Raw genomic sequence first — 121,896 nt, 5'->3', positions numbered from 1 at the left:
GCATACATAATAATTCTATAAAAAAAAGTTGCAGAAGCAACATAAAAATAAAATAATGGAAAGTAAGATATGATACGATTACACATGATATAACTTTGTATTTTTGCTAGATTTTCTTTTTTTGTAATTTTGTTCCAAAAAAAAAACTTTGGAACCTCAAATAATTTGGCGGTAAAAATGTTTCACGAACACCCACTTTTTTTCACAGCTACGTTGTCTGGTTAATAAAGGATAAAAATATCATCATTAATTAGGCGATTGATTCAAACCACATTGATATTATTAGGTTCTTTTTTTTTTTGGCATTGATAATATTAGTTCATTCAAAATATTGGTTAATTCATATAGGTGAATTAATCGAAATTTTAGCTATAAGAAGGTTGATTGCTTCTAAGATGTGACTTGTGTACTAATCTTGTTAAGACTGATATAACATATATCATCGTTATAGTATTCTCATTTTAACTATAAAGTACTATCTTTTTCTTCCGGATTGAATTGTTGAGTTGACTCATACATTGCGTGAAGGAAAATTTGCAACGTCTCATTTAACTAAATTAGGTGCTTCAGCCTCTTTGATATTTGTTCTTTCGAATGACCTCCCTTTTGATCTATCTCTCATTCTCCTTGTTGATGCTTTAGTGTGACGTTTATTTATCGTTAATTTTTTCCTTTGTAACGAAAAAATCACAATTTAAATTATAAATTGTAGGCTTAAATGCAATTATGGTTCTCTTATCGTAACGTAATCGAAATTTTAGTCCGCCTATTTATAAAACTACTATTTTAGTCCCTCCCTATTGTATATTTCTTCGGGATTTTTTTAGTCCCCATCATTTTTGGTGATTTGCCACCTTCATTAATGATGTGGCATATGTTCATTGACTTATTTATTTTCCATGTCATTAATAGCAATATTTAATTATATACATAACAAAAACTAGTTGATTAATAGTTAAAAAGGAAAGGAATAAGATTTGGCAAACATGTTTGTCTCTTGAGAAGTCACGTGGTTGAGAGAAACTCTTTTCAACCTCGAGGAACTCGGTTTGAGACCCGGTACCGAGAGAAGAGAAGAAGAGGGAAAGAAGATTTGGCAAACATGAACTCTAATTTATAAAACCCCCGTCTTTATTCTCCTTCTTCTATGCAAAGGCAGTTTATTAAGCATGTAGGTTTGTTAAAGTCATTACCTTTTTAGTCAACAAATTTGGTTCGACTATTTTGAAATATTCCAACGAAACACGATATGGTGATGTCCTCACTCATTTTCATTTATTCGTGCTGTGTGAGTGTACTAAAGATTGGACAATGTTACAAAGTATTCATTTTTCTCAAATAGTCTGTTATTAACATTATAATCATCACTTCTTTTTTGGCATGTATTTTTTCTCCCCGCTAAAGCATCACAAAAAATTGGATGAATTTACGTAGGAATTGAGTACAAAAGTTATGTCAAGCATATGAAAAAGTTTGTTATAAGTACTGATCAATTTTACTTTGATTTTATTAGAGAGCAGAGTATTAATGGTAACATGGAGGAAGAGACATGAAAAGATGAAAGAGGATGAAGATGGGGGATTTTAAAATTTATAGCGTTTTTAGAAATTAGGGTTCATCTCCCAAATCTGATTCCTTTCCTTTTTATAATTTAATTCATTTTCTTTTTTTAACTAATAATCAATTAGTTTATTAAAAAAATTAATAATCAATTAGTTTTTATTATGTATACTAGCTATAAGACGGGCATAAACAACTACATTTTAGTTAAATATAAGAGCAATGGTTTAAACATAAACTTTTACCTATAGACAAATAGACATTTACTTATGGACAATGTATAATTGACTGCAAATTGTTGAATTCTAGACTTTTACCTACCAAAAAAATGAAATTTAGTGATGAACTTTATCTGTAGGTACAAGTTTATTTTTATTTTTTTAAAATTTTGAGGCCTCTCTAAATCTGAGGCCCTGCGACAAAAAGTAGACATTTTATATAAAAAACAACTAATTTAACATTTTACATATGCCAACACAAATTTTTTCTATTTATGTTCTTTAAGAATGTTCTAAAAGCACTATTTAACATTTTACTTATAATATTTATCTTTATATACGATTTTTTTTAAATTGTAGCTATAAAAATTGCAGCTTTAGTCAGGGTCCTATATCAGCCACCGGCGAAGTACACAACAAAGAATCAGAATGGCGTTTTGATTGTCTCTAAATATTATAAATATGATTAATTACTTAATAGCGATAATGATTCATCTAGTTTTTGGGAGATAGATACTATAGAATTTACAATTTATCAAAATAGTGTAATTTTTGTAAATATTATTTTCATTATATCTATTATTATATTTATTATCGAAAGTTTGAACCCCTCACCTAGGGTTTTGAGAATACCATTGTCCATAAATCATTGGTCATTAGTGATAAGTCATCATATACTGCTATCAATCTATAGTCTGGTGGGCCAACCACTTTTGATTCGAGATCGGGAGTCAGTTCTTTGTCTCAAGTTGTTTTTGGGCTTTGTGTTGTGCTCTTTTGGTGGTTAAGAGGTCGCAAGGTTTGTGATAGCTGCATGATCCTTCTATAGGTACTCTTCGAAATGTGGCTCAGCTTGGGTGTTGAGGTCTGGGAGTTCTATTTTCAGGGTGTTCTTTGTGGGTGAGTAGTGACGATGGTCGGTGGTGGATACCGTGTTTACAGTTCTTGTTTTTTTTAGTCTGTTTTAGGTAGTGATGTGTTTTGGTGGATTTATCCTCGGGTTTTTTTTAGGTGGTTATGGTGTACCGTCTATATGCGACACCATTTGTATTTTTTTCGTTCATACCTTGTGACATCTTATGGGGACGACGTTTAATAATATTTGTCGATTCAAAAAAAATAAAAAATCAATAGTCATCACTAGGAGATGGGAACATACCAGACCGACCTACAGGGGCCTACCTCCTAGCCTGTTTAGGTCGAACCTTTATTGAAAAGGTTAGGCTTGGTCTTTTGAAAAGAAAAAAAAAACTTATTTAACTAAATAGACCACACTTAAAATATCAAAAAAGACTACAAAACCTCATGGGTCAGTTTGTTTATGCATATTATTAAAACTTATTTTTTATTTATATTAAAATATAATTTATATTTAACATACAAATCAAGAAACAACTCAAATAATGTATTTTTTAAATTGGCTTTAAGGCCTCAGTGAAATAAGTTTTTAAAACCTTACGATGCTAGAGAAACCTTAAAGTGAAATAGATTTTAATGCATATTTAGTTTATCTATAATTAAATAAAATGGATTGTTTAATGACTTTTACATGAAACAAGTTTGAAAATAGACTCAGCCCCTGTTTGGTTTCCCGGTGGACTGTCCAAAACGTGCGTCTCATCACATACGCCGTGTGTTTCACATGTTTGGATCGCATTTAGCCGACTCGCGTTTCTCTTTGAACTCGCGTTTCAGGTGAAGCTGGTATCCTTAGCTTTTCAATTTGGACAAATCGATTCTCTTTTCCATAACATGAGTATTGGCTGTTTTGCCCTTCCAATTGTCATAAAAGATTCCCCTTTCCACAACAACATGCATGTTTCTTGATTGTGTGTTTTTTAGGTGATAAACTTCAATTTCAATTTGATGAGAGAACATTATGGAAAGAGAGATGAAATAATTGAAAATTAGCGCTGTAAAATTGGATAATCTGCCATTAAAATTGGTTGGAATTCAAAATTCAATTGTATTGTGTATAAAGGAAACAGAGTTGTAACTGTATGTGGTGTACACAAAGCAGCAAGAGGGGATGGTGGATTGTATGGTTAATGCTGCGGTGGCTGCATATGAGTAAGGCACAAGTACTCGAGTAGTGACGATGAGGTGATTGTGGGCACTGGAACCATCAAATATGACTCTTCAATGTCAATTTGTAATATGTTAAGAAAATCTACAAATAAATGTTGAGACCCATTTTAGTAATTTACACATCCAAAATCAATTTTGATTCAAACTGTCCAAACAACATATTTTATATAAATCATTTTTGTCAGGGAGTTATCCAAACACAAATCAATTTTTGCTCAACTCACTTCTAACTAAAATCAATTCTACAAAATCAATTCAATCAAAATTAATTTTAGTCACCGCATAACCAAACACACGCTCAAACTCACAATTTTTTTTAAGTTAGACTCCTGTTTATGAACTAACTTATTTATATCCCTAGTCATCACTTATAGCTGAGTCAATATATGAGTAAAGAAAGGACTGTAGTAATCTTTGTTCCTGCATTCAAATTAAAAAAAATAAAAAATTGGCTAAGTAGGAACAGGGGAGTACGTAGTATTTGTTACTACGTGTCAAAACATAGAGCATGAGACGAGGAGCACGTGCATGGTATGAAGTAGGGTCTTAAGTAGTAAAGCATCACGTGGTAGGGTCCACTGGAAATTGGGAAGCCGCACGAGCACTCACATGGCGATGTGCTAAATGGCTGTTTATTTAGGGGCCACGATTATTGTGGGTTGTGTTGTGTTGTGTCCCCTGAAATTTCGGTTATGAAATTACCGTTGATTGCGATAAGACACGCGTCGGTGTCAACTTTGGGGACCCATTGCTCTAACGTTGATTGCGGATAAACAACGGCTAGGATTCTTCCCAAGCATGAAAATTAATAAACTACTAAGTTATGTAGGAGACATTCTTGTCGTACTTTACTACTCCTGTGAGATAAAAATAGCTGTGTTTTATTAGTAAATCATTTTAGGGTACAATAACAATGCAGTGTTAATACTTTATCGTCTTAAATAATAGTCGTTTATAATTTGTGCACGACTTTAAATCATTTTTTTTCTACCATTTCTTATTCTATTTTTTTCAATTCTTTTAATCTCTTTTTCTCGTGTCGTTAATAAAGAATAATTTTGTAAAATCACATATGTTTTTTATTTTCAATACAATTTTTGTAATACTTTTTCTCTCATGTCATTAATAAAGGATAATTTTACAAAATCATGCATAATTTTTATTTTAAACGTCAAATTAACACGGAAATGTAGAGGGGTACTTTCTCCAATACATGAAAATGTCAAAATAACTTGTAATAAAATAAGATACTATCATGGAAATGCACTTTGAACATGGTTTAAACAAGTAAAAGTTGTATACCCTCCGTTCCTTTTTAATTGTCACTTAAGTTTTTTACACAAACCAAATCAGCAAATACTTTTTACTACTTTTGATACAACAATTCATCTTTTTTCTATAATAACCTTCATCATTTAATATCTTATTTCATATACTTATCTCTCTACAAGAAATAATCAAGTGTAATAAAGGTAAAACAACATTTAATGTTGCATTGAACTTTGAAAGTGACAGTTAATTAGAAACAAAAAATTTATGCAAAAGTGACAATTAAAAAGGAACGGGAGTAACTTTTTCGTATAAATTTGTATAATTATTACTTTTAAATGTGTTTGACTTTGATTTATATGTTTAAGACAAAATCTCTTATAATAATTTTCTCAAACAATGCTCCTAAGAAAGTTAGCATGGTACACATTTAATTAGCATTATAAAACGATTTATAGTTAGGAAAATGATGCGTATCGCGAATTATTTATCACGATGATATCACGATACCACAAATGTGTATTGTAGGAAAAACTTTAATTTATATCCAACCCATTGATGTATTTCATGAAATAACATCTGACGGTTGCAATAAATTCGCGAGACATTTGCGGTAAATTCACTCGCTGCAAATAGCAGCGCTCTTATAGTTATGTGACAAAAAAAAATCCGCTACTTAATATCTGAGTCCATCTTCGCTCCATTTAGGAAGATTCCATTTACTCCTTTTCACTGTTTGGATATGTGACATGTTGCAAAAACGAAAATCAAAGGTTTGGATTAAAAGGGTTTGAAAAATCACTTATTGAATCAAAAAAAGGCAACATGCGTTCTTCACTCACGACCTTTCTTCTTCCTCTCACCATCACCATTTCCCTGCTTTCTCCCTCACCCTCTCGCCGGCGCTGCCCCAGCCGCCCTTTTCGTCTATACAGCAGCGACACACTCCCCCTTCTTTTTCACAGGTTTTGGCTCTTTCACTAACTATGAATCATTACAACGGGGACTGGTACAATATAATGTTCTTATAACAACTGGTGATACAACATAGATTTAATAATCAAATAATATATGTATATGTCAGTTCAAATCAATACAAGCAACATGGATTGAAATCAATTAAGATGAGGAATAAACAAGAATTTTGGAGGATTAGAACGGCGACGACGGTGAAAATCGCGACATGTGGGTCTGAGTGTGAGTGGTCGAGTTAACATGGAACATAAGAGGGAAGGAGCCGCTGATTTATGGTCGGAATTCGGAAAGGGTGGCGGTGCCGGCGATTGAGGAAGAAATAGTGAATGAAGAAGAAGGTGCGTGTGTGAGACAGACAAGAAAAGCGTGCTGCCTTTTTTTCATTCAACAAGTGATTTTTCCAACCCTTTTAATCTCAGCCCTTGATTTTCATTTTTGCCACATGTCACACATCCAAACAGTGAAAAGGAGTAAATGGAGCCTTCTTAAATGGAACAAAGATGGACTCTTAATATCTGTGATTAAGAGAGCATAAGATTGTTTGATATTATAAAGCATATTAAAAGAAGATTGGTAATAACTACTTGCAAAAAAAAAAAGGTAGGCAACAACCAACAATAAATTGATTCAAGCGATTTGTATCCAAACAAAAAATTTTGTTCTGGAAGATAGGAGATTTGGGACTTTTTAAACAAATGATCATAGTTTCAATCATTATATCTTGTGTATGAGAAAAATTTGCCTATAACATAAAAACCTACGTTAAATCTCCCACAAACTTGATTATAACTTATTAATATGAGAAAGTTATAATTTCCTTATTAAATTATGGAGAGTTTCTATTTTTGGGTCTAAGTGTAACACCCCGTTTTCCCAACATAAAAATTTCATTTAATAATCAAAGTTATTCACGTAAACGGAATGCTACACTTCTTTTCATAAAATCATAAACTGAATAAATAACTATTTATCCTTTAAAATTCAATAACAAAATCTTTAATACTTCGCAGCGGAATTTATTCAATAACTAAAACCAGTCTTTGGCACTAAGGCCTCTTTACAATTATGTCATAAAAATCCATTCTAAAAAGATAGTCATAATTCTTCAAAAACAATACGTAAGGAATAGAAAGCAATAACAAAGTTCTCATCCCGTTACGTATCAGAGCACCTAGAGACACTTGAGCCACCACTCCTACTAATCATTAATACCTGCAAGTTACTCATACGAAGAGCAACATTTTCAAGCAGAAGGGGTGAGATTTCACAAAACAATAATATCAAGCATATAATTCAATAATTATATTTAACAACATAAATAACTTCATCTATTAGTAATAATAATTCTTCATGTAATAATTCTTAATAGTTCAACCAACTTCTAATTATCATTTAACACATATTATCCAAATCGTAACAAACATAGATCATCACATCATAGTCATAGTTCATATATAGCATGACAACATCTTAATCCTAATTCATATACAACATAACAACATCATTAATTCATAATAATAATTATTCATCAAACATCTCATTATCAATTCATTAATAAAAGACAACTTATCAATTTAACATAAACATCATCAAGTACACTTAACAACTCATAGATATCATCATCACTAATAACTTTAAAACAACAGAATATAATCATCTCTTATTAATAGTAATAATTATCTACATCATAACATAAACATCTTCTTATAATAATATAACCACAACGTAACATGATATTCACTTAATAATTATATATACATCATCTCGTCATAATATAATAATATAACAACAACATAGCATGATATTCATTTAATAATAATAATAATTATATATACATCATCTCGTCATAATATAATAATATAACAACAACATAGCATGATATTCACTTAATAATAATAATTATATATACATCATCTCTTCATAATATAATAATATAACAACAACATATTCATCTTCTTATAATAACAACATATTCATCATCTTATAAAAATATAATCAACACATACTAACACCAAAATCAACATCATAAATCTTCAACATAAACATCTTAAACATAATCATCTTAAACAATATCATCTTAAACACCATAGCATCTTTGATAAACAATTACCAAGTAATCACAACATTCGATCATCATCAATAACATAACATAATATTCACTTAATAATATTAATCATATATAGAACAACATATTCATCACTTAATAATAACACTTATATACATCACAACATATAGCATCATAATAACATCATATAATCAACATCATAAACAATATCATAACATTATAATCAGTATCATATACAACATCATAACAACATAACAATATAACAATATCATAATCAATATCTTAAACAACATAGCAACGTAACAATATCATAATCAATATCTTAAACAACGTAGCAACATAACAGTATCATAATCAACATGTTAAACAACATAGCAATATTTTAGTCAACATCATATAATTCACATCGTATAATCTTCGTAGGTACTTCTTTAACAACACATGGGTAGAAGACAACTCGACAACTCATAGATGATAATTCATCGACAACTTAACAACTCATGGATGATAATTCATCAACAACGACTTTGACTTGACAAATGCGACAATGCAACTTAGACACTTATATGCATGTGGTACCAATCGTCATCATAAGTATTAATATACTTTAATCGTGCGGAGGACAAAGCTCCTAATCGTGCGGAGGACAAAGCTCCTAGTCGTGGTGAGGACAAAGCTCAATGAATGCTAATGCATGGACTCTATCGACAAGACACCTTAATCAACTTATCACTTATACATCCAATAATTTGGAGTTCATCATCAACTTATTCATACTAATAATCGTGCGGAGGACAAAGCTCCTAATATAATTCAATAATATTTCGAGTAATGCATTTAATCATTAAATCACATTATAAACAACTTAGCAGTTCATAACAGCAACAGAAACAGCACAAGCAATTCACAACATAACAATATTAATATAAAGTATCAACAACTTAAACATCATATATCTTCCACATAAGTCATATAAATATTTCACATAACCAACAATAGCAACATAGGCGACACGTAAACATCTCAAGATATAACAATATCAAATGATAATCAACAACAACTCATGCAACTTAGTTTAACAACAATTGCAGCATAATCAATTCATATCAAGCTTAATAACAATTCATTTCAACATCTTGATCATTCAATAATATTTCAAGTAATGCATTTAATCATTAATTCACAGTATATAATATTCTCTCATTAATCATATCATCAAAGTAAATCATATTCATCACAACAACAAAATAGCATCAATCAATAATGATAATCATCATATATAACAATTACAAATGCACGTCATCAACATCTCAATCATTAAACATAATTCATGCAATATATATCTAATTATATAACATTATAAATATCATCAAATCATCTTAATCATTATCTAAGGTCTAAGGACAGTTTCTACATTTTTTTAACAAATTTCCACCGTTTATTCATTAATTCTACAATTTTAACCTACTTTTCAATTCCTCAAAAACTCATCCTACATCATGTTAAACCTAACCATTGATTCACATACTTAATAGAATTGCAAAGTTAGTCTCACCCTTACCTTTGGATTGATTGACGAAGGACTCTACTGCTTTCTCTTATCTAAAAGGATATTAAACCGAAGAGAGATTATAGTCTTAAGAACACTTTTAATTCCGAAGGGACAGAAAGGAGTAGAAAAAGAAGAAAGACTCGTCAACACAAGTCAAAAGAGGGAGAAGAGAAGAAAAGCACAGGAAGTATCAACTGTGAATTTCGGTGTGTAGAATGCACTGTGTGAGTTCTCTATTTATAGGATAATTTACAACTAATAAGTGAGAAACTTTGGAAACAAGTAATGCACCTATTAGATCTAGTAATTAAATATATCAATTGAGTACCAAAATATATCATATTAAGTACAAAAATATATTATTCAGTACAAAAATATATTAGATTGCCTACCAAAATCTCAATATTCTATTCTAATATATATATAAAATATTTATACAACAAATAACAATTATATCTCTATAACAAATATATTTCTATAACATATATATATTTCTACACCAAATAAGAAATATATTTCTACACCAGATAACATATATTTCTACACAAAATAACATATATCTCTACACAAATTAACATATATTTCTACAACAAATCATGTGTATTTCTACACCAAATAACATTTATTTCTATAACAAATCATGTGTATTTCTACAACAAATAACATTTATTTCTATAACAAATCACATTTATTTCTACAACAAATCATATGTATTTTTATAACAAATAACATTTATATTTTTAAATCAAATAACATTTATATTTCTAAACCAAATAACATATATATTTCTAAATCAAATAACATTTATATTTTTAAATCAAATAACATTTATATTTCTAAACCAAATAACATATACGTTATACTAATAAATACCAACATATATCATAACAAAATATCACTCATCAAAATAAATCATATAAATTATACAAATCATATAAGTGTATTCTAAACTCATTAAAAATATTCAAATAATTAGAGAGGGCGTTACAACTCTCCCCCCCTTAAAAGAATTTCGTCCTCGAAATTCAAAGCACAAAAGTAATGAATTCAATTATTGCTTAAATATCTTAAACTATATTTAGCCAAATAGAAACTTCAACAAAATATGTAAACCACATCAAAGTTAGTCAATCAAACATGATCACATAATAAACATAACTATTAATCAGAAACACAACAACAATCAATCAAACAACATAAAGACAGTAATACAACTGTTACTAAACTCGACACGACTCAACTACTTGGACGGACCGACCTGCTCTGATACCAATTGTAACACCCCGTTTTCCCAACATAAAAATTTCATTTAATAATCAAAGTTATTCACGTAAACGGAATGCTACACTTCTTTTCATAAAATCATAAACTGAATAAATAACTATTTATCCTTTAAAATTCAATAACAAAATCTTTAATACTTCGCAGCGGAATTTATTCAATAACTAAAACCAGTCTTTGGCACTAAGGCCTCTTTACAATTATGTCATAAAAATCCATTCTAAAAAGATAGTCATAATTCTTCAAAAACAATACGTAAGGAATAGAAAGCAATAACAAAGTTCTCATCCCGTTACGTATCAGAGCACCTAGAGACACTTGAGCCACCACTCCTACTAATCATTAATACCTGCAAGTTACTCATACGAAGAGCAACATTTTCAAGCAGAAGGGGTGAGATTTCACAAAACAATAATATCAAGCATATAATTCAATAATTATATTTAACAACATAAATAACTTCATCTATTAGTAATAATAATTCTTCATGTAATAATTCTTAATAGTTCAACCAACTTCTAATTATCATTTAACACATATTATCCAAATCGTAACAAACATAGATCATCACATCATAGTCATAGTTCATATATAGCATGACAACATCTTAATCCTAATTCATATACAACATAACAACATCATTAATTCATAATAATAATTATTCATCAAACATCTCATTATCAATTCATTAATAAAAGACAACTTATCAATTTAACATAAACATCATCAAGTACACTTAACAACTCATAGATATCATCATCACTAATAACTTTAAAACAACAGAATATAATCATCTCTTATTAATAGTAATAATTATCTACATCATAACATAAACATCTTCTTATAATAATATAACCACAACGTAACATGATATTCACTTAATAATTATATATACATCATCTCGTCATAATATAATAATATAACAACAACATAGCATGATATTCATTTAATAATAATAATAATTATATATACATCATCTCGTCATAATATAATAATATAACAACAACATAGCATGATATTCACTTAATAATAATAATTATATATACATCATCTCTTCATAATATAATAATATAACAACAACATATTCATCTTCTTATAATAACAACATATTCATCATCTTATAAAAATATAATCAACACATACTAACACCAAAATCAACATCATAAATCTTCAACATAAACATCTTAAACATAATCATCTTAAACAATATCATCTTAAACACCATAGCATCTTTGATAAACAATTACCAAGTAATCACAACATTCGATCATCATCAATAACATAACATAATATTCACTTAATAATATTAATCATATATAGAACAACATATTCATCACTTAATAATAACACTTATATACATCACAACATATAGCATCATAATAACATCATATAATCAACATCATAAACAATATCATAACATTATAATCAGTATCATATACAACATCATAACAACATAACAATATAACAATATCATAATCAATATCTTAAACAACATAGCAACGTAACAATATCATAATCAATATCTTAAACAACGTAGCAACATAACAGTATCATAATCAACATGTTAAACAACATAGCAATATTTTAGTCAACATCATATAATTCACATCGTATAATCTTCGTAGGTACTTCTTTAACAACACATGGGTAGAAGACAACTCGACAACTCATAGATGATAATTCATCGACAACTTAACAACTCATGGATGATAATTCATCAACAACGACTTTGACTTGACAAATGCGACAATGCAACTTAGACACTTATATGCATGTGGTACCAATCGTCATCATAAGTATTAATATACTTTAATCGTGCGGAGGACAAAGCTCCTAATCGTGCGGAGGACAAAGCTCCTAGTCGTGGTGAGGACAAAGCTCAATGAATGCTAATGCATGGACTCTATCGACAAGACACCTTAATCAACTTATCACTTATACATCCAATAATTTGGAGTTCATCATCAACTTATTCATACTAATAATCGTGCGGAGGACAAAGCTCCTAATATAATTCAATAATATTTCGAGTAATGCATTTAATCATTAAATCACATTATAAACAACTTAGCAGTTCATAACAGCAACAGAAACAGCACAAGCAATTCACAACATAACAATATTAATATAAAGTATCAACAACTTAAACATCATATATCTTCCACATAAGTCATATAAATATTTCACATAACCAACAATAGCAACATAGGCGACACGTAAACATCTCAAGATATAACAATATCAAATGATAATCAACAACAACTCATGCAACTTAGTTTAACAACAATTGCAGCATAATCAATTCATATCAAGCTTAATAACAATTCATTTCAACATCTTGATCATTCAATAATATTTCAAGTAATGCATTTAATCATTAATTCACAGTATATAATATTCTCTCATTAATCATATCATCAAAGTAAATCATATTCATCACAACAACAAAATAGCATCAATCAATAATGATAATCATCATATATAACAATTACAAATGCACGTCATCAACATCTCAATCATTAAACATAATTCATGCAATATATATCTAATTATATAACATTATAAATATCATCAAATCATCTTAATCATTATCTAAGGTCTAAGGACAGTTTCTACATTTTTTTAACAAATTTCCACCGTTTATTCATTAATTCTACAATTTTAACCTACTTTTCAATTCCTCAAAAACTCATCCTACATCATGTTAAACCTAACCATTGATTCACATACTTAATAGAATTGCAAAGTTAGTCTCACCCTTACCTTTGGATTGATTGACGAAGGACTCTACTGCTTTCTCTTATCTAAAAGGATATTAAACCGAAGAGAGATTATAGTCTTAAGAACACTTTTAATTCCGAAGGGACAGAAAGGAGTAGAAAAAGAAGAAAGACTCGTCAACACAAGTCAAAAGAGGGAGAAGAGAAGAAAAGCACAGGAAGTATCAACTGTGAATTTCGGTGTGTAGAATGCACTGTGTGAGTTCTCTATTTATAGGATAATTTACAACTAATAAGTGAGAAACTTTGGAAACAAGTAATGCACCTATTAGATCTAGTAATTAAATATATCAATTGAGTACCAAAATATATCATATTAAGTACAAAAATATATTATTCAGTACAAAAATATATTAGATTGCCTACCAAAATCTCAATATTCTATTCTAATATATATATAAAATATTTATACAACAAATAACAATTATATCTCTATAACAAATATATTTCTATAACATATATATATTTCTACACCAAATAAGAAATATATTTCTACACCAGATAACATATATTTCTACACAAAATAACATATATCTCTACACAAATTAACATATATTTCTACAACAAATCATGTGTATTTCTACACCAAATAACATTTATTTCTATAACAAATCATGTGTATTTCTACAACAAATAACATTTATTTCTATAACAAATCACATTTATTTCTACAACAAATCATATGTATTTTTATAACAAATAACATTTATATTTTTAAATCAAATAACATTTATATTTCTAAACCAAATAACATATATATTTCTAAATCAAATAACATTTATATTTTTAAATCAAATAACATTTATATTTCTAAACCAAATAACATATACGTTATACTAATAAATACCAACATATATCATAACAAAATATCACTCATCAAAATAAATCATATAAATTATACAAATCATATAAGTGTATTCTAAACTCATTAAAAATATTCAAATAATTAGAGAGGGCGTTACACTAAGCAAGGACAAAGCCAAAAAAGGCCACCACGCTGCGAAACAAGGCCCATAAGGAAAGTCGGTCAAATAAAAGCTGCTCAGCTCATTTTTATTTTTGCTCTTCACACACCGCAAAAATATCAAAATATCTTCGGCGGTAGTTAACTGCTGCTTGCTATCCAGCATCATTTGTCCACTGATAGTCGACTGCCGTGGGATATTTTGATATTCTCTCGATATATGAGAGCAAACTTGAAAGTGAGATCAGCAAAATTCCAGTCAGATCGTGTATTTGATTGTATGAGAGCTTATAAAACACCAAGGCTTTGTTTAGAAGTTTGGTGGGAGGGCAAGGGAGAGTTTTGGGAAAAAAGAGCTAGCAAGTAGAAGAAATGGAAGACATTGGAAGGAATAATTATTTCCATCTTTGTTGAAACTTTATTCTCATCCTTTTTATAGTAAACTTGTAATAAACATATGATATATATTTCTACCATTTTACTCACAAAAATCTACAAAGATAACTTAAAACAAACTATCTAAAGTGTTTTAAACTATAAATTTGGAAATCTCTTTCTATGTCAAATTAGTTCAACCCTAACTAGTATTTACAAATCATATTGTCTACATTTTTCAAGTATTTGTTAAACATGTTTAGAGACCTCCTTAAAAAAAAAACATGTTTAGAGACCGGATGGCGGTGCAATGGATTTTCCACGTGGTTCAATCCCTAACTTACTTATTATGAGTAGAGTTGTCAAAAATGGGTTGGGTTAATGGGACGGGCCTTAAAAACTAGCCCAAAAGTACACTCTAGCTTTTTTGGCCCATACAAAAATGGGGATGGACCGGGCCGGGCTGGCTCATCGGGCTTTGGGTCGGCCCATTATTACTATTTAATTTGATTTTTGTTGAAAAAATAGTATATTTTTTGAAAAAAGTTATCAACTATTTTAAAATTTATTAATAAAAAAATATTTAAATAAATAAAGTTAATAAAAATGAATGAATTTAGCTTAAAGTTTATAAATTATTAATTTGATTTAATTGAATGAATAATCTAGAGTTTCATTAATATTCAATGTTAATGTCAAAATTATTTGCACTTATGTCCATCCAATCATATTTTAGCAAAAAAATAGTGGTAAGTGGCTAATATACAAAAAATACATAAGAAAGAGTGAATAAATTTTAAAAGGATAAAAAGTAAACGGGCAGGGCCGGGCTGGCCCATGACCCACATAGGTCGGGTCGGACTCTATAATCTACGACCAGGGGTGGACCTGAACAGGTCCTGGTGTGGCAAGTGCCACACCAGCCCAGACTGATTTTTTCTCCATATATGAAGATTTTTTCTAATTTTTTTTACATATATGAAGAAAATGAACTGAAATAATAAACTTAAAGTAAACCCATCAATCACAAGCGGAGTTCAAGTAGAAAGGAAGAAGAAATCATATGTAGAAACCATGGTAAGAAAGGAAAAAGATGAAGAAACCATGGAACCGTAAGAAGAAAGAAGCAAAAAGGAAAGTAGTGCAGCGTCTGTGTTAATGTGACTACGAGTATCAAATATTTAGGGCTATGTGTGTTTGTTGTTATGGGCTTGGCCTTATATCTGCACATGTTATTTAAAATTAATCTTCTCACTTTTAAAATTGCTCATTTACACCCAAAATTTATCCTAATAACCCCAATGCAAGTTAATTATCACTCGCTACAAATGGCAATTAACTCACGCTCGGTACTTATGTGTATATTTTATTTAATTATTTGACCGCGAAAAAATTGTGTCTCCCCAATATTTTGAGTTCAGATCCGCCCCTGTCTACGACCCAACTATAATTGGGTTGGGCCATACTGACCATTTATATAGTCGGACCTCTCGAGTCCAGGCTGGATTGAGCCAACCCATTCGACACCTCTAATTATGAGTAGTCCTTTTTTAAATGTTACACTTCTTGATTTATCTTTTAAGTGAAAATGTTAGAAAGTATCAATATCTATCTTATATATTGATCATAGACAAGTTGCCTTCTTTGCTGGCAGCTAAAGGTTAAAATAAAATAGGTAGAGTCCATCATGACATAAATAAAGAAAGACACATCTTATCAAGTGACTTGCTAAAAGAAAATCATCATAAACACACACAATCTAGATCATAAAATTAATTTTTAAAAACAATTTTCGTTTGACAAATGTCGGAAACAGTTTTTTTATTAATCAAGTTTTAAATTATTTAAATTGGTCGAGAATGAAAATTGAGCCATTCACATTGTCAACGCATTTGTGGTTGTTCGATTGAGATCGAACACTCTAAAATTTAAACTTTTTTAAAAAATAAATTAAAACTTACGATAAAGTCTATGTTGTTTGATCTCGATTCAGCAATTACGGATATATTTACCGCATAAATGGATCAAATTTTTTGAGCAATGATAAATTGACACCCTTAGGTGGCATGTACCATTTGTACATCTATACACAATTGTGACACGTATCTATGTGGTCTCTCGCACACTCATATAAAGGTGGTACACTGTATGTATGGAGAAAAGAATGTCGATGGAACATTACCCAATTTTTTTTACTTAAGACAATCTGCTTTCTTTGAGAATGTAGTAAGTAATACAAGAATTCCATTGCTATATATACATGCACCACTTGGATAGATGCTACATGAACATAATTTTTCCCATTTCTCGTGCTCTTTTAATCTTTCTCAACGTAATACGCATCTTATTTTGTTGATCCTCATCATATATAACCCTATGATCTATTAAGTCACTTGATTCCTAAACCATCCTCTTACATAATCTATACCATTAATTCCTCGTTAATATGCTCTGTCTGGTAGGCTCAGAATAAAGTGAAGCTGAAATGTGTCGCTTATATATATATATAAGCTAAGAATAAAGTCAAGAGATTGCATAGATGGATGTCACTCGAGATTGCATAGATGGTATATATCGTCCTCATTTCTGACTTAAGTCCCTTATTATCAAGAGACTGGAACTCCTTATAGCATACTTCAAAATTTAGGTTGCATAAGTTGCAACAGTGGATTTCAATGTTCTTGTGAGCAGAAACACCATTTAAGTGATGTATTTGCCGTTCTATTGGGTTTTCGGCCATAAGATCATCATCCAACAATGCATATCCAATGTTTGTTTGATATGGATCTGCCAGTATTACCAATCAAAATCGTAGCTATGCATATTTAGTTATAACGTACACCACTGAAGACTGAAGAGAAAAAATTGCATATTTGCAAGTCCACCCCCCACTAAATCCTTCTCACGCGCACCCCTTCTCATTTGTTACCCCTACGTCGAGCGACATGTGTGTTCATATTTGCAGGGCCGTCCCTGAGAATTCGAAGGCTCGGCTCTGGGAATGAAAAGAGGTTAGTGATAAAATTAAAACGTATTTTTTTAAAAGAACAATGTTCTATTTATATTTTTTAAAAGATAAATACAAGGTACCGTATATATGCGGTACATCCAAAGGTGAAAATGACTACCGAATACATGAGAAACCCCCACCTAACACCAAAATCAAGAGGAACTAATTCTAATAATCCTAAAAGGCTAAAACAAGAGGACAGAAAATGAAACATACACAAAACCACCAAAAGCCATGCGCGCACAAAGCTGGCAGCACAACAACAACCAAGCGGTCACAACAACAACAAAAAACCCACAAAGCTGGCAATGCAGAAGCCAAGCAGTCGCAGCAACAGCAAAAAAATCGCAGCCCTGTTTAAATTAAAAATGAAGTCCGTAAACATAAGAAATAAATAATACAATAAATAATATAAAACGAGTTTATGCGAATACCTTCAAAACGAGTCTTCATTCACACCAAAACGAGATTGAACCATAAAATAAAATAAAAACATAATTAGTAATTAGCAACATATATGATATATAAATTCAATTATACACTGAAATTTGAATAATTTTAACAAAAATTCCCAAAACAATAAATATGCAGAAATCAATTATTACTATTTCGGTTAATAATCAACCAAATCTCTATCAATCTTTATCAATCTCTATTTTAGCAATTTCAACATTCAACAAACAGTGTTGTTTTGGAAAGGGGAAAACCGATTGAAAATTGAAACAATGTTGTTTTCAACATTCAACAAATCTCTATCAATCTCTATTTTAACAATTTCAACATTCAAATTAATGAAAGAGAGTTTATTTACTTACCAAACAATGTTGTTTTGGAAAGGGGAAAACTGATTGAAACTTGAGAGTTGAGAATCAGTGATGATTTGGTGAAGAAGAAAGAAGAAGAAGGAAAGCTGATGGTGTGAATCAGTTGATGATTGATCAGTGATGGTGGTTGTGAATCAGTGATGGAAAGGAAGAAAATCGATGATGAGAGGAGGAAATGCGTTTCAACTTTTGTGAGGGAATGAAATAATTTATTTTTTTATTGGAGGATATATATTATACTGGGTATAAAATAAAATAAAATTGAGGCTCATCCTTGAGGGAGGCTCAACTCGTTTGAGCTGTTTGCACCCCCTCAAGGACGCCCCCTGCATATTTGAAACAATGAGAAAACCATAGAGAAATTAGCAATTCGCAATCTCTAAATACATTATGGATTTTAGAAATCAAAATGATGAACAACATATTTCAGTTTCTAGAATCCGAGCCAAACTAAAAATAAAGAAAAGAAAATAAACATAAATCAAATATCAAATATTTGAGAAAATGTGTACGAACATTTCATGTAGCAGCTGTAAACTTATGAATTGTTGTTGGATTTGAGCAACTTAAGTTGAAAAATAATACAACTTAAGTGAGATTCAGTTCTAATGTTTTTTTATTTATTTTATTTTATTTTATTAAGTTTTTAGGTTTGAAAACGAAAATGTAGAAGTGATGGGAAGATACCTAGAACATTTGCTATAGTGGTTTAGTTCAGATTCTAAAATACTAAACCGTATTTTTATCAGTGGCGAAGCTAGCACAATTTTTATGAGGAGGTCAAATTTAAAGAAGAAATAAAATATATTTTAAAAACTAATATATTAAACTTAATCAATGAGTAAAATAAATTTACAATAATTTTTACTTATAATTAATGAAACGACAACGAAGAAACTATAATCTAACAATAATTATTTATAAAAGTTGAGTTTTATCAAGTTTTAAGAAGTCAAATTTATATATATACTTGACATTAAACTAAATAAATTATTAATATTTTATTAAGATCGTCTCTTTTTAACCAACAAAATTGTTTGGAGTAGCCAAGTAATATATTAATGGGGTAGCTACATACAAAACTATATTAATTATTCAAGCTTTTTTTTTTCTTTTGGGGTAGCCAATGCTACCCCATTCACTTGAAGCCATTCGCCCCTGATTTTTATGGTTTACTTTCTCAAATTCGAGGACAAAATTGAAAATTTGAATTGCGTGAGACATGAGGAGGGAAAGAAAATCACGTTGATTGGAGATTTGGGCTTTGGACCCAAGTCACTTATTTCACATTAGAGTATTACTTTTCTCACCTTATTTATATCTTGCGCGCTATAATTTTTTTTAACAAAAAATGTCCATGCAGTTCGGATTATATAATCCCAACACAATTTGGATGTATTCGGATTATATAATTTGAAATATGCTTATATAAGTCGCAATCAGAATCTCTCTCATTTCAGCAGTTGCAAATTTCGCGTTTGAAAAAAAAAGAGTAAAATGATAAAACATGTCAAATAAAAAAAAATACCACAAAAAAAATTCTAAAAAACAAATAAAACTAACGCAAATTTGTTCGGATTTTTTTTGAGAATATGATTTTTTTTTTTTAAATGAGTCTAAATGATGGATTTTTGGATTTTGAGAGGGCGAAGTCTCGTAAGAAGTGACTTCTATGGGAGTTTTCATCCTTGATTTTTTTTTCCTTCTGATTTTTGGAAAAGTTTCGGAGCAATATGATCAAGTAGCCCGAAAACTGAATTTTCGACTAGAAACAACTAACAATGATCTAGAACAGAAGGCTTTGGGTTAAGAAGATTATTATGGTCCTTCAACTGACTATCCACATTACATATATGCTCATAACTTATGTTGATACACTCCAGATTATATAATTCAAGTTTTTTTTTTTTTTTTTCATGAATAAGAGTTTTTAGGAGATGTTAGGATTTTTTAATGTGAAAAAAGCAAGGAACGCATCCAATTTTTTGGGGTGTTTTGATTATAAAATCCGAACTGGTTAAAAACTCATTTTTACACCATAAAACATGGGGAAAACTCGTTTCGGATTATAGAATCCAGAAACCTAATGAGCAATAAAATAAAATAGGGGTGTTGAAATTGGTGGGGTGGAAAAAGTAATAGTATTTATATTATTTGGTGCTCTGGGCTTATTATGGTCTGCATCGTTGACAAGAGAGAGTAGGGTACATATAGAAGGGATTTGATCTATTTAGGCTACTTGTAAGATATGAAGCAATAGTATAACCTTTTAGCACATATTATTTATATAGGGAAAACTTAGACAGGGTGATCCAAATCCTTGTTTTAGGCCTCCATTTTTTTTTTAAACTTCAAAAATATGTTTTTCCTATTTATGAGAATGACAGTCATACACTTGGTAAATAAAGAGTTCAAATATTTTCCCTAAAAATACAAAAGAGTTAAAATGTTTTACTTTATGAATTTATCTGTTTTGTTCAGTCAGTCAATTTTAAGGCTTATAAATTTGGTATCATGACTTGGAACCTAATTTTTTTTTTTTTACTGAACTTGAAACCCAAGCTAAACCACCCAAAGATTTGTTTTAGTTTCAGCTATGTGCAAATTTCCTGTTTTGATGAAGCTGGTATTTGTTGGTTATTAATGTGTACTATACTAAAGTGACAAGTAGAAACAATTGACCAAACAACGAGCTATGTGAAAACTAACCACATGATTGTGTTGTTACCGTATCATGGTAGTGAACTAATGATCCTGGTCCCGTTTCTGTTCAAGTAACTAACTATATTGTCCATTTACACTGCAACAATGTTGAAACGGTCAACAACACTTGCTAGTAAATTTTAAATATACTCTTACTTTTTTACTCTCCAAATCATTTTCATTATAATAAGTGTAAAAGAATTGATAAGTTAAAAATGAGAGATAAATAGAAAAAAATCATAAAAAACTGATAAATTAAATAGAAAAGAGAGAGTATTAGATAAACTGTAATTTCAATTTACATTTAGTTGATCCTAAAAAATATAAATGCCATGATTGGTCATGAGCTAAGAGACCAAATTTCAGGTTATTTTGTATGGGAGAATATATATATATATATATAAGAGACATCAAAACCTCTTAAAAAAATCTCAATATTTCAATAAACTAGTCTATGTGGTTGGTCAGATTGAAAGGTAAAAAAAAAAAAAACCAATGAAACCAATGTGGGCCTACTATTATTCTTCTCTATTATTGTTGCTGTTCGGAAAGTCATTGAACCTTTTGTGTATAAATAGCTAGCTAGTGGATGGAGCACAAGACATCCATTGCAAACATCGTTCTCCAATCAAATTAACAAGAAAAGAAAAAAAAGAAAGATTCATTCTTAATGGGAAGCACCAAAAGTGAATTGTACTTTGTCTTTCTGATCTATGATCAAGAATACGAGCGACTTCGAACTAATCGGTATGTCTTCATCATGTCTTTGTTTTATTATTTGTAACAATATGCGATTAATTAACATTACTTTTAAACATTTATGTTGTGCTAAATTTTTTAATTAGAACCAAGAGTGGGGCAAATAAGCTTGATTTGTACCTTAGTAGAAAGCATGATGAGCTTTTAGCAAGCACTCTAGAGCCAGGAAGCTACAAGAAGATATCTTCTTTTGCTATTGTTGATGGTTTTACAGTGGAAATCACCGAGGATCAAGTAATGTGTAATTTGTCCTCGTATAAAATACAATTTTATCTTTCTTGTTTTGATTTATCATATGATATTTACACATATTATGTGGCCTATGATGTTTTCCTTTTCTTAATTAACATGTTATACCTTCAAACAGGTCAATGTGCTCAGATCTGCAAAAAGAGTGAGAATTGTGGAGAAAGAAGAAAAATTTGTTTTGTAATTCTTAGCATATATATATTAATATTTGAGATCATTGTGTTTTGAGGAGAACAATGAAATGGTTTTGTTTAATTAATTTTTCATATATTAAATTTGTTGTATAGATGGTAATAATGCTCTAGGCCAGAGTAGACGAGGTATGGGAAGCCAAGGTAGATTTGTGTTTGATTATCATTTGTTTTTTGTTTAAATTAAAGGGTCATGGGGATACCAAAATTAGCAATTTTGCATTACAAATAACAGTTGAATTCACTATATTTTATCACCGTCCACAATAGTTCTATTTTTCACTTTAACAGTACCCTTACTCATTACTATTTTTTTAAAATTAAGTTATTGTTTTTGGTAGAATGATGTAGAGGAGTTTGGTGATGATTAAATAATAAAGCATCAAATTAGTTATTTATAGAGAATGTTATATAGGTCATTGAGATTGTGAATTTTTCAAAAATGTATTGACTCAGTTAAATTGTAAGTTGGTTTCTTATATTTAACCACTTATCATCAATTACTTCTCTATTTCTAAACAATTTGGTCTTTATTTAGCCATTAATAAAACAAGAAATACCATCTCATTTTAAGCATGACGTGAGTCAGAGTGAGAGCTCTTCAAGATCATTTTATGCGGCCCCTAATTGTAAATGTGGTATATCCTCAAAATTTAATGTTACAAAGACACACGAGAATCCTAATAGGCATTTCTATGGATATTCGTATTTTAAAGTATTCCATTTTGTTGTTTATGCTATCAAATATACTCATCATCTCATAATAGTGACAATCATCAAGAGCCACCTGCAGTTTTATTGTTGTAATAGATCTGGAGGGGTCAAGTTGAGTTTTATGTTTTCTGCAAGAGACCAGTATGGTTTGCGCAATATTTGTGACCAAGGACTAACCTTTTGTTCATTTTTGTTACAATGTCACTTTGTCTCCTTTTAAATGTCTTTAATGCTATTAATATTCATGTAAGACAAATACTACTCACACTCCAAATAATCCAAGTTACACCCCAAATACCAATATACCCATTAGTTAAAATTTTACAAGTCAAATAAACTAAGTTTACATGTACATGTTCACGTGTCCAAAACACATTAGTTATATATACGTAAATTCAGTTTACATGGTTTATGTAAACTCAATTCACTTAGTTTAGTTTCTGAGTTTACATAAGTTAAGTAAACTAAGTTTACGTGTACATGTTCACGCTCATTTGTTATATATACGTAAATTTACTTTACACAATTTTTGTAAATTGAGTTTACTTAGTTTATGTAAATTTAATTTACAGAAGTTAAGTAAACTAACGTAAATTCATTTTACGCAGTTTATGTAGGTAAACTCAGTTTACATAAGTTAGGTAAACTAATCCCTGTCCACGTAAACTTAAATCACGTTATATCATAAAACAAACAAAACGACATCGACAAACATCCATGGTGAAATTAACAACATCGAATAAATCATGGAACAAACGATAAATAGAAACTCTTTAATGAAAAAATTTATGAAATTCACTTACTTGTATGAATAAAGCACGGATGAGTTGGTAGGTATTGATTGCACATTCAATCTTTAATTTCATGTACAAATTGTTGGAGAGTCCAAGGGACACAGTAGCAACAACATATGTTCAATGACTACACGACGGAAGAGACCACATCTCCATAAAAAATCTTGAAATATTAGATATAAAAACTATTTTTTTTATATATCCAACATCTTATCAATTCATAGAAAATAAATGTAACCAAAAACAATTCATAGAGAATAAATGACTTTAAGAATTCACACATAAAAAGTCTTGGTTGGACACATACGCAACACCTTAATTTTAAGCACATACTTACATAAAACTAACAAAATTAAATGAAAAATATTTAATCACATCAATTGATATATTATAATTTTTTTTTATTTTTTCTTACTTTTGTGCGTGTGTCCAAATATTTTTATTTGTGTATGTGACCAACCGAACCAAATGTGCCTCATCCCACAGATCAACCGGGGAACCTGTGTGAATGCACATATACTTTGTTGGCGCGAAAATCAACATTAGTGACTAGTGAGGGCATGTATTCATTCATCAAATTTATTTTGGTTATTTTTCCAATTCCAAAACGAAAGTTTAGCCATGGATTCATCGCCTGCTGCAAAGCGACGTCGTCAGAGCAAAGACAACGAGATTGAATCATCAACGCCGCTGAAACAACCGTCACCCGTGGTTATCTTCGCTCATGGTGCCGGTGCTCCTTCCTCTTCTGATTGGATGCTAAGGTTCCATTTTCCATTTTTCATTTTCTTTATTTATTTTAAAATTATAAATAAAACGTGTTGAATCTTATTATAGGGTCTTTTCTTTGTGTTTGGTAGATGGAAGAGTATGTTGAAGGAAACCTTACACGCTGCTGATGTTGTCACGTTTGACTACCCTTGTCAGTTTCTTTCCAATTCAATTCATTTCATTTATCATTCAACTACACATAAACTTATCATGTGTCTAGATCGACTTATTTGAATTTATGTACTGACATATTCAGTTTATTTCCATCAGATATCTAGAATAGCGTATGGAAACAAGTTAAACAACTTATAGAGCTTTTATGAAAATCGTTCTGACTTTATTTTATCTTTTGTTATTAAAATAGTTTATACACAAGCCCTTATGTGATAAATTAATGTTTATGCTATAAGCGCTTAATTAATCTGTTTATCCAGACAAATCCTTAGAAGTTCGGTACTTTCTTTATCTAGGTTTTGCATTTATTTTAGTTAAAAAGCATGATTTATATAGTTGAGTGAACCGAGTGTGAACATCGAGATTATTGTATTTGTTTGATGTATGTGTTTTTTAACTCCGAAGCGAATCTAATGGGTTTGTCATTTGCTAGACATGTCTGGTGGGAAGAAGAGGGCTCCTCCTAAGGCAGAAAAATTGGTGGAGTTTCATTCAAATATTGTGAAGGAGACTGCAACCAAGTACCCTGGTCATCCTCTCATACTGGCTGGCAAATCAATGGGTTCAAGGTGCATTGTTATTATTATTTTTTTTTTTTTTAAGTTTTAATTTGGACATATACATTTACATGTGGAAGGCCTAATAAAATTATTGCTAGCAAGATAGTTATGTTTGCATTTATTTTATTGTAGAGTTGGATGTATGGTGGCTAGCATGGAAGACATCAATGTTTCTGCTGTACTATGCCTGGGCTACCCATTAAAGGTTTGATCTTTATAATAATTTCATGCTAATCTATGTGCTACAGAAATGAACCGATTGATTATGTTTTTTTTTCGCTCCTTTTATTTATTTTTATTTATTTTGGGGGGGGGGGGGGGGGATTTTGAAACTATTTGTTTATATTATATTATTTCCCGTACGCCTTACCCCATTCATGATTTTGTTGAAAATTCGACATCCACTTTAGGTTGGGTCTTTGGACCTCAGTGACACCCTCAGTACCTCCATTTCTTCAAACTGTTGGACCGGCTATGAAACTGTCCTTGATTTTGAACTTAGTCGCAGTTCACATTCTGTCTCTCTCCAAGAATGTGATATGTGGAATTGATCCTCTCATGTACAAGCTTAGCATATGTTGCCAACTGAGCCACACTCATTGGATTTCAAAACCGACTTTATCCCTTGGTTTAAAATTAATGTTTTCTATAGCATTTCACTTCATAGGTCAGTTTGGCCTTATGCTAGTCATCTTAGTTTGCCAACTCGAACGATGAAGTTGTCATTCTTGGAGCACGTGTGTAGAGCTCTCAAATATTTACTTGGGTACTTTGAAGATTTTCCTCTTCATTTCTTCATGGTTTGCACTTGATATACTTTCAGTTTTCTGTTCACAAAGTGTTGGCATGCCACACCCAAGCAATTATGGTTGGTGCATTAGTTTTCTTAGGGTGTTTTGGTAAAACAGAAACTGTCATTACTACTTAAAGTCAAATTTAAAATAATATAATTAAGTATTACATCAATTTTGTTGCCATCGTTCCAGGGAATTAATGGTGCAGTTAGAGATGATACACTGTTACAGCTAACAGTTCCTACAATGTTTGTCCAGGTAAAGTTCTCTTTTTCTAATTTGTCATTGCAGTATGTTATAGTTTTGTAGTCATACCTCCTCAGTTTCAAACACTTAGTCTATTGGATGAACCATGCTTTTTTTTTTTTTGATAGTGTTCCATCAGGAGAATATTCTGTAATGCACATAAATTTTTTGGTTTACGCTAACGTCTCTCCTAATGCTAGTCTTGTGTGTGTCTTGAGCAGGGCAGCAAGGATGGTCTATGTCCACTTGAGAAGTTAGAGACCACTCGGAAGAAGATGAAAGCGCTCAATGAGCTGCATGTCATTGATGGTGGTGATCACTCTTTTAAGATTGGTAAAAAGCATCTGCAAGCAAACGGTTCCACTCAGGATGAAGCCGAAGTTGCTGCTGTGAAGGCCATTGCTGCTTTCATTTCCAAATCTCTTGAAGGATGATGATGCCCCCATCTTAAGTCGATTCTAGTGTACGGAGGTTCGTATATACACTTTGTTGTATCTAGCTTAGTAGTAATCTAGGCCCTGTTCTTGCCAGTTGGCTGTAGTTATATTTTTGGTGATTTGGTCATGTTTATGCCCCTGCTAGGAAAGTAGACATACATGACTTTGTTGTTTTCACAGTATTAGAAGCTTACTTGATGACAACAGGGCTGTTTAATTTAATGCAGTTTTACATATCTGTGTTAGACTTGGTAAGTTGGTAAGAAAAACATTTGACATCCTATTATGGAACATATACCAGAGAAAGTAGGTAAAGTTCAATTTTTTTTATTCATCATAAGGTACACGCAGCAGACAAGTGAAATATTGGCATTTATTTGCCCCTATTATTTTGGGTACAACAATGATATCAAATTATAAATATGTTTTCATTTAATTAAATAAACTTTGTTCAGTTGCGTTGCATCCCATTTGCTGCTTCTAGTTCCATGCATTAATTCTGCAGACACAATCAAAAACAGAAAACAATAAACAAATCAATGGAACAAAATAAACTTGGTCTGATTCAACATGCATAAATTTAATGTAAACCATTTCGTTTTCACATTATTTGGATGAGCTTGTGAGTTGAGAACTCGTGTATTTGAGTCACTTACCTTTGGCTTTGTCTTTGGACATTTCTTTTCATTGTCACTTTCGCTGTCGCTGCTGCTGCTGCTGTTTCCTTGACTGTTATTGCGGGACATTCCATTCTTAATCCTCTGGAACAAATTCATATCCTTCTTATTGTTGAGCTCTCTATTTTTCTTAGGAGCCCCAAAGCATGTTGTAGTTGCACCATAAGGATAAGGGCCTTCTTTGGTTTCAGTGATTTCTGCTTGAACTACACAAACTGTAATATGGGTTTTGGTTACACCATGCTTCTTGTCGTGTTGGGTCTGAGTCTGACCATAGTGGTGAGTTTCTGTTTTGGAGCCATTGTGGCCATTTGATTCAACCTGACTTTGGGAGGTGTAGTTTTGGACTTGATTCTGAGTACTGCCATGGCGGGCATGGTGTCCTTTGAAGGCCTTGTTTGTTATCTCAGATATTTTTTGGCTGATCGAGCTGTGCTGGGTTTTCGGTTGGCAGACTTCAGTGGCAGCCGATGGTTTCATAGACTGAGCTGAAGCCATTGCAATAGTTAATGTTGCTTGCTCAGATTGATTTCTGAGGTTGCAGGGTAGCTTCTCATCAAGGGCCTTTTATTGGCATAACAAGAGTGAGTGGGGGCTCATCCTCTCCTCCCATAGTGGAGAAATAAATTAACTATTCAATTATGCTATTCGAAATATGGCCTAAAAAAAAGCAGTCTTGTCATTTTATCAGCAAAGCAGAGAGCAGAACTTATTCTCTGGGTCATTCAGAACGTATCTGCAATTAAATTATGTGAAAGAAGCTAATAATTTCATGGAATTAGCATCAGAGATCATGCAAACATCATGAATAAGTTCCCACACAAATTGTGGACCAAGAATTTTATTTTTAGAAATAAAAGATAATACGCCATTTATGCTTTTAGTAAACAACTCATATTCATGTCAGTTTTGTTATTAAAATGGTTCAATTTTGTCCTTTTCAGTCAATTTAGAATATCTCGAAAATTGTTCCAAAATATTTTTATCTCACGTATAAGAGAATCATAGACTTTGTAATTATGATAGCTAGTTTCATTGTTTTTTTTTTTGTAGGAGCTAGTTTCATTGTTTGAAAATGACTAAATTCTATGATTTATAATTTTATAACAAAATATTAATGAGTAAAATAACTAGAATAATAATGAAGGTTGTATTAATTTAAGGTCATTACTTTTCCTATATTACGAGCTTATTGTGCGCCTTATTCGGATTTTAAAATTCGAAATATTTTAATATGTTTTAAAGGTTTTTATAGGGCATTTATGATGTTTAGATCATATAATCCGAAAAAGAAGAAGTCTAATTTAAAGCATCTAACCAAGTATTTAAGACATCTCAAAACTCTCACTTTAAATTTGTTATTTGATTGTAACTTATAAATAATTGGCTTAATACATCATTTGGTCCCTTAATTTATTTTTAGTTTTCACTTTGGTCCCCTAACTATAAAGTGTCTCAATTTGGTCCCATAAATTTTATGCCGTTTTTTATTTTAGTCCTCTCCGTTAGTATTTTGCAAAATTTGTTAACTCTTTTCCACATGTCAGTTAAGATTAGTGATCAACGGTTGGATTTAAAAAAACACACATTGCATACAGTGGATTCACAACATAGGATAACTTCTATGGTCATCTTCTTCCCTCTTCGTCTTCACCTTCACCAATTCAACTTCCAACTTCACCTTCACCTTCACCTTCTTCTACTTTTCAACCCAAACTCGATCGTTTCTTCCAAACCCCACAACAACCCATTCAAGCATAACAACAAGACCAAACAGAAGAACCAAACAAACGCATTAAGCTATCACCAACACAGCAAAACAAATCCTCTTTCTTCTTCAAAACAAGTTCCAAAAAACAACAACCTCAAACACATGAACCATTGTTCGAACGACTCCGACCCAGAACACTCGACAAGGTTGTCAGACAAGATCTCTTATCATCAAACTCAATTCTTCGTTAATCAATTCAACGCAAACGTCTACCTTCAATCCTTTAGTGGGGTCCACCGGGTACAAGTAAAACCACCATTGCAAAAGCCATTGTTAATTCATCAAGCTAGGAAAGTTAGAGTTAAAACAAATCAAACTACTGTTTTGTTAGTTGATGAAGTTCATAGGTTTACTAAATCTCAATAAGATTCATTTTTACCTGTTATTGAAGATGGTAGTATTGTTTTTTATGGTAATACTGTGTTGTTTGTTGATGAAGTTCATTGGTTTTGGTTCTTGTAATGCGTGTGTTGCTTGGAATGTAATGGAGATTGCTGATGTGAGTTATTATTTTTTGTTTTGGGTATGAAGAGGGAAGAAGATGATTATAGAATTTATCATAAGTTATTAGTCCATGGTATGCCGTGTATGCTTTTTAAATTCAACACGTGGAAAGGAGTTAACAGATTTTGCAAAATACTAACAGAGATGACCAAAATAGTAAATGGCGTAAAATTTATGGGACCAAATTGAAACACTTTATAGTTAAGGGATCAAAGTGAAAATCAAAAATAAGTTAAGGGACCAAATGGTGTATTAAGCCTAAATAATATTAAGGTGAAGTAATCTTGAAGTAAAAATAATCTCTAAAAAAAGTCCATAAATTTTCCCCCCCTCTAAAACTAAAAAATGGAATTGTTGATTGGTCCTGAAGAACAAAATTTTATCTAAAAATCAATCTAATCACACCTCAAGGCTCAAACACACCTGCTATGTTCGTAATAAAATATAAATAAAAATGATAATAAAAAAATTGAATGTATGATGACTCATTTTTAACCACATATATAAATTTTTCAAATACCTTTTTGCTTGTATTTCATTAGGGAAGGAGTCCATAGTTTTACATCACCACTAAAATAGTTTGTACGGTATTAAAAGATCTCATAATAAAAAGCTGCATTTTTGGTGGATTTTGAGAGTTGATCTCACTCAAGGAGAAGATGAAATTTTCTTAACCACTTTTTTCTTCTTCTTTTTTTTTTTTTTTTTTTTTTTTTGAATAAATGAGATTTTTTTAACCACTTATCAACTCGAATTGCAACAAACAATATATACGTTGACTATATGGGAAAGTAATGCATTCTTAGTTAGTGTTCAGCCTTTAGGCTTTGTTTGCGAGTTTGAAGGGGAAGGTAGGAGAAGACTTGAGAAAAAATGAATGAGCAAGTGGAAGAAATAAAGGAAAATGGGAGGGGAGGGTTTCGGGGATTAACTTTTCTTCATAATATTAAACCCTCCTTATTTGGGGAAACTAAAAAATTGTATTGGAGGAGGGTTTTGAAGGGTTTATATAAATTCTTCAAATTTAATCTATGTTGTTATATTATTTTTAAAATTAAAAATATAGCAATCATATGCATTAATTTATTATTCTTTAAAGGATTAAATATGTTTTTGGTCCCTATAAAGTATAAATATATCAAATTTTCGTTTTAGTTCCTCTAAAATTTTCCTTCAACTTTTAGTCCCTATAAAATTTTCAATCACTACTTTTGATCCATATTTTTAAGTTAATTTTTGTATTTTTTAATGAAATTATGCAGAAATGTGTAGAATATTGTAAAAAATATTCCCCCAAAAAATTAGAATTTTTTAACAGAACATAAATTAATTATTAATTTTTAATCGTCAAACATATAAAAATTAATATTAAATTCATGTTTTGTTAAAAAATTCTAATTTTCTTTAGGAGAGTTCCTTATAATATTATGAATTTTTCTACAAAATTTTATTCAAAAATATGTATTCTTTAAAAAAAGTGAAGATGGAAAAATTTTGAGGGACTAAAAGTTGAAGGAAAATTTTAGAGGGACTAAAACGAAAAGTTGGTATATTTATAGGGACCAAAAACATATTTAACCATTCTGTAAAAAACTACTCTTTTAAATTTTTTGAAAGATTTCTTCATTTTCCCTCATATTTTTCACCCTCAAAGCATTCATTTCCCCTCCCATCCAAACTCACAAACAAAACCTTAGCGTGTGGATACTATAAAAACTTTCATGTTTTATTTTATCTAGTTTTACCTTTTTAGTGAAATTAAAAAGTATTATTTTTCCCTTTTATCTCGTGTTATTATAAGAGAAATAATGTTTCAACATAAAAAAAATAGATATGGTGTCATTTGTTGACATTTTTGATAAAATAGATACACTTTTTGCCCCGTGGTAAACAATTAACAACTCTCAAACAACCCACATTTTTTATATTTTTTTATTTTTAATCAATGTTATCTCAAAATCGAATATTAACCGATTAATTTCTGTTATATTTATTCTTGTGAGCTTAGCTCAGTTGGTGGAGATATTACATATTATATGCAGGGGTCAGGGTTCGAACCCCAGACACTCCATTTTTCCACATTTAATTGTGTGAGTTATAGCCACTAGACTACTTGACCAAATCAAATTCCTTTAATGGACCGAAAGATTAAGAACATATCATAAATTGATCAACTCTCAACGACACCTCTATTAAAGATGCTCTAAGTATGCATTGCATAACACAACAATGATTTGTATAAAAAAAAAAGGTATAAATGATCTAATCAGTCATTAAATTTTCAAACGATAATATGCAGACAATCAATCAGTTTTTTTTATCTTACTTTGCTATTGATCAATTATTATTTTTTAAATTTTAATGATAATATGATATGATTAATATATAACAGTGGCATGATAGGCTGATAGCCAGATTGCTGATATTTTGGGCATGATATAAACTACAAAGGAAACGATTAAAATAAAGCAAGATCCGATTTTAATCAACACCAAATAGTTTTATTCACACGATCTTATATCGATCAGAGTACATTACATACATTTATTTTGGTAGGTCTCAAACTCAGACTAGAACCATAACCAAATTAAGTGCATTGGCTTGATGTCATATATATCAAATTACATTCTTTTTTATTTTTAAGATACTTTTAATTACTTTTTTTTTAGCGACAATTTTAAACTTCAATGTAGCTAATAATTTATCCATACAGGCCAATAATCATCACATACATTATATTGGACTTTGAGTTGCAAACTCCGATCTTCAATCTCCAATTTATTTATTATGTAGTACAATGGCTCCTTAATTGCAGTAGTGCTGCATACACACATAAAACAAAGTGTTAGGAATCAAATTGAGCACAATACATGAGAAAATAAACTTGAACTTCAAATTTGTGCATCAATAATAAAACTTAACATAAAAAAAATATTATTTGGCCTATAGTAATTTTTTGTCGCCAACAGTCTATATATATACTTGCCTTCCTGTTGCGACAATTTTCATTGTCGCTGTCACTCTCATCACTGCTACTGCCACTGTCACTGTTGTGACCGGATACGCCATCCTTCATCCTCTGGAACATGTTGTTTCTCTTGTGCTCCCTCCTATTTCTTCCTTGGCATGTCGCCGTGGTGTTGCTAGTAGCAAAGGTGGTGCCAGTAGCAGCGTGATGGTTGCGGTTGCATGTGTTAGTTTGATGTTTGGCAACATGCCCTGGCTGATAAATCACCTCTGTTTGGCTATAGTATTGGGTGTGGTTTTGTGTTCCATCATTGGCGTGGCGATTGTGGTGCCCTCCAAGTCCGAACAAGTCAGTAACCTTGCGTCCAATTGAGCTATGCTGCTGCTGGTGGTGGTGGTTTTTCTGTTGGCAGCTTTGTTCACAGGTTTTGTAGCACTGAGTTGAGGCCATTGCTATAAGGGTGTGTGTGTGTGAATTGCTTGGTTTTGTTGTGATGTTTGTTTGTGGTGATTAGTTTTGAGAATGAGTTCACATATTTATAGGAACTAGTTAGGACATTGATTGATTAACCGTTACATCATCAATCAATTAACAAATTTGGAATCTGCTTCCTTTTTTTGTGGGTTGAAAAATATGGCAATATCTTTGCTATTTTATTCTACAGTGTTATCACCTTTTTATCATTTTTGTCCACTGAATGAATATATACCAAATTAATTTCGTTCAGGAACTTCTAAAAATTTGGCAGAGATGAGAATCATATATATATAGACATCCCTAATAAGAAGTTCCCAGCTGACTCATTTGGGATTGTGCTACTAAGGTTTTGTTTGCTAATTGAGTTTTAGAGGGTTAAGTTTATATATACATCCCTCGAGATCACTTTGAAAGTACGCATCCATAAAAAATTGTGTCGTATTGATGAGTATTTCTAGTCAAAAACACAATATTTTTCATGTTTAAATGTGCACTTTTAAAATTATGAAAGATTTTTAAAAATAGTGAGGTGGATAAGATTGTTTCCGATAATTTACCAATTATTTATGCTTCTTACCATTTCATTTTTTATTTTATTTTTTATTTTGTAATATCTTAGCATGCGACCGTACTTTTTAAAAGTGTCTATTAAAGCACTTTGATAATGCAACTCATCTTGAGTTGTTTAAGACTTTGTTTAGAAAATAAAGAGAAAATAGAAGAGAGAGCTTTGGAAGAAATGAGAGAACCAAAAAAGAAAATGGATCCTCAATAATCATATAGGAGAATTCATCATATTTTTAAGAGTATTTTCTGAAAGACTCATATGAAAAGTATTACAGATATAATTAATTTGAAAATCAATTCAAAATCTTTCAAAGCTTGTCTCTGGTCTATTTATTTATTTTTGACAGAGCCTCTAGTGCATTTTTTAATTGCATTGGATGAGAGTGTTATAGTCGAATGAAAAACAAAAAAAAACTAAAGGTCATGATAACTTGTGCTCCGAGGACACATGTTAAACAACTCAAAAATAAGAATATTTCTTTAATATTTATACATTTAATTAATTAAAATTAAAATATTAAATTCAATATTCGAATTTCAACAAAAAGTTTATTCAATACCCAAACTAATGCAAGGTGAGGGGACCTTCCATCTTTCTTTTTTCCGTACTCATTGATTTATCTTCAAAGACTTTTCTATACTTTCTTTCTAAACTTCTAAACAAAGGCTAGCTAAGAGTCAAATTTTATACACTTTAATGAGTATTTATTATATTTATATACAATAAAAAATGGGTGACAATTAGGATACCCATGGAAGAATGGTGGGTAATTTACTCCAACCAATACACATTAGCCACATAAGCACATTTTTAAGTGATATCCATGAACTATCTTGACCCCACCAACAAATTGCTCATTTTCATTGGTTGGTGGGTAAATTACCCACCATTCTTCAAAGGTAATCTAGAAAAAACCTAAAAAATGATATTGAGAGATAGTGATATTTTATGGACTAAGTTAACAATTTATTAGTTAAAAATATACACAGTTTCTTATCATTTGAATTTTTAATTAACTAAATTCATATTAAAACAAAAATAAAAGGAGCCTAAACATGCTTTAATTTATAAATTATGTTAACAAGATAAAAAACTGAATCATTTTAGGTTAATATGATGATATTGGCTTCAGACCTTGAAATAAACTTGTCGTTAAGGTATCAGATTCGAAATTGTTCATGAATTAACAATAAGCAAATATTTTATAAAACAATTACATTAGTGTTGATATTTTACAATTGTTCATGAGTTTTCAAAATTTTATCATAACTTTGTATATTAATTACAAATCAAAGGAACATAAATATGTTTTCGCAAATATAAACACATAAAATCCACAATCGACATGATGTAAATATTTTAACGATTTTTGGCATATAAAATAAACTAATTTTTTTTATAGAAATAGTATATTAATGTTTTTTTTTTGAAGGAAAAATAGTATATTAATGTTGGTATTTTGAAAATACTAATCAATTTTCTCCATTTTATAATAGCAACTTTATATATCAACTACATACGAATGGGTCTGGATGAATGCGCGAGTATTTTGCTAGTTAAGTTTAGAATTTTGTTCAAATAGTTTGGAATTAATATGTAGAAGTAGAAATAAAAAATAAAGCTAGTTTTTTTTTTGACAAGGAAAAAAAAAATAAAGCTAGTTAAATAATATAAAAAAAAATACTATTCAACTACTAATGAAAAATATTTTGTTTTCTTATGATAAATATTTAATATGTGTACATATATAAAGGTTATATAAAAGAAAAAATCTCAATATGTATTGTAGGTACGTACACTAGGACACACACTTGACTGAGTCTTGTAAGAAAGCCAAGGTGGGAATGCTAAGTTTCGCAGCCGAAAACATTTATTCGGAGACAATACTAAGGAAGCATCCAAATGTTGACTTCAAATAACAAAAAGGGGATAAGTTATTGCTGGAAAAAAACAAGTTTAAGAAAAGGCATAATTTTCCATCTGACCAAACAAACTCTAGAAGTATCTATTAATAACAAAAACTCTAGAAGCGATTTTCACAATAAATAAATTAAACTACAAAAGATTTTTTGAAATAAGGGTAACCAATTGTATATTGTAAGGACTACTTCGTAAATAATTGTTTTAAAGCGAATTTAAAGATAATTTTTTTAAGGTTTTGTTTGAGAGGTTTGAAGGGGAGAGGAAGTGAGGATTTTGATAGGTGGAAAATATATCAAAAAGTTATTAAACTATCAATGTTTTTTTTTTTTGAGAGAAAACTATCAAAGATTGTTAAGTTATTTTATCTTCAAATATCAAATTTCTTAAATATTTTTATTTCTTAACCACTGTTGTAGCATTAAACCTCAACTATCTATATACTTTTTTTTTGAGAGAATCTATATACTTACATATTACTATTACTTTTTAGAAAGAACCAACTAACTGTATTAATTTTTCTTTATTCAAGATTTTTTTTTAAAGAATCATTAAGATATAACGTGTTTTTGATAAAATGTATTTTAGTATTTTTTATTTTCTTTAAATTCAATTAAAATAATAACTAATAAACAAATTAATTTTAAAAAAAATATTCTGACTTTAGTTTTATATTTAAAAGAAACATTCACACGTGTCCTCGTGAGCTTAGCTCAATTGGTAGAAATAATGTATAAAATATGCAAGGTTCGGGGTTCAAACACAAAAAAAAAAAATTACTCAACACATGAAGAATGCAAATTAATAAAGCACAAAGAGTACAATTATTTTTCTGATGGCTTTGCTTTGTATCAGGGTGGTGTTTTCAGTTAGCTATTTTGGTGCTGCTTAAGGTTTTCTAAGGGCGCAGGTTTTTGGAACTCCTTCTGCCAGCTGTTTCTGCAGCTACTGTGTTCCATTTTATTGGTTTTTGGCATCTGTTGGTGTAGGCTTTTTACTGTGTTGGCTGTTGGCAGCTTGTTTTTTGTTGTCTTTCTTGAGAATTGCTGACAAATATGTATTGGTCGAAAGGTGCCATTTAATTTGGGAAAGAAGAGTTATTTTTTACTATGGAAAAGTTGATCATGTCCATTAGATTAAATGAGGAACATATTTCTATCATACTTTCTCAACCACTATATTATTTTTTTATACTATCTTTCACACTCTCTCTTTCATGTCCCCACACACCCATACCACCACCACTAAATCACAAATTCAACAACCACTTTGACCACCACACACCACCATAGTTGCTACCGGAAAGAACTCTCCTTTTCTAAATTAAATGGCACCATCATTTTAATCAAAACTCAAGGGTACCTGCAAATTTTCCTATAAAGAATCTAAATAAACCTAACGATGCAATATTATCCAATTAATCCGTTTCTCTCCAAGTAAAATGATTGTATTATATAATTTTGAATTATATTATTTTTCTTCTTTTTTTTTTTTTTTATAAAAAAACAAATGGGTTCCTGGAAGTATAAAAAAGAAAAGAAAAGAAAAAATGTTAAAAAAATAAGGTTTAAATGCATTTTTGGTCTTTCTATTTAAAATGAAAATGATGTTTTGGTCTTCCTATTTTAAAAATCGTACGCTAACAAGTTTTCCGGCAGCAACCATGGTGGTGTGTGGTGGTGCAGTGGTGGTCTGTGGTGGTCAAAGTGGTTGTTGAATTTGTGATTTAGTGGTGGTGGTATGGGTGTGTGGGGATATGAAAGAGAGAGTGTGAAAGATAGTATAAAAAAATAATCTAGTGGTTGAGAGAGTATGATATGAATATGTTCTTCATTTAATCTAACGGACATGATCAACTTTCCCATGGTGGGAAAGAACTCTCCTTTCCCAAATTAAATGGCACCTGGCCGAAAAACATAAGTAATTTACCTAAATGTCCATCGGTAGTTAACTGCTGAATTATGGAACCGACTGCAGTTAACTACTGAGAAAAACTTCAGAAGTAAACTATCGAGGAAAACAGAAAACTTCGGCAGTTAACTGCCGAGGAAACCTCAAACCTTTTTTTTTTTGACAAAAACCATAAATTGTCATTAATAATATTTATTGATTTTAAATGTTTCAATAATTATTTTGGTACGTTTCAAACAATTGCAGTATTATATTTATCCGTATATATCTTAATAAGAATAACATTTAAATCAGTGTAAAAATTAAGCATTTGAATATTGTTTTGCACATTACATAAAAAAAAATAAAAAAAAATCGTTAAAATAATTGTTCACAACGATTTTTTTAAGGTATAGTATGTTGTTATATTTTCTACATTAAAATAATTGTGCACAAAGATTTTTTTTATTTAAGTAATTTGCAAAACAATATTCAAATACTTAATTTTTACACTTATTGAAATGTTTTTTGAGCACTTAAATGCTCTTTATTTTTTTGGTCAAGATTTAAATGATATTCTTATATATATATATATGCATAAGTAAAATACTGCAATTGTTTGAAACGTACAAAATAATGATTGAAACATTCAAAATCAATAAATATTATTAATGACAATTTATGGTTTTTGTCAAAAAAAAAAAACAGGTTTGAGGTTTCCTCGGCAGTTAACTGCCGAAGTTTTCAGTTTTCCTCGGTTATTAACTGCAGCCGGTTCCATAATTCGGCAGTTAACTGTCGAGGGGCATTTGGATAAATTACTCGTGTTTCTCAGCCAATGTATATGTGTCAACAACAATTCTCATCTTTCTTTGGGTGTAGATTCCTTTTATATATGGGATGGGTAGTGGTTCGGTGTTTCACATATTTTCGGCACCTTGTAATTTTTTCCCTTGTCTTGCTTGGTGTAGCTTACGCCGGCGTGCTTTAATAATATTGGCTGTTTCAAAAAAATAAAATAAAAAATGTACTCCAGTAAATTAATGTACGCCCTTCATATTTTGAGAATTGTTGTTGACACATTTCATATGGCTGAGAAACACGAGTAAAATACGTTTTTGCCCCCTCGGCAGTTAACTGGCGAAGAATTCAAAAACCGGCTGCAGTTAACTGCCGAGGAACCTCGGGAGTTAACTGTCGAGGATCTTCTGCTACAAATCTGGCAGAAGCTCTCTCATCCATTATTCATCTTATCTTCCAAAAAAATTTACCAAATCTCTCTCACAAATCTCTCTAAAAAACCCAACCAAATTTATTCAACAAAATCACAAGTAAGTAATTATAATGCTATTAACTTACATTTTAGTTGTTATAAATGTTTTTATTTGTTAGTTTTTGAGTAGATTTATTATTTTTTTAGTTTTTGAGTAGATTTACATGTTATAATTAATTTTTAGAGTAGATGTTAGTTAATTAATGTTGTTAAAAGATTTGCATGATGTTTATGTTATAACTTAGAATTTTAGGGTTATTTATTATTTTGGTGTTTTATATTTATTTTTTTATTTTAGTTTTTAATTAGATTTACATGTTATAAATCATTTTTAGATTAGATGTTAGTTGATTAATTTAGTTAAAATGTTTGCATGATGATTATGTTATAGTTTAAAAATTTAGAGTTATATTTTAATTTTTGTGTTTTATATTTTTTATTTTATTTTAGTAAGAGTATATGATTTATTTTAAGAGTAAATATAAGTTGAATAATTTTGTTATATTTTACGTTATAACAAAAAAAATTATGTTAAACATAAGTTGAATGATATATGTTATAGTATATGATTAATTTTTTTTATTTTAGTAAGATTATATGATTTATAATTTTAGGGTTATTTTTACGATTTTTAGAGTCTATGTATAATTTGCACATCAAGTGTTTGATGAAATGTTTGAATGAGTTTTTCATTGATTGTTTTTAATTTCTTACTGTGTAGATTTGAAACAATGGTCGGGTGGATCGACGTTCATGCACAATTCAATGACGGAGAACCTCAGAGGTTGAAGGTTCGTTGCCTTGGTGTGACGTTAAGAGGTCTTAAGGATGAACTGACTGAATTCAATCAAGGAGTCAACCCCAGAGACAGAAGGAGGGTGGAACACGTTCGGTATAAACGTCCAACGCTCGACGAGGGGAGAGTATCATTAACTTGGGTGGAATTAACGAACGACGAAAATGTGACGAGCATATTTTGGGAGCACAACATGTTCCAGTGGATCGATATGCGGGTGACGTTGCTGAGATCAACTGAAGATATCATCAAAAGTTTGATTCCGCCAGAAGATCGTCATTAGGTACGAAATGAATGCACCTTTTAGCTACAACAATTGTCTTCCTTTGAATGGGGTAATTCAAACTTGCCAAACGGCAGGTCTCCAATATTCGACCGACATTCCCATTGTTCCTGTCAAAAGATTAAATTATTGTTAGGCTGATTTAAATGAAGGTATTTTGAAGTGTCAACGAATGGACCTCATTCTTTTGACATTTGAATACCGTCATTTAATCCCAACCTAACAAGAATTTAATCTTTTGAATGGAACATTGGGAATGCCGGTTGAATATTAGAGTCCTGCTGCTTGGTAAGTTTGAATTTACCCCATTCAAAGGTAAGACAATTGTTGTAGTTGGGAGGTACAAACGTCCAACTGCAACAATTGTCTTCCTATGAATGGGGTAATTCAAACTTGTTAAACGGCAGGATCCAGCATGCGATGTGCATCTTGAACAATGACATTCAAGTGTCAAGGAATGCACCTCATTCTTTTGACACTTGAATACCATCATTCAATATACTCATCAGATGCTGGAGTCCTGTTGTTTAGCAAGTTTGAATTTTCCCCATTCAGTGGTAAGATAATTGTTGCAGTTGGAAGGTACATTCCGGAATGTAATGTAATGTGATAACATATATTTTGTTTTGAATGAAACAATAATTATCTTATTTATTCACTTTTCGAATTTATTTATTCATTACGCAATTTTAATTAGTTGAATTCACGTTAGATTTAATTAGTTTTTATTCGAATACGCAATTATTCAAAACGCGACTTTAATTGAAATGATTTCAAATGCGATTTTATTCTAAGTACCATAATGTCAAATAAAATGTGCGCGACACAAAAATAAAACATAAAAAAATCCAAAACAATTAGGCATTAAAAACCATTACATTCATTCTTCCTTGTCACACAAATCAATCGGGTTGCCCGCTACAGTCCCTGGGGCACCTTGTTTTGGTTAAGAACCAAAATAGCATGTCCTCCCGCTCCTCCTCAACCTCGAGTGATTGTACACCGGCACCTTCGAACCCTTCTTTTTTTCGGAACCATCACAAACAATTCTGTGCCACGTCATAGGTGATTTTTCTTTGTTCTTCTCATCACCCTGAACGTTACCCTGATTCTGAGACATATCTACATTAAAAAAAAAATGGCGATCAAAACCTAACTAAACAACAATGCCATAAAATCGTAAAATCAAAAACTAAACCTAAACCTAAACTATCATCAAAACCTACACCTAAACCTAAACAATTTTAACAATTCTACAACGATTCATCAAAACCTAAACCTAACAATTCTAACTTAAAATATCCTAACATATCATAAAATCAATAAAACCTATATAATTGAAATTTAACAAAAAAAAAAAAAAATTTGACCACAAAACAACAATGCAATGGGATTCAAAAAACTTACTTGTTTTTGTGATTGAAATTGGTTTGGAATGACTTCAAATTGCTCAAAATCGCACCAAGGAGAATAAAAAACGCAACAATGGAGTTTTGAAAACTCCTATTTATGTTCTTATAACATATTTCTCGGTAGTTAACTACCGAGGTTTTCCTCGGCAGTTAACTGCAGCCGATTTTTGAATTCTTCGACAGTTAACTGCCGAGGAGGCAAAAACGTATTTTACTCATGTTTCTCAGCCATATGAAATGTGTCAACAACAATACTCCCATATTTTTTGTTGTGGCTGGGACAAGTATGCCCTCCATATTTTATTTGAACTTGAGTGATGAATTGAGGCATATGAAGTAAAGTATGAACCAAGAAATTGGGTAGATGGTAACAACCATAACTCACGTAAGCAGTCCTGTATAAGTAATCATAGAGAGGGACCAAAGCGTCCACGCGGAATGAAATTTGAATATTCTCTATATAAGACTATAACCCCTTTTGTCTTGAGTAGAATTCTAGATAGCTTAATAATCTTTTATAAAATCATGACTTGTAAGAACATGGGCCTATCATTAACCAATAATAATAACTTATCACAGTGAAGTGGACTTGGTCAGCATTCTATTGGTCACTGGTCACTGACCACATCTCTAGTCTTTTTAGCTGAAAAACTCGGTTTCTTAGTCAAACTTAGACTTTCAACCCTCCAACACTCATATCTTTGCTCCCTTAGTTGCTCACTTTAAATACAAGGCTTTCATTTCCTTCATTCAGCAGAACAAAATTAGCACTCAATAAGATTTCCTACCCTCACTCCAACAATCCATTCAACAAAGAAAATATTTCATTTGAATTTTCAAATCTATTTCACATTATTATGCTTTACAATTCAAACAATATCCTAAATTTCTTCAGTATCCAACTCTGCCTCTCAGTAAGAAACTATTAGTTCTAGAAAGAAAAGTGCACTTTCAGATATCAAAGTGATATATACAATACAAAATGGAGAATGAATGTAACTGGGAGCATAACACACTCATCAATGAGCTAATTCAAGGGATGGATGTAGCAAAGAGACTGAAAGAAGACTTGAGGACACCATATTCCCTTGGCACAAGAGATTCACAGATGCAGATGATATTATCTTCCTATGAAAAGGCTTTACAAATTTTAAGATGTAATGAATCAACTTCTAAGTCACAGCCAGTGACTCCAGTAATAACTTCGTTACCGGAATCCCCAGTGTCTACCAATGGGAGTCCTCTGAGCGAGGACTTTGATGGGACCTTCCAAGATCACCAAGAAGTTAAAAATAAATCAAAGAAAAGGTAAATTTATTAGACACACTTGGTAACAGTTTTATACCACAGAAATCAGCTAAATTTTGGTTATACTAAAACTCCTTTGTCCTAACAACTTTTTTCTTCCTGAAATTGCTTTCAGAAAGGTTGCGCCCAAATGGATGGATCAGATAAGAGTGAGCTGTGACAGTAGCCTTGAAGGACCAAATGAAGATGGCTACAACTGGAGAAAATATGGTCAGAAAGATATCCTTGGCACCAAACATCCAAGGTGAGAGGAATTCTAATATCATGCTTAAGAAAAAACCATAAGAATTCTTGAATTATGTATAAATTGCATTTACCTGTGATGTCATCTCATTAACAACCCATTATGACATTTGCAGAAGTTACTATCGGTGCACCTTCCGCAACACACAGGACTGCTGGGCGACGAAGCAAGTGCAGAGATCAGATGAAGATCCGACAATATTTGACATAACTTATAGAGGAAAGCATACATGTTCTCAGGGAAACAATGCCATTGAGCCATATAAGTCACAAGAAAAACAAGAGAAACCGCACATCCATAATAATAATATTATTCACCATGCACAACAATCACAAGAAAGCTTTACAAAGTTCAGCAACACCTTGACTGTGAAAACGGATAACCTTGGAAACGAAGAAATGACATGTCCTTTCACCTTCCCTTCCACTTCATATGGATACACAACGCAGGAAAACCACAGCTGGGTTCCGCCAGCCCTAGAAAACGATTCCTTCTTGAGCAGTCTTTTCCAGACACACTTATTATCTCCAGCAACACCAGAATCAAACTATTTCTCATCTCCATCTTTCAACATGAATGACTTTGATGGGTTCTATAACAACCCTCGTTCAGAATCCGGCATTACGGAGATCATTTCCACCAACACATCAGTAACAAATTCACCTATTCCCGATTTCCATTTCCCACTTGATCCCGTGGAAATAGATCCAAATTTCCCTTTCAATACTCCAGGCTTTTTCTCCTAATTGTACTTGAGAATATATGGAATACCACGAGTATAAACAAAATCAACTGAAGTATTTTTATACCAAGGTCACTTATGTTTGGATCGTAAGAGCAACAAATAACATCATGATGTCCTAGTGTAAATTATGTGTGAATAGTATGATATAAAGTCATGCTATAACAGGATACTTCAGAAAGCAACGGAATTTTAGAATAATGAATCAGCAATGGTAGCTAGGAATTTACAAGTGTCCTTGAAGTTAATATTGGAACTACAATTTCAGCACTTTTTAGCAGCATTTATTTTCAAATAAGTAGTTGCTCCAAATTTGCATTGGTACAATTTGTGTCTCACATGTTTAGTACAAGAGCGTCGAAAATTCGCAATGATAATAATGAGAGCTATTAACTAAAGCGAGCTAAGTGACATAACAGCATCATTCATTTCATTCATGTAGCATAAAAGAGAACAGACTGATCATTGCACATCAAATTTTTTTGAATATCTCATTCCAATCAATGATAAATTACACAAAATACAGAATTTTATTTACAAACAAAACAATCGAGAGGATGGCAAAACTGTCGGTGATTTTTAAGACAAATATAGAAAATCACAGCCAAAATTTGGAGGCACATCTGAGTCAATGGAACAAATTACAATAACACTGGCAATAGTAAGAGCAATGAGTCCAAATATCAGACCTTCATCCCAGGTTTCTTCTCTTCCTTCGATTCAGTGTTTTTCTCCGAATTTTCAGCTTTTCTGATTCCCTCTCTCAAACCCAACACAATGAACAAGTTAGTGAGAGTGAGAAGGGACTCAGCCCCACCATGTAACCAATCCACATTGGACAAAGAAGTTCCATAATGCACCTTAGCTGTCAAGCCACACAACTAAACATAAGTAATATAATCACTTCAAATTTGGCCCAGTGTTTTAAAAACCAAACCGAACCAGACAATTCAACCGGTTGAATCATAAATCAACACTATCTAGTGTCTACGATTCAGTAGTTATTTGAACGGTTCAACAGTCATTCTGTATGCCGTAACTGTTCAATTAGTTTCATAGCGACGATGCTGGTTTAATGTCCAGTTCGGTTTTTAAAACATTGTTATGTCTATCAAATTGAACTTTTATATTTTCGGCAAATAAACTTAACTCACCATAAATTCCAGCTGGAACTGTTCAAAATAAAAATAAAATAAAAAAGTTAGTATTTAATTAAATCAATAAAGAAAGAAGCATGTATGTAATAAGAGAATTTAAGAAAGAAAAGAAAACTAACTTGTGGCACCAACAAATGCGAGCAAAAAGTAGAAACCGAAGAGGGTGAGGTTAGGAGAAGTTTTTGATTTGGTAATGAAGTACAAGAAACCAATGTAAGGAAACAAAGAAAAAGCGAAAAGTTGAGAAGCTATGCTCTGTGAATCAATGGAAGGTGCCCATGGATCAACACCCAGTGGCAACCCACACACGATAACTGCTCTCTTTCTAAGGCTGTTTGATTCTCTAATTGTTCTGATGCTGATTAAATGAAAATCACGTTGCAGGAAGGTAGTTGAAGGTTTGATAAATTTAGGGGATTTACAGAGAGATAGAACAGGTAAGTTTAAAGCAGAAGAAGAAGCCATTCTGCAAATTAATTAATTAATTAATTTCTTGCAGTGTTCTTATCTCTTTGTATTGTATTGTATTGTATTGATTGGGAACCGCTCAATCTGATTCTCAAACGGGCTGGCTGGGCCACTATAGCCTAAACCAATAACATCAAGCCTAGTCAAAACTTACTCAGTAAACCCCTTGAAATGCTTACATGCCCCTCAAATTTTCAAAAATGCCTCTCGAGACCTAACTGTCCTGAGCATAGAAGCAAAACACAGGACACCAGCAGAACGGAAGTAACAACATTTGGCATAACATGCTCAAAGCTCAAACACATTGAACACTTAAAATTCATTCAACATTGAAAATGACATAAAACTTGTGCCATTCATCTAAATTCAAAATCATTCAACATTTGTCCAAAATTTTGACATAAAATTCATACATGATTCAACCTCACCAACACAAAATTAACTATTCATTCCAGCATTTCATCACACTCATTGAGTATAAAAATTAACAATCACATTGGTAACTAAAAACTCTACAGAATTGAACAACAACATAACTGATCAATATAGTTAGCCCTCCAACAATCACTCATTGATAAAATTCTCGCAAATGTCCATTTATATTTTTGTTAAACCAGTCTCCTTTGTATAGTTAATATCAATATCTTTTGTATAATTATTTATTTTATTTTACGTTTGGCTATTCTTAGACTCATTGATAAAATTATGACACATATCCTTTTTCTTGGTAAACTTCATCGTATCCCCCAGTCAATATCAATATATCTTCTGTATAATTATTTATTTGTAAAATTGCACAATTTATTTCTTAATTTAATTTCAAATAATACTTTTGGCCTTTTTTATTTTTTGTTTAAATTTAGTGCTTTATCTTATAAAATGACAGTATCTTAACAGAGATTTTTCAATGAAATCTGAGTTTCTTAGTTTGTATGATAAAAATTTGGGTTTGTTTATGATTTGATGAGTTTTTGATGATTTTTATTGAAGTTTTATTTTTTATTTTTTGGGTTTTATAAAAAATGATAACTATATTTAACATTTTATAACATAAAGGACTAAATCAAGAAAAAAAAAATAGCGAAAATGTTACATAAAATTAAATTAAAGGACAAATTGTATAATTTTCCCTTATTTATTTTAGTTTAGTTTTACCCTATTCTTGGACTCTTTGATAAAATTCTGGCACATGTCCAATTTTTTGGGTAAATTTGTCTCCTTCGTATCCACTAGTCAATATCAATATCTTAGGTATAATTATTTATTTTATTTTAGTTTTAGGCAATTCTCAGACACATTGATAAAATTCTGGCGCATGTCCAAATTTCTTTTGGTAAATCAGTCTCCTTCAATCATTGAATTAGTATTATTCTTGAGTAAATTACCTAAATAATCTCTGATCTTGTGTTGTGATACATTTATTCATGATAATATGTATATTTCAAAATAATTCCTAACTATCTAAAATGTTTCTCATGATACAATTTTTTTATTTTACGAATCTCATGTTACAACTTTAATGTGTCAATCTAGCATCCAATTAGACCTCTTAGTTACATAATGAAAAATACAAATCATAAGAGTTATGTTAATAAAAAAAAATTGTTTTGAAAATTGTCTTGATAATTAAATAAACCATTTTTTGACAAGTTAATTTTTTTTTTGCTCAAATAAAAAAAAAGTTTTTTGATTGAATTATTGTAATTTTTTTTTTTTGAAGGATGAATTATTGTTAAACTTAATATTTTGATTGTAAAGTTTAGTGTTGAAAAGTTCATAAAACCTTTCCTTTGCCACGCTGAACCCATCAGTTCAAACCAGGTCCAAGAAATTAACGTGATTAATTGTGCAGTGTGCAAAAGGGAAGCCAATTGAACAACAACTTAAGTGCATCCAAAAGAAATTGGCACAACCATGGAACTGTGCGGCCAAAAAAGAACGCAACCATGGAACAAATTACGTGTGGCAAAAAAATGCAAAGACCAGATATATTTACACAAGGTGAGAACAAATCAGTGCCTGTCCCATATAAAGTTACATTGTTAACAGGGTCGATCTTAAGATTTTTGGTGCATTAGCGAATCAGTAAAGTTGTGTTATTTTAATTATTTGAATGTCTTTCTTTTTGTTTTTTTGTTGAAAAAGATTCATTAATAATCAAGATTCTTTAAAAATATATTTTCAATAGAATTAATCAATGCAAGTTAAAAAAATATCTATATAATAATATTAACCATTAAATAAATAAAAAATTGACACCCTTTAAAAAAATTGTTTTATGTCTGGAAGTCTTAATTCAACTGGCAAATGCCGAAATTGCAAGGTCGGACGTCGTGATCTGGGTTCGAATCCGGAACCTCACTGTTGTGTGTGAGTTTAATTTCAGTGATTACCATTTCATCTAAGATCAAAAAAAAAAAATTGTTTTCTGGACTGCTATCTCTCATGTCCACCCTTACGCCACCCCTGACTGGCATATGCAGGAGGTTGCGAGGATGAGAAGAAGACACACACGAAAGAGAATTTTAAGGAGGGGGTTTCATCTTATTCCTACCAATTGGGAGAACAAAAATTGAAGGACATAATGGAATACATTTTTTTTTTTTGAAAGAGGTAGACATAATGGAATACATGAATAAGACGGAATACGTTTCACTATGTTACATTCTATTTCATCATATCATATTATTTTTTAGATTGATAAATTCAATCAATAGAATAGTATATTATTCTATCTTATTCTATTCCATTTACGGCCAATCCAAACACACAGTGCAAGAGAAAACAATTTATACAACTTACAAGTCATATAATTGTCCAAATCGCAAGATTTACGGATGATCCAAAATTCAACGCTATCTGATCTAAAATAAACATTGAAACATTGCATCGTGAATCATTCATTACAACGTATATATAATAATCCCTTAAAAAAAGTATATATAATAATAAAAAATAAAGATAAAAATACTTGCTATACACATGTTAATAAAAGTAATTTCTACGTTTTTGACTTCATTAAACTAGTCCAGCTTAGCTAGCATTATTGATATTGTTATATGTTAATATTATATCACCATCATGTAATTAAAGACTACCCTCAAGCACACGAAATACCAATATTAGCTGGCGCCGTAAATCTCTCAGAAGATGACTTTCTGACGAAGTTACTGATATCCGGTGAAAGTCCGGCAATCTCAAAATCAGGAAGTTCTGGAATGGTTGATAGAAGAATAGGTTCTGACTCATATTTGTCATAAACCATACATAAACGTTGTTCTTGATCTTTAGGATATGATCGAAAACTATTGCTATACGAGCTGCTAGAATTAACCTTGTTGGATTTATTGGCACTGGACTTGAAAACAAAGCGAACAAGTTTTTGAAAGGTACGAGAGATCTTGAAAGTTGACTTGTTGTTGATGACAAGAGAAGAGGTTGGCTCATGATTTTGAGGTTGAGGTTGAACTTGAAATTGGAGTGTACGTTGTGGTAAATGAGGCATGGAATGTGTTCTTGGTGAGTTAGCTATAGCTGAATCAATTTGGCGTTTGAATGAGTTTAGTTCGTATGAGTCATATAGAGTGCTACCACAATCCCACTTTGTACTCTTTGAATATTTCTCCATGTTTGTTAAATTTTCTTCTAAGATAGGAATTGAGAAGAAGAGAGTTTTAGAGAAGGGATTTGTTTTGAGTTGATGAATGGGTGGTGAAGGGTTTAACGCGTTAATTAGTAATGTGCACTTGTCACTTAGAAAATATAAAAGGTGTTTCTGCTTATAAGAGTTTCACACACGTCCCCAAGGTATTTGACTATTACTACGTTTAAGCATTAAATCCGTGTGGCAACTTTTTCATTTTTAATTGTTGTGCCAGCGTTGCAGTTCTACCACATGCAACCTCCATACTGGTTATAAATAAGGATAATAGTAATAGTATTGATTATTGCTACAGATAAGCTTTTTATTGGTCAAACAGGCTCATTTGATTAGTGATTAAAAAACATAAATAAAATCACGAGTGTGATGAAAAATATTGTAAGGAGGGTAAAACCACATAAGCATTGCTCCGTCCGTTGTACAAATTTAGTAAGGATCTCATCTATATTTACTATTGACAATTAATGTGATCAAGTACTAGCTTGCGATCCACCTCACAGATGACTTGTGAGAAACCAAAAGAAGCTATCCATTACTTGAAGGTTCCACAAGCCTCTCCTTTCACTGGTTTCACGTTTCCAAGCTCTCCAATCTCCGTCGTAGCTACCGTTTGCTTGAATGATTCGTTGTTAAAATATCCCAAATATCTCCATCATTGTCCCCTAAGCATAGTTGATAGAAATAATACAATGTAATATGGGGTTCAATTTTTCGATCACCTATGTATTCATTCATTTTAGGCTAAAATATGCTTTTAGTCTCTGCAAATATAGCGAATTTGAGTTTTGGTCCCTGATAATTTTAATTCTTTTTAAATTCATCCCTGCAAAATTTTTTGTTTTTTTAAAGTAGTCTCTGAGCCCACTTTCTTGCTTATTTGGCAAGTTTTTGCTTAAGTGTCACTTGCTGACTATATCATTTTGTGCACGTGGATTTTAATTAAAATTAAATAAATATAAAATAAATCAATAAATCTATAAATGTTTTTATTTGTTTTTTTTATTAATTTCCTTTTTTTTTAACAGAATATTAATTTCCTCTTCTTGTTCTTCTGCATCTCAGCTTCTTCTTCCTCTTCCATAGATCTGCATCCATAACAATCATATAACAACATGATTTCATTCTCAAATCAACCCATGGAAGCCACGTGGTCAAATTTACACGGTCAGCATCTACCACATAGGCAAAAATGGGACAAATTAGCACAAAAGTGGGTCTAAGGACTATTTTAAAAAAGAAAAATTTTTGCAGGGATGAATTTCAATATTTTTTTTACCAGAGACCAAAATCCAAACTTACTATATTTACAGGGACTAAAAGCATATTTTAACCTTCATTTTAAAGGTAAAATTTTAGCTACTAAACTGTTTGAAAAAAAAAAATATCATTAAAATGTAGTTGTGACATTCATAATAAAAATGGGGGAGTAACATTTATTTGAAGTGGAGAGTAACTAAAAAAATAATATATTTGATATTGTTATATAGTATTTTTTTTTCTTCAAGTAGTTTAGTGACTAAAACTCACACAATTTAATTGTGGAGAAGTGGGGTATCTGGAGTTCGAACCCGACCCCTGTATATAATATGCAATATCTTTATAACTGAGTTAAGTTTACGAGGATTGATGTATAGTATTTATTAAGGGAAATGGGGATGTTGACAACAATTAAAAATATAGGTAAATTATTTGAGCAGTGGGAAAAGGTGTGGGACGTGTAATAGAAGTGGTCCGTTGAATCATGTGTGTAAGTACCTGTCATGGAGTATATGAAAAATAAGGCTTGGTGCATGCGAAGATATACCACCGGAATTCGTGGTTTGAATCATGAGTAATTTATTCCCTTGATTTTCAAATCAATATACGTAAATATGGACCATGTGATGGCTTAATAATAATAATATATGTAACCTTTAATAGATTGAATATTGGTGAACATTTCGGTAGAATTTTGTTTGATACGTATTCATCATTTAATCATTTTTATATTTAATTATTTTAAAATAAATTAATTTTGTCTAAATGATGCAAAACAAAAAACAAGTACCCAACGAATTTCCCATAATTTGCATGTTCATGATGTTGTGTAGGGTGACGGAGTGCTTCTCCACAACGACAATTAGATATATTACTTTGAAGCTAGACCATACAATTCCTCAAAAAAAACAAAAAGTTAGACCATATAAATAATTTGTTGGTCAACCAAGTGATTGAATTCAAGTGCTTATATAATTTTATCAAAGACTTTGTTAAAGAAAAGAAAAGTTTCACCAAATACGATTAGTTGAAGAGAGCCCGAATTTAATTTTTGAATTAAACAATTCTTAAAAAGAGAGTTAACACAGGAAAAAGAATTTCGTTGATGGTTCATCATGTAATAGTATCGTATTAGAACCTGCTTATATAGTTGAACAACTAAACACTCGTTTTTTTTTTTTTTTTTTTTTTGTCTCCATGAGCTTAGCTCATTTGGTAAGGGATAATGCACAATATGTGCAGGGATCGGGGTTCGAACCCCGAACACCCTATTTATTCATCTTTAAGGTGAATTTCTTTAGCCACTACTAGACTACTTGACAAAAAGAAAAAAAAAAACTAGCTTTTTTCTTCCTTAGCTCTTCAAGTATTCAAGCCATGAGCAAGTTCTTTCCGTTTTCATTATTTCTAAACGCAAAGAGTTCTACTTCCATGTGATAATGGAAGTATGATCACCAAACGTAGTTCAAACATTTTGCAAATTAGTCTTTGCCAGGATTAGGATCCGTTTGTTATAGATTCTAAAAAAATAAATTTTTCTTTGTATTTTTTAAAATAGTTTTTTTGGAAATTTATTAAAAAATAGTATAAGTTATTTCAAATTCATTTGTTATAAGTTAAAAAAGATATTTTGACATTCACTAATCTAAATATTCACTGTTCGAGATTTTGTATTGTAAAAATCACATATTTTTTCAAAATGATATATTTCAAAAATATTTTTTATGAAAAGCTATTTGAAATAGCTTTTTTTTTTAGAGATTTTTTCAAAATTTTAGTATCCAAAAAAATTATAACAAAATGATGAAATATCTAGAATCACATTTTAAGATAAGCTATTCGAACCGGTTTTTTATTTGAAGTTTCCCCTAAAAATTTCTTTGTTAAAAAAATTATAACAAAAATATGTTACACTACAAAAATCTATTTTAAAAAAGCTATAACAAACGGGTTTGATTTAATGTCTTTGACAATAAATATAATTTGATTCATATTTTTGTTTCTCTTAAAATTAGTTTTCTCTTTCAAATATCAAGATTCAAGATGATAGTTGATCGAGAGTGATAAAAAACGTTGGCTTGTGTCGAGCAATAACCTCCAAAAGGTGAGTTGGGGGGATACATATAAACACTTTGGCGTCCAAATAAGCAAGAGGGCAAGAGTGAGGGGTATTGAAAGGATAGAAGTTGTGTACCTTTATATAGGCATGGTAATTGAGTTTTTGGAATGTTGTTTCAGGTGGTGTGTCATCAATGTCGAGCTCATGTTTATTACGTGTTGTTGAGGTATTACGACGTTACAGAATGAACGATCGTCAAATAAATATATGAAGCAATGAGGAGGTGAAAAATTCAAGGTCACTAGAACCACGTATTTTTCGAGAAGTTTTTTTTTATTTTTTTATTATTATTATAACCACTTTTGACAATTTTATAAATCTTTTATTTATTAAAGTTAACCCATACACTAACTGTTGCCCTAATTTTAATCTAAATTCTATGCTTACTTTTACTGTATTACCCATGTTTAATTAAACCTATTTAATTTAATTAATTTAATTAAAATCTTATTTTCAAACGGAGATATCTCTTATCTCTTATTTATTAAAGTTAACTCGGATGCTAACTGTTGCCCAAATTATTATTTATTAAAGTTAACCCGAACGGTAACTGTTGCCCTAATTTTAACCTAAATTCTATGTTTACTTTTACTGTATTACCTCTGTTTAATTAAACCTATTTAATTTAATTAATTTAATCAAAATCTTATTTTCAAACAGAAAGATCTCTTATCTCTTATTTATTAAAATTAACCCGGACGCTAACTGTTGCCCTAATTTTAACCTAAATTATATGCTTACTTTTACTGTATTACCCCTATTTAATTAAACCTATTGAATTTAGTTAATTTAATTAATTTTATCAAAATCTTATTTTCAAACAGAAAGATCTCTTATCTCTTATTTATTAAAGTTAACCCCGACGGTAACTGTTTCATCCTATAATCGTTGCTCCTATTTTCAACTCATTGTTGCTACTTTGTTTTTACTAAACGGAGTCCATCCTATAACAGTTTCCTCCTATTTTGTTTCCCTGCTCCTGCTTTGTTTGCATGATAAACAATAACAAATATATACTGAGGTGTGGCGGTACTTGAAATTTTTAGAAATTGGAACTTTAGAATATAATTGTTCTTGAATGTATGATTTAGGGTATCTCTATCACCCCTAATTTCTCAAACGTTGTTGGCTTCTACTTGGAAATAGGAATAAAACTTAATAAACTGATCAATTCAATATGGTGATAACTAAGCTACCCATGAAAGAATGATGGGTAATTTACCCCAACCAATACACATTAGCCACATAAGCACATATTCATGAACTATCTGGACCCCACAAATAAATTGCTCATTTTCATTGGTTGGTGGGTAAATTACCCACCATTTTTCAAAGGTAATTTAGAAAAAACCATTCAATATGCTATATTTATTATTATAAAAAACTTATGAGTGGATGGTAAGAAAAAAGAGAACATGAGTGGACCTTTAATTAAAAAAAATAAAATTTAGTATAAGTGAACCAAGTGGATATGAAAGCAAGGGTGGCGAACGGTTAATATGTACATGAGTCCTATAGGGGTCCTATATATTTCATGGGTGGCGGCTGCCCCTTTTCATTAGTACCTAGCTCTGTCCCTGTACTTAACCTATAATGCTACGTTACGGTATCAAGGACGATGTCATGAAAAATTATGTTATGGTACAATACCAACGTCTATACTTCTTAATATTATGAAATACTATATGACAATCATGACATTCATCTAAACTATTTTGTTACCTATTACCGTCAGATATTACTTTCCATATGACCTGTGCATTAGCACGGGTCGATGGTCTAGTTATTAGTTAAAGGAAATGCTAACTTAAATCATTAGGGCACATGTTAAGAACCTAAATTGGCCTCCTAGATTATAAACATCTATAATTTTTCATCCCTAAATTTTGTCACTCATTTTAATCCCTAAATCAAGTTTTTTCTTTGTTTAGCTAGTTCAATAACTCTTTAGGTAAGTTATAGGCAAAATCGTCTGTGTTCCTTTAACTTAATTTTAAGTAATGATTCATTTTTTATCTTTCTTTTTTCTTGATTTAATCTTTTATTTTTCTAAAATGCTAATTCCACCAATTTTTACATAAAACTCCATTATGTGAAGAAATTGATTCCTTCCATAAAATAATCACACTCTTGATTTGAGCATATTAGACCTTGATGTGATCACGCCAAAGAATGCTAATTTCCTCATAAAGGAAGGTGAGAAAGTAAAGAAACTTGCGGAGATTGATTTCCTTTAACTTTATGTTGAAACAGCCTAACAAAATAGAAAAAAGTTGATTTCAATAGCACCATTTCATCCTCAACAAGATTTCTTGAGTTATTGTTAGTTGTTCACCTTTTTGTTAGGTGTGACATTGTTCACTGTTTTAGAAACTTATTTTGTCTGGTTACTGTGCATATGTCGGATTTTGCACCATGAAAATGGTGCTACATTGCACAGAATGGGGATTGATTCCGAGAAAGACTATTCGGGAAAGTTTGCTATGGGATCGAGTGTGATTCTTTCACATCTTCTTCTTAGAGAAGAGAATTACTATGAAGATTATTTAGCTAAAATGAGAGGAACTCAAAGTGAAAGGATGAAGATCTTATACCATTCCTCATTTCCTCCTTATGGCTCCAGTAGCTTCGTATCGGCAGATTCTATGGGGTGGAATTCCAACGTTTATGTATGTAATGTAATCAAAAACTAAAACAAGCACACGGTCAGAATGAAATGAAGTATTATGCATTGCTGTAACTGTATATGTATCATACATACATATACATAACATTTTGTAGGATTTCAGGGAAAGTTGATTTTAGTTTATGCTAACTGTATATGTATTGCCGTCTACATGCACACTTTTTAGCCTATGTTCTTTGGAGTAATTACATGTTAATTTTACTAGTATATGTGTTTTTGGGTGAAACTGATGTCAAATGATTTTGATATACACATCGTCTCAGAAATAACTTGTGGTTTCATTGTAGGTAATGTTGGTATTTATTCTGACGATTATGATTATGTGTAAATAGATTTGTGGTCTGCATATAAAACGAATCACTGATTCTGGAAAGTTGATTTTAGTTTATGCTAACTGTATATGTATTGCCAGCAATTAAAAATAATCATTGGTGAGCTTCTCAAAATCTGTAAAATATATCGTTGACATGAGATTTGTCCTTGTTGGAAGCTCAAATCACGTATCCTTTGCTTGGAATTTGGTCTCTGTTGGCCATGCCATGCGTACAAGAACCATTGAGTCCCAAGTTGTTGTCTAAGTTTAGTCCCACATCGCTCGTTTAAGAAAGCAAGTGAGTGGATGTGAGATATAAAAGCAGAAGCCAACCCATCTTTCAACTCATACCTTTCTCGGCCTTTTGGCTAAGATCAAGTGTAGTATCTGTTCTTATCAGTTTAATATCTGATATGTGGTCCAATGGGTCACACGATATTAAATTACTTTTTTGATGGGGAGAAGCCACCCCAATAGCTTGCTATTGGGCTTCTCGAGTGTCGCCTATGTGTTGCACTATTGCATGGGCTGGCGCACCCCATCAATTTTAGTTTCAAATATCTTTTTGGCTATCTATTTTAGTGTTTTGATTTTGTTTTTTTGACAAATTGATTTTATTTGATTTATGAGTGTAGTATTTGATCCGAGGTACAATGGGTTGCACGATTTTAAATTACCTTTTTTATTAATTGAAGAGTTAGATAAAATAGCAAGATAAATGTAAAATATCAATGAATTATAATAAAATCTATGAATTTATATATATTTTTTTAAGCTATAACCTCATGAAATAAGCTATACAAGCTCATGGTTTCTATAATATATGCAAGGTCTCGATTCGAACTATGGTCACCACAATAAAAACTATAAGCTCATGATAGTGAAATAAGTTATAAGTTCATGATAAAATAATGTTATCAAACATGACTATTTTGGCCAGACAAACTTATGCTATAAGCTATAAACTCATTTCTTGAACTTACCAAACATATTTAATGTAAAGGTTGATTTCTTAATTTTATTATGTGTTTTCAAAAAATTGGGGTTTAGTTCTCAAACATGTTACTCCCTCATTCCCGAAATATATAACGTATTTTATCATTTCACACAGTTTAAGAAAATTGTAATAATAAGAGAAAGAAAAATGATATTTTGACTAATTTGGCCCAACATTTTTTTTGTAAATTTCACTTATAAATAATGATTGATTTTCTTGTTTCACGGCAAACATCTAAAATTTGGAAAATTGGTGCTACTAGTTGATCGCGTTTTTTATACTCCTTCCGTTCTAAAATATATATTGCAGTCAACCACTGCGCACAACATTTGACTTTTCCCTATCTCCCCATCTTACAAACTGAAATAACCTTGTGTGGTTTTGCATATTAACAATATAGATCTAATTCTTGGTTTCTACATACATTTGCTCAATCCACAACTTCACTATCAAACAGCTTAAATTGGTTGGCATCAAGAACTAATTTCCTTATGGACGAGAATGCACCCATGATTCCTGCACCGGTGAATGCCACCATGATTGAGATGTTGATCCAATAAGTCAATGATGATTTCTTTGGCTTGTGTGTTTTGTTGTATAAAATCATAGGCAGGACAAAATCCAGAGGAATGAAACCAACAGCACCAACCACGCCATTGATGTCTCCAAAAAACGGCAACATGGCTGCCAGAAATCCACAGAAAATCATGTAAGTTGTTCGAAGAATCAGGCGAGGAAGAAGATTTCTTTTGGAAAACATCCCTTGCTTCACATCTGCTGATTTCTTCTCCATTATCTCATAAGCAACTTGAGAATAAACCTATAAATATGATAAGACTAAAATTATTATTGCTTATTTTTTAGTATAGTCCTAAATTGCAACCTGCAAAGACCGTGACATTGTAAAGGCTTTGGAAATTGGAAACCTCTACAACTTATAGCAACCACAACGGTAGTTGCATTTATCTGCAGTTGTCCGCAATATCAAGAATTACAGTATAATTACAAGTCTGTAACCGCGACCATAGTTTAAAGTTTAAACCAATTCAATCCCTTATATTTGTGTTTGTGAGCTTACCAGACCGATTGCGAAGAGTTGAAGAAGAACAAAGACGATAGCGAGTCCAAGGACCCAAGTTGGAGCCAAAGAAGGTCCATCATCTGGCATCAAACTCTTCAAAATGTTGGAGTTGGACTTGTTTCCAAATACCCAATACCCAGAAACTGCAGCAGAGTAGAATGTCACCAAAATTACAGCATAACACATAGTAAGGCCTTTTATCATCTTTCCAGTTGCAGGAGGTGCTAGAGTTGCCTATACAATTAATACATAATGACATGGTTAATCTAATTTTAAGAAGCAACATATTTGTCTAGTAATTATTTCAATTTAGAAAGAGGACAAAATGGTTACTTGTATCTCAGGTAATATGCCATTCCCAAAAATTGCTGCAATTATGGAAATGGCAGTGAAGGCACTGAAGACCCTTGAGGATTCCTTAGGTTCCAAGGAATAGTCCCTTGGTGGGGCATTTTTTGATGTACCTACAAAATCAAGTTTAATCGCATAAATGTAATCAAGGGGGTAATAGTTTTGTAATATAATACTAGTCCATACCTGCATGAATACAAGCACCAACTACAAGGAAGGTGTAGCCCAAGCTGAGAAAAAGGGAACACAAGTTGATGTGTCGTAGGGAATGGAAAGTGGGAAGCTGAGACAAAATTATCATGACTACTGTCACCATTGCTATGAAGTCGTACAGTTTCAGTGCTCCATGAGGTGCAATATTGGAGTACACGATCTAAAAGAAAATACTACCAATTATAACAAATTGAAATATTAAAACAAATACCATTTACTTGGGCCAAGTATTTAACATTCTAAATCATTGTGCATTTTACAAAATGTGGTACATTATACATATCTATAGAACTAATTAAGAACAAGAAAAATTGGGCTACCCTGTTCCATAAAGATCCGCCATCCACTATCGGTAGCAAAATAAAAATGACTACTCCGTTCTCAAATCTAGAACCTAGAGAAAAAAATTCATGCCTCTTTTTATAGAATACATTTTTATACTTTTAATTTCATTAACTATTATTTTTACTAACATACTCCTAATTATTTTACATATTTGTCTATAATCAACAATAAATATTAAATACAAATTGTTATTAAATTTAATAAATAACATTACCGGTTTTCTTAATTATCTTGATCTAGCATGGACAAGCTAACAAGTGGTACATTGAAGCAAAAGCCCAAGACCACAATGGGAGAGGAAAGCGCCCTTCTGGGCACGTGATTATGTGGGAATCACACCAACTTTAGAGTAATGAAATATCTGTTGTAATCCCCTTGGCCTCTAGCCTAAGAAGCACGGATACGGACACAAGATACAACACAGACATGCCGACACAGTTAATAATTTGAAAAAATCACATAATTCAGTGTAACTACAAGTGTCGTGTTGGTGTCGGACACGATACGTATCCGACAACAGGACACGTCTAATTCGAGGAGTGTCCATTCTTCATAGCACTAGTTAGTTTGTTGCCATCTTTTATGGATCTGGGCACATGTGTCATTAGATCCCATAGGCTAGGACAACAGTGGACTCGATATAGTCCCTTGCTTGTAATAACGACAACAGAAGAAAATTAATAAAATCTATCCTTTCTCTCTTATTTTCTGGAGTTGATACTGCTCGAAAGTATCAATTCTCTCTACCCTAACCTATCATACATTGTACAATATTTTAGAACCATTATATTGTGGAGAGAATACACGAACTTAGCTGAACCTAAGAGTTATCATACATGGTCCAAATTAAAGTGGACCAAATGTGAAAAGTTCCATATACACCATAGTGATAGGGGTCAACTATTTCATCCTAGTATTGAATGTGGATGGAATTTAACTTGTCATCTCCGCAACGACAACGCTCACCCGTTTTCAGATCGTCACTCCTACGATATGACTATTTAATAGTGCATAACATTATGTGTCCGTCTATGTTGAATGAATACCATACGTGTCTACAATAACAACTAGTTGCTTTCATTGGTGTCACTATCATGGGAAGTGGGGTATTACATTTTTTGGTAAAAATTCTATTTTTCTAATTTCTTGTATATGGTCTCTTGATTTGAGAATGACGCTATAGAAAAAAAGCATGTCAAATGATAGAAAAAGACAAAGGATTACCACTATTTTAGTAAAGTAAATTTAGTAAAAATAATTGGAAAACTAACCTGGAGGCATTGACCAGCAAGCAGGATTGCCCCTACGCCAACGCCGGTATTGATTGCCGTTTGGATAAAGATTACAAAATAGAACATCCAACCCGACCCTGTCATCAATGAAACCAACAAAATTATGAAAATTCATATCGTACAAATCTAGAAATGCGGTTCTGCACGATTGGTCCTTGTTACTAACTTATTACTCATTAAAAATATCACTTGTGTTATGAAAACAACCCACCACCATATCTTGTAATTTAAGACTTGTATATCATTGAGTCTAGTAGGCATCGGTCCTTACGAGAGAGAGAACATACACTCTCAAAAAATAAATTACAAAATAATTGAAATAATGAATGCTGAAAATAACAAATATTGATTGATAGAAGAACAGTTTGACTTTAATTCAATGTACGGTGTTTCTAAATAGGTAAGTAATTATTAATGTTTAAAAATGACATATCCTGAATATAGAAAATCTTAAATACTAAAAAAAGAGTTAGAAAAGAAAAAGCAAAAAAAAATTTTTTACACAATGCAAACGTACCTTAACCATGGTTGAAATATTGCAAAGTAAAGATCACATCACCTACCTAAGACATCGGCGGCGAGTTCTCGGAAGCGGATATGGCGGCGACCGGCGTTTTCGCAATGATCAAGAACTTTAGACATGAGGCAATATGAGTAGAAGGTTACAACACCCATAACTGTTAGGCATAACATCCCAATCCCCCACCCTAATCCTCTGAATGCGTACGGCAGCGTTAGGATCGTTGGTCCTACAATCGCCGTTGTTAAATGAAACCCCGCGTGCCACCATTCACCTATATCATAAATACATGTAGATAGATAGATTATTTAATGAATTATTAAAGAAGAGAAAAATTAAATGTTGAAGAATATAGAAAAATTGCATGCCTTTGGACTGGAGGACGAAAGCAGCTCCGGCGTCGTCTTCATCTTGAGGGTGGTGGTGATTCTGATTCTCCTTAGGTGGGTCTGCCATGGCGTGAGCTTAGCCACGCACGCCAATAGAGAGAACTTAGGAGAATCAATTTTCCATTATTTGAAAAAGTGTACTATGTGTGCTTAATTAATTATTATTATTATTTGGCCTACAAAATTGCCTAACGCGTGGCTTTGTGCTCAGTTGTCTCTCTGGTTTATATTATTTATATGATTGATTTGAGCCGTATCTTGTTTTTTTTTTTTGTTACAGATTTGAGCCGTATATAAAGCAAAGAAAGGAGCGGGATTTTTTATTTATTTTTATTTTTATTTTTATTGTGCAAGGGTGTTTTTTTTTATAAAATTTTGATTTTAATTACACTTTTTAAAAGACAAAGGAAAATCAAACATATATATTTATATTGTGTTTGTTACATTTTTTTTATATTTAAATTTATTCTTATCTATTTGTTACATAGGTTATCTGTATTTAAAATTGAGAACATTTTTTAAAAAAGAAAAAGTCAACCCAAAAGAGTTGAATTTTTTTTTTTTAATACATCTCTTATGAAGATGTCTTTTAGCAAGTTATTCTATGAACATTTGTTAAAAGACACAAACTAATTTTTATGAAGATGTCTTTTAACAAAGTTAAATCTTTATATATATATATATATATATAGGGAGCTGCTAACTTACTCTCACCCCAAAAACATGAAGGAGTAAGTTAGCAAGTCTACTCCCACTTGTCTTTTACCAAAAACCAACACACTATTATTCAAACCTATTTTAATTTCAAGGGCAATTTCGTAACTTTTCAAAACAGAAAAAAGTGCTTGTCTTGCCCATTGTTTCTCTATTATGATTTTTTTTTTCTTTATGTTTTTTTGGTATGAAAGTTTTTTTTTTCTTCTTATTCTTTAAAAAAAAAAATGTTGTTGAAAGAATTTGGTATAGAAGCTGTGCTACAACTTATACGCAGGTTCATTCTAATACGTTTTTGGCACATGCACATAAATTTTTCCAGAAATTTTTGCACACATTCATTCTATTATGGTTTGATTACTTTTTTTTTTCATTTCCTCGGTAATATATTATTATGGTGATGGTTTCGTTTCAGAAGTTGTGTAAAAAAACATGGAATGCTTTAGTATACACAACAAATACTAAGGAAACATGTTTTTTGTTTAAAAAAATAAAACAAAATGAAGTTTACAAATTTATCCTTAGTATTGGGTTATTACTCAAAGACAAGTGGGAGTAGGCTTGCTAATTTACGGTGGAGTTTCACATGAGAAAGGTTAATCTTTTTCCATCATGAGAAAGTTTTTTGTACCATTAGATTAAAATAGGATCATAGATTTTACGATTGTCTGCCCACACTATATATTTTCCCCTCATCATCTTCAACCTCGTGAGAATGCAAATATGTTGTTACTACTAGCAAGAGACTACAATCCATCTTCATCAAGTTGTTCTTAAAAAAACCCATAAAATTAAAATCAAAGTACAATCCAAAATCAATCTTCATGTAATTAAAAGATCAATCAACAACAATGCTAAACCCTTTCTTATTTACATTTGAATCACACCAACTTTCTCTAATTATCTCAAGTTCCAATTTTTTTAGGACCCTTTGATTTATTTTTAAGCTTTCTGTCTAAAATTTACTGACTTGAGAACTCATGCATGCAACTGATGTCGGGAAGATTGAACTTTGAAAGTTCCATTTTGGAGAAAATTATGATTGAAGTGACTTTGGGGTTACCTTAGTTCTTTGACAAGTTAACATGTATCAATATTTCCGTGAGTTATGTCATATGGGAAACCAAAGATTACTTTTTTTTGTTGGAGCACTTGCTCTTAATTGTTTATTGTTTCAACCAATTTTGGTTCCATACAAAAATGAAAGAGCTCCTTGGTCTTCTTCTGATTTCCATAATGTTGTTATGGTGGATTGAACTTTGATTTTAATTTTGTGTTTTTTAAGAACAACTTGATGAAGATGGATTGTAGTATCTTGGTGGCGGTAAATTGCAGATTTGCATTTTCACGAGGTTGAAGATGTGTTTTTTTTTTATTTTTCAACATTTTACGGCTGTATATGGGCATCAATTATTTTACAACAATAAAAGCTCTAATTTTGTAAAGGATTAAAATTACCATTAAAATTTTATATCGACTAAACTTAAAAACTTATGATTTGTATGATTAAAAACTATTTAATCCATTTTATGGTGTATGATTCGTATTATATTTATTGATATTTTGAATGAACACAAGGCTTTGTTGATGAAAATGTGTTCACGTGAATTTTGTTCATAAAATCCTTTGGAAAAAAATTCATGGATCATTAATATGGTTGATTGTATTGCCACAAAGAAGAAATTGAGTAGGGGTGTTATACTAATTTTTAATGCTGGTTAGTAGCCTTTGAATCTTTACGTCCATATCATTTCTTTGGTGTAATGTAATTTGTAGTCATGAGCTGTTTGTCATTTGTTTAATGTTTATTGTATGTTGTATGTAGAGCTGTCAAAACGGGCCGGCCCGTTTAGCCCGAATAAATATAGGGCTTGGGCCTAAAATATTGAGCCCGAATTTTAATAGGGCTTTTTAGCCCGGCCCTTAAAAGCCCGGTACCCGTTAAGGCTAGCCCGAATGGGCCGCGGGTAGCCCGTTAGCCCGCATAACAAAAAAAAAATCTATAAATTATATATATTTTTCAAATAATTATTTACTTAGTTGATTATCAAAGTAAAAAAACAAAAGTGAAAATTCAATGAATTAACACAAATATAAATGTAATATAAAATTATATTTATTCATTTCGTTATTTATAGTTTTAAAGATCGAATATATAAATATCTATAACCATAACATATCTAATTTATTTAAAATCATTTTTCTCGTCGTTTTAGTTTACGACGTTTGTACGAAAATGTTTACAATTTACTTTTGTGCTAGACATTATTTAAACATATTAAAAATATTATTTATAAAAAAATTATAGTAGTGTTTTATAGTATTTTTTTAAAATTAAAAAAATATAATTTTTAATACGGGCCGGCCTGTTTAGCCCGCGGCCCGTGTAGGGCCGGGCTCGGGTAGTATATTTCAAGCCCGTTTTGTCAACCGGGCCGCCCGTTTTGACAGCTCTAGTTGTATGTTTATCTACTTTATTGTTTTAACCATTATATCAACTTGAATTTTGGTGTCATTATTTATTTTGTTTTATTTAAATTACATCGTTCAATAATAGATATATTAGCCCGTGCTCGTGCGTACGCACGGGTATCACACTAGTAACATAACATAACAAGAGCATAAAATCCAAAATAAAAATTCTTTTAGCGTGAAACAAAAAAAAAAAAACAATGGAAGAAAAAAAAATCAATCAATTAATTAAAAGTCATTTATTGTTTTGTTATTTTGTGGTGATAAGTGTTGACTACAATAGAAAATGGAATTAAAACCTACCATATCAATTAATCTAAGTCATTAACCAAAATTGAAATTAAAGGTCAAGATTTGGAGTAAGATATTACACTTACTCTTGGAGTCAAAATATCTCCATCCATATATATATATATATAGTACAGATAAAGAGCGAGCATGATTTTTTATTTCACGTGAATAAGTAAGAAATTTCAAAATTAGAAGCTATGTTGGATAGAAATAAGTTATTTATACGAGGTGAATAAGATTCATTTAAAGAGTTGAACTGAACTTAGTTCAGTTGGTAAAGACAATGTAAGGTCTGGATTTAAAACATCAGAAAAAAAGAGTTGCACTATTTTAATATATGTTTTCATACGCATTTAATTAAAGGTAAAGATAACATATGAGATTTATTTTTTTTACAATGTATGAGATTATTTAATACGAGTACCATATATGTTTTCATATGCATTTAATTAAAGGTAAAGATGACATATTAGATTAAATAGTCAATGAACGTTTGTGCTCACTGCACACCATGTCGGTTGCAAGCGGGACTACTTCAATTGGTTTTTTTAGTTACAATTTTACTTTTAAAAAAAAAAAACATTAGCAAAAAATTACTACGTGAATAAGTTTTAACAAATTTTCCTTAAAAAAAAAAAAGTTTTAACAAATTTAATTAGATTTCTTTGTTTTTATTTTTCAACAACGGAGTTCTTCCTGTTTAAATTGCTTTAAAAACAATTCCATTTAAATCATTTTTGAAATATAGTAAGATCATTTTGGGGGAAAGACTACCATATTAGTAATATAAAAGAGATTAGATTAAAACTAACTAACAAACAAAAAAAAAAAAAGGAAGATTAGATTAAAACTAACTTTAAAATGAAAAATAAGAAAATCAATTCAATTTTAAAAGGGAAATGCTGATGATGAGTCACGTGGCCACAATCTAAGGTCAGAGGATTTTTTTTTAATAAGATATTGATTAATACCTCAAATTCGTCCTTGAATTTTCAAAAATCAAATAAATTCGTCCTTGAATTTTGCGAAATATCTATTTAGTCCCTGAATTTTACAGACGTCCATCAAAATGGTCACTCCGTCCAAAAGCTCTGTTAGTAGTGATGATGTGTCTTCTTGCATGCTGTGTTGTCCTGTACACATGTCAACAAGGCAGTCACGTGTACAAGGACTAATTTGATAGAAATGGTAAAAATTGCAATTTTAACTTTTCAGTGTCATTTTTTTATGTGTTTCTAATTATACCCCTCTATGATAAGGATCGATTTGATACTTATTATTGTCATAATTTAAGGACTAATTTGATGGATATTGTTATAATTTAAGGGCTGATATGATTGATTTTATTTGCAGGGAATGAATACAAGGAGATATGACATGAGAGAACCAGTGATTTCAAATGACATACATAAACAAACTTCACTGAGGGGTCCTGCTCCACAAAATCCAACTGCTCCTGGAGTTATTAGAGTTCCAAATCCAAATTGCGGGGCATCCGCTTCTACTCAACCCCAATACCAGGATTTCCAAAGCAGTGATGCTTGCTTAAATTATGTTTTTTGACTAGTTTAATTAATGTTTTTTGGACTTGTTTAATTTATGCTTTTTTGGATATGTAATGACTTAAAAACATCAAATAACTTGATCGCTATGTAATGTTTTTTTTTTTTTTTTTTGCTATGTAATGCTGTTGAACATTAAATGCATGATTTATGATGGTATGCAAATGTCTGGCTTTTTACAATCACAGTGTATATCTTTTACTTTTTACTTTGTTCAGCAAATGTATGCACCAAGCATCACGGTGATATATGTTGTGAAAATTCAAGGACTTATTTGATGATATTTTCACTAATTTGGGGATCAATATGATGGATAGACATACAATAGAATGACCAATTTGATTGAATTTTTTTGACAGAAGGGTTAAATTCATTCATTGGCAACCTCTTTTCATTACAACATTACACAGGCTTGGCACAATACAATAACATTTTAAACAACTCAATCACACAAAAACTTACAATTTTCACCATCATCCTATACAATCAAAAGACAAAATCAGTACTATTTTAACAAACCATTCACACATCACATAACCATTGTTATACAAACCTTTGGCAGAGGGCAGATATAGAAAGGCCTTCCTGGGTTATTGACAGTGTTACTTTTCTTACAACACAAATTTTAGGACACCAACATTGAAACTCTCTCACATCATCATTGTAGATAGAGCTTGAAGATGAAGACCGACTGCTGTAGCTGTTTTTGCCCATATGCTCACCACCCATCATTTATGAACATCAAATCTTCAATAATGACCACTCATTTTTGAATTTCGAATTGAATCAAAAAAATTAGGGTTTTAAGTTTTTTGAATTGGGGAAGAACTTTGACATCAATTCATGGAAGAAATTTTGGGGATTTTGAACTCTACGTGACAAATTATAACATTAGGGTTTCAAATATATATATTTGGGGAAGAAAGAGTCGTTCATGAGAAAGAGGAGAAAGAGCCGTCGGTAATTTTGCAATTTTCTGAAAATCAATCAATTTGATCATTGGCAATATTCTGAATATCAATCAATTTGGTCCTTTGCACTTTTCTGAAAATCAATCAATTTGATCCTTGGCAATTTTATGTAAATCAATCAATTTGGTCCCTGTTTGCGTGGCTTCTGACGTGGTAAGCCATGTAAGAGGTTAACTGTACAAGTCACCTCCGTTAATAGACCAACTTAACGGAGGGACTGATTTGATGAACATTTTGTAAATTCGAGGACTAAATAGATATTTCGCAAAATTCAAGGACGAAATTAGCTGATTTTTGAAAATTCAAGGACGAATTTAAGGTATTAGTCTAAGATATTTTGCCTAATAGTCTAATATATGAAGTCAAATAAGACCGTAGTGGGTGAAAAATTTCTTCCTCAAAAGTCAAAAGATTAACACTATTGCATAATTTGCATTATCGTAACTTTCGTCTTGATAATTAAAACCATCATTTTTTACTATCGTAAACTGTGGTTCAATCCTCTTCAATGTCTATCAACTTTGCAAAATATCTTATTATAAAAATCCTCTGACCTTAGGTTGTGGCCACGTGACTCATCATCAGCATTTCCCTTTTAAAATTGAATCGAATCTCTTATTTTTCATTTTAAAGTTAGTTTTAATCTAATCTTCCTTTTTTTTTTTTTTTTTTTTTTTTTTTCCTGTTTGTTTGTTAGTTTTAATCTAATCTCTTTTATGTTACTAATATGGTAGTCTTTCCACCAAAATGATCTTACTATATTTCAAAATGATCTTACTATATTTCAAAAATGATTCAAAAGTCAAAAGATTAACACTATTGTATAATTTGCATTATCATAACTTTCGTCTTGATAATTAAAACCATGATACACAACTTTCATTTTTGACTATTGGGTTCAATCATCCTAAATGTCTACCAACAATTTCTTAGTTTGTTTCTTGTCATGTTTTATGTCTACCAACTTTTGGGTTTTTCAAAAAAAAAAAAAAAACACCCTAATGCATTATCATGGTTGGATGATTTAAATCAGGATCTCTATTTAAAATTGAAGAGATCACTTACCATGTAATCTAAAAATTATAGTATGTTTTTTTTTTTAGATAAACTTAAATTTTATTAAACTAAACATGTACGAAAATGGGGACTAAAGACAAAAACCCATTAAAAACTAACAATCTATATTCTACAATAGTCCACTATGTCATTTCATGTTCAGTGAGCAATTTACAATCTATCAGGGTTAATTTTTTGATTGTGCAAGAATTTAGTTCTCAAATCGAAAATATAATTGTCAAAATAGGTACACAAAATTATTTTCACTAGTTTTTTTTTTTTTACTTTATCTGAATTAGTTTTATTTTTTAACAACTTTTACTACTGGGCCTTATTTTTTCTTTTTATCCCTTCAATAAAAAAAAAAAGGGGGTATGAAAGTTACATGAAACGAAATCAGATAACAGTTGAAACGGAAAATGGTCTGAAATCAAAACCAATTGTTATTCCTTCAAGAAATTATTACAACTAGAAAATTAAATCAAACATATGATTTATTTTAAGAAGCCAATCAAGCATATATGTTCAATACAGATTTGAACATGACAAAGTCAATTATTACTCATTGGTTTTCTGCTCCAGCTTTGCAACAATAGATTTGTTGTATTCCTCCATTTCCTTCTTGTATGCATCCATTGCTTCAGATGCTTTGCCATTCCACAATTGTTTATCTTCCTCACTCATATCCTATATGAATAAATGGAACCCACATTAATATATAATAAAGTGAAAAATGATGTTCAACCATAATCAAAGATAATATACCTACATAAAAAAAATAAAAAATAAAAACAATACCTTCCACTTCATTGAAATAAGTGTGTTAAGCATGTTTCCTCCTACTCCTGGACGTTCCTCCAGTATACTCTTCCTTGCTTCTTTGCTGCATGGAATTAAATTTTTTATATGTTAATTTACACATCATAATGTAATAATAATTTTACAATGTTTGCTACAAAGTTAAATTGACTTTTACCTGAAAAGAATATACGAGGATGCAGGTCTTTTAGGCCTGTTTGGATCAGAATTCTTTTCTTCCTTGTTATGTTTCTTCTTCTGCCGATTCAATTTTGTTTCCTTGATCATGTTTTCAGTTTTTTCCTTTTTCTTGAGCAATTGCAAGGCTTCATGTTTCTGAAGTTTCATATGTTCTTCCTCTTCCTTCATAAGATTTGCAGCCTCCTCATCTTTCTTCTGTTTGTAAGCCTCCATTTCTTGAGCATATTGCTCCCTGTTCTTCTTTGCAATCTAAAAGTTTCAAATTAAGTAGAGTGTGAGAAAGATCAAATAGCTTCAAAAAAATATGAATGAAAACCAATGGTTTTGCATAACTGTACCTCTTCATAAGGCCTTTTTTGTTCTTCTGTCATGTTTTTCCACTCTTCAGCCGTTATCTTGGAAACCTGTAAAGCACAACACCACCATTAAGTAAATTTTATTCAATCATAATGATAATTCTACTAGACACCGAACGCAATCCAGGTCAAGAATGTGCGTGAATGCGGGTTCCTCCATAGCAAGGAATCTGCATTCCACCTAGCACAAGGCATGTCTCCATTTATCTACTCACATATGTTTTGTGAGACTCTTTGGGAGAATTCATAAAAATAACTTACGACAATTTAACATAGTATTATCTTTTTCTATAATAACAGCGTACGCAAGCTTATACATAAGTGCTTATCATGATAAGCACTTGTGCTAAGCTGCAAATAAGCTGTTAAGTCAAACAGGCCCAATCATATCATCAATTACCTCCAAGATACCCTTGTTGTCTGCAAGAATAGCTGCTCTTCTATCATTAGTAAACAGGAAAAAAGCTGACATAGGATGCTTTGGTTTCAATGGATCCTTCTCTTTCTTGTTCTTCTTGCTCTCCTTTTCTGCATCTTGTTTGAATTGCATAAACTGTTCAAGCAATTCCATAGCAGTCTTCTGCTTCTGTTCCTCTTCTAAGAGTTTCATTGCCTCAATTTCACGTTTTTCCTTTGTAATTACTTGCAAATAAGCCTCTTTTTCAGCTTGGTATTTCTCCTCATAAGGCTTCTTCTCTTCTTCACTAACTGTCTTCCATTTAGTCCCCAAAATGTTTGAAATGTCCTTAAATTCTGCCTCTGGATTTTCCTTCTTAACCTGCATCAATCATCAATCCATAAATTCACATTGCAACATCAAAAATTAAAGGGTTAATACCGCTTTTGGTCCCTGTAAAATTAGCTGATTCCGGTTTCAGTATTAACCCTAAATTAAAAGAAAATAAAAATAAATTTAATTAATCATTATCCTAATAGTTGGATTAATCATTACCTCATGCCATTGATCTTTGACCCATAACATGTATGCTGAGGAAGGCCTTTTCTTCTCAGGGCACCCATTCTTTTTCTTTTCCTTCTTCTCTTGTTCCTTGTCTTTCACCATAGGCAAATTCTGTACATTAAGATCAAAATAAGATACAAAAATTGAGATTCAATTAATATTACAGGACCAATTTCAACACAAACCCTAAACCCCATAAATAAAAAAATGGTATTTAATCCAATAAGATAATTGTAAAAATGAAATTGAAATGAACTAACTAACCATGGTGGGTTTGAATTCTTTCAATTTCTGCAATTTCTTAAGCTCCTTGCCACGATTCTCGAGTTCTTCATCCTTTTGCTTCAAGATCTCATCTTTGGCTTTCAACAGCTCCTCGGTCTTCTCTTTCTCGAGACGCAACTGCTCCATCTTTTCCTGCATCTCGAGCAAATCTTGCTCGAAAGATCGTTCCTTTGGATTTTGTTGTTTCTTTGATGCAGCTTTACCCTTCTTAGGGTTAGAAAGATTCTCAGAAATGGGAGAAATAGTTGCCTCCCCAGCTATGATGTTGGCATCATTGGTCGATGGTTTCTCCTTGAGAGCCTTTCTGCTTCCTCTTGATTTCTTTGTGGGGATGGGGATCTCGGCAACTACGTCGGCCATTGTTAAAACGAGAGAGAAAACTGAATTCAGAGAAATTCAGAAATGTATTGAAATGGTTTGTGTTGGTGAGAGGAAAGTGAAGTCATTTTATAGGAGAGTTGTGAAAGATTACAACGGTCGGATTTTTTGAATTTGGACTTGAGGTGTGTGTGACCATATGTTTGTTCTCAATTTAATTTCATTTTGACCGTTGGTTCAAACTAAGAGAGGAATGCAATAAATTGTTTACCATAGGTTTCTCACCAAATGTAGGGAAATTTTTAAAATGAATCACTGGATGGTTTTAAAAGGAAATAGTCGTTATATGCAATTTTTTTTTTTTTTGAAAGATATACAAATTTTTTTAAATTTAAAATAGAGCAATGTTATATATCAAGAAAGATTTTATCAAGAATGTTTTAAGAATGATATGGCAGAATAATCACCCTTAGATTTTATCAAGAAATTGTCCTGAAATTAATGTTAGCCAATAAAATCTCAGCCCGGCCGGAAATCATGGGGTGGTGTGTGTTATGTATTTTTTTTTTTTTTTTTTTATGATAGGTTAATAAATGAGACTGAAATCTAAGGGTGATTATTGTGTCATGTCATTCTTGAATCTTTCTTGATATCTAGCATTTTCCTTTAAAATATGATAGGTTGATTGAGATTTAGATAAGATAATGCTGACGCAAAAATATCATTAATTAAATAACTAATTATTTTAGATCACCTTCGTGAACTTTACAATTTTTTTTTTTTTTTTGTATATATTTAATTCGGGAGGAAACATATAACTACATCTCCATAGATCATGAATTTTTTTTACAACTAGAAAAAATAATATTTATGCAACCACTTTAAAGCAACATTTGAAATAATATTTTCTTCTCTAAATACATGTTTAGTATCACTATAACTCTGCCATAATCACGATGAGCCAGCACCGCACCATTGGATCCACCATAACTATGGCAAAACCACCATCATATAATACCAACATACACTAAGTTATGAAAATGAAACTCATTGCCCTTTTGAGTTTTGTCTTGATAATTTTTGTTGCTCAATAACTCTTCTAGAATAGTTGCTAAAGACACTTAAAAGTATGATAGACAAATAAACTTATTTGAAGTAGTTAAAATATATATTTTTAGGATAGCTAAATATAAAATCTACCTACTTGTTAAAATAAAATAAAATAATTCAGAGAACACAAAGCTCCATCATCCTTCAAGCCCACGGTCCTGGTTAAAGTCTTCCATAATGGAAAAGGGAGAGTATCCCCATCAAAAAATTCCAACATTTGAAGTATTGAAATGAATTTTATCCATGTAGCTTATCCCTTCACAGTAAATATGAGAGACAAATTGTCTCAAATAACCTCAGATGACCCCCTCAACAAAAAAAAAAAATCATAAAAGAAAATAGATTGTTATGGCCATGCATTTCCAACTCAACACATCAAAACAACTATAAAACTATAATTAAACCTCTGTGCAATATTACATCGTACATCTGTAAGAATATCAATCAAGAATCATAGTATACATACATAGAGAAACAATTCAGTGAATGAATTCACACACATGCACAACTAGCATGAGAAAAGAAACTAACTGCAAGGACCATTTGACTGATTTTGTTATCCATTAACAACCATCTCCATTATGATGTCATTCCAAGAGTCTATAGGCCCAGGTAAGCACCAATGCAAACAATCAGTCTGAACTTTAGCATTTTTGTCCTTGGCAAAGGGTTGAAATTGCCTGTATGGACCCGGATGCCCATCTGGTCTCAAAAGTGAAAGTGGTGCAAAATCAGCAAGCTTGAGATTCACTCCATTTTTTGAAGCTTTAGAGGCTGCCTTTTTAAACTCTTCTAACTCGATGTCGCGAAGAATCCTAAGCAAAAGCTTAATTTCCATCTCACCTTCTTTAATCGGCTCAGTTCTGTTGCACGTTCCACCGCTAAACCACTCTCCATTTTCAAAATGGTCAGGTGTGGATGTCCTGTACAAAATTAAGCCCTTGTGATTGGAAGATACTATGAAGTTGAAGATATTTTTCAAGACTTTGCGATATGCAAAGTCAAACCCTAGGTCTGTCAGGTTCTTGTTACTAGAACAGCCGTGACAGCCCAATATAGTGTCATTCTCATAGTAGATTGCAGATTTGACAAACCACTTTCCCGTTGAAATAATAATGTAATCGAAGTTTAGGTACTGATCTGTCCATTTACTATCCAGTTTGTCAAGATATAGCTCAACTTCAGAACTTGAAACGCCGTTTATGTCTTCAAAAATAGCAGCTTCCACAAGGAACGGTGACCAAATAACTGACATACTGAAGTTGTACAACGGAAAGTGCCAGCTTTTGGACTTGTATCCCTCATCGTGGTAGACTAAGACAGCTTTTTCTACCTGAAGGTCAAAATAATTCAAGTGAATAACACTCGCTTCCTTTGTGAAAGTTTATATGATTAATTTCATAATCAACCATGCTTCAATTCAGTCCAAACAAGTGGTCAAAAAGTCCAGGTCTCATAAAATTGACAAAAAGCAGTAAATGTAAATCAATTATAGAAAGTAAATTTACTAGTATCAGTGTTGTGCATATTCTTCTATTTAAAACAAAAATAGCGAAGGAAATGTTCTTAACTGTGTACATGAAAGTAAATCTAATATCATAAGAGTCGTACATATTATTCTATTTTAGATAAAAAAAAATAGTGAAGGAGATGTGTTTAATCGTGTACATGAAGAATAAACGAAGTAGAGAGAGAGATTGCCTAAAAACTAAATCTCATAAGTTATGATTTAAAACAAATGCATAATTGTGTAGACTGGTAGCAAATATACTTGTATGGACTTGTAACTGGCCTCAGCTTGTTCAAGCCATTACCTTTCATAATCATTATCGTTTTTAACTCTTCTTAATTGAGTTGAAAACTTTTTAACTTTTTAAGTTTTGCTAGTCTATACTTTTTCATTTTTTGGCCTTAATCACAATTCACAGGTATCCAAGAAAAGCTTTCCGCTACAAGTACAAAGTACAAAGTGAATAATCATTCCAATCAAAGTCCAAAACAATATCTATCAATTGACCATGAAATATTGTATATTAAAATGCTTCTATCCTCAATTACTTTGGAGCTGATAAACAGAACCTCAAAATCCCAGAGTTCTTGTCCAATCCAATTCTCAGGTGGCATATTCTAATGCAACTATATCTCAGTGCCTTATCTATTGAGCTAGATTCTGATGCAATGTAACTAGGTCAAACAAAATAAAAACAATCACTTGACTTCATTCTCCATTCTTTTCATCCTAGGTTGATTAAGTACTTCATAAATATATAATCATCAAAGTGTTTAGACCTATTCTATCATCGTTTATATGCAAACAAACGGTGCAACTGAGCAACAGCTTTCTCACACAAACTAACAGATTCTTGAGTTATTCTCCAGACTCAATAAATAAACTACCAAAGATGCATTGGAACCAAAACAAGATCCGGTCAACGCATCATCGAAAAAAAAAAACACGTAAAAAAGACAGTTGTCTGATACTCAAAGAAACATTCACAAAAGATCAAACAAAAAAGGAAAACAACATTGCGGCTTAATGAATGTTATCTTTGTCCAATCTATTTTGTACAAGTTTTCGTAACAGGACCAAGACAGTGACAAAACCATTGACAACAACAATGAATACAATGGTTGAATTTATTTAGCAATGAAAAAACCAAACCTTAGAAAGCGTGCAGAGCAAAGACTGAACATGGTTACGAGAAATAGAATCACCAATAAGTGCCCACACTTTACCACGCATCAAGTTGAGAAACCTTTGAGGATCAAAAATAGGTAACTCACAATCTGTAGGTGCCCACTTCCAGTACAAAAATTCTCTGTCTGGTCTCCCATTTTTCATGCAATTTTGATGTGATTCAATCAGGTCACATGTTTCATTTGTATAAATTGGACCCAATGGGTTTGGTACCCAATCACCATTAAAATAATCACATTTACCTGAATAAAAAAAAAAAAAAAAAAAAGTAAAAATCCCAACTTTAACTTGTTTTGGAAACACGGTAGTTGATTCAAAACGGACTAATTGAATCATTGGAACGACCCAGAATAGGAATTAAACAGTACTATTTCGGATCTAAACAAATAAAAATTAAGAATTAAAAAATAATGTTACTGACCAGTGTCGGTGGGAGAGAGTTGATTTTGGAGAGGGAGTTGTTGAAGGTCAGAAAGAAGAGAAGATGAAGTTTGAGGTGGGGTTTGGGATTCAGTGAGAGTGGGAAGAGATTGAAAGAAGAGAAGACGAAAAGCGAGTACAGAGAAGAAAAGAGTGAGAAGTAACTTGATGAGGTAATTTTTATGGTTGAAATTGAAAGAAGAATCGATCCTCATTTCTTCTTCTTCTTCTTCTTCTTTGTAGTAGTAGTAGTAGTAGTACTGTTACTGTTTTGACAAACACGGAAATACACCGATTCTTTTGGAGTTGGTGATGCTTACGGATAGATTGATATTGGTTTTGGTTGGGGTGTTTTTCAGTAAAGAAAAAAAGTTAAGAGTACCACAGTCACAGTATAGATCAGAGTCAAGTTGTGTCTGTGTAATTTCTAGATCTATGTCAAATGCCTTTATTTTCTTCATTCTTTTTCCTAAATTCGGTTATCATTTTTATCTTAAAAATATTTAATTTCTTTACCTTATTTACTTCGTATGTGATTTATATTAGTTTTCTTCTAAAATCGAATTATTTGTAATTAGGGTTAATTTACCACTTATTCATATAGGATTAACGTATGTCTCACCACGTACGTGAGATTCTTACTAGTACTCTATTAGAACTTACTTTAAAATTAAAATTAAAATTTTGTTTTTTGGTTAAATTCGTCAAATTTTTATTTATTTTGGTAGTTAATTTAATACTATTTTTTTAAGATATCAAATTAATCCATAAAATTGACACCATGAAAAAAATAAGATCTAAAAGCATATTTATTGATCCCAAGTCAACGGTAACTTGCCAACTCTTAATATAATGTTAACTTCTTCTTTTTTTAATGCTTTTCCCATTTCTTTTTAAAGAATAACTTTTTTACTGTTTACAGCAAAAAAAAATTGAAAAAACTAAAAACTCACTAGCCGTAGTTATTTCTATTACCTTTATAAATTATTTTGATTTTATTTGGTTAAAATTATTTTTCCATGCTGCATTTGTCCATATAAAAATTGATGTATATTGCAAAATTTTATATTAAAATTAATTTTAACATTTATTTGAGCAACTAAAATCTACTATTATATGTCTTATAAACACAGCTCAATTGATAGTTGCAAGGACAATATTATGTAAGAGTTGAAATTTGAACCTCATACTCTTCACTTTTCCATATTTAAAATATGTGAACTCCAATCACTAGACTACTTTATAAAAAATATCTATCATTTTATTTATTACGATAATTAATTTGTATATAATAAGTTTTACAATGACTAAAAAAATATTTTTGTTTTCTTTTGCAGATATAATAAATTATATTACAATTGATTGCCATATATTTATAATATTTTCTTTTGTGAAATGTGTAATGTGACAGGTGTAACAATCGTGACTTAGAAGTTAGAAAGTGAAGTTTAAAAATTTAAGCGTGAGAAAAATAAACCAAAGTCTAAAAGAGTAGTATAATCTCATTGATCATATACTATGGCAAAAATCATCACTACTTCATTGATTTTAGTTCTCCTTGTTGTGGCAATTATCAATGATTGTAGTGTTGAGGGTGCAGAAAGAGCTAATCAACATGAGAGAGAGATGATCATATTTACAAATCTCAAAAGCTTGATCAGGGTATCGATTGTTTGATTTTGTATAAGAAGTGCTTGATTTTTCCTTATTTGTGGCCTCTATTCTATTATAAATTGTGTGCTTCTCAGGATCACACAGTTACCACCACAACTGGTGCTCCTAAAGCTGAAGAAAGTCTTCCATGATTATTGATTAGTACTGATTGTGTTGTGGACATGGCTTGTGTGTGTTATACTGATATCTATATATTTAAAATAAAATAATTAATAATTAATATTAGGTATGTCCAGTAGGTTAGATATATATTTTATTTTTGTGCTATGAATTTGTATTATGGTGCCATGTTATGGTTATATGCAATATTGAAATATGTTAATTTCACCATTTTCTTTTTGTAAATGTTTATCAGTTTTGTCTGTCTTAGATTGAATTGTCATTGCGTCATTCCCTCGTGTCCAAAATTTGTGTTTAACAAAAAAGACGATTGAATATCATTATACTTGGTTCCTAGTAAATCATAGCAGTGTTCACAAAAAGATTTTAACATAGGGTTGGAGCTTCAACCAATGATTTTTATCTGTTATTAAATCTGAAAAAGAATTGCATAGGAGCCAAATAATGTCTCTCTGGCTTTTTAATGGAGCCAAATCTGCTGAACTATTACAGTATTTATAACGCATGTATTGATTCTTGTTAGGCTCATGTATTGAAATATTAACTTTGCGAATCAATTCACCATATTCTATTTCGATTAATATGATTATAACTAGTATATTTGGACATCCTGTGTAAAAAAAATGACTATTGGTGCATACAAATTAAACTAAAAGTCAAAATGAAATTAACATTGATCAACTTTTATAATAGAATTTTCTTATACAATAGTTATTCAAACAAAGCATTTTATTAAAAAACAATGCACAAAGCATTTAATTAATTTTGTTAACTTTACAAGAGATATACAATGTATACATGTTACTTAAGAGTATTTGTGGCCACTAATACATAATTTTCTCTAATCACAGTCACACAGTTCTTTATGTGAAAACCAATAAACATAACAATATTAAGAAACAATTAAACAAACCATTTCTTACAGCCAAATAAGATCTACAACATGCTAGATTGTTAAGTATTTGGTCAATATCTGAGTACGCTAATTTGGTGCTGGTTTAAACTTTTTAGGGTCAATATTAAACTTTCGGCTAAATTAGAACATTCAGAATCTGCTTTTGGGATTGCTCTATTGCTGAGTATGGTTCGTAGTTATTGATAAGTGGATAGGTCGATCAAGCAGAGCAAGAGCGACCCTTTCGGCCAGGCCCAAACATTTTTTGGGTTAATCTTATCAAGTCCTAGTTTGTAACAGAATATGTTCACTCTAATGGAGATGCAGTGCTCTAAATCCACCTAACTAGTCCACTGGCGAATGAAAAATAATTTTATCATCAAAATCAATACAACTAATTGTTTTCTTACGAACTGTACACAACTCAAATGAGACGCTTATAAGTTATAGCGATATGGAGGGAATATTTGTTTAAGACCATAATGCCAGTCTGCTTAATAAGTTACATGGAACAAAAAATTTCTATACTGAGCAAAACATAAAGACCCCACTTGTCACTATGATACTGGAAAAATCGAATTATACTAGCTCACTTATCCAAATTTCAAGAGAAGAACAGAACTAACTCTGCTCACGATACTGGAAAAATCAAATTATACACACATACCAGTGTTTTTAAAACAAAAGAATCAATTCACAGAGAGAAAAAATGAGCTGATTATATGCTGAATCACGACTATACCTAACTGGGAAAATTTGCATAAAAAATATATGAAAGGATTTAAGCTTCTCTCTGGCCCCTTTGAGTCTTTGAGATGATTCCCTTGAGATAGACATTACACTCGCGGTGATAATCAATCAACAAACAGAGCTGCCTGATGGCCTCCCTCTTTTCCTCTCCCAAATCCAATATTCCTTCCTCTTTCTCTTTTATCAACTTCTGTAGCTCTTCAACTGTCTTCTTAAGTTCATCAACAGTTGCTGTCACATTCATCTTCTCTGATTCCTCCTTTCTTGCCTTTGCCTCTAGCTTTTCAACCTCTTTCTGCAGAGTTGATCCCTCTTCCTTTTTACCCTGCAACTCCTCCAATAAATGGTTTTTATCTGTCTGTAACTGCCCCTTTTCCCTACTCATCTCATTGACAGATTCTTTTGCAACCTGAAGCTCGTATGAGATGTTTGAGATGCGGTTCTCATAATTATTGCAGTCATCCGAAAATTTAGAGCTTATAGTATCTATCCCAGATATCATACTGTTGACACACTTTTTAATACTTGTGATAGTTTCATGAAAAGCTTCATTGTCAGTAGCAATCCTGTCTTCAAGTGCTCTCTGAACTTGCTGAAACTTTTCTTCCACCTTTCTAAAGCTCTCTTCCTCTTGGTTTGACAGGCAAAGCTTTACCTCAAGATTCATGACATTTTCAAGCAAAGAGCTGACCTCATCTCCTTTCTCTTCCAGGTCTCTTTTCAGTTCTTCAACTTGGTGTTCCAAATCAGCTACCATCTGATCTTTTGAATCAATGTCTTCAAGAAACATTTCTGCCATTTTTCTCATCTTCCACTCCGCACGTTTAAGTTTGACCTGACAGTCACTATACCAACTATCAACGTGTTTATATTCTTCATCCCGTTCTTCCAATATTCTCAAAAGATCTAGGTATTTGTTGGCTAATTCATTATTTTCATTGTCAACCTTTGTGAGGGCCTGTGCATGTTCTTCTCTGATTTTTTCGATGTGGTGCTCCAACTCTTCTTTTGCTTTCTGCAAGGAAAGCAGGTCCTTTTGCAGGTTATCAACTTGGGCTGTGAAGGCAACTATTTTTCCTGACGACTCTTCCTCTGCCTCGGAAAGTTTATCCTGAAGTGCAGAGAACTCAAATTCTCTTGTTGCTAATCTTTTCTCTGAATGATCTATTTTGTCTGCCAGCTCCAACTTCTCCTGTGCCAGTTTAGCGATGTGATCACAGTAAGCAATTATTTGCTTTTCGTTCTCACTTACTTTTTGCTTTAAAGTGTTCAACTCACAGTCTTTGGCTCTTAACTGTTCTTCAACTACACTCTTCTGGTTGTCTATGTAATCCATCTCCAATTTCAGCTTTTCGATCGACTGACCTAATTTTTGCATCTCATTATACATGGAAAGCTGATCATCTTTATGAATCTTAATTTGCTCCTTGCAGGTAGATATTACAACCAAACATTCTTCCTCTGCCTTATTAAGCTTATCTTGGAAAACTAATAACTCCGATTCTCTCTCATCTGATATTTTCTCTAATTTTGCTATTCTGTCGTGTAGCTCCAACTTCTGCTGTGTCAGATGACTAATCACTTGGATGTTGGCCTTTATTTGCTCTTCATCTTCGCTACTTTTGCTCTTTATAGTGCCCATCTCCAATTCCAGACTCCTTATATGCATCGTTAAATTTTCTTTATCTTCCGTAAGTCTCTCTTGCTCCAGGGTTTTTCTCTCAACCTCCTCTTTCAGACTTTGAATTTGAATCGTACACTCAGAATTTTCTCGGCTTTTTTCCACAAGCTGAACTTCCAAGTCAGATTTCTGGTGTTGTAGAGACTCCACTTCCTGCCGCAATACATTCACCTCATTTGTATTGCTTTCGGCCCGAGTTGAAGCTTCATTACTTTTAACAATCTTCTGCTCTTCCAGTTCATTTTTCTGAGCATGTAATGACGCATTCTCCTTATTTTCGAGTTTCTTCATGATAGCAGATAGTTCCTCTTCTCTTTCTTTGGACTTCATTTCAAGTTCTGAAATTTGGTCCCTCAACTCTAAATTGTGCCCCTCCAGATGATCATGATAGCAGATGCATTGTTTGAACAATTCAGTTAGTTCTGCTCGGGTACCATTTTCGCCAAGTTTGTCATCTTTAATAAGTTTCAAAATCCTTTTTACTTTGTCTTCAATTTCTATAGGAAAAGTAAAAAAAAAAAAAGTATCTTGCATCACAATCTTCCATTATATCACAATTCTGCTGTCATGGTGCATAGTGTAATTGTGTGGGTAGAGATTATACCTGTTTTAGCTCCCTGAAGCTGCTTTTCTTTATCAGGATCAATGTCAATTTTCACCATCTTCTCCACTGATATCCAATTTCTTAGTCAAAGATAATTTGTTCACCGTGTAGATTCCAGAAAGTGAAGAGCTGAAAATTTAAAAACAATTATTTGATATTTGAATGAGCACACTAATTTTGAAGAATCTGTTTATTCCTTTTCCAGAAAAATGAATCTGTTTTCAAGAAATTTCTGAAACTAGATTTTCAGTCAATTTTAAAACAAACAAAAAAAATACTAACAAGCATCAATAACTTCTAATTTTGACAACAATTTCATGAATCTTTCAAGAATTTAAAAAAAATAAAAAACTATGTAATAATACTACTACCCAAAGAAGAAGAAAAAGGAGAACACATACCCTAAAATCGATTTTGAATATTCATACAATAATTGGTAAATTGGAATAATTAAGTACCTTAAATATTGTAACAGTTTTCCTTGTATCTTCTCTTCTGAATCTGTTAATCTCCAAGAACAAGATTGCTAAAACCTCTCTTCAAAAAAAAAAAAAAAAAGATTGCAACAACCTATAAAGAAAAGGAAACAAATTGAATGCAAGAAACAAAAAGAACGAGCTTCAAGCTATGTTCTTGATGATGATGATGATGATAAAAACCATATGCATGATTGATTATATTGAGATTAAGGATCAAGATTAAGTTCAAATCAAAATCATGTGCAAAGAAACAATGAAGCTTACGTGAATGAGTGATTTCAGTTTGAGAGAAGATTAAGTTGATCGGTAAGCTGAAACGAAAGAGCTTATTCAAGACTTCAACTATAAGAAATGAAACGCGCGCAAGAAGAAGAAAATGAAAAATTTGAAAAACGGAATTCACGGTTGCCGCTAATATATAACTAGTTATTTAATCAACTCTCATTTTAATTGTTGATTAAGCGCGGTTCTAAATTATATTAATTGGCTTGATTTCTATTCTGAAATTAAAATCATTTATTAACTCCAGTTAGTGTTAGTAGAGTAGTCTGTGGTCAAGACTTTACACAATTTAATTGTTATTCTTGCATAGATAAAATCACAAATTAAATTATTTGGATGCATACACAATAAAGAAATAAATAAAAGATAATTAAATTAGTCTTGTCGTTCAACATCATCAAACCATTTAATCTTTAAATAAAAATGTACTCCTCCGTTCTAAAATATAAGCAAAAAAAAACTTATTTTTTTTGTCTCAAAATATAAGCAAAAAAGACAAACTTTTATTCTATTTAATCTTGTTTTTAAAAAAAATCATCTTTCCAATGAAAACTTTTGCTTATTCTCATGAAATTAATTGAAGTTTGAAACCAATAGCCAATAAAAATTAATTATTTCAACTCAACATCATTTAATCTTGTTTTTTAATTTGTGATTTAATCAACTTTTGCTTATTCTCAATAAAAATTAATTATTGTTGAAATAATTGAAGTTTGGAAGAAATCAACTCAACTAATCCACTTAACTGATTTATTATTTATTGAATTTCAATTCACTTAATTAATCAACTAACTACAATGTTTTTAGTAAATGAAATTAATTTTATCCTTAAGATCTATCTACGAATCATATTCTTAGGAATCACCCAAAACTCAAATGGAACAATTAAAATGAGACAAACAAAATATTATAGTTGGATAAAATAACAAATGTTACATTAATATTATAAAGTGATAATTATTTTGAAAATGGAAAAAAAAAATTAAAAAATAACAATTAAAATGAGTCGGAAGGAGGAAACAAGATGCATTTGGTAGTAATTTTCTCACGAACTTAAAGTGTTTTGTGATATCCTAATTCAGGTAGATTATAACTTAAAACTTAAAACTTATTATTTTTTCTCTCTCAATTAAATATATATATTTTATATCGTTTCATTTTTATAAACTTATAGCTTAAAAAACATGAAATAGTAATTAAATATATTTTTTATATCATTTCATATTTATAAACTAGTACAATCACTATTTTTTAAAACACTATAAATTCAATCAACTAATAAACTATAAGTTCATCCGCTATTTTTTACTAAACAATATCTAAGTAGAACTAGATGTTAAAAATTTAGGGGTGGAATTTGATCAGGAGGATATGAGTTCAAATCAATATCTTATTTATTTATTCTTGATTTGACAAGTAACTATTTCACAATAAAATGTAATTATTTAAACAGTATAGATAAAATGGATAAATATTTTGGGTGTAATATCCAATTGATCACAAGTCTAAAGAAATTAAGAAAATATTGTCTTGTATAATTGTAGTTTGAAAGAACTATCTGTTTTAGACAAGAAAGAATGATAGTAAGTGAACAAACTTAGGAAACTAAAGACAATGCAGGAAATTTAAATTCGATTTGCATTATTTTGATAATAATGATGTCATAGTTGGTCCATTCTTACCATTTGTTAAGATCTACCTTTGATTTCTTTTGAGGATCTTACATGATAAATCTTTGTCTTTTTCTCAGGTCCGTGATTACATTCATGTTGTTGATTTAGCTGATGGGCACATTGCTGCATTGTGTAAGCTAGATGATCCTAAGACAGGTACTATTCGAAATTTGATCAAATTCTTCTAATAATTTATTCAGCCAAAAACAATGGTTGCGAACTGATGTTAGATTCCCATATACAATGATAGTTGTTTTTGCTTTGGTGCGTTTTTTGATTTTCACTTTGTGATGTTGTTTTGGTAAAATTTCATGTCTGCATACAGGTTGTGAGGTTTATAACTTGGGAACAGGAAAGGGAACATCAGTTTTGGAGATGGTTGCAGCTTTTGAACAGGCCTCTGGAAAGGTAACAGACTGATGATTCTATTTATGATCCTTTTTATTTTGCTATCCCTTACTCTCATTCTTGGTTATAGCATAAACACTTGCATTAATGTTTGTTTAGATAATAAATTATGCTATCTCTTTAAGTTGTGTTCAAATTATTTCCATTACGTCTATTCTAATTAAGCTGTAAATATCTTTCACTTTGGGCCCTTAAGATAAATGGTTTTTCTTTTTAATATTATGGGATATCAAACAAAGTCAGCTGTATTTTTATAAGATATACAAGGAAATGAAGAAAAAAAAATGTGTCAGTAAAGGAACAGCTAATCTTTCTATGCAACTGTTATTCATTTTCATAGCTGAACAGATTGAACAATGAGTTTTACTAAAAAATGGCTTAAGCTTTGTAAATCTCAATCACATTTTTGAGCTAGATGACTTAACAATATAATTTTACTTTACCTCATTCTATGTTTTGTTTTTCCTCCGATTTTCGCTTTGAGTGGGACCTCTATAATTTAACAAAAACAGTTTGAACTACAAACAACCAATTTGAATCCCAACTAGACCATGTAATTCAACCGAAAACTCAAAAAAGGAAAGATGTACGGATATTAGTATCTCTAAAAAAAAAAGTACGAATATTAGTATATTACTCAAAAATAGGCTAGTCATTCTTTGCGGTTTTTAGTTTTTGGTTTTATATTTTTTTTTCCATCATCTCATCTCTTTCACCTTATTGAGTGGATTGTTGTAGAGTTGTATTTATCTACATTTCCAATATACTAGCTCTTGGTTCCACTTGAGCCAGACACCTGTGAATCATTTTTATGCATGTATTGAATATAAAGAGGATTATTGTCATATGTAGGATACTTATGTGACATCAATATTCACTAGTTGTTTAGGATCAGAAATTAATATAGACTACATCTAGTACTTTTATTTCATGCTCAACGATGGGAGTTAGATCCTAAATGCAAGAATCACAGGTCGCATTCGATGGGAGTTGCTTTGAATACCATGCAAGTTCACTTGATCATTAGACAAACACAAAATGTAGGTTTCTCTCTTCTGAACCAGAAGAGATAAAACAAGCAGCACAGAAAAGTCAGGAAAAAGATGTAGGAACTTGAATGAGGTTGACAAACACAAGCCGTAAATCTTCTAAATATTTCACTTACTACTGTTTTTTTCTCTCCAAAGTTAGATGCATTTCCTTTTCCTGCAAAGTTTATGGTTTGTGTTTGATTTTGTGAGATTCTCCTTGTTATTTGATTTTATAGGTCCCGCGGAACAAGAGAATGTTAACTGTAGAAAGAATGTAAGACGGGCTTCTATAAGCACTGAAGAGAATACACGTCCTGGTTCTCAGCATCAGTAGAGGTCCTGCTACTGATCCCCAGAGCCTCTATACAAGAGCAAGTCCTTTATGGAATAAGAAGACTTAATTAATCAAGTTAACTATCACTGCTAGCTAGTTTCTAGAAATATATGATAAAATGTAAAATAAAAAGCATCAAAGACGGGTAAGAACTGGAAAATTTTGATAGTGGGACATGTTAACCCAGCGTTCTATACTGAACAAAACAATAAGACGTCACTAAGATTATTCAATTCAAATTCAAGAGAAGAACAGAACTAACTTTGCTACTGATACAGGGAAAAAAATATAACTATACACATACTCATGTTTGTCAAATCACGACAGTACCTAATTGGACAAAGTTGCATAAAAAAAATATAGATGGGTTCACACTGCTCTCTGGCCCCGGCGAGTCTTTGATATGAATTCCTTTAGATAGTCATTGCGCTCCCTGTGATAATCAATCCGCAAACAAAGCTGCCTGATGGCCTCCCTCTTTTCCTCTCCCAAGTTCAACATACCCTCCTCTTTCTCTTCCATCAACTTCTCTAGCTCTTCAACTCTCTTCTTAAGTTCAACAACAATTGTTGTCACATTCATCTTCTCTGATTTCCCCCTTTCTTGCCTTTGCCTCTAGCTTTTCAACCTTTTCCCTCAGAGTTAATTCCTCTTCCCTTTTACCCTGCAGCTCCTCCAACAAATGGTTTTTTATCTGTCTGTAACTGCCTCTTTTCCTTGTTCATCTTATTGATATATTCTTTTGTAACCTGAAGCTCATGTGAGATGCGGTTCTCAATATTTTTGTGGATGTCAAAAAAATTTAAGCTTACAGTATCGATTCCAGATATCACACTGTTGAACCACTCTTTAGTACTTGTGATAGTTTCATGAAAAGCTTCATTGTCAGCGGCCATTGTTGCTTCTGCAGTAGAAATCCTGATTTGAAGTGCTCTCTGATCGTGCTGAAACTTTTCTTCTGCCTTTCTAAAGCTCTCTCCCTTTTCACTTAGCAATTGTTCTTTGTCCCGGATATTTTGGTTTGACAAGCGAAGCTTTTCCCCAAGATTCTCGACATTCTCAAGCAAAAAGGTGATGTTATTTCCTTTCTTGTCCAGGTCTTTTTTCAGGTCTTCAACTTGGTGTTCCAAATCAGCAACCATCTGATCTTTTGACCCAATGCCTTGAAGAAACTCTTCCGCCATTATTTCCATCTTCCTCTCTGCAACCTCAAGTTTGACGAAAAATTCATTAAACAAACTGTTAACTTGTTCATATTCTTTATTCAAATTCTGATATGCATCTGCTCGTTCTGCTAATGTTCTCTGAAGATCCATGTTTTTGTTGGCTAATTCATTCTTTTCATTGTCAACCACTGCGAGGGTTTTTGCATGTTCTTTTCTGATTTTTTCATAGTAGAGCTCCATTTCTTCTTTTGCTTTCTGGAAGGCAGAGAACTCAGATTTTTTTGTTGCTAATATTCTCTCCAAATGATCTAATTTCTCTCCCATCAACAAATTCTCCTGTGCCAGTTTACTTATCTCATTCCTGTGATCATTTATTTGCTTTTCGTCTTCACTTGCTTTTTTTTTTTGAAGTTTTCTCCACGTGAACTGAATCTTGTTTATGTTGCTGAATTATCTCCAGGAGGGACTTATTAAATTCACGGATACATGATAAGGCCAATTCTCTATCAGCTGATCTTTTTTTTAAGTCAACATTTCTATCATGTAACTCTAACTTCTGCTGTGTTAAAGCACTGATCTCTTCAATGTTGACCCTTGCTTGCTCTTCATATTGTGCGTAAAGAAATTGGTATTGAATGTAGAAATCCTTAATAAATTCAGCAAGTGGTTCCCTCTTCAAAACTTCTGTCGGGGTGCCATCCTCGTTAAGGTCGTGATCATTAATAAGTAAGTTTGATTATCCTTTTTACTGTCTTCAATTTCTGTAGAAAAAGTAAAAAAGTCCAAATCATTTGTTCGAGCTACCATAAGGTGATATACAAAAATCATAGCATATTTTGCATCGCGAGCTTCCATCATATCACAATTCAGAAGTCATGGTACATAGAGATTGTACCTGCTTTAGCTCCCTGGAGCTGCTTTTCTTTATCATACTTTTCAGTATCTTCGAGCTTCTTCATGATAAGATTGATAACAGATAGTTCCTTTTCTCTTTCTTTGGACTCCATTTCAAGTTCTGAAACTTGGTTCCGCGGCCCTAAGTTGTGCCCCTCTAGATAATCATGAAGATAGCAGGTGAGTTGTTTATGGAAATCCTCAACCAATTTAGCAAATGGTTCCCTCTTCAAAAGTTCTGCTCGGATACCATCCTCGTCAAGTTTGTCATATTTAATAAGTTTGAATATCATTGCTACCTTGTCATAAATTTCTGTAGGAAAAGTGAAAAAAGTCCAAATCATTTGTTTGATCATCCAAGGCTGATATACATAAATCATAGCGTATTTTGTGTTGTGATCTTCCGTCATATCACAATTCAGTTGTCATGGTGCAAAATGTAATTGTGTGGGTAGAGATTGTACCTGTTTTAGCTCCCTCAAGATGATCATGATAGCAGATGCATTGTTTGATCAATTCAGCTAGTTCTGCTCGAGTACCATCTTCGCCAAGTTTGTCATCTTTAATAAGTTTCCAAATCCTTTTTACTTTGTCTCCAATTTCTATAGGAAAAGTAAAAAAAGAAAAAAAAATGGTTTCTTGCATCACAATCTTCCATTATATCACAATTCTGCTGTCATGGTGCATAGTGTAATTGTGTGGGTAGAGATTGTACCTTTTTTACCTCCCTGGAGCTGCTTTTCTTTATCAGGATCAATGTGAATATTCACCATCTTCTCCACTGATATCCAATTTCTCAGTCAAAGATAATTTGTTCACCGTGTGGGTAGAGATTCCAGAAAGTGAAGAGCTGAAAATTTTAAAACAATTATTTGATATTTGAGCACACAGTTTCAAAAAAAAAATTGTTCTATAGAATCTGTTTTCAAGAAATTTCTGAAAATGTCTCTTAACTACTTTTGTGCAATTGAGTAAAAATGAATTATAGAGGTCGATAATGAATTATAGTTAAACAAATAAAAATGACAAATAATGTGGTCGATAATGTTTCTGTTGTATATAACATATAAAAGATGATATACATGATCAATATCTACCATCATTACAGTTACTAAACCAAAATGTGGTCCAAAACTCCAAATTTTAGGATTTAACGCAAGAAACAATAATTATGAGAACAAATAAAAATGAAACTAGATTATCTGTCAATTTTAAAACAAAAAAAATACTAATAAGCATCACCAACATCTAATTTTTTACAACAATTTCAGGAATCTTGCAAGAATTTAATTTTTTTTTAAAGAAAAAGAAGCAATAATTATGTAATAATATTACTACCCAAAGGAAAAAAAATGGAGAACGCGTACATAATCCCTAAAATCGATTTTCAATATTCTTAGATATTGAAAATTGGAATACGTACCTTAGATATTGTATCAGCTTATCTTCTGAATCTGTTAGGTTCCAAATTGAATGCAAGAAACAAGAAGAGTGGGCTTCAAATTGTAAAAGACGCAATAAATTTAATGCAAGAAATTGAGATAGTGAAATTGAAGCTTACGTGAGTGATTTCAGTTTGATCTGATTGAATCCAAAAGCTGAAATCAAAGTCGAGCTTCTTCAGCTATAAGAGAGAGGATCAAGAATTGAATTGAATTTGAAGAAATGAAACGCAACAGGGAAATGGAAAATTTGAAAATCCAAATTCGCGGTTTCCCGGTAAAATTATGTTGTAACAATACATATATATACTTTGAGGAAATTTAATCTTAATTATTCGTGTTACTTTTGTATTCGGTAAAACAAATTCTTTTAAACTAAAATTATCGCTTAAATAGGTCTTTCGTTCCTGCAAATATAAATGAATTTTCATCCTTGAAGTTACTAATCATTCCAATTTGCCCCTGCAAATATTTATCATTTGACATTTGATCCTAATTACATCTGATTATTAGCTTCAGGGACGAAAATTCAAATGGCCTATATTTGCAGGGATGAAAGACCTATTTAAGTAAACCACATCACCCAATCATCACTTGCCACGTGGGCACCACGTCGCTAATAACAGCCCACCTCAGCAAAAAAACCTAATTATGATCAAAAGTCAAATGATTAATATTTGCAGGGGCAGATTGGAAGGATTAGTAACTTCAGGAACGAAAATTCAAATGACCTATATTTGCAGGGACGAAAAACATATTTAAGTCAAGAATTATTTATCATCTACCTGTCACAATGTAAGTTAATTATTTTTTATTTGACAAATAAATAATTTAATAATTATTTTACAGCAAAAAATAGCAAAAAAGATTTCAATAATAATGTTTATATATTAGTTTATATTAAAATTGAAGGCAAATGGACAACAAACTACACCATTATTAAAATTGAAGGATTTCAATAGTGTTTATAAAAATTCAATAATAATGTTTATAATGGAAGGCAAGCAGACAACAAGTTGAGCAGTTAATTCATTCTCATTGACAAAACCAATCCTCTAATAATATTATTTAAATAATTTAAGACATTGCTTTTTAAAAATTCTCAAATATTCAATGATACTTTTTAAGAATTGTTTATATATAGTTCAAAAGTCTCGTAAGACTTGCTCAACCGGCAAATGCCAAAAAATTTATGTTGGACGTCATGATTCACTTGAAACTTGGATAGAATTTTCAGGAATTTATTTTTATTTCGTCTATTTCTCAAAGGAAGCAGAAAAAAAACATCACATGCTCTTTTTCTTTTAAAATATAGAACCTCGTAAGCTATCCTATTCTTATGTGTATTTTTCTTCATCTTGATATTTCCTTTCTACAACGTGCAACAAAAGAGATAAATCTTTTATTTAAGAAAACGTAAACTTTATGTTTTTACAAAAATGAAAAGAAACATCACCTAAGAAAACTACATAGAAATTAAGCTTAAATGTTTTTTTATCCCTTAGTATTTAATTGGTATCACTTTGGTCCCTTAGTTAAAAAAAAGATTGTTTGAATATTTAAGTTTTGTTTAGTCTCGTTTTACTCCCTTCTGTTAGGTTTAATAAAAATCGTTAAATGTGGACACGTGTCACCTTATCATTGACTTTGAGAATTGTTTTTTACAAAAAAAAAATATATTATTTTTAAAAAAAAAAATAATAATAAAATCCCAGAACCAATGACAAGGTGACACGTGTGAACATAGGGACACGTGTCACTTTGTCATTGACTTTGAGATTTTTTTTAAATATATATATATATATATATATTTTTTAATTTTTTTTTTGTAAAAAAAAAATCAGAGCCAATGACAAGGTCACACGTATCCAGGAGTTAACTTTTTTTTTTAAACCCTAACGGAAACGGAAACCTAACAGAAAAGACCAAAACAAGACTAAAAGATAGTTAAAAGTACTTAAACAATCTTTTTTTTTAGTTAATGGACCAAAGCGATGCCAACTAAATACTTAAAGATCAAAAAAACATTTAAACCTAGAAATTATTCTAAAAGGCATTTTTATAAACTTGAAACACAATGTTTACTTGAATAGAAAATTAGAGAACAAAATCTGTGATCATAATAGTTTGGTTAAAAACAAATTGTTCAAGATAACCCAAATTTGTATATGGTTGAAACTATTTGTTAGACAATAGTTTCTCTGGGTCAAACTATGATTCCAAATTCACTCCATATACAACCGAACCCGACGAGAGCAAGTTCTAGCTGCCAAGAATTTGCAGGCCCAAAAGGAACGTGAAATACTAGTTTCTGAACTAGAAGAAGATAAAACAAGAAGCACAGAAAATTCAGGAAAAAAGATGTAGGAGCTCAAACGAGGTAGAAAAACACAAGCCGTGAATCTTCTAAATATCTTACTTCTGTTTTTTATTCTCCAAAGTGATGTGCATTTCCTTTTCCTGCACAGTTTATGGTTTGTGTTTGATTTTGTTAGATTCTCCTGGTTATTTGATTTTATAGGTCCCGAAGAACAAGGGGAATGTGAGATGTGCTTCTATAAGCACTGAAGAAAATACAAGTCCTGGTTCTCAGGATCAGACCGACCTTGAGAAATTGTTATTCAGAGTATGAGTCCAATTCTTCTCATGAGGTACGTGGAAGAGAATCTTCAAGTTTGAACCAGAACAATCTTCAGCTCTGAGTTAAGTAGCAAATCATGACACAGTAGAGGTCCTGCTACTGACCACAGAGTGACAGAGTCTCTATGCAAGAGTAAGTCCTATGCGGAATAAGAACACTTAACTAATCAAGTTAACTATCGTTGCAAGCTAGTTTCTAATAATCTATGATAAGACCTGTTTTAGACCAGAAGGCATGAAAGAACTATCTGTTTAAGACGAGAATGCCAGCCTGCTTAATAAGCCACATAGAACAAAAAAAGCAAGAAATGTAAAATAAAAGCATCAAAGACGGGTAAGAATTGGCAAAATTTAATAATGGGACATGTTCATCCAAATTTGTATACTGAACAAAACAATAAGACCTCACTAAGATTATTCAATTCAAATTCAAGAGAAGAACAGGACTAACTCTGCTCATGATATGGGGAAAATATCAAATTATACACACACTCATGTTTGTAAAACAAAAAACAAAAGAATCAATTCACAGAAAAAATATGAGCTATTTATATATCAAATCACAACATTACCTAACTGGACAAAGTTGAATAAAAAAATATACAGAAGGACTTATGCTGCTCTCTGGCCCCTGCGTGTCTTTGATATGATTTCCTTGAGACGGTCACTACTCTCACGGTGATAATCAATCCACAAACAGAGCTGCCTGATGGCCTCCCTCTTTTCCTCTCCCAAATCCAATATGCCTTCCTCTTTCTCTTTCATCGACTTCTCTAGCTCTCCAACTGTCTTCTTAAGTTCAACAACAGTTGCTGTCACATTCATCTTCTCTGATTCCTCCTTTCTTGCCTTCACCTCTAGCTTCTCAACCTTTTCCCTCAGAGTTAATTCCCCTTCCTTTTTACCCTGCAGTTCCTCTAACAAACAATCTTTATCTCTCTGTAACTGCCCCTTCACCCTATTCATCTTGCTGACAGATTCTTTTGCAACCTGAAGCTCATGGGAGATGTTTGATATGTAGTTCTCATGATTTTTGCTTTCGTCGGAAAATTTCCGGCTCAAAGTATCTATCCCAGATATCACACTGTTGACACACACTTTAACACTTGTGATAGTTTCATGAAAAGCTTCATTGTTAGCGGTGATTGTAGCTACCAGAGTAGCAATCCTGTCTTCAAGTTCTCTCTGAACTTGCTGAAACTCTCGTTCCGCCTTTCTAAAGCTCTCTTCCTTTTCACTTAGCAATTGTTCTGTAACCCGGAGCTTTTGGTTTGACAGGCGAAGCTTTACCTCAAGATTCCTGACATTCTCAAACAAAGTGCTAACCTCATCTCCTTTCTCTTCCAGGTCTCTTTTCAGGTCTTCAACTTGGTTTTCCAAATCAGTTACCATCTGATCTTTTGACCCAATGCCTTCACGAAACTCTTCTGCCATTTCTTCCATTTTCCTCTCTGCAACTTCAAGTTTGACCTTCCATTCATTAAACCAACTATCAATTTGTTTATATTCTTCATTCAACTTCTGATATGCATCTTCTTGTTCTTCCAATGTTCTCTGAAGATCCATGTTTTTGTAGGCTAATTCATTCTTTTCATTGTCAACCATTCTGAGGACTTCTGTGTGTTCTTCTTTGATATTGTCACAGCAGAGCTCCAATTCTTCTTTTGTTTTCTGCAAGGAAAGCAAGTCCTTTTGCAGATTGTCAACTTGAGCTGTGAAGGCAATTGTTTTTCCTGAAGCCTCTTCCTCTGCCTTATAAAGTTTATCCTGAAGTGTAGAGAACTCAAATTCTCTTGTTGCTAATCTTCTCTCCGAATGATCTATTTTGTCTGCTAGCTCCAAATTTTCCTGTGCCAGTTTACTGATCTCATCCCGGTTAGCACTGATTTGCTTTGCGTATTCACTTTCTTTTTGCTCTAAAGTGTTTAACTCACGGTCTTTGGCTCTTAATTGTTCTTCAACTTCACTCTTCTGGCTGCGTATGGAATCCAGCTCCAACTCCATTTTTTTGCGCTGCTGCGCTAATTCTTGTGCCAAATTAAGTTGAAGATTCTTAATTTGCTCACCAAAGGCAACTATTTGGGTTGAACCTTCTATCTCTGCCATATGAATTTTATCCTGGAGATGACTGATCACTTGGACGTTGGTCCTTATTTGCTCTTCGTCTTTGCTATTTTTGCTCTTAATGGTACTCATCTCCAGTTCCAGATTCTTTATCTGCCTGGTTAAATTTTCTCTGTCTTCCATAAGTCTCTCTTGTTCCAGGGATTTTCTGTCAAACTCCTCCTTCAGACATTGAATTTGAATTGAACACTCGGAATTTTCTTGGCTTTTTTCCACAAGCTGAACTTCCAAGTCAGATTTCTGGTGTTGTAGAGACTCCACTTCCTGCTGCAATACATTCAGCTCATTTGTAATGCTTTCAACTCGAGTTGAGGCTTCATTACTTTTAAAAATTATTTTCTCTTCCAGTTCATTTTTCTGAGCATGTAATGAGCTAATATCAGCCAACAAATTGTCTATCTGAGATGTCAAATCTGATATTTTGGAAGATGATTCATTCTCATTATCTTTGAGTTTCTTCATGATATCAGATAGTTCCTCCTCTCTTTCTTTTGCAAAATTTTCTCTGTCTTCCATAAGTCTCTCTTGTTCCAGGGATTTTCTGTCAACCTCCTCTTTCAGACTTTGAATTTGAATTGAACACTTAGAATTTTCTTGGCTTTTTTCCACAAGCTGAACTTCCAAGTCAAATTTCTGGTGTTGTAGAGACTCCACTTCCTGCTGCAACACATTCAGCTCATTTGTAATGCTTTCGGCTCGAGTTGAGGCTTCAGTACTTTTAAAAATTATTTGCTCTTCCAGTTCATTTTTCTGAGCATGTAATGAACTAATATCAGCCAACAAATTGTCTATCTGAGATGTCAAATCTGATATTTTGGAAGATGATTCATTCTCATTATCTTTGAGTTTCTTCATGATATCAGATAGTTCCTCCTCTCTTTCTTTTGCAAAATTTTCTCTGTCTTCCGTAAGTCTCTCTTGTTCCAGGGATTTTCTGTCAACCTCCTCTTTCAGACTTCGAATTTGAATTGAACACTCAGAATTTTCTTGGCTTTTTTCCACAAGCTGAACTTCCAAGTCAGATTTCTGGTGTTGTAGAGACTCCACTTCCTGCTGTAATGCATTCAGCTCATTTGTAATGCTTTCGACTCGAGTTGAGGCTTCATTACTTTTAAGAATTATATGTTCTTCCAGTTCAGTTTTCTGAGCATGTAATGAGCTTAAATCAGCCTGCAAATTGTTTATCTGAGATGTCAAATCTGATATTTTGGAAGATGATTCATCCCCGCTATCTTTGAGTTTCTTCATGATAGCAGATAGCTCCTCTTCTCTTTCTTTGGACTTCATTTCAAGTTCTGAAATTTGGTTTCGCAAGCCTAAATTGTGCTCTTCCAGTTCTCTTTTTTCAGTGGTGCAGCTCTTAAGTTGATCCTCCATATCTTTTTTCTCGTTTTGCAGTGATTCTAATTCCAGCCCCAGATTTGTGATCTGTGTCTCTAGTTCCCTGATAAGATTTGAGGACTCATTCTTATGCCCTTCGTGGATCTGAGTGAGGGTTGAAACTTCCCTGTCTTTCTCATCATGTTTCTCCTTGAACTGACTTAATTCAGATTCAAATTCCTGTATTCTGTTCTGAGACAGCTGAATCTCATTTGAAGCTTGTGAAATTTCTGCTTTTAATGATTTATTTTCTTCCTCTGTAACCTCCAGCTTGTGGCTTATTGTTGTTATTTGTTGTTCTGCATGTTTCAATTGCTGCTTCAGAATAGAAAGTTCATCTGTTGCTGCTTGTAATTCTTTTGCAATCACTAACTTATCATCTTTCAATTGATCAACGAGGTTTCTCAGGTCATCTGCAGTCTTCCTTTCCTCGTCAATCTGGTGAAGAGCTGTCTCTTTCTCCACGGCCAAGCTATTGTTTTCTGTCTTCATATCCTCCAATTTTTGACTCAGTTCAGCTTCTACTTTACCAGCAATGTCCAGTTGCTTATTTAGTTCAGTATTCTCAGCCAAAAGTTTTGATATCTGTATCCCAAATGCCTCGGCATCAGTTTTCAAATCCATACTAACCTTGTCTGCTTCTTGTATCTTGCTCAGTGCTGCAAGGTGTTTTGAATTTATGTCATCCTTCTCTTCATGTGTAATTGTCAACTTCTGATTTAAGTCAGCGGCTTCCTTATGTGCCACTTCAAGTTCTTGCTTTAATCCATCAATTATCTTTTGAAACTCATTTTCTAGTTGACCGTTTTTGCTGCCTCTGTCCTTTGAAGAATAATCCGAATCCGAATCTGAATCAGAGCTAGATGAAGAACTTCCTTTTTCTCGCTTGCCTTTGATCCTTTTCTTTAACTCACCTGTCAGATGATCATGTTGTGTGTAAATCAATTGGTATTGATTGTGGATATCCTCAATCAATTCAGCAAGTGGTTCCCTCTTCAAAAGTTCTGCTGGGGTACCATCTTCTTCAAGGTTGTCATCTTTAATAAGTTTCAATATCCTTTTGACTTTGTCTTCAATTTCTGTAGCAAAATTAGAAAAAGTCGAAATCATTTGTATGATCAACATAAGGTGATATACATATATCATAGTATAATTTTCCTAGTGATCTTCCATGATATCATTTCAGCTGTCATGGGGCAGAGTGTAATTGTGGATAGAGATTGTACCTGTTTTAGCTCCCTGGAGCTGCTCTTCTTTATCAGGGTCAATGTGACTTTCAAACAGGGATTTTATAGACTTTCTCAAGTGATGTTTCACCATCTTCTCCACTGATATCCAATTTCTTAGCAATATCAAGTCAGAGATAATTTGTTCACCATGTAGATTCCTGGAAGTGAAGTGCTGAAAATTTTAACACAATTATTTGATATTTGAGCACTGAGGTGCACATAATTTTTTTACAAAGTCAATTTTGAAGAATCTGTTTTTTTCCTAAGGAAAAGAAAAATAATTATAGATGATATAAATGGTTGAGATTTTAGGCCTGCATCGTCTCAGTTAATGTTTTTGCTTTGGTTCTATCAAAAGAGCTATCTTAAGATCATGGTTTCAGATTAGGTGTTATTTTGGTTGTGTCTCATCGTGCTGGCTGGAAATAATTGGGAAGGTTGTGTCAAGGTGTTGTTTGCAGCTATATGGATAGAAGTGAGGGATCAACTACTTGATTGCCATATTTCGTTAGTAGATATATTTTGGAAATTAAGAACCTGAGAGAGTTATGGTTGTTTGATTTATTTTGGTTCTGATTATTTGGATAGTTAGTCTGAAATAATGTTCAGTCTAAATTGGAGTTTTCACTATGCAGGTTGGTTTGGGAGATTGCAGTAGAGGAGTAATTCTTGTGTGGAGAAAACATGTACCATGGGAAATAATAATTTAATGAAGATATGGAGGGATGGTTGTTTGGGCTCCTGTTTGGTTTCTTAGGGATCAACTACTTGATTGCCATATTTCGTTAGTAGATATATTTTGGAAATTAAGAACCTGAGAGAGTTATGGTTGTTTGATTTATTTTGGTTCTGATTATTTGGATAGTTAGTCTGAAATAATGTTCAGTCTAAATTGGAGTTTTCACTATGCAGGTTGGTTTGGGAGATTGTAGTAGAGGAGTAATTCTTGTGTGGAGAAAACATGTACCATGGGAAATAATAATTTAATGAAGATATGGAGGGATGGTTGTTTGGGCTCCTGTTTGGTTTCTTAAAGTGAAGTACACTGGTTGTGAGAGGTTGATTGCCTCTATTGGCTGGTTGCAGTATAGGTGTTATACTTGGCTTGCAAAATGGTTTAGATGTGAATAGCAACGGATAGAAGGCTGTGAGGCTTGGGATTTTGCAAGATTGCAGAATTTTATCCTTGATACTTAATGTATTCCATAGTTATCAATTATATAGGCTTCGAAGGGGATAGTTCTTCTTTTGCTACTTATTTGTGCCAATTCCTGCACAGTTTGGCAGTGTGGCTTTTAGGTTGTGTTCATGATTGTTTGGTTTGATTGGTGTGTATTTGCACGTATCCTTTTTGTATTGTTTGCTATCTTCCACTTGTGCATGCTGAGTTTTTTTAAAAAATTTAATAAAATACTTAACGCAAACACATGTTGCAGGGAAAACAAAAACGTTGAAATATAGGAAAGATTGTATCATTATTTGGGGTTCATTCGAACAAGGCACTACTAATGTTTCATATGATGGAAATTGGGTTTAGTTACGGATTATATGTGATTAACTGGGGCCATAAACTACAAAAATAAAGGACAAAAAGAAAGGTGAATGGTGTCAAAAAGATACTAAATGCGGTTGCCATAATTACTGTTACTAAACCAAAATGTGGTCCCAAACTCTAAATTAACGCACCACTGGTCCAAATTTTAAGCTATTACGGATTTAACAAGATTCTATTACTGAGAACGGAATTATCAAAATGCAATTTTTTTTTAAGGAAAATAATCAAAATGCAATTAGATTATCAATTTAAAACCAAAAATAAAAGAAAGAAACAGAGCCACTAAGTTCCAAGACTACAACTCAGCTACAGTCTACCGCCACGACTACAACTTCCAAGAATTAAGTTTTTTATTATTTAATTTTAAAAATTAAAAAACAAATTTGTAATATACTACTACCCAAGAAAGAAAAAAAAATGGAAAAAACATGCTTGCAATCTTACATACATGATCCCTAATATATATGCTCAATGTTCTTATAACAATTATCAATATTTTGGTAAATTGGAATAAGTACCTTAAATATTGCTTCAAGTTTTCCTTATATCCTCTTTTCTGAATCTGTTAAGCTCTAACAACAATATTGCAGCAACCTACAAAGAAAAGGAAAAAAAATTATAAAAGACACAGCAAATTCAATGCAACAAACAGAATTGAGCTTCAAACCTATGTTATTGATGATGATAAAAATACCAAAGGTAAATAGAAATACTAAAATATACTCATACTGAATAGGATGTATGGTTTTCTTACCAATTGACTAAGCTAATCTAACGCCTGTTTAGCAAGCACAATAAGCTAGTTTATAGTTGATATTCTTATAATTTTTAAGTTCATATGACTGATAAAAACTCTTTGATAACCTCTTTTTCACCAAATTATAAGTTATTTTTAATAGATTTTTTATAAGCTAATTCAAGTAAATTAAAGCTTATAGCATATCTTTACTTGAATTAGCTTCTAGCATATCGTCCCCGTGAGCATAGCTCAATTGGCAGGACATGCATTGTTATATGCAGGAGCCGGGGTTCGAACCCCATACATCTCATCCAATTATTCATCTTGAAAAAGGTTAATTCTAGGCACCTGACCAAAAAAAAAAAACTTATAGCTTATCTTTTTTTTTTTATCTTGATTGAAAAAATTAAAAATTAGTTGAAAAATATTTTTTTTATAAGTTCATTCAAATTTCAAACACTGATTTTATCAAACAAAACAAATTCAACCAGGTAGTGCTATCACTTATCCGTTAAAAGCTCATCTGGTAACATATCACCATTCCAATATCATTATTACTTTAGCGAAAAAAAAGGCTTATTAGATTTTTATTTCTTAGATTCCAAAGTAACGTAAAGAGCATAATCATCAAAGATCAGCATCTTTTACAAGATTAATTAATAGCACAATAAATAATTCAGATTAAGGATCAAGATACAGGATTAACTAAGTTCAAATCAAAACAATATCCAATTTCTGCGGAGTATACAAAGAAACATTAATAATTAATTAATAAACAAAGTAGAAACTTAGAGAATTGAATAAAAGCTTACGTGAGTGATTTGAATTTCAAGTAGATTAAGTTGATCTGATCGAATCCAAAAGCTGAAACCAAAGAGCTTCTTCAAGTCTTCAACTATAAGAGAATCAATAATTGAATTGAATTTGAAGTGAAAACGCAAGAAGAAGGAAATGAAAAATTTGAAAAACGGAATTCACTGTTACCTCTGTGAGAGTTGAAAAAGAAGATGATGAAGAAAAGAAACTTGGAGAAAGAGAGTTAGGAAGAGGTGTTGAGTTAATGCAAGAGAGACAGATACAGAGACTATAGTTTAAGTTTACAAAATATTAATAATTTGTTTTTGTAAAATAATAATAATGGAATTGAAAAGTGGCTTTGTTTTGTTTGGATTAGAGCGCTCTAAAGAGACGCCAGCACTTTTCATCTTCAAATTTCATGAATGGAATCTTTGGATTGTTTATTCCGATGTTTGCCCCCTCTCTTCTCTATTTATTACCCATAATGCCATTCATTTTACTTGGGCGGGGACATGCCGACGTGTCATCATCCTTATTATTTTGAAATTTCTAGCCACTCCAGATCAATGTAATTTGCATCACATAAAAAAGTCTAACAAATTCTAATTCAACTTATAAATATCAAAATTGCAAAGCCGGACGTCGTAATTTAAGTTTAAACCTAGAACCTCATAGTTGTATATAAGTTTAATTTCAGTCAAACACCTATTATAGTCATAATCATACAACTTTAAAGATAAAGTTACTCTTTTTATTTCATAAACAATACTCCCTCCGTCCTAAATTATAAGCAAAAAAAAACTTATTTTCTTTGTCCTAAATTATAAGCAAAACAAACAACTTTTATCATATTTAATTATCTTTTTTCAAAAAATCATCTTTTCCAAAAGAAAATTAAATGTAAAATGCATTCAATTTGCTCTCTTTTTTATTTTCTCTATAATCAACTACCAATGAAAATTATAATAGTTTAGATTTAGATCCTAGACGTTTATGTACTGAGTTAATTTTTCAACTAGAGTTTCTCTCCTATTCTCCCTAGTCTTTAGACTACAAATTCACCTTTACAAGTTACTCGCCTATATACTACCCCTAGTCCTTTACAAGTTTAGGTATTTAAGTTTTTGAACCAAAAGGAGAATTAATTTCCCTATAATCTGATTTGGTTCTGAAGATAAGTGGGTCGATCGCTTTTGATTCGAGATCGAGAGTCACTTCTTTGGTTCAAGTTTAGTTTTGGACTTTTTTGGTGTTATTTCGATGGACTAGAGGTTGCGCGGTGGTGGAAGCGGATTGATATTTGGAAAAGGAGTTCTTCAGATGTGACTCACTTTTGGTGATGAGGACTGGTTCCTCTTTTACAAGGGTGTTCTTTTGAGGTGAGTAGTGGTGATGAGGGTTATGAATGTCGTTTTTTCAGTGGTCAGTAAGTATATGAGTCAGTTTTAGGGGGTGATGTTTATTTTGGTGGGGGTTGTCCTTATGAGTGTCTTTATTGGGTTTTATTTTTGGGTGTTCCGCCTATATACGACATCTTTAGTTTGTACCTTCTCTTAGAAATCGTGGTTCGCCCTAACACACCCCCCACAAATTCGGCTTGTGAGGTGAGGGTTGCCCCCACTTATCCCCACATTGGGACTCTTAACACACCCCCTCACGACCAGCACTCTTGGGCTTGGTTCATGGACATAAATGGTGGGTGGCTCGATAGCGGAAACCTGATAGCAGGTGGCCCAATGGATCTTGAAGAGGCTCTGATACCATCTTAGAAATCGTGGTTGGGCCTAACACAACCCACAAAACCGGCTTATGAGGTGAGGATTGTCCCCACTTATAAACACATTGTCAGGTCATCACCTATTCGATGTGGAACTTTTAACACCTTCTGTAACATCGGTCTATGTTCGTCTTGTGCAAAAACCTGATTTTTAATAAAAAAAAATTGCTGATTCAAAAAAAAAAATTCCCTAAATATAATATTGTATGTAAAGCTAGTTTCCCTAAAATATCAAACATAATACTAACATTGATATTTTTTCTAGTGAATAATATCATTAATCTATTAGTCTCTCAATAATCTTTTGTACCATATATTATATAGAAATGGAATATGTGGTCTTAAACAAACTTGTCTATTAAAATATTATATTGTTGGTGTTATTAAAAATGATAAGAATTTATATCATATTTGATATTCCCTCTCTTTCAAAATGAGTGTCACTTTAGCAAAAAACATTGTTCAAAATGAATGTCACTTTACATTTCTAATACAACTTTAATTTTTTTTCTTTCAACTTTTCTCTCACACAATTTTCAATCCAACTTTAAATTTGTCTTTTTCTTATAAAGCAAAGACAATTTAATAAAAGTATTATGTCTAATGATTATTTCATTTTATTCATTAATTTTTTATGCAATTGGCTAAAACGACATTTATTTTGAAACGGATGGAGTATATTGTCGGTATCATGAAAAAGATAAGTATATATTATTACTATCATTCAAAAATATAAACACGATTTGTTACAATTCAAAAGTCATAACTCACAAATACCTAACCTTATATCTAAAGCAAATAAATAATTCAAATTAACATATAAGTAATTCAAATACAATCCAAAACTCTATAATTCAAGTACAATTAAACCCAATAGAATCACGGTTCGGAAGTAACAATGTCAATAATAGAATCAAAACAGCAAAATTATTACTTAGGAACAAACAAAAATTGCCAGAAAGGTGCAGAATACGATGCCGCGAAGATCCCCTTTACCATGTTGTGTTTGATCTGTCTCCAGCTACTCCACGTAATCACTAACTGGACCTTTTTCATGCTCATGCTCTCATTGTTCTGTAACGAGGCAGTTTCCTCGTGCCGGCAATTACAAATCACGTGACCAATTATTGTCACCTTTTACAGCTTCATAATGTTTTTGTTTTTGTTTTCGTTAATGTCTTTTCTTTTTGGTCCTTGACATAGTAAGTTTAACTATTGTCAGCGAACACCAACATATGCTCCCTCCTTTCTCAAATGTAACTAATTTTTTACTTTTATTTTCTTAGGTTCATTCAATAAATGATGTACATAATCTATAATATAGACCACATATATTGTTTATTGAATGAACTTAAAAAGTAAAAAGTTGCTTACATTTGAGACCGGAAGAAGCAGATTCAAGCATGTGAATAGAATCCAAGCATGGGAATAAAATTAGTAAATAAATATTAAGGTTGTATTTGGTAACACAAATAAGTTAGCTTATAACTTGTTGGACAAACTTATAACCTTATTTTAATAGCATTCGATGTGTTTGGTAAAAAACTTTTTTTATTAGCTTAATTATAACGTTTTTAAGAAGCTAATGTAAGTAGTTTTTGAGTTTTTAATTTTTAACTTTTTACATTTTCTTTCATTTTTAACCTTTAACATTATTTTATTATTTTTTATAAACAAAAAAAAATTGGCCACGTTAAAAACAAGCTACCCACGTTATTATTCTTGAGACAGTAACCGCTGCACTACCTCAATGCTTTTTTTTTTTTTTTTTTTTAACTTAATTGCACTTTTGGACCCCCCTATCTTTTCAAAAGTTGCGGTTATGGATCCCTAATTAATTTAAATACAAAACAGCCCTCTATGTTTTAATTCTTTGACAGTTTTGGACCCCAAGGCAAAAAAAAAAAAATTGACACGTGGCACCTCACTTAGGGTGCCACGTCAGCGTTGACCGAGTCAACAATGGACTGGGGGTCCAAAATTGCCAAAGAATCAAAACATAGGGGGTTGTTTTGTATTTAAATTAGTTAGGGGTCCATAACTGCAACTTTTAAAAAGATAGGAGTTCAAAAGTGCAATTAAGTCTTTTTTTTTAATTGATTTTATGTTTGAAACGGTTTCTGTTAAATTCCTATTACTTATATAGCATCTTTTTCTTTTTCTTTTCGTATATTTACCATATTAAATAAAACATACAAATATTTTTATTTATTTTTTTCAAAAGTAAAAAATAAAACATACAATTTTACAAAAAAAAATTGAAAGATATAATTATGAAGTTGAGCAAATTTAGTTAAAAAAATATCTCAATGAAGTTTATATTTCATATTTATAATTTTCTAGAGGAAAAATATTTATAATTTAGTTAAAAATGTTTATATATTTTTTTAGGTGAAAAAATGTTTATACATATAACTTATATAAATTAAACATACATGTACTTTTATGTCATTTCATATTTATTAATTACTTAAAAAGCTAGTTTTACAAAACATTTTAATTTTAATAGGTTCTGATACTATTTTAGAAATTATAATTGATCTTAACATAATCCCACAAAACTAGATTGTGAAACGAGGATTGTCATCACTTATGAACACATGTTCAAACCCAATTTTGTCCGAAATGAGACTCTTTTAAGAAGATGATTTTCTGAAACATTAATGTGGGAGGTAATCTAACCTCGAGCTTAAAAAATTGGATGTCTCTCCTGGATTATATTTCCCCACACTGTAATTTTAGCATATATATTTTGATATATTTTAGGAAGGAAAATGCAACACTAGTAACCCTAAAAAAACCAAATATAATAAAAAAAAAAATTAAAACTTGTGTAATTAAATACTTAAAAGTGTAAAAAATGTTATTTTCAATGTAAAATTTACGTTTCTTATTTCTTTAACTAATGCCTTGAGACACTAGCTTTTGACCCAAAATAAAATAAAAAGATGTTTTGTTATATCAACCGTTAGATTCTAGCTCTTTGCATTTTCTAGCTTTATCTCTTTTATAAATAACTTAGAGCATGTTTGAAACACTTCCCTAAAACTCTTTTTTAGTTTTTAAAAAACTTGAAAATTAAAAACTTATTCGTTAAACTATTTTTTAAAATTACAGTTTTGGAAACTGTTTCGAATTTTTTAATTTTAAAGACTAAAACTAAAACATGTAAAAAGATAACTATTGTAAGAAGAGAATTTATATATTTTAAAAACTGAAAACAAAAACTATTTTAAACATGCCCCTTGATCATCCATCATTGAAGTATTAAATTCAGTTTCCCAGTATCAACTTCCTACTATACTTTTCTTCTTCTTCTTCTTCAATGGTTACTTCTGATAACGATCATTCTATTTTCAATGTGAGCAACAATGATACAGCCATTGATCTTTCTTTAGCCATCACCGTGGAAGCTTCTGATCCTTACTAGAATGCCTATTATCTTCATCCAGAAGTAACCTGGTGATATTTTTTGGTAGCCCCTTTGAATGTGACGAATCATCTTCGATAGAGCGTGCAATGAGAAGAACTCTTTTCTCCAAGAATATTCTGAAGTTTGTGTTGTGGCAAGCGTGAGATGAGTTAGTAATGTCATATTGATTGATTAGTAAAGTGAAGATTGAACAACATATAAGTGAGATGACTCATAAACTCAATGTCTTAAATTTTTGAGTCAAGATGTAGTGTTCAACTTGCTTATATAATTGTTATTTCTCCAATAGAGGATGATCTTGTCGACTCCCTAATTACAACGAGTTATTTAAGAAGACATTAAGTATTGTATCAAATCCTTATTTATCACTAATTACATATACAATTTTTTTTAGAAACACTAATTACACCTAAAGTATGATAACTATTCAGATGAGTGATATTTGAACAACGAAAGCATATAACAATTTTTTATATACACCTAAAGTATGTGTTAGTTTGATTAAAGAAGAGAGGAACAAATTGTTAGTAAATTGACAACTGTATAAAAAAAATACCGTATTAGACAAGTTTTAGATTGTCGAAATAACTCTTTTCTCAACTATTAAATTAAGGGAAAATTCTAAAGCATATCACAGTGTATCTTCCACACTCTATTTTCTCACAATGTCACTAATATGTTAAATTTCGAAGAGTTACATTACATAAAAGAAATATTTGAAAATATCAATTGATGAGGATGAGAGTCAGGATACAAACATCACTTTAGTTGTAAGTATTACTATTCTATTCTATAAACCATTATTTGGAAATATTAAAACTGTTTTGCAGATTTGGATTTAACGAATGTGTAAAAGGATAAAGAGTGGCTCTTGAGTCTTGCTTGCGTTGCAGGTGTTTGTATTTCTTTTTGTAAACATTTCTAACTGTTTTTTCTGCGATAATAGATCCACCTATCACTTTGGTAATCAGGCCTATTGTGCCACCATATTTTTTAAACTGGCTAAAATCAAAAATTGAAAGGGGTAAAGTAAGAAAAACAATAATAGAATGAATCATTTTTCAATTTTACAAAACTTAGGAGTATTGGTTTCCAATGACTCCATCTCCATGTACAATAATAAGCAGAAAAAAGAAAGTTCATGTCTTCTTATTAACTCTCATACTTGTGACCAAATTCATTAGATAGTTACACCGGTCGCGATGAAACTCAACAACCAAACAAAGCTGTCTTATTGCTTCCCTCTTCTTCTCCCCAAGGCTATCCAAATCCTCATCCTTTTCTTTCAGATTCTTTTCCATTTTCCCCACTTTCTTTTCAAGCTGGCTCACTGCATTTGTCAAGTTCAATTTCTCTCCTCCTTCTTTGCTCACTGTGGCTTCTAAATTCCATACTTTGTCTCTTAACAACAATTCCTGCTCTTCTTTTTCGCTCAGTAGCGTTGTAAGACAATCCACATTTTCCTTCAATTGTTTCATTTCGACGTTCATTTTCTTTATCCAATCCTTCGCAAACTGAACCTCACAAAGCATTTTAGACACATTGCTCATGACACACTCTCTGTGTTCCTCGACTTTCGCAGCCACTACATCTAATCCATTTAGAGCAGCATCAAATTCAAAACCCTTTAGATCAACCACTGGTGAGTGTGTTTCCTCACTTGCATTTGCAGTAACATTAGCAGCACCCTCTTTAAGCCTTCTTAGTTCCTCTTCATAAATAGAAACTTTCTCCCCAAGAATCTTGTTCTCTTCCTCGTACCTTATCTTTGTTAATTTGCAACTGCTTTTGTTCTCATTGTTCAATTGTTCTGCTACGTGGATCCTCTGGTGCAACAAGCGGATATTGTCTTCCATTTTCTTCCTCAACTTTTCTGCCAATTCTTCCATTTTCCTTTCTGTCGATCGCTGATTCAACATAAGTTTATTCGAGGTGATTATGGTTTGTTTTTGCTCCGCATTTATTCGGTCAATGGTTGATGTCTGATCCTTTATAGTTTTCTCTTGATCAGCTATCTGGCCTGTCAACTTTGTGTTCAAAGTTTCTATCTTTGCTAAGCTTTCTGCATATTCCTTCTGGTTTCGCTCATTCTGGAGTTCCAACTTGGTTTTATGTTCCTGCAAATTGTCCAACGCTAGCCTCATGTCATTAACTTCAGCTTTTAAAGCCATAATCTCAATTGAAGCTCCATTTTCATCGCTATCGTTTTCCTTTAAAAAATTTGATATCTCTTCACCTCTTTGTATCATTGCTGCTTTCAGTTCATGGTTTCTATCCTGCAGGGCCTTATTTTCATTCATCAGTTGTTTAATCTCATAATTTGTATCTCTTAACTGCTCTTCCAACTCATTTCTCTGATTGATTTGAGTTTCCAATTCGAGTTCCATGTTCTTTAACCTCGCAAGAAAACCTTCTTTCTCTTCCATCATAGTTTGTTCAGTAGATCTCATTTCAGCTAACTCCTCTTGCAACTCACTTTTCTGGTTGCTTTGTGTTTCCAATTTGAATTCCATTTCCTTTAACCGCGCAAGAAAACCCTCTTTCTCTTCCATCATAGTATGTTCGGTTGATTTCATTTCGGCTAAATTCTCCTTTAAATTTTCCATCTGAATTAGGAACTGGGATATTTCTTCTGCTTTTCTTTCCAACTGAGCTTCTAATTCTTTGTTATGATTCTCTATAGAATCTAACTTTTGTTGCATAACGTTAAGCTTCTCCATCAAGTCATCTCTTTGCATAGACGCTTCATTTTGATCACATTTTATTTTTTCTTCCATCTCATCTTTTTGGGTCCTCAGAGATTCGGTCTCAAGTACAAGTTCGTTGACTTGTGCCATCAATATTACAATGTTGGATTTTGCTTGTTCCTCGCTGTTGTTGAGTTTCATCTCCAGATCAGATACCACACCTTGTTTCTCTTTCAACAACGACTCAAGTTCCATGACATGATTCTGTAGCTCAGTATTTTGTATGCTTAGTTGTTTAACTTCATTTGCTTGGCTTTCAATTTGAAGTTCTAGATTCGTTTTATCGTTGCTCAAGCTCCTCATCTCTTCCATTAGTGAAGTTAATTTTCTTTCAATTTCGGTTGCCTCAACTGATGCTTCAGTCTTAAGAACTTGATTGGTATTGCCAATATTTTGGCTAAGATCTGTCACCTCTCTATTATCACCTGTATCAGATTCCTGCTTAACAGTGTCCGCTACTTTTTGTTCTTCCTTTGAGGAAAAGTACTCCGAGTCTGAGTCAGATGAAAACATTAAATCTTTTCTTTGGTTAGAAACCACTTTCCCAATGAGATTATCATATTGTGCATTAAGTGACTGGTACTGCTTGTATAAGTCCTCCGTTAATCCCATAAGTTCTGTATCTTTTCTAGAACGTCTAGGACTCGCATCTTTTTTGCTTTGGTTTTCGTTCTTAATAAGCTTCTGGATTTTTGTGATCTTGGTTTCAATGCCTGCATAAAATGGGAAATTATGATACATTTACATTAATAAAATCCCAAACATTTCAAAATTCAGTTAGAAAAAGCTGTCAATTGCAAAGACTACAAATATAAGTGTTACGATTTCTTAGTTGCAACAATATTAGCAAGAACATCACTGATGGTGTAGTCCGCCTTGGGGTGTGCTAAAGTAGGCCTTATTATACCGCATTACCTTTAAGCAACTCACCTCCTTTTCACTTCAATAGTGCAAACACTCCAATCGGATTCCAAAAGTTACCACATTTTTTCGCATTCAATGTTTCATTTTAATTTTTTATTCATATGGATTGGTTGCTTATTCTACAAGCAACCATCCTTACATGTGATAGTTAAGTCACACCTTTCATGTATTAAACTGATTACAGTTTAAGAACTCCTATAAGCATTCTAGCGACTTCATTGACTAGTATGCATCCAAGCTTTAAGTAATCATTTCAATCCTTCATTCCTATTCTAAAGCAAGGTGACTGATCTCTTAGTAATCTTACAGGCCAATAGCCTATTCCAAAATTCATATGTGATATAAGAAAGAATCCACACCTGTTTTAGTCTTTTTGAGTTCTTCAGCATTTTCAGGATCAATTTCGACAATGATCTCAATTGATTCCATTGAGTTGTGATTTATCATCTTTTACAATAGGAGTACCAGCAATGCTACATATAGAAGGAAATCCTGACTAAGGAACTCTCCCTTGTCTCCACAAATGACCAAGAACCCTGAAATTGAGAAATGAATAAAAAACGACCATTTAGAAGGCAATTAATTGTATATTTCTTTGCATACAAGTCAAAAGGAAGAAACGACATCTCAGTTCAAGATTTTCAAAAGCAACTATGATTTTTTTTTTTTTTTTAAAACTAATTTTATAAAAAGATGATGTTATAAGTGTTGGTCGACATTGGCTTTGTTTTTTTTTATTGAGATTTTAACATATTGTGGAGTGTTTGTTCAATACGAAAACATGAATAACTTAGTTCCAAAAAATAAAAAAAAAAACATTGTTGGAAAGGCTGAAACAAATTCTAAAGATGATTTTTAAGAGATTAACTGTAAAGTAAAAGAAAAGAAATCAAAAACTTTCTGCAAATTTAACCCATAATTTTCCCAATAACTAAATTGCACTTTAGCCTAATTGACATTACTATAGCCGTATTTCATCTGTCTTATTTTAAATTCAATAATTAAAAAACCATGTCATTCCAGTTTGGTTCTTATAATTCAATTGGTGGTCTACATGTATTGAGATGTTGACAAAATTTGCATCATGCCTTGACCCATTGCACTGCAAACAACCATGCAATTGTTTGTTTATCCACAAAACGGTGAATGTGTCTGGCTTAGGTTTAGGCACATGTCAACTTCCCACATACATTTGCAAATTGAAAAACAAGACCTTATTATATTCCCATGTTACAAATCCCTTACATCAAGATAAGCCTTTAAAAATTCTTTATTATTTGTTTTTTTTTTTCAAACAGAAAATGACCTTTGCCATTTCATTCAAAGTTCACTATTGAGTGCCAAAAAAGCAAATATTATATACAAAAGAGGGCCAAGGTGACAGCTCCAACTTATTACTATTGTTCCTTCAAAGAAAATTATTATTGCATAAATGGAACAATTAAGAAAACATAAGTCTTAAACTTACAGTTCATAATTACTAACACCCTTATTATATAAATCATATGGTTGTGTGTGTTTCTTCCTCTTTGTTTTGGAATCACTTTCTAATTTTAAAATGAAAATCATTAATAACCACTTTGATAAATATTCAATTTGACTTTATGATTTATGGAATATATTCATCAACAATTGAGAGAACTATAATATGGTGATGTACACAGAAACTAGAAAGGCTAGACCAATTTTGATCAAGGACATGAATCTAACAAACTCAACTTGGTCAAAATAAAACAACTTGTAAATAAAGGGGGGAAGAAAAAGCAACAACATTGATAAATCACAACAAGAAGAGAAACATAGAAAAGGCAACATAAAATTCCAGTTTCAAAAACATCACAATCGAATCTAGAGGATATATGTACAAACAATAAATTCCAATCAAATGGTACTAGTTGTTATGATGCTATGAATTTATGAAATGTAATCTTAATCTGAATTAGACAATTCGGCACATTTTTTTCCAGCATTTTATGTTGTACAAAATTTTGTTACATTGATCATTCCAATTTTAATAACAATCGGTTTCATCCTCCAAAAAAAGTTATGCAAATCAACAAAAAAATAATAGATCACGTAGCATTTGTGATTTCTCCAAATGTGTGAATGGAATACAATAATTACCTGAAAATGGAGCTTCATATGTACCGAATCGATTTGATTAAACCTGAAAAGTAAAGTAAAAGAATAAAAAACAAATATAATAAAAATGAATCTGAAACAATAATAATGAGTATATATATTATTGTTGTCGTGCCTGTCCCATTCTCTTTTGAGAGCAACATGTAATCTTGGCACTTCTATGGAACAAATGCCCTTGAAGATTAGAATTGTTACGCTCGGAAGCCCTTCAATATCATCACGCGAATGAGATACGAGATTTGAAACACTGCGATACAAATCAATTTTTTGGTGAAGTGAAATTACAAATCATCTCAAATTTCTTATTTTTACTTTTTTCTCATAGTTTTTTATGGAAACTTTTTTTTTTCCCTATATACATCTCAATTTTTAGAGGGTTTCCCAATTATTATTATTGATTTATCAAGATAAGCCATTCAACAAAAAAATTTATACGTCATTTATCAATTTCAAATAAATTAATAAACGTAATTAATATTGGATGGCGAAAAGAAAAATATGTCATTTTACAAAAATATCATTTATTAATGATATAAAAAAGATAAATTAAAAATGTTGGAAAAAGATAGAGTAATAAATAATAAGGACATAATAGAAAAATAAAAATTAATATTTCTTTCATAGTGTAAAATGACATATACTTTAGAATAAAGAGAGTTTTTATGGAAACAATGTTAATCGGATATTTGTCCAAAAACAATTGCTAATCACATATTGTTTATGTGACAAACACATTTAATTTGGGACAGACATATTTTTATGGAAACAAAGTCAGTCACATTTTTTTTATGCGCCAAAAAAATGTCACTCAGTGATGATTAGAACAATGCTATGAATACTTGACAACTATTGATGTTGGTGGTGATGCTTGTGGAGGAATGCGGACCAAAATTATATTCAAATCAGGATGATGCTGAATCATAATTTTTATTGCATGTTCTCAACTCACTAGAAGAACAAAAGGACGAGAATGCCTACAGATTGGTAGAAGAAATCAAATGCTTAGAATCAGATTTAGAAGAGGTGGAGATGTAACATGGCATAAGAAAATCCTCCAACTTGCAGAATGGCTCTTACTGTCAAAAGGAGAGTCTGTTTCTTAATGAAGAACTTTCAAGTTCAGAAACATTGGCGCGAGCATCCACATTTTCTAATGCAAATGAACTGACATTAAAAAATTTATGCCAACTTGAAAACCATTATGTTTCCATGAGATTTTGATGGTTCCGTGTAGTTAAGGTTTACATGGCTTTGCACATGAGAAACCATTTGAATATATTATTGTTTATAATTATATCATTAGCAGACATGATCTGTATTAATCAGTTGCTTTTACCAGGATAAACTAACTACTGTTATGAGGTAAATCTGTTACACCCTTAAAAATTGGGGGACACATCAATCTGTTGCAGAAAACACCTATAGAATTTTTAGATTAGCGTCTAAGTTTGAATGAACTGATGATAGGAACCCAACGTGAGCGTCCAAGTTTTCACAATCAACTGAACATACAAGAGGGCTTGTTCCGTGTTCCGCGGATTTCTCTAGTATAATGGATGCTCGATGATGACAGACAGTCATTCACTATTTTTAAAGTCTTTTTAATTAAGTTTTAAGTCTATTTTTATTAGTTTAGTATTTAATTTAGAGTCATTTTCAATAAGTTGTCGTTTTTAATTTATCGAGTGAAATAGCGTAGTATTATTATATTTAATAGTCAAATGTTCAAAGAAAGAAAACTTGGTTATGAATTGAAATTATTGTGCCACTTGGCTTTGTACTATGGGCCGGTGTGAATAAGAAAATGAGAGAATGACATTGACATTTGTTGGGCCAAGGAAGTGTCTATGAATTCTGATCCGTAACCAAAGAAAAGAAACCAATTATCTTTGCTATAAAAGGAGGCGCTACACTACCAGGAAAGTATTCAATCGCGTTTTGGTAAATCACGACTTGGCACGTAGAGATTACGGTTTTGGAGATTAGGATCAATTGGGAAAGGAAGCTACAACATGCAACACAATAGATAGATAGTAGGACATCTATGATTGCAGAAAACTTCAGGAGCGTGACATCTCTCGTTTGTAATTTCTTTTATCATGTTGTTTAATTCTATAATCATGAGTTGCTAATTTTTCAAGTGGTTGAGACTTAGATGAATCTGATGTAATCCCTAATTTGTTGAACTCCTTTAAATATCAATGAAAGTTTAGTCTTTATCCATGTTACTTTATGTTTAATGCTTTTTGTATGTTTATCATCGACCACTAACCTTGACTCTGAACTAGGTAATAAGTTTAACCTAAGTAATCAAGCTAGAGATAGATCATTATTAGGTTATGACATAGGGATTGACATAATAACATTTTGGTTTTGAATTCACTTAAGATATTAAGGGGTTGCCACTTGCGGGGAGAATTCTAGGTCAAGAGATTGGGTAGAGTTATTGTGTTAATCTGTCGTGAACCTAGATAATCATTGTTTGAATTACTAGTGCAAATTAGCATAGGAGAACTTCGGAAGATTTGAAGGTCTTAACCATACTTCTCTTTAATCTTCTAAATCAATCTTTTATTGTTTTTAATTCGTTTATGTTACAAAAATCAATTCAACTGCCTAGGGCACCCTTGAATTTAATACATCTTTTATTTTAACGTTTTTGCCGAGTAGAAATTGAAACAGTCCTTGTAATACGAACTTATAAATTTTATTACTTCGATATATTTTTAGTACAGTTGCTAAAAGTCTATCACTCGAGAGAGTATTTAATGATTTAGTGGGAGGGTTTGGGTAGCTCAACTCGTTTGGGTCAATGGAAATAAAAAAGTTAAGGAGAAAAATTCTAACATAACAACTAAAATTTGTCATTAAAAAAAAAAAAAAAGATTAAGTGGTTTGGTTCATCCAGAAAGGAGAAAAATGCTAACATAATAACATTTTTTTCTCAAGTACCTGTAGCACTAACCAATCTATATAAGATAAGCAAAAATTTGATTGTAACTATTCATAAGCCTCAAAGTCATGAAAATGTTGATCCAAATACGAGCCTTCTGATTTTATGCCAGAAAAATATCAAATGTATGAAGGTTCAGGTTTTGTTTTTACAATAATATGGTTAAAGGCATCTGTTTAAACTATTTGAGCTATGTTTTGCAAAAATGTATAATAGTACAAACCATAAATTTGCACATGATCGGTTCACTTAAACTCAAGCTACTTCAAAAAGAAAATAGATGATAATTTCTTCACTTTGCATTGAAACACTTCAAGCCATTAGAAATGCTGCTAATAATACCATTATTTTCATTTCTTTGCTCATTGCTTTCATTTGTTGACCCTTGGTTCTATGGATTACTTAACCTATTGTCGCAATCTTCATAATCTTAGAAGGCACTGGTGTGATTTGGGTGCCATCAAAGAGTTGTAAGTTATGTTCAACACTTGACTCTAAAACACTGGTTTCTGCATCAACTGATAATCCGTTGAAGATTTGGGACTGGGATCTCAATAAAACATCGCCTGTGGGTCAACCAACTAGTGTTTGTAGCTTAACCTTGTCAGAGCATACTAATGAGAAGGTTTGGTGTTAAATTTCATAGTATTATTTGGAAATTATGTTAGTGGTATCTTCAAGTGTTTGTGCATCACAATTTAAAGTTCATTTACAAAAAAAAAAAAAAAAAAATTGTCATTTTTGGATGTTAGATAGAGCATCAATGCATTAATAATGTGATTGATTTTCTGAGACTTAATAGTGACAACAAGTTTATGGTATCTAGATTTCCTCTGCTCTAAACGATCTCATTAACTACTTTAGTTTAAAACTCCTAAGGCTGCATATCAGAAATTTGACCTGTTTTTGTGTTAAACTCGCCTTATATTTTCATTCATGTCATTTTGTTGCTCACATCTTCCACCTCTTGCTTGAACAAAACTTTGCGGTTTATAAGCTACCAATGTATATCTTGCATGTGGTTCATAAACAATTGAGGAATATACTACTATCCATTGTAGCATTTCTTAGCCCCTGCTTGTTTTCACAGTGGAGGCAAGTTGGACGTGCGGTAGTTATGAAGCTACCTCGTGGAGCTGCGACATCAGCGCATATTGGGAGTAACATCACTATGGAAATAAACATCTGCTTAGGTTAGCTTTAACTTGACAAATACAAAAATGTTAAATTAGTAATTCAGCTATTTAGGTTAGTTTAATTGCACTTGTATTGTAATTTAACATCTATTCACAATATGCTCTGAAATGAGGGTATGCATCTCCTATTATGCGATTATGTATGCACAAATTTTGTGATATGTCATATCCGTGTCTTGCAGTATTATAATCTGTAATACTGAAAAGTTTTAAAAGAATATTATGATCTAGATGAGGGAGAGGGTAGTCCTGAGTTTTTTTATTTTTATGCTTATTTTATTACATTTATTTATTTTTGTATAGCGAGATACCTAAATAATCATGAAGGTTTACTTCAGATATGGTTTGAGAGAAGTTTTGCCTTTGTTCTTTATTGAGCCGAACAGTTTTACCCTTGCAACTCAGGCCAATATCTCAATCTAAATCTACACCTTTATGATTCTAAGGTTGAATTCAACATGTCAGGAAGTAAATTCAAGTTTTCATTATGGTAAAAAAATCATAAGAGTATAGACCATAATTACAAGTTTTCATTTGAATAAAAAGCTTGTTTATATAAAATTCTTGAGGATCAATCTTAAATCAGAGAAGCGGCTTCATCGTGAAAAGGTTTAACACTGCATAATGTACATGTTAGTTACTAACTTCGAAGCTCAAGAATATACCCAAGTTTTCCATGTAAGGTACATAGTACCATAATTTTTTCTGTTTTTGCAGTCGCCCTTTGGAAGATATTTTTTATTTTTAGAATGACTAGCAAATTGCTCGCTAATGTTTATTTTTAGAGTGAAGATCAAACTTTATTCTACTTCTTTAACTCAGAGCAATGCTAGCTTGACCACTCCATGTGGCATACATCCATTGTACATCTACACACAAAAGTGACATGTAGCGATGTGGTTCCCACACACTCCTCAACTTTGTCTCTCACCCTCTCTTCTCCCTAATGCCACATGGGAGTGTACAAGGATGGTGAAAAAAGAGTAATGATATTTGAACAACTTTTTTGCTACAACTTTTGGGACAACCTTGTTGTGCTCTCTTTTCATTGGTCAAAAACAATGGAGAGAGAAAAAAGAAAAGAGAGAATGAGAAGATGATGTGAGTATGAGAGAGAAAGTTGTACAAAAATAGTTGTACAAATATCATTTCTCGTGAAAAAAAGAGCGTCAACTTATAATTAATCCTTTAACTCCTCTACCATAGTAACCAAGCAAACTGAATATGCTCACACCTCTGGTGATGATGCCTTCAAAAGAAAGAAAGCATCTTGAAAGTTTCAACTGTAATATTCCCGGATGACTATATAATTCAAGTATCATTACAGCTTGACCATGTATATATGTTTCTTTTTGTTGCCCTACAAATGGCATCCATTTGCAATGATAATGCACAAGGATAAGGATATACTATAATTTTGATGGTCATGACTCAAATGCATAATGAATCTCAAATGTGACACACAAATTTTATAATTGTCAATATTTTTTTATTTATAATTATCTATATTTAACAATAGAAGTTGGTATTCACAATAAACAACCAAAGTTCTAACTCAACGGGAAAATATGCTAAAATTGTTACAACGAATGATGTGAGCGAGGTTTGAGTCCGACTACTCTATTTATGTGTAAGTTCATAATTGTTGTTATCATCAATGAAGAAAAAAAAATTAAAAAATTAACAATTATAATTTTTGTCAAATTTTGGCACATCCAAATTCTTTAAAGGGATGTAGTGGCGCATCCAAATTCCTGTAAAGGGATGTAGCGGCGCATCTCAAAAAGTAAAAAAAAAATTAATTATAAGTCCATTTTGTGAAGTTTTAAAAAATTGTTCAACGGTTTCAAAATTAACATACATAATTTTTTATCATGTTTATATTTGACTTATCAGCAAATATTTACAAACCTTGTAATTTGTGGGATTCAAACCTCGTTTATATTATTGTGTCAACTAAAAATTTCTCAAATTAACATAAAAAGAAAAGAGACCCACCCAAAGTTTTTTTCTCTCACTCGCCACTATGATCATTCCATCTATTAAAAAACAAATATTTACAATGAACTATTTAATATAATATAAATGACACTCTTTTTCAAAGGGAAAAATAACTTTTGACAAGAACTTCTCCTTTTGTAACAAAATCGTATCCTACATCTTTCTAATGAAATCACCCTTTTTTTTTTTTTTTTTTTTTATAGAAAAAATTACTTGTCTCTCTTATAAACGTGTTTCATACCAATTGATTATTTATTTAAGAGATATTCTTGCATGAACTCTCACCCAACACATCATTTTTACATCCAACAAATAAAAAAAATGACACATGTTATTTACTTTAAAAAAAGTGTTATTTTAATTAAGGAAATGGAAACATAAATGGTGGTGGATGGTTCTTGTTGGTTAAAGAAAGTGGAAAAAGAAAGGAGAAATATTAAAAATAATGAGAAAAAATTCTGATATTAATTCTTTTTATTATTTTAATGAGGTGTTAGATTTTAGGCTTAAACCTACTTTTCACCCTCTAAGTTTGCAAAAGTAGCAATTTTGACCCCCTATTAAAAAAAATGGCAAAAGTGACCCCCATATTTACTCCCTTTTGCAAAAGCTCAATTTTGACCCAGTCAACCATATGTGGCATGCCACCTGTGTATTTTTAAATTTTTTTTTTAATTGGAAATTCCACAAGTTAATAAAACGAAATTAAAAAAAAAAGAAAAATTGGAAGAAAAATAGAGAAGGCACGTGCAAGCTCTCATCAATTATCATTTCATCAATTTTTCATGTGTTCTTCCCCAAAACTTTGATCTTCATGATTATGTATTCTTCCTCAAAATCTATATTTGAAAAACAATTTATCATCATCAATTGTTTGGTCCTAAAAAAAAATCATTCTCATTAACACTCAAATCTTCAAACTCATGAGAACCATCCAACCCATACCCAGCATACAAACACATATCTGGTGTTCCCAAAACCTTGAAATACAACCTTCAATTGAAAAAATTAAATAGATAAAAAACTGGAAAAATAAGTGGAATCGATTTGGATGAATCGAAACATAAAAAACAACAGTGATTATGTACGAAACGAAATTGAAGTGTGATTGGAAAACGAAGTGAAAATCTGAAATCGATTTGAATGAAGAGAACATATATGAGATTTGATGGGTTGAATTTTTGTGTTTGAAGTTATAAGATGATTAGAGAATGGATCTGCGAAAAAAATGAAATTAGAACAAGGAGTGTGAAATTTTTATGTTTAAATTCATTTGGTTTAATTATCATAGGGTGATGCTTCTGCTTCTGTTTGTTGGAAAGTTGTTCCTGCAGCAACAATTAATGGTTATGGAGATGTAGAAGAAGGGATTCATTGATGAAGAATACAATACTTTGGCAAATGGGAAACAACTAAATTTCACATGACCCTTCCTTTTTTTTATTTTTTATTTATTTAATCATGTAAATGATTTTGTGGCACTTTGATTTATTTTTTAATTAAAAAATACACAGTTGGCATCCTAATCACTTAAGTGATGTGACACATAAGCGTTGACCTAGTCAAAATTGAGCTTTTGCAAAAGGGGGTAAACATGGGGAGTCACTTTTGCCATTTTTTTTAGGCTTAAATATGTGTCCAGTCCCTGCAAATAGGCCTCAGTTGAATTTTAGTCCCTGTACTTACTAATCCTCCCAATTTGCCACTGCAAATATTAATCACTTAAAATTTGGTCCAAATTAGCAAACACTGCGTACGTGGCAGGTGATTAGCGACGTGGCGCTGACGTGGCGTGTAGTGAATGGGAATGTGTCAGGCTGACTCAGCTTTTTGGACGCGAACTACCCATTTTGCCCTTAATGAATCCTGAGACCGGAAAAAGACTGTTTTGCCCCTGACTTTCATCTTCCCTCTCAGTTGTTTCTGAAACACGATTTGGAGGGGAAAATTATCACACGATTCGGAATTAGAAAGCAAGCAAAACCAAAGAAAATGATAGCTCGCAAAGGAAGTTGATTGGAGAAAACGATAGCTGCGGTGGTGAAAACGATTTCGCCAAGAGTTGCGGTGCGGTGCAAACGATTTCGTTGGTGTTTTAGCTCGTTTATCGCAGGTGTGTTTGTGTTTTATTTCTGGATTTTGTAAACCCTAAAGGTTGAACTTGTGTTAGATATGTGTTAAAAACTTAATTTTTGAAATAAAAACCGTAAAAAATGTTGAAATCGTGTTTGATTTGTTGAAAACCCTGTTCGATTTATGCATACAAAACCCTAAATGTTGAACCTGTATATTTATGTTAAAAACCCTGTTCAGTTTATGCATTTTGAAAACCCTAAATGTTCTTTTCGTCATTTTTTGTACAGGTATGGGTACTATTTCTGTTGATTGTCATTATGGAGGTTGTTTTAGTAGGGACTGGTTGATAAGTTATACAGGAGGGGAGGTAAAAAGGTTTGAAGGTTTAGACCCTGATAAGTTTAGTTATTTTGAATTATGTTGGTACGTAGAAGAAGATTTGAGTATTAAAAAGGGTACATATAGGTTATGGTGGATGCCTCTTTCCGAAGTAAACTTTAGGGTTGTTAAGTTAGATGCTGATGTTAGTGAGATGAAGGAATATGCTTTGAAAGTAAACAAGCCAATTAACTTTTTTGTAGAACATGATGTTGATGAAGTTAGTAGGTTGGTGGATGTTCCAAACTGTGTTACTGTTAGTAATAGGGAAGTTGGACAAAGTTCTGAGGTTGATGTAAATGGAGAAGGACTAGAGAAGGAAAAGGTAGATAAGAAAGGAAAAGGTGTGTTGGTGTGTTCTGATGATGAGAAGTATGGGAGCAGTGAAGATGAGTCAGATGGTGAATATTTTGATGATAGTGAGAATGATAGAGCATTGGGGGTTGATGATGGGTTTGGAGAATTTGATATAATCAAAGAAGGGGGTGAAGGAGGGGCATATGAGAAAGGTTCCAAAACCAAGGAAAAATCAAAGGTTGAAAAAGAAGATGATTATGATCCTGAGTGGGAGAGAGAGTATGAAAGTGATGAACTTTATTCAGATGACCCTGATGAGTCAGACTCTGAAAGGGGACCAAGAGCATATGTGTTTAAGATGAGCCAACTAACACCAGCCTTTAAATTCACAGTTGGTATGGACTTTAAGTCAATTGTTGAGTTTAGAATGGCCATCAGGGAGTGGAATGTATTAAATGGATATCAAATTAAGTTTGCGAAAAATGACAAGGAAAGGTGTAGGGTAGAGTGTAAGGAGAAACACAATGGGTGCAAGTATGGGGCCCACTGCAGCAAAGTGGCAAACAGCCATACATATAAAATAAAGACATTGGGTATGGCCCACACATGTGGTAGGTCATTAGATAACTCTAGTGCCAATGCAAACTGGTTAACCAATATTGTTGTGGAAAAAATGAGGGGTAGTGGTGAACAAAAGGTCAAAGATATCATGAAAGATCTGAGGAGGCAGTATTCTGTTGGGGTATCATTTCATACAGCTTGGAGTGCAAATAAGAGGGCTACTGAAATATTAGATGGTGATGCAAAGAAACAATACACTCTACTATGGAGGTATGCAGCTGAGTTAAAGAGGGTGTGTAATGGGAATAATCTCAAGCTTAATGTTGAAAGAACTTTGTTAACCAATCAACCAAGATTCAGCAAGTTTTACTTTTGTTTTGATGGTTGCAAGCAAGGTTTTTTGGCTGGCTGTAGGCCATTTATTGGAGTGGATGGGTGTCACTTGAAAACTAAGTTTGGAGGTATATTATTAGTTGCTGTTGGAAGAGATGCAAATGACCAATATTTCCCATTAGCATTTGGAGTTGTTGAGAATGAAACCAAAGAGACATGGAGGTGGTTTTTAACTTTACTGCTTGAAGATATTGGAAACAAGAGATGGGTGTTTATTTCAGATCAACAAAAGGTATTTATGATTAACTTAAACTTAATTTGAAGTTGTGTTTAATTTATTTCTTTATGATTAACTTATCTTAATTTGTTTGTATGATTCAGGGATTGATGAGTGTGTTTGATGAATGGTCTGATAGAATTGAACATAGATACTGTCTTAGGCATCTATATGCCAATTTCAAGAAAAAATTTGGAGGAGGAACTTTGATAAGGGATTTGATGATGGGTGCAGCAAAGGCTACATATAGACAAGGTAAAAGCATAAGTGATATTTTAATGTTTTACTGCATAATTTGGGTTTTACTAATAAGGGGTTTCACTGAATGTGTATATGTTTGTGTTTTACTGCACAGCTTGGGCTGTTAAGATGGAAGAGCTGAAAAAGGTGGATGTGAAAGCATGGGAGTGGGTAATGGGACATGATCCTAAATTATGGTGTAAGCATGCATTTTCATATTATCCTAAGTGTGATGTATTAATGAATAACATTTCAGAGGCATTTAATGCTACTATTTTATTAGCTAGAGATAAGCCAATCCTCACAATGGCAGAGTGGATTAGAACATACCTCATGAATAGGATGTCAAAACTTAGGAATAAGTTAAGTAACTGGCAAGGTGATATCATGCCTATGCCAAGGAAAAGATTGAACACTGAGATTCAGAAATCTGGAAACTGGATAGCAACATGGGGAATAGGTGATGAGTTTGAGGTTGAAATGGTGGGTGGTGGACATAGGTTTACTGTAAACACTGCAAATAGGACATGTAGTTGTAATTTTTGGGAGTTGGTAGGTATACCTTGTAGGAGGTGCTTCCACCAACTTATAAAAAAGGGCCTGGGAGACCAAAGAAGCTTAGGAGGAGGGAGCCTGGTGAGGCTAATCAAACACAAGGCAAGTATAGCAGAGCAAACACAAGCTACAGATGTACAACTTGTAACAAATTTGGGCACAATGCAAGAGGATGCAAGAGTCAGACAGTTGACCCTGAAGCACAAAAAAGGAAGGTACCATATTACTTTCTTCATTAGATTCAACTTGTAATAATAATTAGATTCATTATTTGCTTGCTGTTTTCTAATGCATACTATGTTTAATGTTAAATGACAGAGGAAAGCACCAAAAAAAACAAGGCAAGAGCAGAATGAAGGGCAATCAGAGCAAAGTTATGGGCAAACAGAGGGGAGAAGCCAGGTTCAAAGTGAAGTTGTAAGGCAAGGTGAAGCTCAAGTTGAAGTTGGTCAAGCACAAGTTGATCAAAGGCAAGCACAACCACAACATTCTCAGGCAACTCAAGTTGAAAGTAGTCAGGGATCTATAAGTACTATGATGGGTGAGAGAGTTGAGCCAGTCAAGAAGAAGAGAAAACTTGTTAAGGGACTTCCTAAATTAAACCCACCAAAACAGGTAAACCCTCCAAAACAGGTACCCAAACCACCTGTTGCATTTATGAGAACAAACCCACTTGCACCAACACAAACACAAACTGTCATTGAACCATCTGCAACAATACACACCACAGTTCACACTGGTAGGACCTCACAAACAATTGTGGCACCATCTGCAAAAGTCAACACAGTTGTACAAGCTCACCCAAACACAATTAACATTGTTAAGCCTAGTGCAAAGGTCTACACCAATGTTAAGACTAC

The 121,896-nt window shown here is 31.8% G+C and overlaps 15 protein-coding genes and 1 non-coding gene across 18 annotated transcripts; 5 read left to right on the top strand and 11 right to left on the bottom strand.

Moving 5' to 3' along the window:
• Positions 1–22,239: 22,239 nt before the first annotated feature.
• On the top strand, positions 22,240–23,112 carry LOC25502175 (subtilisin-like protease SBT2.5). Its single transcript, XM_013591730.3, has 3 exons — positions 22,240–22,411; positions 22,510–22,657; positions 22,791–23,112. The coding sequence occupies exons 1-3, from the start codon at positions 22,335–22,337 to the stop codon at positions 22,854–22,856; spliced, it is 291 nt and encodes a 96-aa protein (XP_013447184.1). The 5' UTR covers positions 22,240–22,334; the 3' UTR covers positions 22,857–23,112.
• Positions 23,113–24,992: 1,880 nt separating this feature from the next.
• LOC25502174 (KAT8 regulatory NSL complex subunit 3) lies at positions 24,993–27,687 on the top strand. The gene is made up of 6 exons (XM_013591729.3): positions 24,993–25,135; positions 25,232–25,293; positions 25,750–25,885; positions 26,009–26,081; positions 26,863–26,928; positions 27,138–27,687. The coding sequence occupies exons 1-6, from the start codon at positions 24,993–24,995 to the stop codon at positions 27,348–27,350; spliced, it is 693 nt and encodes a 230-aa protein (XP_013447183.1). The 3' UTR covers positions 27,351–27,687.
• LOC25502173 (uncharacterized) lies at positions 27,661–28,833 on the bottom strand. Its single transcript, XM_013591728.3, has 2 exons — positions 28,010–28,833; positions 27,661–27,852 (listed from the first exon to the last, which is right to left on the bottom strand). Exons 1-2 carry the CDS (start codon positions 28,526–28,528, stop codon positions 27,847–27,849), a joined length of 525 nt encoding a protein of 174 aa, XP_013447182.1. The 5' UTR covers positions 28,529–28,833; the 3' UTR covers positions 27,661–27,846.
• A 3,957-nt stretch (positions 28,834–32,790) lies between these two features.
• On the bottom strand, positions 32,791–33,788 carry LOC25502171 (uncharacterized). The gene is made up of 2 exons (XM_024771890.2): positions 33,292–33,788; positions 32,791–33,125 (listed from the first exon to the last, which is right to left on the bottom strand). Exons 1-2 carry the CDS (start codon positions 33,721–33,723, stop codon positions 33,111–33,113), a joined length of 447 nt encoding a protein of 148 aa, XP_024627658.1. The 5' UTR covers positions 33,724–33,788; the 3' UTR covers positions 32,791–33,110.
• Positions 33,789–42,634: 8,846 nt separating this feature from the next.
• LOC25502169 (probable WRKY transcription factor 41) lies at positions 42,635–44,481 on the top strand. The gene is made up of 3 exons (XM_013591724.3): positions 42,635–43,200; positions 43,316–43,444; positions 43,560–44,481. The coding sequence occupies exons 1-3, from the start codon at positions 42,875–42,877 to the stop codon at positions 44,188–44,190; spliced, it is 1,086 nt and encodes a 361-aa protein (XP_013447178.1). The 5' UTR covers positions 42,635–42,874; the 3' UTR covers positions 44,191–44,481.
• A 144-nt stretch (positions 44,482–44,625) lies between these two features.
• LOC25502168 (uncharacterized) lies at positions 44,626–45,843 on the bottom strand. The gene is made up of 3 exons (XM_013591723.3): positions 45,463–45,843; positions 45,341–45,358; positions 44,626–45,051 (listed from the first exon to the last, which is right to left on the bottom strand). Exons 1-3 carry the CDS (start codon positions 45,806–45,808, stop codon positions 44,870–44,872), a joined length of 546 nt encoding a protein of 181 aa, XP_013447177.1. The 5' UTR covers positions 45,809–45,843; the 3' UTR covers positions 44,626–44,869.
• Positions 45,844–48,672: 2,829 nt separating this feature from the next.
• On the bottom strand, positions 48,673–49,601 carry LOC25502167 (uncharacterized; the record flags this gene model as incomplete). Its single annotated transcript, XM_013591722.3, has 1 exon — positions 48,673–49,601. A coding segment is annotated over one exon (690 nt), but the record flags the coding sequence as incomplete, so codon positions are not given.
• A 6,593-nt stretch (positions 49,602–56,194) lies between these two features.
• LOC112417630 (U2 spliceosomal RNA) lies at positions 56,195–56,389 on the top strand. Its single transcript, XR_003008230.1, has one exon. It is a non-coding gene; the product is annotated as a U2 spliceosomal RNA (small nuclear RNA).
• Positions 56,390–57,079: 690 nt separating this feature from the next.
• Positions 57,080–61,224, bottom strand: LOC25502165 (probable GABA transporter 2). 2 transcript variants are annotated; one of them, XM_039828987.1, is made up of 7 exons: positions 61,015–61,224; positions 60,690–60,920; positions 60,106–60,203; positions 58,463–58,559; positions 58,259–58,389; positions 57,923–58,159; positions 57,080–57,664 (listed from the first exon to the last, which is right to left on the bottom strand). In XM_039828987.1, exons 1-7 carry the CDS (start codon positions 61,100–61,102, stop codon positions 57,275–57,277), a joined length of 1,272 nt encoding a protein of 423 aa, XP_039684921.1. In that variant the 5' UTR covers positions 61,103–61,224; the 3' UTR covers positions 57,080–57,274. The 2 variants fall into 2 exon arrangements, with proteins under 2 accessions (XP_039684921.1, XP_039684920.1); XM_039828986.1 differs by having other exon boundaries at positions 58,463–58,649; positions 61,015–61,223.
• A 7,284-nt stretch (positions 61,225–68,508) lies between these two features.
• LOC25502164 (high mobility group B protein 6) lies at positions 68,509–71,134 on the bottom strand. Its single transcript, XM_013591719.3, has 7 exons — positions 70,682–71,134; positions 70,409–70,528; positions 69,857–70,234; positions 69,439–69,504; positions 69,078–69,349; positions 68,900–68,984; positions 68,509–68,788 (listed from the first exon to the last, which is right to left on the bottom strand). Exons 1-7 carry the CDS (start codon positions 71,060–71,062, stop codon positions 68,660–68,662), a joined length of 1,431 nt encoding a protein of 476 aa, XP_013447173.1. The 5' UTR covers positions 71,063–71,134; the 3' UTR covers positions 68,509–68,659.
• Positions 71,135–72,489: 1,355 nt separating this feature from the next.
• Positions 72,490–75,676, bottom strand: LOC25502163 (protein trichome birefringence-like 23). The gene is made up of 3 exons (XM_013591718.3): positions 75,250–75,676; positions 74,793–75,070; positions 72,490–73,463 (listed from the first exon to the last, which is right to left on the bottom strand). The coding sequence occupies exons 1-3, from the start codon at positions 75,461–75,463 to the stop codon at positions 72,687–72,689; spliced, it is 1,269 nt and encodes a 422-aa protein (XP_013447172.1). The 5' UTR covers positions 75,464–75,676; the 3' UTR covers positions 72,490–72,686.
• Positions 75,677–78,531: 2,855 nt separating this feature from the next.
• LOC25502161 (COP1-interactive protein 1) lies at positions 78,532–81,030 on the bottom strand. Its single transcript, XM_013591716.3, has 2 exons — positions 80,973–81,030; positions 78,532–80,865 (listed from the first exon to the last, which is right to left on the bottom strand). The coding sequence occupies exons 1-2, from the start codon at positions 81,028–81,030 to the stop codon at positions 78,719–78,721; spliced, it is 2,205 nt and encodes a 734-aa protein (XP_013447170.2). The 3' UTR covers positions 78,532–78,718.
• Positions 81,031–85,087: 4,057 nt separating this feature from the next.
• On the bottom strand, positions 85,088–88,719 carry LOC25502159 (COP1-interactive protein 1). Its single transcript, XM_039828685.1, is given in 5 exon segments — positions 85,088–85,770; positions 85,772–85,864; positions 85,866–87,552; positions 87,704–88,089; positions 88,663–88,719. Coding segments are annotated over 3 exon segments (1,119 nt in total). The 5' UTR covers positions 86,670–87,552; positions 87,704–88,089; positions 88,663–88,719; the 3' UTR covers positions 85,088–85,548.
• Positions 88,720–91,654: 2,935 nt separating this feature from the next.
• On the bottom strand, positions 91,655–99,495 carry LOC25502158 (COP1-interactive protein 1). 2 transcript variants are annotated; one of them, XM_024772809.2, is made up of 5 exons: positions 99,333–99,495; positions 99,161–99,243; positions 98,128–98,203; positions 96,052–96,226; positions 91,655–95,904 (listed from the first exon to the last, which is right to left on the bottom strand). In XM_024772809.2, the coding sequence occupies exons 4-5, from the start codon at positions 96,143–96,145 to the stop codon at positions 91,934–91,936; spliced, it is 4,065 nt and encodes a 1,354-aa protein (XP_024628577.2). In that variant the 5' UTR covers positions 96,146–96,226; positions 98,128–98,203; positions 99,161–99,243; positions 99,333–99,495; the 3' UTR covers positions 91,655–91,933. The 2 variants fall into 2 exon arrangements, with proteins under 2 accessions (XP_024628577.2, XP_013447167.2); XM_013591713.3 differs by having other exon boundaries at positions 96,052–96,212.
• Positions 99,496–105,460: 5,965 nt separating this feature from the next.
• Positions 105,461–108,556, bottom strand: LOC25502156 (COP1-interactive protein 1). The gene is made up of 2 exons (XM_013591711.3): positions 108,387–108,556; positions 105,461–107,816 (listed from the first exon to the last, which is right to left on the bottom strand). The coding sequence occupies exons 1-2, from the start codon at positions 108,472–108,474 to the stop codon at positions 105,496–105,498; spliced, it is 2,409 nt and encodes an 802-aa protein (XP_013447165.1). The 5' UTR covers positions 108,475–108,556; the 3' UTR covers positions 105,461–105,495.
• An 11,163-nt stretch (positions 108,557–119,719) lies between these two features.
• LOC112417444 (uncharacterized) lies at positions 119,720–121,469 on the top strand. The gene is made up of 4 exons (XM_024773139.2): positions 119,720–120,256; positions 120,346–120,496; positions 120,597–121,251; positions 121,355–121,469. The coding sequence occupies exons 1-4, from the start codon at positions 119,744–119,746 to the stop codon at positions 121,455–121,457; spliced, it is 1,422 nt and encodes a 473-aa protein (XP_024628907.2). The 5' UTR covers positions 119,720–119,743; the 3' UTR covers positions 121,458–121,469.
• Positions 121,470–121,896: the final 427 nt, after the last annotated feature.

This window comes from Medicago truncatula, chromosome 8 (assembly GCF_003473485.1).
Source record: "Medicago truncatula cultivar Jemalong A17 chromosome 8, MtrunA17r5.0-ANR, whole genome shotgun sequence".
Classification (NCBI taxonomy): Eukaryota; Viridiplantae; Streptophyta; class Magnoliopsida; order Fabales; family Fabaceae; genus Medicago; species Medicago truncatula.
This window is presented reverse-complemented; position numbering and strand designations above follow the sequence as displayed.

Excerpts from the sequence above, each read along its gene's own strand:
- LOC25502161 (XM_013591716.3), bottom strand. The coding sequence starts at position 81,030 with ATGGTGAAAATTGACATTGATCCTGATAAAGAAAAGCAGCTTCAGGGA. Across the intron at positions 80,866-80,972 it reads GCTTCAGGGAGCTAAAACAG|AAATTGAAGACAAAGTAAAA; the intron begins GTATAATCTCTA and ends CTTTTCCTATAG.
- LOC112417444 (XM_024773139.2), top strand. The coding sequence starts at position 119,744 with ATGAGGGGTAGTGGTGAACAAAAGGTCAAAGATATCATGAAAGATCTG. Across the intron at positions 120,497-120,596 it reads AAAGGCTACATATAGACAAG|CTTGGGCTGTTAAGATGGAA; the intron begins GTAAAAGCATAA and ends TTTACTGCACAG. Across the intron at positions 121,252-121,354 it reads CTGAAGCACAAAAAAGGAAG|AGGAAAGCACCAAAAAAAAC; the intron begins GTACCATATTAC and ends GTTAAATGACAG.
- LOC25502169 (XM_013591724.3), top strand. The coding sequence starts at position 42,875 with ATGGAGAATGAATGTAACTGGGAGCATAACACACTCATCAATGAGCTA. Across the intron at positions 43,201-43,315 it reads AAAAATAAATCAAAGAAAAG|AAAGGTTGCGCCCAAATGGA; the intron begins GTAAATTTATTA and ends AATTGCTTTCAG. Across the intron at positions 43,445-43,559 it reads CTTGGCACCAAACATCCAAG|AAGTTACTATCGGTGCACCT; the intron begins GTGAGAGGAATT and ends TGACATTTGCAG.
- LOC25502156 (XM_013591711.3), bottom strand. The coding sequence starts at position 108,474 with ATGATAAATCACAACTCAATGGAATCAATTGAGATCATTGTCGAAATT. Across the intron at positions 107,817-108,386 it reads ACTCAAAAAGACTAAAACAG|GCATTGAAACCAAGATCACA; the intron begins GTGTGGATTCTT and ends CATTTTATGCAG.
- LOC25502173 (XM_013591728.3), bottom strand. The coding sequence starts at position 28,528 with ATGGCTTCAGCTCAGTCTATGAAACCATCGGCTGCCACTGAAGTCTGC.
- LOC25502163 (XM_013591718.3), bottom strand. The coding sequence starts at position 75,463 with ATGAGGATCGATTCTTCTTTCAATTTCAACCATAAAAATTACCTCATC. Across the intron at positions 75,071-75,249 it reads ACTCTCTCCCACCGACACTG|GTAAATGTGATTATTTTAAT; the intron begins GTCAGTAACATT and ends TTTTTTATTCAG. Across the intron at positions 73,464-74,792 it reads TGCTCTGCACGCTTTCTAAG|GTAGAAAAAGCTGTCTTAGT; the intron begins GTTTGGTTTTTT and ends TTTGACCTTCAG.
- LOC25502164 (XM_013591719.3), bottom strand. The coding sequence starts at position 71,062 with ATGGCCGACGTAGTTGCCGAGATCCCCATCCCCACAAAGAAATCAAGA. Across the intron at positions 69,505-69,856 it reads ACAACAAGGGTATCTTGGAG|GTTTCCAAGATAACGGCTGA; the intron begins GTAATTGATGAT and ends TGTGCTTTACAG. Across the intron at positions 68,789-68,899 it reads TTATTTCAATGAAGTGGAAG|GATATGAGTGAGGAAGATAA; the intron begins GTATTGTTTTTA and ends TTATTCATATAG.
- LOC25502175 (XM_013591730.3), top strand. The coding sequence starts at position 22,335 with ATGGGAAGCACCAAAAGTGAATTGTACTTTGTCTTTCTGATCTATGAT. Across the intron at positions 22,412-22,509 it reads GAGCGACTTCGAACTAATCG|AACCAAGAGTGGGGCAAATA; the intron begins GTATGTCTTCAT and ends TTTTTTAATTAG. Across the intron at positions 22,658-22,790 it reads TGGAAATCACCGAGGATCAA|GTCAATGTGCTCAGATCTGC; the intron begins GTAATGTGTAAT and ends ACCTTCAAACAG.
- LOC25502174 (XM_013591729.3), top strand. The coding sequence starts at position 24,993 with ATGGATTCATCGCCTGCTGCAAAGCGACGTCGTCAGAGCAAAGACAAC. Across the intron at positions 25,294-25,749 it reads TGTCACGTTTGACTACCCTT|ACATGTCTGGTGGGAAGAAG; the intron begins GTCAGTTTCTTT and ends GTCATTTGCTAG. Across the intron at positions 25,886-26,008 it reads GGCAAATCAATGGGTTCAAG|AGTTGGATGTATGGTGGCTA; the intron begins GTGCATTGTTAT and ends ATTTTATTGTAG.
- LOC25502168 (XM_013591723.3), bottom strand. The coding sequence starts at position 45,808 with ATGGCTTCTTCTTCTGCTTTAAACTTACCTGTTCTATCTCTCTGTAAA.
- LOC25502171 (XM_024771890.2), bottom strand. The coding sequence starts at position 33,723 with ATGGCCTCAACTCAGTGCTACAAAACCTGTGAACAAAGCTGCCAACAG.
- LOC25502158 (XM_024772809.2), bottom strand. The coding sequence starts at position 96,145 with ATGGTGAAACATCACTTGAGAAAGTCTATAAAATCCCTGTTTGAAAGT. Across the intron at positions 95,905-96,051 it reads GCTCCAGGGAGCTAAAACAG|AAATTGAAGACAAAGTCAAA; the intron begins GTACAATCTCTA and ends ATTTTGCTACAG.
- LOC25502165 (XM_039828986.1), bottom strand. The coding sequence starts at position 61,102 with ATGGCAGACCCACCTAAGGAGAATCAGAATCACCACCACCCTCAAGAT. Across the intron at positions 58,650-60,105 it reads TTGCTGGTCAATGCCTCCAG|ATCGTGTACTCCAATATTGC; the intron begins GTTAGTTTTCCA and ends ATTTTCTTTTAG. Across the intron at positions 58,160-58,258 it reads GCATATTACCTGAGATACAA|GCAACTCTAGCACCTCCTGC; the intron begins GTAACCATTTTG and ends TTAATTGTATAG.